The 144,179-nt window shown below is 41.3% G+C and overlaps 1 protein-coding gene across 1 annotated transcript; it reads left to right on the top strand.

The window, feature by feature from the left end:
* The first annotated feature begins 39,299 nt into the window (after positions 1-39,299).
* Positions 39,300-99,999, top strand: LOC124550327 (loricrin-like). Its single transcript, XM_047125303.1, has 4 exons — positions 39,300-39,395; positions 70,048-70,143; positions 82,889-83,543; positions 99,493-99,999. Exons 1-4 carry the CDS (start codon positions 39,311-39,313, stop codon positions 99,503-99,505), a joined length of 849 nt encoding a protein of 282 aa, XP_046981259.1. The 5' UTR covers positions 39,300-39,310; the 3' UTR covers positions 99,506-99,999.
* The last annotated feature ends 44,180 nt before the right edge of the window (positions 100,000-144,179 follow it).

Below are 144,179 nucleotides of genomic sequence, written 5' to 3'. Positions count from 1 at the left end.
ACTGTGGGTTCCCTAGGTCGCCCAACGTCAGGGTAGGAGTACGAGGAGAATGAACTTGTGACGCTCCATTTGCTCTGCCTTCAGGAAATGATCTACTGTTTTGTCCATAATGATTTCATCGCCAAGAGGCGTTAAGCTCTAAGTTTTATTCATCCAGAGGGATAAACCGGCATGAGCGTTGCTTAGACCACTTCTTCCACAGAGAAAATATACCTTCCCAAAGCCCATCTCATTAACTACAGTCTGATTCGACTTTCACAGCAAAATGATATATGATACTACGTATTCAGTAACCTTCTGCTTTGTCATCTGAATTGCTTATTTACTACTTGAAATTACTAAGTTTCATACGAAGCGCGTTCTAATACACTACATTGAAAATATAGGCGTTGATATGCTGCGATTTTATTTGATCAAAAGAGCACTGAAAAATTGTTTTCGTACAAAGACGAATGATAGAACTCTTCAACGTGGTGATAATTTTTTTTACTAGATCATATTCAAACCATCTTAGAAATTCTTAATTCGAACTTGCCAAGGCAAGACCATTTGTTTTCTTGTACTATATAGTAAAATGTCAGTGGACTCGAATTCGGAAGGAGAACGCTACATATTCCCGTCCATTTAGCCTCATTTTAGAACCTCATTGGTTCAGTAGATCATTTTCAGTGAACTGTGCGATTGATAGTTCAACAAGGACACTTCGGATTTCCATCGCCATTTCACCTAAGATAGTGAACAGTTTCTAATTGCTTTTTATCATATTTGCTCTTCTGTCGTCCTTTTGAAGAATGTTGACCTTAAGCCTTCACCATACGTTTCTCTAGAGCATTCCATTCTACTTTTTGTTTAAATTTATGAGACTCGGAGGCAGTTTTAAAACACAGATATATTTATCTTACAAATACATAAAATCCGATAACCGCGTCAATACTGAAAAAGTTCAAGACATTATCGCGTTTTTCTGAAATCTAAAACGGATGCATGGCCTTCGAAGTCTTCAGAGTGATTTGAACGAAAACGGATGCCTTGCTGTTTCCAAACATTTTGTTTTAAAGCAACAGCTGCGCAAACCAGAATACAAATGTGTTTAAATGTAGCAACGGACCCAGAGAAGATGGTGTCTCTCTAGTAGCAATCGGAAAATTACTAAAAATGATCATAATTATTATTATGGAAGGCAGTAAAAAGCAATAGCACGGGATAACTCACACTGAATGTACCTCAATTTAATGAACATGCTAAAACCTGTTCAGACACTCTAGATGATAAATTATTAACATGTACATTTATAATAATGCTCGACAAGCCACCATACGTTGCGTGGTGGAGGTTACCCTATTAGTCGCTTCATTTGCTGTTCCACTCACAAACAGAGCGAGGGAAAAACGAGTATCTCTATGTCTCCATACAAGCTCTAATTTTTCGTACCTTCGTAGACATTATGCGAAACAGATATTGACGACAAAAGATTCGTTTTTCAAATGCCTGTTCTCTAAATTTTCTCAATAGTGTTCCTCGAAAAGAACATCGCTTTCCCTCCAGGGATTCGCATTTGAGTTCCCGAAGCATCTCTGTAACGCTAGCGTGTCGTTCGAATCTATCCCTAGCAAATGTGGCAGCCAGCCTCTGAATTGCTTCGAAGTCCTCCTGTAATCCGACTTTGTGTGGATACCAAACACTGGAGCGGTACTCACGAATAAGCCGCACTAGTGTCTGTCCTATATGTGGTCTCCTTTACAGACGAAAAGCAAAATTCTCCTAATAAACCGATGTTGACCATTTGCATTCTCTGCCAAAATCCTCATAGGCTCGTTACATTTTATACCGCTTAGCGGCGTTACGCTGAGATATTTAAAAGACGTGACTGTGTCAATCAGGGCACTACTAAAGCTGTATCAAGATATTATTGGTTTGTTTTTACTACTCATCACCATTAACTTACAATTTTTCTACCTTTAGAGCTAGCTACCATTCATCACACCAACTAGAAATTTTGCCTATACCATCTCGTAATCTCCTACAGTGACTCAATGAGGAAAATCTTTCTGTATACCCTCATCACCATCAGTAGATTGCTGCCCACCCTGTCCTCAGATGATTTAGGTATATAAAAAATAATAGCAGTCCTATAACAGTTCTCTGGCGCGCTCCTGACGACATCCTTATGTCTGATGGAAATGAATATAAACTTAAAACGTTCTGTCGATGAGATTAATTCAATAAGTTTGTCTGGTGCCATAAATGCTATATTTTAAAGAAAACAATTTGCGCGAAATCAATGTAAAACTGAATCTGGACAATTTGAGGCTTAAAGATTAGATTTTACATTGCATACTCCAAGGAATTAGTTGCTCTCTTACGTCGTATTTATCGAGAAACTCTTGCTCGACGAACAGCCCTATGTGAGCGAAAAAGAGTGCAGGTCACTTCTGTTTACAAAAAAGCTAAAAAATCGGATGCAATGAACTACAGGTCAATATCTCTGGTGTCCGACTGTTGCAGGGTCCTAGAGAATATTCTAAAATCCAGCGTTACGTCGCTCTTCGAGGAAAAGAGGAGATTGTTTTCCTCTCAGAGCATCAGCGTGGTTTCAGGAAATTCCAACTCGCCTGAAGCGTACCTTGCTTTGTTCACAAACGGTGGAGCACTGTAAGATTGCACGCTGTTGTGTACAGGAAAGTATCGTCTTTGGACGGCCGTAAGGAAATGTAGAAAGACTTGGATAACCTTCGTAGAGTCCGATTAAAATTACTTTACAGCTGACGTCTCCCACTTACTGTTACAGTGTTGCTGCATGGCTTGCCGGCTACCACTCAGTTATAGGCGACACACAAGTACAGTCTGAGGCGTGAAGGGGGCGCGAGGTGCTATGTCGATAGGCTGATGTGAAGTGACCAACGACTGAACTGCGGCAGGCGACGTATTTTGTAGCCCTGAACTTAAAATCATGTCCTAACCTAACAGCAAACTCGTGATGTGCAATGCATCCGAGGAAACGGCAGTCAACAACCTCTGGCAGAACTATTAATCACGCTCGCTTTGGCCACGACGATTAAAGCTAGTGCCGACGATCAAATTGAAGACAGAAAAATTTCGATAGGAACGCTAAAACCAAACAGTTATTTCTCGCTGTCATTGGTTACCTGAAACTATCCTCACACTGCCTACACGAGCTTCCGCGCTAACAAACAGAGGAACAGTCCTGGTTACAGCTTTTAGGCGACACATTCAAGCAAAAAAAAAAAAAAAAAAAAAAAAAAAAAAAAAAAAAAAAAAAAAAAAAAAAGATAGGTACAAAAATAAGAGCAAATAAAAAAGTTAACACGATGATGAAAATGACTCAGCAAAGTGGTAAAAGAAAAAATTATATTTAAACGAACTTCTACATCTACATCTACATGATTACTCTGCAATTCACACTTGAGTGCCTGGCAGAGGGTTCATCGAACCATTTTCATATACTTCTCTGCCATTCCACTCTCGAATGGCGCGTGGGAAAAAGGAACACCTAAATCTTTCCGTTCGAGCTCTGATTTCTCTTATTTTATTATGATGATCATTTCTCCCTACGTAGGTAGGTGTCGACAGTGACTGCCACCCCAGCTCCCGTATCGTATCAGTGACACTCTCACCCCTGCTGCGCGATAACACGAAACAAGCTGCCCTGCTTTGCAACCAGAGGACGGACAAGTGTAATGTAGGCTGTCTCTTTAGTGGGTTTGTCGCCTCTTCCAAGTGTTCTGCCAACAAAGGGCAGTCTTTGTTTCGCCTTCCCTACAATATTAGCTATGTGGTCTTTCCAATTTAAGTTGTTTGTAATCGTAATTCCTAGGTATTTAGTCGAATTGACAGCCCTTAGATTTGAGCGATTTATCGTATACCCAAAATTTATCGGGTTTCTTTTAGTACCCATGTGGATGATCTCGCACGTTTCTTTCTTCAATGCCAATTGCCACTTTTCGCACCATACAGAAATTCTCTCTAGATCATTTTGCAATTGGAATTGATCGTCTGATGATTTTACTAGACGGTAAATTACAGCATCATCTGCAAACAATCTAAAGGGGCTGCTCAGATTATCACCTAGATCATTTATGCAAATCGGAAACAGCATAGGGCCTATGACACCACCTTGCGGAACGCCAGATATCACTTCTGTTCAACTCGATGATTTACCGTCTATCACTACGAACTGTGACCTCTCTGAGACATCTTATTGAATAATAGTAATTCCGAAAAAAATTAGAAATAAGAAATTTTGGATCATGTGACGAGATTCAATCCTAGGACCTTCCACGTAAAAGAAATGTATTTTAACCACTACGTTACACCAGTGTCTTGCGCTACACTGTTATATTTATGACTTTAGAGATTCAGTCGCTACGATGATTTTCTGCCTTCAAAAAGTTCTGCCTCACACACGAAACTTGTCCAACGTAGGCAGATTTCTGTGTTAAATATAAACGTATATGTAACACCGAATCGCGTCGTACGTGCAAGGTTCCAATAGAGTTTGGTTAGTGTTTTGTATGAAAGATGCATCTTCCGTTAGTGTCGTTGTGTGTTCGTTATGTCTGATGAAATGCGAAATGGAAGGGGCAGGGGGAGGGCCAGCATTCGAGATCCAGAAGTCCAGACACATCAAGAAAAAACGCCGTATAACGGATTGCAAGTGAAATGACTAATTGCCCCGGCAGTTTGGTAACGGCGAACCGTTCGATACTGAGTTTGAGCGTTCTGAATAGATGGATGAGTAATTCTGAAGTGTCAACGAATAAGTAATTTCAATTTGACTTACTTCGTGTAATATATGGCACCTCAATTTTAATGGAGATAAATGCAAGACCATATCCATAACAAAGCCGGTTCTAATTGTAATATTAGCGGTTAACATGTTGAGAATGTCCCAAAGTGTACCTAGGGTCAGCTCTATGAAGCAATATGACATGAAACGATCATCTAAAATCGCTGTTAGAGAAAGCCACTGGAAGACTTATATTTGATGCGAGAGTTCCCGGAAAATACAAAAAACCTGTGAGAGAAGTCACATACAAGACACTAGTGTGACCAATTTGTTCAAAGGTGTCAATCAACCTGGCATGACAAGAGACTTCGAAAAAACATAGGGCCGCACTGCTAGGTTCTTAACAAGTCAGTATAGCCCATATGAAAATGTAACAGCAATGATCGACGAACATAACGCTTATTTTTTCAAGTGAGAGTGTAACCTCCCCCTCAATTACCGACCTTAATGACAGTGAAAAATTAAACCGCGTGCACCTAATGGAAATTTGGGAAAAGCAGTCGTCACCGAAGTTAATCTGTCGGTAAAGAGGGAGGAAAGGGTTACATCTAAATGAAAGGAAAAATTCAAATGAAACTGGTGGAAATTAATTTTGAAAACGGGTAAAGTTAATAAAGAAATTAAATGTGCTGTCGTTACGTTAACAATTAACTAGCGGTAATTAGATATTTGAGATTTTGGGGAAATTATGGTCGCCAGTCCTATGGACAATTACTATAGTAACTGAAAAAGAAAGGTTATTACACATATAATTAGCACTAAAAGCGTGGCAACTGAAGATTGACACGTGTTGTGTGAAAACTGAATGTTTGTCAGAAGTAATAAATTTCGCTACACTCTTACTTAATTTAGCAAAAGAATTAATAAAACCGGAAAATTGAAAGTTAATTTAGTGACTGAAATTAATAGTGAGCTTTGTTTCTGAAGCACTACGAAATTCAGTAAAATAAGGTTAGTCTTGGGCTACCTCAACAATCATTTCAAAAGCTACTTGAATCTACGCAATTTAGAAATAAGAGATTTAACTTTGAACTTGAATTAAATGATTCTGAACAATTAACAATAGTAAAATTTAGTACGTACCAAGCTGAGCTGCAGTCACAGGTAAGCTAAAATACGGTAGCAAAACTCGCACTCTTAATTTGTGCTTGTGTAATCTAAACATTGTAGCCAGCTATGAATACTTCAACTGAACTTTGAAATTAATGCAGTGAAATGGAATGATATTACTTTAATGCTGGCGTCTGAATTTCAACGACACACGGGTTCATTTCGGAAAAGGAAGGGACCCTGCTTGGTAATGCAATTGGGACAATGAGCAACAAAGGTTCATGCTACGTTGCTGTAATTTAGTGAGAAAAATTTAACAGTTTGAAAAGCTGAGGCCTGCCATACAGTTCTAAAACTTTACGTGCTACCAGTCTTCCTTGTTGGTTGATTGAAGGTTCGAAGTCGTCGATCGAGGAAGTGGTGACAGTCACTCATTGTCGGCCGTCGCTGTTGCAGAAGCTGGATGGTGGCGCGCCTTCTTCTCGACACGGTCTCCAGCCGAAACGGGCTCTTGATGTGTGCCAGCTAACGCTTCCCGTCCGCGACACCATGTCAGAAACTAACATAGCAAGTCGAGTGCAATTACATGCTGCCAAACCCCGAAACCGCGGCAACTCGCGGGAGCGTCACACAACACACCTGCTCCACTGCCCTCCTCCAGCCAGACTCCTTTCTGCTCAGCCCGCGCTCCACGCGGCAGAGTTAACACTACCAAAGGTCCTAAACACTTTGGTTCTCCACACGACCTATCGATGTATTCGTTCGATAGCATAGTTTTCCCTATGCAAGACCCAGCGTAAAAATACAAATAGTATTTACTAAACAAACCAAATATACATCGACATAAATGCATGTATATACAAATAGTAAAACAATTACAATATACAAAGACACCGAAACGTCGTATCTTCAGGTAACAAAATAAGGAAAAAATATTTATAGTACAATAGATGGAAATAGGAGGATATGCATTTCCGGAGTTACAAGAGTACGCAGTTTTCTCGAAACCATGTTGGATAAACTCAGTGAAACATTAATCGAAGGTACCTGAGTGGTCATTATCGTATGCGTCTCGTATGGGTCATGAGAATAGACTATGAGACAATTGGGCATGTGCAGAGGCATATAGAAACTTTCTCTCTATCAATATGCGAATGGAGTAGGAAAGAAAATTCTAACATTGTTACGATGTACTCTGCACCATTCATTCTACAGTGGCTAGTAGATTTTATATGTAAACGATTGCACCATCGGTTTTATAATTCGCTTTTGGAGTTGGCGATGTACGACCTAGACTATTAGCTTGGCTCGCTTCAACGTCGCAGGGACTGGTCGTACACCTGCGCTTTGAAGCTACTGGATTTATTAAAAACCTGACGCTTAGATCATTATAACTCAGTAGTCAGTTTACTGAAGTAATTTAAAAACAAATAAACTGCATGGATAAATCACGCAATTTAATTATGTTTTCGAAACCGAATAAATAACAATAAAATTCAATGAATGTTTATTACAAATAATTCTCACAACTCGGAACGGTGGCCTTAAATAATTGCAGATTCAAATGCAAAAATATAGGTAATAATTTTTGTAGTTCACAGAGTAACAAAGTGAACCAGTTCCTGAAAGGTACGTTCAAAAGCCCATTAATCATACAATTCTAAAGCTAACATTCACCGTCAGACAGCAAAACTTTATAACTTGAAGTAAACGTTTCTGAGTCGTCTTTCGCCGCCCCAAGGCACCGTTAACCACCTTTCTGACAACGGTGAAGCTGGATACAAGACAGAGCGACCGACCACTTAATAACAAGCACTCTTGGTTACAAATTTTGTAAGCCTGTATATTGATTGTGATCAATGCAATAACCAGAAACAGCGAGCAACAAAGTTTAAAAAATGGTTCAAATGACTCTGAGCACTATGTGACTTAACTTCTGAGGTCATCAGTCCCCTAGAACTTAGAAATACTTAAACCTAACTAACCTAAGGACATCACACACATCCATGCTCGAGACAGGATTCGAACCTGCGACCGTAGCGGTCGCACGGTTCCAGACTGTAGCGCCTTGAACAGCTCGGCCACTCCGGCCGGCAGCAACAAAGTTACAACTCTACATAAAACGACGTGTTTAGTAACACCAGATCGCAGAGCTTATCGCCAGACTACAGCCGAGCTGTCGAAACCAACATCCCTCGCCAACACCAACTCTGCCGCCGGCCGGAGTGGCCGTGCGGTTCTAGGCGCTACAGTCTGGAACCGAGCGACCGCTACGGTCGCAGGTTCGAATCCTGCCTCGGGCATGGATTTGTGTGATGTCCTTAGGTTAGTTAGGTTTAATTAGTTTTAAGTTCTAGGCGGCTGATGACCTCAGAAGTTAAGTCGCATAGTGCTCAGTGCCATTTTTGAACCAACTCTGCCTCGTTACCGTAGTGCTCCTATCCAACGCTGTGGTCGCAAACAAGGCCGGTCAGGAACCGACAGCCGGCCTACGCGTGTACCACAGCTCGCGGCCACCGCGAGGGCCGCTAGTGCTACGGCATCACAATGGGCTCACGCAGTACCAGTGCAATACAGAGAAACTAATAAGGTGGCGCGAATTTAAAATTACCTGGAAGGAGAACAACCGGCACAAACGGATCAAGCTTACCTACGCTGGTGGCTGTGCCAACACAGCTGTCTCAGCGGACGGAAAGCAAGGCCGTTAATGCAGAGACGTACAGCCCCACTGCGTGTCCGTCTTTGGCTACCCCACGGTATGAGAATCAGGCAGGGAGAAATGGAGGTGGACAATTTGCCCAGCTCTTGGTACGTTCCAGAATGGACGGATAATCCTTTACAACAACGAAAACACTGTTTTTTGTTGAAAATGTTGAGGGCAGTTTCGAAGTAGCTACTGCATTACAGAATATCAGAAATGAGTCTCTGATGACCAAATCTTTGAATGGTAATCAATCTCAGGCACTTCATGCATGAGGCAAGTTGGGGGTTGTATCATTTACCACTTCTCCTCATAACAATTCAAGATGTATGCTCTCATTTTTACGTAACGCTACAGACAACTGAAGAACACCGTGTTAAAGTAGGGCGCTACGGAGCCTATTTCGTTCGTCTAATCCAGAGAGGACGTAAGGACAATGGGGTGGGCACTGGACTTTCATCCTACCAATGAAAGTTAAGGTCATGGGTAATAGGTGTGACGACAGACCCTGTTTTCGTCGTCCTGTGAGATGTTTTAGGTGCCAGAGATTTGAACACATGTGCTCCAGCTGTACTAATGAAGCTACCGATGGGGCGTGCGGAAGGACGACGTATGAGGGCAGCCGCTGCTAACAACCCCCCTATGTGTGTAAACTGTCCAAATCAGTAACCTCCTCTTTCGCTGAACTGTTTAATTTTCAAGTGGAAAAAGAAAATGCAGGTATATAAAAAAACTTGACCGCCTGTCTTACAAGATGCTAAGAAAAAGTTTGGATGACTCCAGCCAATCGATATGTCAAACTTTGCAAACATTGCCTCGAAATCCACACCTAAAGTGATGATAGGATCTTAAACAACTGCTCCTGTCCCTAACCTCATGTCAGTGCCTTGTTTTCAGTCGGAGGAGTAAACATCACCATCGAACCTCATACCCATAGAACTAGTTACCAGCTCTGGCATCATCAGGGTAGAGGACACCTGCCAAGATTCCCCCTCAGAGAACGAAACAGATTAGCAGTCTACCTCTAACGATTAATATTGATTGATCACTATTTTGAGAGATGAATATGTTGAATTTAGAATTCATATATGTAGATTTGTTTCTAGGGATTGGTTCAAATGGCTCTGAGCACTATGGGACTTAACATCTATGGTCATCAGTCCCCTAGAACTTAGAACTACTTAAACCTAACTAGCCTAAGGACATCACACAACACCCAGTCTAGTGATTGACGGAGCCAATAGCTGTGGGTTGTTCAAATGTTCAAATGTGTGTGAATTCCTAAAAGACCAAACCGCTTTATGGCCATTCCGCGCGGTGCGGGTTGTAGAAAAGAGTGGTCCTCATCTGACCCGGTAGTCAAGACAGAAAAGTTTCACAGAAACGGAAGCCTCAAAGATAGAAGGAAAAATCAGAAGTTCTACAGAATTCTGCTGCTGGAATCACACATTCAGATGCAACACGACTCGGCAGCGGAGTAACTCGTTGCCGCCTTTCCTCTACGCTGCTATCGCAGATTCAAATCTCACGTTCCTTCAATGTGACTGTATTGGCTAATATCGCCACCTCACCGAACTACTAACTCTGGAGTTGCCGTTTCACTTCAGGAGATACAGTTCTCAGGAATCGAGCTCCCAACTATTAAAAACTACGGAACCTACTGTAAACGTTTGGCGTCAGGGGTGCATGTCGGGAGACCGCTTCTCACAGCGGCGTGCGCCCTGAGTGGCCTCCAGCTACTCTCTGCCTCTGCAATGTCCTGCGTTTAACATTTTTGGCGTATGTGTTTTATCTAACAGTTTAACACTCCTACTAAAAGGACTTTTTTGTTTCATAGAGTACCACAGGGGTTATAAAGACCCTAAATAATTTACAGGGGCTGTAATGGCAGAGTTTCATTTATTTTAATAAGCTAACATAAAAATGTACATTACAGGATTCAAAACAACACTTGCTGATACTCTCTTCGTCCTTTAACTTAAACATCCTTACCTTTCAAACAAAGCCGCTCTGAATGTTGTTTGCAGATGAAAGCGAAATACCATCCGCATTTTCTATGCACGGAACGTTTGCATAGGGAGCACCGTCCACGGTTTGTCCTCTCTACACATGTGCTCAAGAAGGAGGTAGAAGAGGAGGCTTACTGTGCCGACTTTTGTTTAACTGTACTAAGGGGGTTACCAGTTCGAGAAGAAACTCTCCTCTTTTACAATTGGTTTCTTTCTTCCAGTAAGGATTTAAGTCCAGCCAACTTATGAAAGCAATGAGGTCACTAATGTAAAAAAAAAAATTATAAAATATAACCATGCGCGACCACCTTGTCTCAGGTTTTACAGTGTTGGACCTGACTAATTTATACCTTATGTCTAACATATGCCTTATTTGCATTATCGTCTAGGGTTATATAGTTTTTTTCTGTTTCACGTCCACTTGCTTCCTCCTTGAAAGACAGAGTACTCAGCAGTATAGCAACGTTATCCGTTTTCGTTTACGTATCTCAGTCGATGAAAACGGAACCCTTGTAGGATCGCTTTGTTGATCACATACCGGACGCGCCGTTCTAGCAGTAAAGGGCGCGTCTGAAGAACGAGAGTGTGCCGGATCGAATCTCAGTCGGACCACAGAGTTTTCAGTCATCATTTAAACCTATCCTCCGCCTCTCAGAGATGAGACTGTAGCTCCTATTTCCAGCATGGATAACTGTGGTAGGTTAGGGATACGAAAGGCGTCGAAGTATTGTTCAGTAGAAAGACTTGCAGCAGGCCATTGAGCCGCACGAAATTATTACTAATATTATATTACTATTGCTATTATTATTATTATTATTATTATTGTTTCTTTTCTTTCTCAGACGTTATGTCTGGTTAAAAATGGAAAGTGACGCGGCTCTTGATCAAGCGTGACTTCCTTTTAACTGTACGGTATATGTTACATAGCATTTAGGAACTTTCGGGTAATTGAACAAGTATCAATAATTACAGATTTCTGTAGTTGTATATATAAGTTTGGATGTAGCTGTATTGCGTTGATGTACTGGTGGATATTGTGTGGTATGACTCCTGTAGTTGATAGTATAATCGGTATAATGTCAACTTTATCCTGATGCCACATGTCCTTGACTTCCTCAGCCAGTTGTATGTATTTTTCAATTTTTTTCTCCTGTTTTCTTCTGCATATTTGTTGTATTGGGTATGGATATTTCGATTAGTTGTGTTAATTTCTTCTTTTTATTGGTGAGTATGATGTCAGGTTTGTTATGTGGTGTTGTTTTATCTGTTATAATGGTTCTGTTCCAATATAATTTGTATTCATCATTCTCCAGTACATTTTGTGGTGCATACTTGTATGTGGGAACGTGTTGTTTTATTAGTTTATGTTGTATGGCAAGTTGTTGATGTATTATTTTTGCTACATTGTCATGTCTTCTGGGGTATTCTGTATTTGCTAGTATTGTACATCCGCTTGTGATGTGATCTACTGTTTCTATTTGTTGTTTGCAAAGTCTGCATTTATCTGTTGTGGTATTGGGATCTTTAATAATATGCTTGCTGTAATATCTGGTGTTTATTGTTTGATCCTGTATTGCAATCATGAATCCTTCCGTCTCACTGTACATATTGCCTTTTCTTAGCCATGTGTTGGATGCGTCTTGGTCTATATGTTGCTGTGTTAGATGATACAGGTGCTTGCCTTGTAGTGTTTTCTTTTTCCAATTTACTTTCTTCGTATCTGTTGATGTTATGTGATCTAAAGGGTTGTAGAGGTGGTTATGAAATTGTAGTGGTGTAGCCGATGTATTTATATGAGTGATTCTTTGTGTATTTTGCTAGTTTCTGCTTGTTCTAGAAAGAATTTTCTTAAATTGTCTACCTGTCCATAACGTAGGTTTTTTGTGGCGATAAATCCCCTTCCTCCTTCCTTTCTGCTTAATGTGAATCTTTCTCTTGCTGAATGTATGTGATGTATTCTATATTTGTGGCATTGTAATCGTGTAAGTGTATTGAGTGCTTCTAGGTCTGTGTTACTCCATTTCACTACTCCAAATGAGTAGGTCGATATTGGTATAGCATAAGTATTTATAGCTTTTGTCTTGTTTCTTGCTGTCAATTCTGTTTTCAGTATTTTTGTTAGTCTTTGTCTATATTTTTCTTTTAGTTCTTCTTTAATATTCGTATTATCTACTCCTATTTTTTGTCTGTATCCTAGATATTTATAGGCATCTGTTTTTTCCGTCGCATCTATGCAGTCGCTGTGGTTATCCAATATGTAATCTTCTTGTTTAGTGTGTTTTCCCTTGACTATGCTATTTTTCTTACATTTGGCTGTTCCAAGAGCCATATTTATATCATTGCTGAATACTTCTGTTATCTTTAGTTATTGGTTGAGTTGTTGATTTGTTGCTGCCAGTAGTTTTAGATCATCCATGTATAGCAAATGTGTGATTTTGTGTTGGTATCTTCCAGTAATATTGTATCCATAATTTGTATTATTTAGCATGTTGGATAGTGGGTTCAGAGCAAGGCAGAACCAGAAAGTACTTAATGAGTCTCCTTTGTATATTCCACGCTTAATCTGTATTGGCTATGATGTGATATTATTTGAATTTGTTTGGATATTAAGTGTGGTTTTCCAATTTTTCATTACTATGTTTAGGAACTGTATCAATTTAGGATCTACTTTGTATATTTCCAATATTTGTAGTAACCATGAGTGGGGTACATTATTAAAAGCTTTTCAGTAATCAATGTATGCGTAGTGTGGCGACCTTTGTTTAGTTTTTGCTTGATATGTCACCTCTGCATCTATTATCAATTGCTCTTCACATCCTCGTGCTCCTTTGCAACAGCCTTTTTGTTCTTCATTTATAATTTTGTTCTGTGTTGTATGTGTCATTAATTTCTGTGTAATGACTGAAGTTAGTATTTTGTATATTGTTATGGGGCGATATTTAGCTGGGTTTGCTGTGTCTGCTTGATCTTTAGGTTTTAGATAAGTTATTCCATGTGTAAGTGTATCAGGGAATGTGTATGGGTCTGCAATTTAACTGTTAAATAGTTTAGTTAGACGTGAATGTGTTGAGGTGAACTTCTTTAGCCATAAATTTGCTATTTTATCTTTTCCAGGGGCTTTCTAGTTGTGAGTAGAATTAATTCCTTGGGTGACTTCATTTTGTAAAATTATCGCTTCAGGCATTTGTGGTATCATCTTGTATGTGTCTGTTTCTGCTGGTATCCACCGTGCATGCCTGTTATGGTGTACTGGGTTTGACCATATGTTGCTACAGAAGTGTTCCACGTCTGTTATGTTTGGTGGGTTGTTTATTTTAATGTGTGTGTTATCTATTGTCTGATAAAATTTCTTTTGGTTTGTGTTGAATGTTTGGTTTTGTTTCCTTCTATTTTCACTTTTTTGGTATCTTTTAAGTCGTTTGGCCAATGCTTGTAATTCCTGCTTCTTTTCATCTAACTGTTCTATCGCTTCTTGTTGTGAGATTTTACCTAACCTTTTTCTTTTTTTGTCTGATATTTCATTTCTTATAAATTGTGTTAGCTGTCCGATGTCTTTTCTCAGTTTTTCTATTCTGATCTGTAGCCTGTGTTGCCATGCTGGTTTTGTGGGTTTCTTCTGTGTCTTGGTTGGTTCTGATCTCTGCCTGGTGTGTATATTTAGTGTAGTGAGTGCTCCTATATAAATCAGTAGTTGTAACTCTTCCATAGTTGTATTTTCATTTATTTTGTTGTGTATGATTGTGTTGATAGTTGTTATTGTTGTTTCGACTTGTGGCTTATTTGGTGGTCTATGCTAGAATGGTGTAATGTCTGTATTTGTGTCTATGTATTCTATATATGTCAGCTGAAATTTTTCTTCTATGTCTAGCATGTGTGTCACTTCATGTTCTGTTTGTGCTTGTTCTGGTGGCTGTCTTAAGATTTCGTTTTCCTCTGATTGTTTAATTGATGCGTGTTGTTCTTTGTTTGTTTGCTCTTGGATGTTTCAGTCCGTTACTGTATTTTCTTCTTCTTCTGATTGCACATTATTTTGTTCTAGTATTTGTTGTACTTGTTCTTTGATGTTTTCTAATTCTGACTGGGGTATCCTGTTACTTTTATTACACGGATCTGATCAACTAGTCGTTGTTCGGCTAAAAATTTTAATTCTGGGTATTCGGTAATAAATGTAGCGTATACTTGTGATCTGTATCCAGTTGTGTTTGTTCCTAAGTTTGTTGCTTGGTAATATCTGTTATAACAGAACATGAGGTGTCGGTTAACTTCATCTGACCATCTCATCCTCTGTCTTTGTTTTCCTTCTAGAGTGGTTGCAGGAAGCATATCCAACAAAACACCTATATTTGGATTTAAATTATTTTCCGTGTGGCTAGCAGTGTCGTTACCATTGTGGACGGGCATAGGGTTCAAGCGTCATCCCCGACCATGACTGCGCTTGTCAGAGGCTTCATCAATTCTGTCCTGAACCAACTAATCACACTAAAAGGGGGGTTAGCCCTATTAGTGGTTTGTTCTTTTCGTCGCCTTTTACGACTGGCAGAACATACCGGAGGCCTATTCTTTTCACGGGCCTCCACGGGATTTATTATTGTTATTATTATTATTATTATTATCTATGTGCATAACTAAGTCTGTATGAAACCTTCCGAGCTCAAGTCTTACCCGCGTTTTCCGAGTTTTTTGGGTAGCAGGAGACAACTGTAGCTGACTCCTGGAATCCGACGAGACTTGAAGCTGCAGTTCTCACTAATCTTTTCCTGGTTTATTTCTCTTGATTGGATTGTTGCCCTTCCTTTGTGTGCAAACAGGCTTGTGTCATTAATTAGTGCTGTCACATGCAGTCCATATCTTGATACAATAGTCCACAAGTTTTTAGAGTATATATGGGCGAAAATACAACTGCTGCTAAAATTTACCAGCTGATCATCAACTGTATACTCTCATGTGGATCGTATGCATTATGTAATGTGTTTACCCACTGTTCAACTATATCCCTTGTAGTAGCTAATTTATCAGAGCTACGATTTTGTTGTCGTTGCTGTGTATCATCGAACTGAATACAATGTGGTATTTGTGTAACGCAGTTCCTGTCCCACAGACTATTGAAAATAAGTCGAACATGCTCTATGTTCACAATCCTCAATGATGGCACTGTGACGTCTCTATACTCCTACAATTGTAAACAGGCCAAGAAACCAGTCAAATTCCTCTGGATCTATATCTATCCGTTTGTTCCTGAAAGAAATGTTACTTTCTTTGTTGGTCTACTTCAAAATATTCTGGAGTATGTTGGGTTCCATAAAAAAAAATCCATATGCTGACAGCTCAGTAATTACATTCCTGGCACTATACTCCATTGGGCATAAAGCTGTCTACAATTTATTTCGTGCTGGCCGCTTCCGAAGTAATCTAAACGGCTTTTTCTCCACGTTTCTTCTCTATTTTTGGACCTGAAAACAACAGAAATATTACTTTACATATTAATATTATTGTTATTATTATTATTATTATTATTGCTGTTGTCTGTTATAAACAAATGGTAGGTGAAATACTTCGCCCGGCTAGCCGCGCGGTCTAACGCGCTGCTTCCGAGTGGGAAGGCGAGCAGGTCCCCAGCAGGAATCCTCCCGTCGGGTGTCGAGGTTCGGTGTGCCGGCCAGCCTGTGGATTGTTTTTACGGCGGTTTTCTGTCTGCCTCGGCGAATACGGGCTGGTTCCCCTTATTCCGCCTCAGTTACACTATGTCGGCGATTGCTGCTTAAACACTTTCTCCGCATACGTATACACCATAATTACTCTACCACCCAAACATTTGGGGCTAGACTCGTCTGGTATGAGGCGTTTCCGGTGGGGTCCATTGGCGGCCAAACTGCACAATAGCACTGGGTTCGGTGTGGGGCGGCGGTGGGGTGAGTGGACTGCTGTACCCTGTCGTGGGGGTTGAGAACCACTGAGGGCTACGTTGGGGGCGAAGTTTCTCCGTCGTTTCTAGGTCCCCAGTTCAATACACAATACACACTACACAAGCTATAACGTCATTTGACGGTAATATCAAATGTAATTCATATTTTTACGTTTTTTATATGAATGTGCTAATTAGTGATGTAAATGCACATTGTACCTGTTACCACCACGCTCAAAAGTAACCTTTATTAAAGATACCATTAGAAAGGGATTCCTTAACAATAACGTATGGAAGTAAAAAATGTAACTACTATTTTGCACTGTGACAGAGCTGTGTGAAAGGTTTCTATATATGTTTTATATACTTCATGTACATTTTATTCATAGTTTTCCATTCTTGAAGCTGGTGTAACGTTTGACATTTGTTTGACTGCTAGCTAGCTTGAAAATGTCTAAGTGGTAAAATTAGCTAATACCGCAAAAGCATGAATTAAAATGCTTACTTCCAATACATAAATAAAAAAAATCACCTAAGAAATCTGCGCGATTTTGGAGCCACATATACAAAACAAAAGGCTGTTGTTAAATTATTAGACGGTGGAAAAAGTTTATTACCACACTATTTCACAAGACACAAAAAGGTAACAAATTCTGATTGGAAGGTGACAATGTGAAAGGTTGACTTGTAATTGCGCTATCTTTTTCATAGCACACTAACATCAGCCGATAAACCGTGAGATACAGTAACCCTGACATATGCAATTATCGCTTGCCTACGAGTGTACCCAGATAATGAGTTGCTTCTGGAAACGTGTGGCATACCCTGGAACCTGTTGTAACCGCGCCATCTCCTGGTGTAAACACGATGTTCCTCTGAACTGTTATGCGTCAAGCAGAAGCAACAGAAGCAATAAAGGCACCCCTTAATTATCTCTCAGCATTCCCAGTACCTACGTTCACAAAGACAACCTCGTTCATTATTTTAACCACTTTCTTCCACACTAGCAATGAGGCAAATAAATGTAGTAGTTAAAGTCGGACAGAAAAGCAGAAGATATCGACTTTTCAAAGTTTCTTGAAATCTTCTCCATTTGTCTCTCATGTTAAACTGCACATACACCCCACCTAAGATTACGCGGCATACGGTGCTTCTCGTTACTACGGTTCCAGCATTATACACCGAACTGTTCATTTCCAAATCCTGGTCTCTCAAACTATCTGACAATAGTCACTGGTAAGTCCCTGAATGCAACGTAAGTTTCCAGCACACTGTTTCTTCAACAGCCGGATATTACATCATGTGTAATAGATGGTCATTGCACTGTATGACAGTTTATTCAATAAAATAATTTATCTCCGTGTTTTGCCTGGATATGACGTGTGTCAACTGATACACTGACGGGAGAAACAGCAACACCAAAAAATAATTAATCTACAGTAATGAAATTTCGGGAACACATTTGTCTAGCTAGCATACTTAACTGATTAACGTTGCAATATCACAGTTTAATGTAAGCGCGAGATAAGCCATTGCAAATATAAAATGCTGGTACATTAATAACCGCTGTAACCGCCAAAATAGTTTCGAAACCAGAACAGCTTTTATCATTAGTGACATAAAAGTAGGTATCTTAGGTGTTGCGAAACAACTCATATCACTTAAGAAAGACAAGTCTTACGGTCCAGATGGTATACCAATCAGGATCCTTTCAGAGTATGCAGACACAATAGCGCCTTTCTTAGCAATCATATACAACCGCTCACTTGACGGAAGGTCTCTTCCTAAAGACTGGAAAGTAGCACAGATCACACCAATATTCAAGAAAGGAAATAGGAGTAACCCATTGAATTACAGACCCATGTCACTGACCTCAATTTGAAGTAGGATTTTGGAGCATATACTGTACTCGAACATTGTGAATCACCATGAAGAAAATGACTTATTGATACATAACCAACACGTATTCAGAAAATATCATTCTTTTGCAACACCACTAGCTCTTTATTCCCATGAAGTAATGAGTGCTGTCGACAAGGACACATCGATTCCATATTCCTAGATTTCCAGAAGGCTTTTGACACCGTTCCTCACAAGCGGCTATTAATCAAATTGCGTGCATATGGAGTATCGTCTCAGTTACGTGACTGGATTCGTGATTTCCTCTCAGACAGGTCACAGTTCGTAGACGGAAAATCATGGAGTAGAACAGAAGTGATTCCTGGCTTTCCGCAAGGTAGTGTCATAAGCCCTCTGCTGTTCCTGATTTACATAAATGATCTAGGTGATAATCTGAGCAGCCCCCTTAGATTGTTTGCACATGACGCTGTAATTTACCATCTAGTAAAATCATCAGACTATCAATTCCAATTGCAAAATGATCTAGAGAGAATTTCTGTATGGTGCGATAAGTGGCACTAAACAGGTCACTCACATGGGTACTAAAAGAAATCCAATAAATTTTGGGTATACGATAAATCTCACAAATCTAAGGGCTGTCAGTTCGACTAAATACCTAGGAATTACAATTACGAGCAACTTAAATTGGAAAGACCACATGATAATATTGTGGGAAAGGCGAAACAAAGACTGCGCTTTGTTGGCAGAACACTTAGAAGATGCAAAACCCACTAAAGGGACAGCTTACATTAAATTTATCCGTCCTCTGGTGGAATACTGCTGCGCGGTATTGGATCCTTACCAGGTAGGATTGACGGAGGACATCGAAAATGTGCAAAGGAGGGCAGCTCGTTTCGTGTTATCGCGCAACAGGGGTGAGAGTGTCACTGATACGATACGCGAGTTTGGGTGGTAGTCACTGACACAAAGGCGGTTTTCTTTGCGGCGAGATCTATTTACGAAATTTCAGTAGCCAACTTTCTCTTCCGAATGCAAAAATATTTTGTTGACACCCACCTACATAGGGAGAAATGATCATCATAATAAAATAAGAGAAATCAGAGCTCGAACTGAAAGATTTAGGTGTTCCTTTTTCCCACGCGCCATTCGAGAGTGGAATGGTAGAGAAGTAGTACGAAAATGGTTCGATGAACCCTCTGCCAGGCACTTCAGTGTGAATTGCAGAGTAACCATGTAGATTTAGATGTAGAATGTTGAATGTAAGCATGCAGATGTGCATGTGCTGAGTTGCACAGGTGTCGGACGTCAGTTTAAGACATGGAGCTCCATAGCTGCTGCATTTGGTCAGTCAAAACGTGCACCGTTCATGATGTTTCTGGATGACGCTGGAGTTGTCATCCGATGATGTCCCATGTGTGCCCGACTGGAGACAGGTCTGGTGATCGAGCAGGCCAAGGCAACATGTCGACACACTATAGAGCATGTTGGGTTTCAACACTGGTATGTAGGCAAGCGTTATCCTCTTGGAAAACACCCCTGGAATGTTGTTGACGAATGTCAGCAATAACAGGACGAATCACCTGATTAACGACCAAGCTTGCTTCAGGGTGCAAGGGGTAACCACGAGAGTGCTCTTGCTGTCATACGAAACCGCACCCCAGACTACAACTCCAGGAGTAGGTCCAATGTGTCTAGCACGCAGGCAGGTTGGTTGCAGGCCCTCAACTGGGGTCCATCTGTCCAACACACAGTCGTCACTGCCACCAAGACAGAGCCTGCTTTCATCATAAAACTCCACAGGCCTCCACCCTGCCCTCTAATGAGCTCTCGTTTGACATCACTGTAGTCGCAAATGACGTTGGTTTGGGCTCAGTGGAATGCACGCTAAAGGGCGTCTGGCTCGGATCAATTCTTGAAATAACCTATTCGTAACAGTTCGTTGTGTTACTGTGGTGCCAACTGCTGCTCAAATTGTTGCTGAATATGCAATACGATGCACCAGAGTCACAAGTTTACGTCGCACAACTCCTTCTTAGTGTCGCGATTTTTTTCCATCAGTGTAGGCCAGAAATGGTTAGTCACTTCGTATAACATTATACATCCGCCCTTACTTCGTCTAGTAGTTTTATCTTACTAGTACAGGCAGCAGGTATGATGCATCTGATTCGCGGTTACTCCGAAACACAGCTAATGAGATATAATGTGTATGGTGTTCTCGACCTTTCCTTATATAGCACGGACACGTACGACGGCATATCCTGTTCTAATCAACACCAAACAGGGGTCACAAAAACGAAACTGTTTATGGAAAACTCACAGAATAACTTTACATCTATAACATCAGCGATAAATATCAGTTGCATTTTGGAACCACCAAAGCATAGCAGCTACAATCCTTTACATGACTGATGACACCGACATACGTAAATCTACCATTTTAACAATGTCTGATTTCGGCAAGTTTTTAACACTCTTGAGGTAGATAAATTGCTTATGAAAATGAAACAACTGTACTTTTTAAACAGTGAAATACTATACTTCGATATATAACCTAAAAACAGGCATCAAAGTGTCGCCTGTGGATTGGAGACCTCATCGTGGGAAAATGTCGTCCCAGAAGTTCTCCAGACTTCAGTCCTTGGTCCATTGGTCTTCTCGCCGTGTATAAATGAAAATTTCATCAGCACAAAATTATTGTAATGTCACTCATATACTAATGACATACAGTCGTATCTAAGCCACCCTTAAGATAACCTAAACAAGTCACAGGCCATCCTCATAAGTCTTCTGACTGGTTTGATGCGGCCCGCCAAGAATTCCTCTCCTGTGTCAACCTCTTCATTTCAGAGTAGCACTTGAAACCTCATGCTCAATTATTTGCTGGAAGTATTCTAGTCTCTGTCTTCCTCTACAGTTTTCGCCATCTAGAGCTCCCTGTAGTAGCATGGAAGTAATTTCCTCATGTGTGAACAGATGTCCTATCACCCTGTCCCTTCTCCTTGTCAATGTTTTCCACATATTTCTTTCCTCTCCTATTCTGTGCAGAACGTTCTCACAGCCAGTGATTTTCATACAGAGCGCTACGTAACGTTGCCAATAAGAAAACATAAACAGCCTGCTTACATAGCCCCCATGCACCCCACAAAAAATTTTACAAGTTGTTTTGGGCAGTGGCCAATATTGATTTGATAAAAATTTTCATAATTACAATAACAAAGATATGAAATGCACACACTTATTGATACAATGTTGGTCAAAAGCTAAAATTTTCTCACAGTCGATCATAAAGATAGTCCTGATCATTCATCACAGTAAAATTGCAGTGTTTTTCTCAAAGTCTGAGCAGTAAAAGAAAATGCACACGGAAGTAGTGGATTTCCATGCAGTCTTGAAGAAGTAGTGTTGTCTTTCCAACGGAAAGACAGTGTTGACTCTCGACATGCAGACGAGTAATGGGTCACAACAGAGCAAACCCACAGCAGAGTCATTCGAAGTTTTGAAGAATATTGGTAGGCAGGTCATCACAGAGTAGACCCACTGTAGTCCTGATAGAGATTGTGGTATTGGTTGGCCACCAGAGGTGCAGACCCACTGCAGTCCTTGTAGAAATAATGGTATTGGTGGATCATCAAAGATGCAGACCCACTGTAGTCCTTGTAGAGATGGCCAGCAGCTATCTGTTGTGACTGTGCAGGTGCACAATCACCACTGAAGAGTCTTGCGGCTAATATAGCAAGTCCATAAACCACCACTTGTGCACTCACAAAGTTTCTGGAATTGTCATTAGAACCAGCAATGCTATTATCCAGTCCCTTGCTGAATTATTAACACACGTACAAACACTAACAGTCCCTACTTCTCACATATTGTCCATGTACTATGACCAACAGAAAGGTGTGCAGGGAAATGGAACTTACAAGTTAATCATATGATGAACTGGTGTCAATTACAATTTTATAACATAAGAATACAATTACAAAGGTACAAAATACATCATTAAAGAGCATAACAATACAGATAACATTTGTAGTAATACAGGTTTTACAAAAGAATCGAAATAACATATACATCAGTGTTACAGGAATTATGACATAAGTAAATATATAAAATAACGAGAATAGTTTTCAAAACATTAATTTCACACATGAGCATTAAAACAGAACAGAATAAATAATGTCTAAACATCTTTTCAAAGAAAATAACATAGTATTTGAAAAACTCTACGACATAAATCTTATTAGCTAAACACATAAAGACAGGAAAAAGACAAATACACAAGGGCACAGAAACACATAGTGGAATAACACAAAAGGAAAAGCAGGGTTCGTTTTCGGTGTAACATTTTGTACTGCATTCCAACCCAAAACTTCATTCCATATATCTTTCGTCTTATTTCAACATTTGTTTCCACCAAAAAAATCCTATCCAAGCATGCTTTCTGTATTTACATGTTCACATATTTCTTACCTCATTATTTATTTTCCATTATCTTACCTCATCATTTATTTACAAGAAAATCCTACCTGAACCTGTTGTTCCTAAACCCTACTTTTTTGTTCATATCCTCCTTCAAAATACTTTTTTTTGGCCAAACCATTTCTTATAGCTTCTCAATGCATTTCTTCAAGTTCATCACTTCTCGTTCTCTTATATAGCCTACCCCATCTTAAGCTAACTTAAATCTACTGAGCTCAGATGCTAAACTAAGGGATGAGGCAATGCAGCAGCACAGAACAACTAACACAAACAGCAATGACAAAAAAAAATGGAAATTGGCAAAGCAAGCAGCTGCAAATGCAATAACTTATATCTAAATATGACAAAGCTCAAGCAGAAAAAATATTACAGTAAAAAATGACCATATTTAATACCTATGTAACATCTTAACACTAGAGTGATGCATCACGAGATCTTACACTAGCAGATAAGTTACCAAATCGTAAAAACTTATCTATGCAATTCCTGTGAAGGGAAATGTCTATTTATGTGCCCTCGTTTTCTTGGAAGTAGGTCATAAATTTCTTATTGACTGGATCTGTAGGCATAAAATAACTATATTAGTACATCTATTAAATTTTATTTTAACCAATGCTGCAGTGCAGCTAGAAACTAAATATTAAACAAAATGAGTAAATAAATACATAAAGCAAGTCATATGGCATTTCTCTCAACTAGCAAGACAATAGCTGTGAAATGTTTCTCATCATTTCATTAGGCATTATAGTAAATATCGAAAATTAAGAGCTCCACAGGATAATCATATGTTTTCAAGTTTGAGAGTGTCGTATTTGCGATGCTTTCTACAAAGGAATGTCAATAGCGAGGATATTGGCCTCCTTCTTTTTTTTTCCTCAACCTGTGCCTCTGAAAGGCACACACTAATGGCTTTTTCCCAGGCGACTATCGCGCAGCTGGGTGCCCACGACTCATTACGTGAAGGTGGTCACTTAACTTTCTTACTGAAATATTTACGACACCAGTTTGCATTACAGTGACAGTCTCATATAAAAAATTTCACAGGTCGAGAATTTGCATTGCAAATGTGTAGAAACAAAATCCTATGCATATAACAGTGTTCAAAAAGTTTTCGTCGGCATTGTGATACATTCGCACATTTACACACATTTCATAACTCTTAAAGTACGATTCTTGGTTTCCAACATCCTTTTCCACAAATCAGAGTCCCTAACCACTACTCATTATTCCTTACTTTATTATACATATACATATTCGTCGACACTTCTTCAATATTTCATCATAAGAAATACGTAGCATACGGTATCATCAACTTATTGATCATAAACATACCTCAACAGCATAATACACATCGTCGTCGTAAAATTAACATCATAACACCTCAGTCAAATCTCAAAAACGTCGTAGCTTTCTGCAATAATGTCAAAACCTAAAAAAATTCTCTGCTCATTTCAATAGTGTCATTTACCTCAAACATACTTTAAAATCATGCTCCCTTACCAAATACATCATTCAAAGCTCTCATAGTATCACAATGGTTCCGAAAAAATATGAACAGTTCACAAAGTACAAACAAAATATAATTTCGTAAGTGTGAAGTTACCCAACTGTGTAATTGTGTAAACATGTGTCACTGATGTCGTAAAAAAATGTTTATCTCTCAGTTAAATGATCAGATAGTTGTGTAATTTGTGTGTTAGAGAAATATGGTACCGATGTGTAAAGTTGTATACGCAAATACCATATTAACTAGGACTCCTTGTGCTTGCCAAACACATGGTACACAAAGTAAACGTGTACCCCCCTGAGGATTAATGTAATTATACCCTCAGGTGTTACAGATTACAGCAATGGAATGAAATGTATCACAGAAAACCTTTGTTTCTTTGTAATTCAAAAATCTTTAAAAATAAATGTTTTAAGTACAAAATCAATCACTCAAATACATGTACTGTAGCGCTAAACTGTGCGTCTTGTTGTGATTTTCATATAGAGCGCTATGTAACGTTGCCAATAAGAAAACATAAACAGCCTACTTACAACATATAGTATATTACCCGTCTTTCCCTACAGCTTTCACCTATTGTTCTCAGAATTTCTAACATCTTTCACCATTTTACATTTTCGAACGCTTTTTCAAGGTCGAAAAATCAGATGAACGTGTCTTGGTTTTTCTTTAGTCTTGCTTCCATTATCAACTGCAACGTCAGAATTGCCTCAATCGTGCCTTTACCTTTCTTAAAGTCAAACTATTTGTCAGCTAGCACATCCTCAATTTTCTTTTCCATTCTTCTGTATATTATTCTAGTCAGCAATTTGGATGCATGAGCTATTAAGCTGACTGTGCGATAATTCTCACACCTTTCAGCTCTTGCAGTCTTCGGAACTGCGTGGATGATATTTTTCCGAAAGTCAGATGCTACGTCGCCAGACTCATACATTCTACACTCTGAAGAGAATAGTCGTTTTGTTCACACTTCCCCCAATGACTTTAGAAATTCTGATAGAATGTTGTCTATTCCTTATGCCTTATTTGTTCTAAAGTCCTCCAAAACTCTCTTAAATTCTGATTCTAATACTGGATCCCGTATCTTCTCTAAATCGACCCTTGTTTCTTCGTCTATCACATCCGACAAATCTTCCCCGTCATAGAAGCCTTCAGTGTACTCTTTCTACCTGTCGGCTCGCTTTTCTCCATTTAACAATGGAATTCCTGTTGCATTCTTAATGTTACCAACACTGCTTTTAATGTCATCGAAGTTTGTTTTTTCTTTCTTATACGCTGAGTCCCTCCGCCAACCATTTCTTTGTCGATTTGTTCACATTTTTCGTGCAGCCATTTCGTCTAGCTTCCCTGTACTTCCTATTTATTTCATTCCTCAGCGACTTGTATTTCTGTATTCCCGAATTTCCCTGAACGTTTTTGTGCTTCCTTCTTTCATCGATCAACTGAAGTATTTCTTCTGTTACCCATGGTTTCTTCGCAGTTACCTTCTTTGTACGTATCTTTTTCTTTCCAACTTCTGTGGTTGCCCTTTTTACAGATGACCATTCCTTTTCAATTGTGAGCTATTCCCTATTAATGTATCTATAGCCTTAGAGAACTTCAAGTGTATCTCGTCATTTCTTAGTATTTCCGTATCCCACTTCTTTGTGTATTGATTCTTCTTGACTAATCTCTTAAACTTCAGCCTAATTTTCATCAGTACTACATTGTGATCTGAGTCTCTAATCTGCTCCTGGGTGTCTTAAAATCCAGTATCTAATTTCGGATTCCCCGTCTGGCCATGATGAAATCTAACTGAAATCTTCCCGTATCGCCTGGCCTTTTCCAAGTGTACCTCCTCCTCTTGTGATTCTTGAACAGAGAATTCGCTATTACTAGCTGAAATTTATTACAGAACTCAATTAGTTTTTCTCCTCTCTCATTCGTTGTCCCAAGCCCATATTCCCCTATAACCTTTTCTTGTACTCCCTCCCCTGCAACTGCATTCCTGTCCCCCATGACTATTAGATTTTCATCTCCCATTACGTACTGTATTACCTTTCCAATATCCTCATATACTTTTTCTATTTCTTCAACTTCAGATTGCGACATCGGCATGTATACTTCAACTATTGCTGTCGGTGTTGGGTTTGCTCTTGATTCTGACAAGAACAAGCCTATCACTGAACTGCTCACAGTAACACTCTCTTTGCCCTACCTTCCCATTGTACGTATTTCTGCTGCTGTTGATATTACCCTATATTCATCTGACGAATATTCACTGACCCCAACTATATCTATATTGAGTCTTTGCATTTCCCTTTTCAGATTTTCTAGCTTTCTTACGTCGTTCAAGCTTCTGACATTCCACGCCCCGACTCACAGAACGTGATCCTTCCGTTGTTTTTTTTTTCTTTTTTTTTTCTTGGTCACCTCCCCCTTGGCAGTCCCCTCCAGAGGATCCGAATGGGAGACTATTCCGTAATATTTTGCCATGGAGAGATCATCATGACACTTTTCCAGTCACAGACCACATGTCCCGTGGATACACTATATGTGTCTTTAATGCATCCTCATGCCGTTGATCATTGCTGATTCTTCCGCCTTTAGGTGTAGTTTTCCACTACAAGAACAAGAGAGTGTCCTCAACCTCTGTCCACCCCTCCACCCTCTTTGCCAAGGCCGTTGACATCTTATGCCGGAAGTCTTCGGCCGTCAGTGCTGATTATTAATCAAAATTTAAGCTGTGGTGGTTTTATAACCCGGGACAGAGGACGTCTTGATTAGTAATCATCCTCAAATAACATCGAAAAATTGTCAGTAAAGATTTTTATTAAATTATTCCCCACACACACCTTGAATGTATCACCGTATTCTCTCTAAAACCAGTAAAAGATCCTGCTGCAATCTTTGATGAGCGTTTAAATCTAGAGGAACAAAGCATCACAACACGCAGTACATTTCTCTTTTACCTATGTACAACCCTTAAATTTAGAAAAGTGTTTCCATCAACTACAAAACAGAAACGTGTACATTCTTTATTGGGGTATAATCTTTACTACTGTGATTAGCTTCAACGGACTACAGATAGTGATAACACTAGAAGACACAAGGTAGCCATGAATGTATACGTAAAATATGTACATTAGCTTCGGTTGTTTGATTACTTCAGTCCAGCCTACGCTCAGCTATAGTGGACGCTACTGGATAGACGATTTGATTTTCACATACTGGTTTCTAAACCACAGGTGGCCTCAACATGTCTCCTCACATACCAGACACCTATCATCATTCCATAACTGCAACATGCAAATTGAAACATCTAGTATCTTGGCTGCACCTCTGCATAACTCTAAATTTTTCCCCACCTTCTTCTGCATGTCAGCCATAGGACTATGGAACAAATTAACCACTAACTTGTGTCTTATCGAAGAATATTAAGGCTTTGTCTGTGACCATCGACGTAGACTTTCTCTCAGCGTATCGCAACTACGTTATATCTGTCCAAAAGCGAACAAGTATTTCTGCTATATTGTCAACATTAATCATGCTTTGTTCATCCCTTTCTGTTTTTGTCTTCTTTCCTACATCTTATCTGCTAATCTTACCCAGTTGTTTCTTGTTCTTCTCCATATAAGTAAACATTTATAGCTTTTGACTCCTTTTTTTACTGCTGCATATTTATATTAGATGTCATTACTCGAACTGGGAGAAAACGTAACAAGGCAATTGTCCATAACGATCTGCTTTATATGCTCATGTAAGGTTTGCCGCAGCAATTTCTTCCTTGTGTAATTGCAGTTTTTACCAGCGGCCAACGTCGTAATGCTTGCCCAATTCTTGGACTGTCGGCGTACTTCATTATCACTTTTCCTCGCTGACTTCATGATAGGGGAGTTTATTCCTTACTCGATCAATCCACCCGACAAACTGATTCTTGCGACTACGCATATCTCAGGTCCTGATCGATTATTTCTGTCCTCACCATCGTCCATGTTTCACTCGCACAGATTTGTGCTCTGAGCATAAGATTTCACGAATATTTTGCTGATCTTAAAGTTTGTATTTCACATTCGCAGCTGTTTCTTTTTAGAGAAAGCTGTTTCGCCTAGAACAATAATTTCCCCTATATTTTGCTTGCATCTTCTTAGTCAACGTCCTCTACTTCCAAGACCAAAGATATATCGGAATTTTCAAGAATACGCTGTGTGTCTTTAAAAATCATGAGTGTCACAGTTAAGTGTACGAGATGCCATGTCCACCCAAGCCGGAGCAGCAGTATTACACACAACATCGAGTTGGTGAGGGGCCTTAATATGTCCACCTGAGCCAGAACAGTACTATTTACACAAGATCAGCATTCCTTTACGTCAAACGGCTGTATGATGTCACCGCTTAAACGAAAAGTGCTCTGTCTACAGAGTGCTCAATGCCTTCACACCCCACACTGATTCTTATTAGTAGTAGTACTGCATCTGTTTCCGCGTTCTACACCTATGTTCCGAAAACCACAATACGGGGTGTGGTGGAGAGTAGCTCGCATACTAATTATAATACAGAAACCGGGAAGCACCCCACCTGCTATGATTACACTCTAGATAATAATTTTTTTGTTCTTAATTTTCACTCAAATATGGCCATTTATTTCGTGTAGGAGCAGTGTGTACCTAAATCTGCCAAAACATTATTCATACTATATTTCCTGCCAATTCAGCATTTCTACGACAATTATTGATCCACTGATTGCAATAGGATGTTTAGTTTCGTAGGAAACTGTATTTGTTAAAAGTAATGAGTAACTGAACTTATGACAAGGACACGCAAGGATAGATTTTGACTGACGTGAGGTAAACAGTCATGTTGTACGTGTTGGCACCTACTAGTAGAAAGCTAAAGTTCCTGACGTTAGATTGTCTTCTAATTTTCCTGGAACAATCTAATTTAAAAGGTAATTGGTACTGAATCTTTGGAACACCTAACACTACTGTTCCTCTGTATGTCATTGCACTGTTACTTTCCTAAATATGACTCTATACTTTTGTCGCTCTACGTTTTCTAGACTAAATTACACCATTCGCTAATTAATTAAGCGACTAATAGAGAATTTGCATAAATTATCGTACTTGTAATTATGGAAATCACAGCATAGACACACTAAGTAGTTCCATCATTTCTTTCATTTTGTTAACTAATCTTTTATCATGCAAATAAAATTATAAATAAAAAATATATATATTTACATAAGAGCCAACGGCCTTGCGCAGTGGTAACACTGGTTCCCGTCGGATCACCGAAGTTTAGCGCTGTCGTGCTTGGCTAGCACTTGAATGGGTGACCGTTCAGGTCTCCCGAGCGCAGTTGGCAAGCGGGGTGCACTCAGCCCTTGTGAAACAAATTAAGGAAATACTTGACTGAGAAGAAGCGGTTCCGGTCAAGAAAGCTGACAACGATTGGGAGAGCGGTGTGATGACCACATGCCACTCCATAACCGCATCCGGTGATACCCTCGGCTGAGGATGACACGGCGGTTGGTCGGCGAGGTTGGGCCTTACGAGGCCTGTTTGGACGGAATTTAGTTCAGTTCTAGATTTATATAAATATAAATTACGTAAACCAAATTACACATATTACATAAATCAAATTATAACTCAGGAGAATTAGTAAAATCTAGCCTATCAGCTATTCAAACCACCATGTAACTTCAGAAATACTAATATGCTCTTATATCCCAAAATCTACTGTATTGCACACGCTAGCACATGAGCAAGAACCATGCAACAAGTCTGCCGGCAGTATTCATACCCGGAGGCCAGTAGATAATGTGGTAACAAGTCATCTCCTTTGCCGTATCTTTCCAAATCAGCATGGATAAAATTCTGTTCGAGCCACATCATTGATCACTCTCTACTTGAACGTGATTGCCTGCTTCTTTTGTATTACAATAGACCTGTGTAGAGGGGTTCCACTGCTTAATTCTGAGTGTAAAAATCATTGCCTATGAAACCGAAGATCTCAGCAGAAGAAGTCACCCTTTTCCTGCCAGCAGCCATGTCAAAGAGGGCGGAGGAGTGTACTGAAGTTCAGGGCATTGGAAAGAAGGCATTGGAAACCACTGCTTTAAGAACATATAACGCATATCCACAGGACATATGGCCTGAAATTGAAAAAGTGTAAGGATTATCCCTCCGTTGACAAAAAATTCCAGACTATCTTCCATACGGATTTTCAGGAGGGGGCTGCTAAGGGGGACATGACCTTGCGAGAAAGATAGAAAAGGTATAGCCAACGAAAGGATAACGTTCTACGAGTTGGGGAGTGGAACGTCAGAAGTATGAACGTGGTAGGGAACCTATAAAATCTGTAGAGGGAAATGTTAAGGGACAATCTGGATATACACTGGGGCGACAAAAGGTATGGCATAGCGATATTCACTTTTAAAGATGATGGTAGTATCGTGTGCACAGGGTATAAAAGGACAGTGCATTAGCGGAGCTGTAATTCATGTGAAAAAGTTTTCGACGTGATTATGGCCGCACGACGTCAATTAACAAACTTAGAACGCGGAATCGACAATTGGGGCTAGGTGCATGGGACATTCCATTACGGAATTAGTTAGAGAATTCAGTATTCCCAGATTCACAGTGTGCTGAGAACAGGCATTATCCCTCACCATGGACGTCGCTTTGGTGATGACCTTCACTGAAGGACCGAGACCAGCGGCGTTTGCATAGAGTTGACAAACAAACAACACTGCGTGAAATAACCTCATAAATCAATGTTGGACGTACAACGATAGTATCCGTTAGGACAGTGCGGTGCCATTTGACATTAATGGACTATGGTAGCAGACGATAGACGCGAAAGCCTTTGCTAACAGCACTACATCGTCTGCAGCACCTGTCCTGGGCTCGTGATAATATTGGTTGTATCCAAACGACTGTAAAACTGTGGCCTGGGCAAATAAGTCCAATTTCAGTAGGTACGAGCTGATTGTAGGGTTCGAGTATGACGCAGACCCCACGAAGCCATGGACCAAATTTCTCAACAAGGCTCTGTGAAAACTGGTGGTGGCTCAGTACAGTGTGGGCTGTTTTTATATGGAATGGATTGGATCCTCTGGTCCAATTGAACCAGCCATTGACTGGAAATGGTTGCGTTCCGACCCTTGGAGACCATTTCCAGCCATTCATGGGCTTCATGTTTCCAAACAACAATGGAATTTTTATGGATGACAACGCGCCTTTCAACGGTCCACAGTTGTTCGCGATTGGTTTGAAGGCATTCGAGCGAATGATTTGGCCACCCAGATCGCCGGACATGAATCCTATCGAACATTTGTGGGACGTAATCGAGGGATCCGTTCTTAGACAAAATCCTACACCGGAGACACATTCGTAATTATGGAGTGCTACAGTGGCAGCAAGGCTCAATATTCCTGCAGGGGACTTCGAACGACTTCATGAGTTTATGCCACGCCGAGCTGCTGCACTGCGACGGACAAAAGGAGGTCTCACCCGATATTAGTTAGTATTCCTTGAATTCTGTCGCCACAGTGAAGTGGGCGTGAAATGAAAGGAAGAAAATGATTTCTCGTCAGAAGGTTTTTAAGGTAATATCAACAGTAGCAAAACATGGTAAAACGGGGGTACGATTCGTAATGAGTAGGAAGGCAGACAGAGACTGTGTTACTGTGAACAGTTCAGTGATTGTTCTCATCAGAATTGACAGCAAACCATCATCGACATCAATTGTTCAGCTATACATGCCGACGCCGCTAGCTGAAGATGAAGAGATAGAAAAAGTGTATGAAGATATGGGGAGATGAAAAGGTACCAGAGAGGCAATTGTGACGTTGCGGTTGATAATGGAACCAAGACTGAAGAAAAATCAAGACTTGTTCATAGGATTTGGTAGCATGGAGAGAGCGTCCGACGATGTCAAATGGTGTAATGTTTTCGAAATCCTAAGTAAGATAGGGGTAAGTTATAGGAAAAGACGGGCAATATACAATACGAACAAGAAACAAGGGTGATAAACAAGAGTGCAAGATGAAGAACGAAGTGCTCAGATTATAAAGGGTATAAGACCGGGATGTAGTCGTTCGCTCCTGCTGTTCAATCTATGTGCCAAAAAGCCTTTGACGGAAAAAAAGAAAGTTTCAAGACTAGGATCGAAATTCGAGATGAAAGAATATCAATGGTAAGATTCGCTGATGACGTTGCTGTCCTCAGTGAAAGTGAAGAAGCATTACAGGATATTTCGGATGGAATGGATAGTCTAATGACCTACAGAATATGGGCTGAGAGTAAATCGAAGAAAGAAGTAAGTAACGAGAAATAGGAGAAATGAGAACAGCGACAAACGTAGCATCGTAATTGGTGATCGAGAAGCGAATGAAGTTAAGGAATTCTGCTATCTAGGCAACAAAATAATCCATGATGGACGGGACAAGGACAAAAAAAGCAGAGTTCACGGACAAAACGGGTATTCCTGGCCGGGAGAAATCTATGGCATCAAACAGAGATCTTAATTTGAGGAAGATATTCCTTGAATGGATGTTTGGAGCGCAGCTTTGTATGGCAGACAGACAAATACTGTGGAAAACCAGAACAGGAGAGAGTAGGAGCATTTGAGATGTGGTGCTACAGAAGAACATTGAAAATTAGGTGGAATGAGGAAGTTCTCCGCAGAATCGGCAAGGAAAGAAATATATGGAAAACACTGACAAGAAGAAGGGACAGGATGATAGGACACTTGTTAGGAAGTTAGATGAACTTACACGGGACAAGGAGCTGTAGACGCGAAAAACTGTCCAGTAAGAGAGAGACTCGAATACATCAAGAAAATTGACGACGTATGTTGCAAGTGCTACTGTGAGATGAACAGGTTCGCTCATGAAAGAAATTCTTGGCAAGCCGCGTCAAACTGTCAGAGGACTGATGACTGAAAACAGAATACAAGATGTGGTGTTAGTTGTTCAGTGCCAACTATATTCATTTCCATGAATTATTATCAGTCATCGTGAAATTTTCTCTGCCAACTAAGTAAACATTTTGGTGTGGACACTGAAATAATCAGCTCTTAAACGTCATGTCTGATAAAACGTTGTATTTTCCACTTTCACTTGATTAGTAAGATATTAAAAATACCTGCCTGTGGAAAACATCTCAAGTGAAAGCTGAAGGTATTCACGTAGGGTCAGTAGTCAAAATAAATGTGGAACAAGTCACGTTAACTACAAGTTGTGTAGAATGTATTATTGGATCACTTTCCATAAAGCCAGTATTGCAACAATGCTATGAAATTTCTTCTGTGGGATATGGAGACCGATATAGAATTCTCAGGTAGGTACTCTTTCAACTTCCTTTTCCTGTAACAGTCGTGGAAGGTCCGCAGGAACAACGATTACTGGTGGGCCTCAGTGTTAGATCGAATCTCTTCTCGTTTTGCCTTCACTACCTTCTCACGATACATACGTAGGATAATGCAATATATTGGTGCACTCTTGTAGGAAGTACGCACTCAGACCCCACGTTATGCAGGATATTTCTCTTGCAGTGTTTGAAACTGGAGTCGACAGATCAACTCGCGTCACTTTAACGCTTCCTGAATGAACGTGAAACAAAATGGGCTGCTCTTCTTTGGATCTGCTCTGTTTTTTTCTATCAATACTGTCTGGTACGAGCCCCGAACGGACGAACAACGAAATATATTGGTGCACTCTTGTAGGAAGTACGCACTCACACGTTATGCAGGATATTTCTCTTGCGGTGTTTGCCACTGGAGTTGACATTTCCTATCTGCGTCGATTTCACGCTTCCAGAATGAACCTGAAACGAAATGCTCTGCTCTTCTTTCGATCTGCTCTGTTTTTTCTATCAATACAATCTGGTACGGACCTTGAACTGACGAACAACGCAATCTATTGGTGCACTCCTGTAGAACATATGCAGTCAGACCCTACGTCATGCAGTGTAATGTAATGTATTGCGAATACATAGAAAGAAGGATCCTTTATTGTATGATTATATGATAGCGGAACAAACACTGGTAGCAGTTACTTCTGTAAAATATCTGGGAGTATGCGTACGGAAAGATTTGAAGTGGAATGATCATATAAAATTAATTGTTGGTAAGGCGGGTACCAGGTTGAGATTCATTGGGAGAGTGCTTAGAAAATGTAGTCCATCAACAAAGGAGGTGGCTTACAAAACACTCGTTCGACCTATACTTGAGTATTGCTCATCAGTGTGGGATCCGTACCAGGTCGGGTTGACGGTGGAGATAGAAAAGATCCAAAGAAGAGCGGCGCGTTTCGTCACCGGGTTATTTGGTAACCGTGATAGCGTTACGGAGATGTTTAATAAACTCAAGTGGCAGACTCTGCAAGAGAGGCGCTCTGCATCGCGGTGTAGCTTGCTGTCCAGGTTTCGAGAGGGTGCGTTTCTGGATGAGGTATCGAATATATTGCTTCCCCCTACTTATACCTCCCGAGGAGATCACGAATGTAAAATTAGAGAGATTAGAGCGCGCACGGAGGCTTTCAGACAGTCGTTCTTCCCGCGAACCATACGCGACTGGAACAGGAAAGGGAGGTAATGACAGTGGCACGTAAAGTGCCCTCCGCCACACACCGTTGGGTGGCTTGCGGAGTATCAATGTAGATGTAGATGTAGATGCAGGATACTTCTCTTGCAGTGCTTGCCACTGGAGTTGACATTGCACCTCCGTGTCGCTTTCACGCTTCCTGAATTAACCTGAAACGAAACGCGCTGCTCTTCTTTCGATCTGCTCTGTTTTTTCTATCAATACAATCTGGTACGGACCTTGAACTGCCGAACAACGCAATATATTGGTGCCCTCCTGTAGGACATATGCAGTCGGACCCTACGTTATGCAGGATACTTCTCTTGCAGTGTTTGCCACTGGAGTTGACATTGCCTCTCAGCGTCGCTTTCACGCTTCCTGAATGAACCTGAAACGAAATGCGCTGCTCTTCTTAGGATATGCTATGTTTTTATTATCAATACAATCTGGTACGAACCCTGAAGGGATGAACAACGCAATATATTGCTGCAACCCTTGTAGGAAGTACACACTCAGACCCCACGTTATGCACGATATTTCCCTTGCAGTGTTTGGCACTGGAGTTGACATTGCATCTCTGCGTCGCTTTCACGCTTCCTGAATGAACCTGAAACGAAATGCGCTGCTCTTCTTTGGATCTGCTCTGTTTTTTCTATCAATACATTCTGGTATGGACCCGGAACTGACGAACAACGCAATATATTGGTGCACTCCTGTAGGACATCTGCAGTCGGACCCTACGTTATGCAGGATCCTTCTCTTGCAGTGCTTGCCACTGGAGTTGACATTGCATCTCCGCATCGCTTTCACGCTTCATGAATGAACCTGAAACGAAATGCGCTGCTCTTCTTTTGATCTCCTGCGTTTTTGTTATCAATACAATCTGGTACGAACCCTGAACGGACGAACAACGCAATATAATGGAGCACTCCTGTAGGACATCTGCAGTCGGACCCTACGTTATGCAGGATCCTTCTCTTGCAGTGCTTGCCACTGGAGTTGACATTGCATTTCCGCATCGCTTTCACGCTTCATGAATGAACCTGAAACGAAATGCGCTGCTCTGCTTTTGATCTGCTGTGTTTTTGTTATCAATACAATCTGGTACGAACCCTGAAGGGATGAACAACGCAATATATTGCTGCAACCCTTGTAGGAAGTACACACTCAGACCCCACGTTATGCAGGACATTTCCCTTGCAGTGTTTGCCACTGGAGTTCACAGAGCATCTCCGCGTCGCTTTTAAGCTTCCTGAATGAACCTGAAACGAAATGCACTGCTCTGCTTTGGATCTGATCTGTTTTTCTATCAATACGATCTGGTACAGACCCTGAACTGACGATCATCGCAATTTATTGGTGCACTCCTGTAGGACATATGCAGCCGGACCCTACGTTATGCAGGATACTTCTCTTGCAGTGTTTGCCACTGGAGTTGACATTGCATCTCAGTGTCGCTTTCACGCTTCCTGAATGAACCTGACACGAAATGCACTGCTCTTCTTTCGATCTACTGTGTTTCTTCTGTCATTACAATCTGGTACGGACCTTGAACTGACGAACAACGCAATATATTGGTGCACTCTTGAAGGACATCTGCAGTCGCACCCTACGTTATGCAGGATACTTCTCTTGCAGTGTTTTCCACTGGAGTTGACATTGCATATCCGTGTCGCTTTCACGCTTCCTGAATGAACCTGAAACGAAATGCGCTGCTCTTCTTTGGATCTGCTGTGTTTTTATTATCAATACAATGTGGTATGAACCCTGAACGGACGAACAAAGCAATATATTAGTGCACTCTTGTAGGAAGTGTGCACTCAGACCCCATGTTATGCAGGATATTTCTCTTGTAGTGTTTGGCACTGGAGTGACATTGCATCTCTGCGTCGCTTTCACGCTTCCTGAATGAACATGAAACAAAACGCGCTGCTCTTCTTTAATCTGCTGTGTTTTTATTATCAATACAATCTGGTACGAACCCTGAAAGGACGAAAAACGCAATATATTGGTGCACTCTTGTAGGAAGTACGCACTCAGACCACACGTTATGCAGGATATTTCTCTTGCAGTGTTTGGCACTTTAGTTGACAGAGCATTTCCGCGCCGCTTTCACGCTTCCTGAATGAACCTAAAACGGAATGCGCTGCTCTTCTTTGGTCCTGCTCTGTTTTTTCTATCAATACTATCTGGTACGGACACTGAACTGACGAACAATCATCAATTACTACCCGACGAGGATTTTGTAGGCTGCTTCCTTTGTGAGTTTACTACATTTGTTACGGATCCTTCTATTGAGTCCCAGTCTGTCTTCTGTCTTCAGTTTTATGCAGTCGTTTCACTTTAAATCGCTACGTATAAATATTCCCAGGTATTTTACTGATGTGACTGCTTTCTGTGATTGTCCTTCAGTCATGCAATTATACAATAATCGGTCTTTCCACTGCGACGACCTCTCGCCTTTTTCTAATTATGTTAGCTAATCTGACTTCATTACTGCAAATTATTACCAGCCGAGAGTCAGGTGTTCTTTTCATTTAGATCGAGTAATCAGCTATGGGCTGCGTTAGGAACATGCAAGGGATGTTACAGACGGTATCGATTAAATAATGGTAAAGTATTCGCAAGTTATCATCTGCACCACATATTAACAATAAAAGAATATTACTAAATCCAAAAATCTATCCTACAGGGCAAAACAGTTATCAATGAGCAAATAGAACTGCGCAACAAAACATTATTCACCACCGCGAGGGGTAGCCGTGCTTTGTCACGGCCCGCACGGCTCCCCCCGTCGGAGATTCGATCCCTCCCTCGGGCATAAGTATGGGTGTTGTCCTTAGCGTAAGTTAGTTTAAGTTAGGTTAAGTAGTGCGTAAGCTTAGGGACCGATGACCTCAGCAGTTTGCTCCCATAAGACCTTACCAAAAATTTCCAGTTTCCATTATTCATCACTCTAAGTGAACTATCAAGCATTTTATAAGAAAACTCAATAAAACAAACACACACAACCAGAATGAAACGAAACCGGGCAAATTAAAATTTCGTGGCAACTCACAAATAATGAAGCGAACAGTGTGCCGTAACAACGTAGTAACATCCAGAATTCACTAATCAGGTATAGAAAACCTGGCCTAATGCTGTTAAAAATCTGAAACACAATCTGTAAGTGGCAAACGACACCAAAAAACTTTTTCAAAGGAAGCTCAACAAATTGTTGCTCATTTTAAACGTAAGACCAAAACATTTTTCTGGCATTTAAATTATGTACAGCTGAGGACAGCTCAACGGCACAGACGGCAGGCACGAAAAAAGGGACTCACGCCAAGTCTAACCAGAATATGCAGCTTAAAGCAAATATTGTAAACAAAAATTCAATTCAGACGATTCCCTAATATCTCTACATTGCAGATGACACGCTGTAGTAATTTAAGCTTGTGGCTGATTTCTTTTGGCAGCATCAGTGCATACATAATGCAAAAGGTAAAGTACACATGTAATCTAAACAGCTACGAAATCTGATAACAGAGTATTCCTGACGAACATAAAATTTTCGAGTATATATTTCAGAAACATAAAAGGAAAAAGAAGCCACTGGAGATGTCACAACTGTGGTGAAACATGTTTATGTATTGAACAAAACAAGTTTTGTTGCAGGAAGGCGGAACGTCTTTAATTGCCTACAATAGTGTGGGACTGGAGTGCAACGTCATCTCATCGCCACGTGGTGGACTTTGGATAAAGCTAAAGAGCTGAGAACTCTGGTTGCCTGACAATATTCGCATCTCCTGGATAAAGCACATGATAGGACACCAGTGGGACCCTCACGACAATAAATGACGCCGAAATTGTTTGCAGAGAATGTTACCTTTTTAAAAATAAACCATTCTCCAAAAGGTACGGTAGCATTTCCTCTCCTGGGACCAAGGATATACACTGAAATGCGTTGCTATTTTGTGGCCAATTTCTACCGTGGTTATCATGCATGTAAGAAGGAAAAGCGAGGGAATTTGTTGTGTGAACAAGATACACACCACAAATTTCCAGAGGGGATTCGCTAATCTCACCCGACCCCACATTATGACAAGAAAAATTTCCCGTAGTACCGGTGTACTGAGTCAGGCTCTGTCGAGGCGAGGATACGCACTTCGAACTGCGGTCTGTACTCGTTTTTTTAAGGAGGTGCTTGGGTTGATATTTAACGCTGGCTGAATCCTGTGTTTCCCCAGCTTCATTGAAATGTTCATTCTCTCTCCATAAAGTACGGCAGCAGCGGGAAGTGGAGGGGAAGTAGGGGAAGAGGACAACCAGTGGCCTCCGGATGGCCGTCGCGCGCCCCAGAGGCTGCGGGCTTACGTAACCCCAGTGGCGGCGGTGGCGGTGTCTGCGAGCCTACAAATAGAGGCGTGGGTGCCGGCCGCCTCCAGCCGACATGCATCCGCGGACGCTCGCCCTGCTGGCGTCTCTCGCCGTCGCTGCTGTCTGTGGGGGCGGCGTCGGCGTCGTCGCACAGCCAGGTGAGCCGTCTCCGCACACCCGGAGGCAACACTGACGTAGCTATGGCAGAGCTTGAGCCACAAGCTGGCCACCTCATTGTTCGTTATTTATTTGTGGTGTAGATACTTGTCTGAGGTGCAACACAACCTATTGCGGTGCATAATTTGTGTTCATCCACTAATCTGGACCTCCCAATCTCACTAGAGACAATCTAGTGTTGGTGTGCCAGGTTTCCAGGAAGTTCGGTGTAGCAAGTGCAATAGTATTTCATAAATATGTCTAACGCGCTGCTTTTTTTATATCTCCATGGAGCAATGAATACTTAGGTGACAAAAGTCATCTGTTACCATCGAACACCGTGTCGAGCCTCCTTTTGCCCGGTGTATGGCAGCAGCTTGACGTCGCATGGACTCAACAAGTCATTAGAAGTCCCTGCAGAAATATTAAGCCATGCTGCATCTGTAGCCGCCCATAAATGCGAGAGTGTTGAAGGTGCAGGTTTTTGTGCACGAACTGAACTCTCGATGCCATAAATGTTCGATGGGTGACCAAACCATTCGCTCGAATTATCCAGAGTGTTCTTCAGACCAATCGCGAACAGTAGTTGCACGGGGACATGGCGCATTGTCATCCATAAAAATTCCATCGTTGTATGGGAACATGAAGTCCATGGATGGCTGCAAATGGTCTCCAAGCAGCCAAAAACACTCATTTCCAGTAAATGGTCTTTTCAGTTGGACCAGAGGACTCAGTCAATTCCATTTAAACACAGCCCACACCATTTTGGAGCCGACACTAGCTTCCACAGTGCCTCGTCGACAACTTGCGTCCATGGGTTCGTGGCCTCTGGGTCACACTCGAACGCTACGATCAGCCCGTACTCACTTGAATCTGGACTCGTTTGATCAGGCCACGATTTTCCAGTTGCCTAGGGTCCAACCGATATGGTCAAGTGCCCAGGAAAGGCGCTGCAGGAGACATAGTGCTGTCAAGGCACTGGTATCGGTCATCTGCTGCCTTAGCAGACTGTTTCGTCGGTTACCTTACCTGTTGGTAAGGTGCCTCCACATGAAAGAAGCTACCACGTATCTCCAAATGAATCCGCTGAACTCGTTTAAAAACCAAATAAGTGAACCGTATTACAATGTCAACGATTTGATACAGTACAGTAGAATATTTCTTTTATTTTTACTTATTTATTAATTTAACTTCATCTGATTAGGGTCTTCAGACCCTCTCTTACATCGGACCGTGGTCTTACTCATGCGGTGCCTTTTTATATCATAGTCAGCTAAGAAATTATAGTTTTAATGTGATAAATAGTATTAAAATGATTTGTGTGTCCATAGAAGCAACGTGATTAAATAATTCTGACTAGCAAAGTTAGTACTGCCGTAATTCTACCAATGCTGCCGCTACGACTAATATTAATAATAACAACAATAATGAAAGAAGTGGTCGCTGTAGAAAGATTTTATAGGTGTGCAAAACAGATGTTTTCAGAGACAAAGAGATTTGGGAAAAGAAATTTAAGGCGTTTGCACCAGCTAAAAATACTGGGAAACGAGGAAGACCTGGTGGGAAGAAGGACGTACAGGGATAACGAGTGCGGACAGGAACTGTGTTTGTCATTATTGTTGCTTCAGTAGATATCTCATTAACTGTCTTCTGAACTTGGGGATACGCTGAAGAGCCAAATAAACTGGTACACCTGCCTAATATCGTGTAGGAACCCCGCGAGCATGCAGAAATGCCCCATCACGACTAATGTCTGAAATAGTGCTGCAGAGAATTGACACTATGAATCTTGCAGGGCTGCCCATAAATCCGTAAGAGTACGAGGGGGTGGAGATGTCTTCTGAACAGCACGTGGCAAGCCATCACAAATATGCTCAGCAATATTCATGTCTGGGGAGTTTGGTGGCCAGCGGAAGTGCTTGAACTCAGAAGAGTGTTCCTGAAGCCACTATGAGGAATTCTGAACTTGATGGGTGTCGCATTGTCCTCATCTAATTGCCCAAGTCCGTCGGAATGCACAATGGATATGAAGGGATGCAGGAGATCAGATAGGATGCTTACGTACGTGTCATCTGCCAGAGTCGTATCTAGACGTATTAGTGGTTCCATATCAATCCAACTGCACACGACCCACACTATTACAGAGCCTCACCAGCTTGAACAGTCCCCTGCTGACATGCAATGTCCACGGATTCATGAGGTTGTCACTATACCCACACACGTCCATCCGCTAGATACAACTTGAAACAAGACTCGTTCGACCAGGCAACATGCTTCCAGTCATCAATAGTCCAATTTCGATGTTGACCGGCCCAGGCGGTGTAAAGCTTTGCCTCGTGCAGTCATCATGGGCACACGAGTGGGCCTCCAGCTCCGAAAGCCCATATCGATGGTGTTTCGTTGAATAATTCACACGCTGATACTTGATGGTACTGTACTGAAATCTGCTGCAGTTTTCAGAAGGGGTTCACTTCTGTCAAGCTGAACGATTCTCTTCAGTCGTCGTTGGCCCCGTTCTTGCAGGATCTTTTTCCGGTCGCAGCGATGTCGCAGATTTGATCTTTCACGGGAATCTTGTTATTCACGGTACGCTCGTGATATTGTTGTATGGGAAAATCTCCACTTCATTGCTATCTCGGAGGTGCTGTGTCCCATCGCTCGTGCTCCGACGTTCAGACTCACTCACATTTTGATAACCTACCGTTGTAGCAGCAGTAACCGAGCTAACAACTGCGCCAGGCACTTGTCTTATATAGGCGTTGCCACCGCAGCGCAGTATTCTGCCTGTTTACGTATCTCTGTATTTGAATACGCATCCTTACACCAGTTTCTTTCGCGCCTCAGTGTATCATTCACTTTTCGAATATAATGCGAGAGGTTATTCTAGAGTCGGGTTCCTGCTACTGAGAAGAACTTAGAGAATCTGCCTGAACGATGGAATGGGACGGAAATGATTTTACTCTGATGGGAACGCGTGTTTCCACCGTGTTATCCAGACAATAGCGTTAAGGTCGAGGAGAGATGTGAGGGACAGTGTACGTCAATAAGACAGTAGAGAAGACAGAAGGTATGGAAACCTCTGCGCGTGACTACCTGCAGCCAGGATAGCTGTGCATATGTGGTGAAATACGATCAAAGATTAAAAGTCACAAATATATCGAACGAAGGCATTCACAACTAGTTCCGGGAGCCGTTAGCCTTCCTGAGAAAGACCTTGCAGGATAACATCGATATAAGCAATATCTGGAAGTATAAGTCCCTTCAGGTCAAGAAGAAAGAACCTTTTATATTTTTTTAGGGCGTGGAGGGATACTGATACCTTCTTGCACATTGCAGTTAAGTGCTCAATCCAATTTACGCTTTCATTATTACTCCTAGACTCTTTTCTGATGGAAAGCAGTTGATATTTGTCCCATTTAGGATTACAGACGGTAGAGACTCCCGATATTTTGGGCTAATGAGCCTGGAATGATCATCCAGTGCCACTTAGGTTTTGGATGAATGGAGCTCTAACCCCATATTCTGCGCCTATTTTGATAGGGTGCACAGATCAATATTAAGATTCTCGATAGCTGTCGTCAGCTTTATTGGTTCTGGACTTAGAGACAACTGGAGGTCCTCAGCACACCTATGGTATTTGCATCAGAACAAATTGATAGCACATCATTGACATACAATGAAAATAGTATAGTATCTAATACCCAACCGTGGGTGACATCTCATACCACATGCCTACATTGTGACCTTATGATGCCAAACTTTCAGCACTGCTGGCGAGACGTCAGGTATGAGCGAAACCACTGCACAGCGTTTGAAGAGACACTTAGGACGCGAGATTTTGCTGCTAAAATGTCGAAGTGGTCGGCGTCAGAGGCCTTACTGAAGTCTAAGTAGCACATGATAGTCGCCTCTTGTGCATCCATGACAAATTCCAGGTCATCTGTTACCTTTATGTTGTGCTGCGATGTTGATGGAAACCTGAGTAGTATTCTTCTAGTAGGCTGTTTATGGTTAGGTTGTTTGTTAGCTGGTCGTGGTCTATATATTCCAAGGCCTTGGTCAGTGCGGGAAGAATGCAAGTAGGTCGCTAACCAGAGGATGCTGTGGCAACGTCCTTTTTAGAAAATTGCTTAAATATCTCTGTTCCCAGGCCTTAGGGAAAATACTTGTGGTTAAGCAGTGGTTGAGGATATCTATTTTAGTAGACAGTAGTGGATCAACAGTAAGCTTCATCATTTGGACTGTGATGCTATCGTGTCCAGTAGATGTTGATCTGGTACACGTGATGCCTTTATTGACGATATTGCAAGTAACATGCTGTAGATACAATTCTTCGGGATTATAGTCGTTTACCACTAATGAATGAGTCTATATTTTGTTTCTGTTTTAATTGTGGACGTAGGTAATGTGAAGTACCGGTTCAGTTCTTCGGCTGGGACAATGGGATCAGCTGCAACATCCACTTTGCCTACACCACATCCATGCACATTTTTCCGTAGGACAGCTGGTCTATTTCTGTTGTTAGTTAATGTATGGTCATATCCAAGTTTAGCATTTCTCACAGCTTGGCTGACTCTGCTCTGCTTCTGCTTGTAAGCAATATGATTTTCAGGCATAGGACGTGGTTTTTAAGCTCGATGTGTCGGGTATCTGGGATTCGTGAGCTGTTGTTCCACTTAGCACAGTCGTTCGAATTTAAAAAATTCACACTTCTGACGGGGTTCCAGTTCCTTTTATTCATCTTGAAGAATTACCTCTTTTCTTTTCATGTTGTTGTTGTTGTTGTTGTTGTGGTCTTCAGTCCAGAGACTGGTTTGATGCAGCTCTCCACGCTACTCTATCCTGTGCAAGCTTCTTCATCTCCCAGTACCTACTGCAACCTACATCATTCTGAATCTCTTTAGTGTATTCATCTCTTCGTCTCCCTCTACGATTTTTACCCTCCGTGCTGCCCTCCAATACTAAATTGGTCATCCCTTTATGCATCAGAATATGTCCTATCAACCGATCCCTTCTTCTAATCAAATTGCGCCACAAATTCCTCTTCTCCCCAATTCTATTCAATACCTCCTCATTAGTTATGTGATCTACCCATCTAATCTTCAGCATCCTTCTGTAGCACCACATTTCGAAAGCTTCTATTCTCTTTTTGTCTAAACTACACTCCTGGAAATTGAAATAAGAACACCGTGAATTCATTGTCCCAGGAAGGGGAAACTTTATTGACACATTCCTGGGGTCAGATACATCACATGATCACGCTGACAGAACCACAGGCACATAGACACAGGCAACAGAGCATGCACAATGTCGGCACTAGTACAGTGTATATCCACCTTTCGCAGCAATGCAGGCTGCTATTCTCCCATGGAGACGATCGTAGAGATGCTGGATGTAGTCCTGTGGAACGGCTTGCCATGCCATTTCCACCTGGCGCCTCAGTTGGACCAGCGTTCGTGCTGGACGTGCAGACCGCGTGAGACGACGCTTCATCCAGTCCCAAACATGCTCAATGGGGGACAGATCCGGAGATCTTGCTGGCCAGGGTAGTTGACTTACACCTTCTAGAGCACGTTGGGTGGCACGGGATACATGCGGACGTGCATTGTCCTGTTGGAACAGCAAGTTCCCTTGCCGGTCTAGGAATGGTAGAACGATGGGTTCGATGACGGTTTGGATGTACCGTGCACTATTCAGTGTCCCCTCGACGATCACCAGTGGTGTACGGCCAGTGTAGGAGATCGCTCCCCACACCATGATGCCGGGTGTTGGCCCGGTGTGCCTCGGTCGTATGCAGTCTGATTGTGGCGCTCACCTGCACGGCGCCAAACACGCAAACGACCATCATTGGCACCAAGGCAGAAGCGACTCTCATCGCTGAAGACGACACGTCTCCATTCGTCCCTCCATTCACGCCTGTCGCGACACCACTGGAGGCGGGCTGCACGATGTTGGGGCGTGAGCGGAAGACGGCCTAACGGTGTGCGGGACTGTAGCCCAGCTTCATGGAGACGGTTGCGAATGGTCTTCGCCGATACCCCAGGAGCAACAGTGTCCCTAATTTGCTGGGAAGTGGCGGTGCGGCCCCCTACGGCACTGCGTAGGATCCTACGGTCTTGGCGTGCATCCGTGCGTCGCTGCGGTCCGGTCCCAGGTCGACGGGCACGTGCACCTTCCACCGACCACTGGCGACAACATCGATGTACTGTGGAGACCTCACGCCCCACGTGTTGAGCAATTCGGCGGTACGTCCACCCGGCCTCCCGCATGCCCACTATACGCCCTCGCTCAAAGTCCGTCAACTGCACATACGGTTCACGTCCACGCTGTCGCGGCATGCTACCAGTGTTAAAGACTGCGATGGAGCTCCGTATGCCACGGCAAACTGGCTGACACTGACGGCGGCGGTGCACAAATGCTGCGCAGCTAGCGCCATTCGACGGCCAACACCGCGGTTCCTGGTGTGTCCGCTGTGCCGTGCGTGTGATCATTGCTTGTACAGCCCTCTCGCAGTGTCCGGAGCAAGTATGGTGGGTCTGACACACCGGTGTCAGTGTGTTCTTTTTTCCATTTCCAGGAGTGTATTTATCGTCCACGTTTCACTTCCATACATGGCTACACTCCATACAAATACTTTCAGATTTCTTTTCATAACTGCTCGAAAACAACTTGTTGTAAAGCTCTCCTCGACCCGAAGGCCGGTTTAAACCCCACGGTGCTTTCGTGGGCGTGGCCCTGATGCAGATAGGTTGTACTTGCCTACTTGCGAGCTTCTGGCTGATTTACCCAGCCAGTTACAGAGGGTCCTACAATATCGCACTACGGTGCAGTTTATAAACCAGTCGCTTAAAAATAGCTTAACTCGAAGAACCCTAAGTCTGTTTCCAGAACTATGGAATTATTCGTATGATTACAATCAATGTAAGATGCATTTAGTACTGTTGTCTCCTGACTTGAAGGACAATTATTGCTTACTGCATTTTTGATGCCGAAGATCCCTGGTTAAGGTACTGCTTTGCTGAGCAAATATATCATGAACCGATATCTCTTGGAATGCATCTTGTTCGCTTCACTTCTTCGCCCCTACTACCGTGAACCCAAACCAAAATAGTTTCTTTCGAGTATCTGTGCTATTAAGAGCTCACATACTGCAAAGGTTTTACAACAAATAATGTTCCATAATTTGAACGATGATGCTTACGTGTTGCGTGATGGTATTCGCAAAAACGCAAATCTCAGAAATTACGGATATGGGTGTACCATTTACCGGACTACAAAATCAATTAGGACAAGTGAAGCAGTTATATGCAGCACCATAAAAGAAATGCTAGGCGTATCTGCAACGCAGGTTCACACGAGAGAAACATAAAATAGAATCAAATTGTGTTTACTTTGCCACTTCAAACGAAGCCAGTGTCCTACCGAAAGGCTGATTGATTGACATTTATCGTAGTCTAAAGCCGTTCCTCATACGTCACAACTGGGTTAAAGCCGTTCCTCATACGTCACAACTGGGTTAACCTTATGGAGAGTGCTAACTTAAGACATACGTGCAGACTTTCACTGCTAAATGTTACTGGACTTTGTGCTCCTCGCCAATCTTCAAGTATTCACGGGAGATGATCGTATGCCAACCCGTTATGTCTTGGAAATAAGAGTTACTAAACGGTGTAGGGTCATTGTTAGTCATCTACGGTCTAAACTCTTTGAATAGCCATAAGTAACTGCAGCATGATTCTCCAAAGAAAATAATACATTTTAATGTCACTTCCTCCGTGGTAAGGAAAACATATCCAACGATGCAATTGTTCAGCTGCTAAAGTTGAAAGGGAAGGCGTGACTGTGCCCCACGATTCTGAGGGGCTCCAGAATGGGCATTAAAATTGTCCCAGAATGAGAGGTTTCCTCACAAATTAGTCAGTAGGCTGATAATTGTCGTTAACGGATAGATATTCTCTGAGTGTACCCCTTCTATTAGGAAAAGAAGGAAGGAAAGACGGAAGATTAATGCTGACATCCTGTCGACGTGAGGTCATTAGAGACGGAGCATGAAGTCGGCTTGAGGAGGAAATCAGCATTGTCTCTTCCAAGGGAACCACTGCTGAATTTACCTACAGCGATTTATGGAAAGAACAGAAACACGACTCTGGTACGGCTAGACGGGGAACTAAACCCCGATTCTTCAAAATTCCAGTGCTTCACAAATGTGCCATTCCGATCGATCATTCCTGATAGTGCTGTTGTTTCGTTGTATATACCTATCGTTAACCGTCTACAGTGTGTTACAATGATGGCATATCAACATCACATAAAGATGACTGCTTGTACTACTGACGAAAGATTTGTCGTAGCAGTTAGTGTGCGTCTGCCAGTCGACCTTCAGCTGCGTCCTCTCAGCGTGACAAGTTTCATCAACATCGATAAACTCCGTTGAATTGATCGACCTGTTTGCTGAAAATGTGTTCTTCCGCTCCGCAGTAGGCAGATCTCCAGCGTCAGTCTCATTCCTGTCCTGTCACACCGCATACGGAACTTCTTCACACAGTGCACGCACATATGTTCACTAAACGGCTCTTCCTCTGTCAGGAGTTGATGTAACCTATCACAATGTAAGGATATAGATCAACGTCGGAACAGTTTCTTATTAATGCGAGAAAACTCATTTATCTTACAACAGGGTGCTATATAAACGGCTGTATAACAAGTGTATTATCCCGATAGCTGCCTTTCTGGAAAAATTCGTATAACTCGGACTTAATTTTCTATCTCATCTTCAGTGATCCTTAGGGTTCTGCTTTCCAGAGTCTGTATTCATCTTTTAATAACTGAACGCTGGGAAGTGATCCTTTTTACTTTTCTTAACTCTTTATGGCCACTTCAGCATAGCTCCATAATTATAAAACATATTACAACATCAAGTGAATAACAATTAAAAATAATGAATAGTAACAATAAGATGTTTGCGTAAGATGTACATTTCAGTTGGAAATTAACTAGGTATTAATCAGTAGTGATTTGAGAAAACAATAGGGAACGCAAAAAAGTGAGTGTATAACGGGTTTCAATGATCCTTTCCTGACAGAGATTACGTTAATTACATTTCACCTACACAGTCGTTAGTTACTAGCGGAAAAATTCTTCCAAATATTCAAAAATAATAGTGAGATGCTGATGTAAATGCCTGTGCCATCCATCTCTTTACATCGGTTGAAGAAAGATGAACATGCATTTGAGAATACGATGTTATGAAATTCTAGTAATTATAGCACAGGCTTGACAAAAGGAGCAAAATAGGTAAGCACTCCATTCATGATTTAGTACTGATATTCATCAACTCTCAATCAATTTTATCACATTTACGTATAAATAACAGTTGAACAGCTTTAAGGATCGAAAACTCTTACACCTGGTACTGCAAATAGTACTCAGAATAAATGACACTTACGTATATCGCAACACGTCAGTTCTCTCTGTAAACCACAGAAAATTCAGTACCTGTGGTTCGATCAGATGAGTCGAGGTACTCATTCCGAAGTTATTGTCGGATCTAAATATGACCTGTCGCACACGAAACCATAGATCTTGGTTTTCAGGTAGAACACTGTCCATTATGTGCTGTATGTCCGCCCCTGGTAGCTGAGTGGTCAGCGTGACGGAATGTCAAACCTAACGGCCCGGGTTCGATCCCTTTATCACCATCATTTCATCCTCATCGACACGCAAGTCGCCGAAGTGGCGTCAACTCGAAAGACTTGCACCAGGCGAACGGTCTACCCAACGGGAGGCCCTAGCCACACGGCATTTCCATTTCCATGTGGTGTATGTTTCGTGCTTATCCTGTTCAGCTCAACTAATATCATTCGTCGTTAAAGACTACTTGAAACCTACTTCTGTAGCTTCCTATTTGTTTTTCAGAGCGATGAGTTATTCCAGCACAACAATACGTATCCTTAGGAGGTGAATTAGGTTTGGATGTGTGTTGGTAAGCATGTTTGACGATTTTAAGTAATGGTCGATACACTATTAAATCCTTGGTAGTTTCAGTCTGGACATGTGGGACATCTGGTACAGTTGTTCTGTCAAATATATCGTGGTACTGACATTTTTCCGTACAGACATGCATACATACATCCTCTGTGGGTGATACGTGAATAAGAGGGCGTGTCTGCGTAATTTCACTGTGTGGGGATGGAACCCTAATATCGCGTCGGAGCTCCGTTTACCCATCATAGTGCACCAACTCTATGTGGCTTAGATTCAACAGTTAGTTGGAATCCCCTACAGAAGTACTGAGCCACGCTGCTTCTATAGCCGTCCATAATCGCGAGTATGTAGAAGGTGCAGGTTTTTGTGCACGAACTGACCTCTCGATCCCATAAATGTTAGATGGGTGGCCAAACCATTCGCTTGAACTGTCCAGAACGTTCTTCAGACCAGTCGCGAACAATCGTGGCACGGTGACATGGCATATTGTCGTCAATAAATATGCCATCGTTGTATGGGGACATGAAGTCCCTGAATGACTGAAAATGGTATCCAAGTAGCCGAAAATAACCATTTCCAGTCAATGGTCATTTTGGCTGGAGCAGAGGACCCAGCCCATTCCATTTAAGCACAGCGCACACCATTATACAACCACCACCAGTTTGCACAGTGCCTTGGTGTCAACTTGCGTCCATGGCTTCTGGGGAGCTGCGCCACACTCTAACCCTACCATCAGCTCTTACTCGCTGAAATCGGGGCTCATCTGACCAAGCTACGGTTTTTCCAGTCGTCTAGGCTCCAAACGATATGGTCACGATCCCAGCAGAGGTTCAGCAGGCGATGTCGTGCTGCTAACAAAGCGTCGGTCGTCTGAAGCCATAGCCCATTAACACCAAATTTCGCCGAATTGTCCTAACAGATACGTTCGTCGTACGTCCTACATTGATTTTTGCACTAACTGTTGTTTGTCTGTTAGCACAGCAAATTCTTCGCAAACGCCGCTGCTCTCGGCCGTTACGTGAAGGCCGTCGTACACTGCGTTGTCTGTGGTGAGAGGTAATGCCTGAAGTTTGTTATATTCGGCGCACTCTTGACACTGTGGATCTCGGAATATTGAGTTCCCTAACGCTTTCCGAAATGTTATGTCCCGTGTGTCTAGCTCCAGCTACCACTCCGCGTTCAAAGTCTGTTAATTCCCGTCGTGGAGCCATCATCACGTCGGAAACTTGTTCTCTTGAATCACCTACGTACAAGTGACAGCTCAGGAAATTCACTGCGCTTTTATATTCTGTGTCGGCGATACTATCGCCTTCTGTATATTTTCACATCACTATCCCATGTTTTTTTGTCATCCCAGTGTATACTGCCAGACAAAGTGATGGAAAGCGCAAGTTATCTCTTTGCGTTAGTGGTATCAGTATATCGGCCACCCGTGGTAACTCAACGTTGGAAAACGCCTACACCTATACTTACCAGAGGATGTTGATAAATGGCTACCTATACTAATTTCTTTTCCTTATAAACGTAAGTGCTTGATTCTTGCAATCGTATATTCAAGGGCTGCACTGAATACTAAAGTGGTACCAACACGCAATTCGAAATCCAGAACGTCTTGTATAGCAAGTCTTGCCTCTTTCCTTGTTTGTCGCACATAATCCTCTGATAGGGACGCAAAAGAGAAGAAGCGCCACTACAGAAAAAAAGCACAACCGCTCCAGTGTAACAACAAAACGTCGCAGTATGACGTGGAACGGGTTGCACGCACGTGCGCTCACACAGGTCTCGTCGGGTTCAAGGCAGGTAGGAAATCTCCCAGCAGATATTCGCTTTATGGCGGCAGATGCTACGTGCAGACGAGGGCGTCAGAAACGTTTCGCAACTCCTTGCGCGAACCTATCATTTCCCATTAAGCAACGACGACACTAAACGAAGTGCACCTGGTATTACCCATGACGCCATATTCAATTTCGAGTACTGTTTTAGCTTGATACGTGAGTCACTTTAACACCCCAGGTGTTTCCATGAATCCTCCTGCAAATAGGATACGTACGCCATTCACTCTGGTGTGACCGCTATGATTCTCGCACCGTGTACCAGGAAGAAGTAGTACCTTCTTAAAATCTACTGTGAAGGTAGCCCCTTCGAATCATAAAACTATCGGTACTTGATATGTATGACAACTCTAAACTGAAATTAGTATTTTTCTTTATGCTGACGTGCAGACCATTTACACACGTTATCAAACAATCAGTGCGTTCGACCATGTTTGAGTTGCCTCAATCTGATATTCTTGATATGTTTCCCAGACATACGGGCACAATTGGGTGGGACGACAGAGATAGGTAATGCAATGGTTGAGACTCAGGTCCCTTTTTCTGGTGGAGAATTCAGATCCAATTTCGGTCACATGGATTTTGTGTTTCGCAGGTCGCCCAAAGTCAGTGTAGGAATACGACGGGTCGAACAGGATATTTCCGCTTCGTTCACCCTTTCTTGCCGATATGAGCTACTGTTTCCTCTGTAACTATTGAATCACCGAGACACTTTAAACTACAAGCGTTCTTTATTCAGAGGAAGGAATCGTCTCGAGTCTTTCTTAACCTACTCCTCTCACAGAGAAAACATACCTTCCAAATCCCTTATCATTAACTACAGTGTAATGCCCCGAATTCCCAATAAAAAGGTGAATGTGTTAATTTCATCTTATATCGTTTTTAATGCTCAATTGAGCATAAGAATAACGTTATTGGAATGTTTTTCTGTCACATATGTTACCTGAAACTGCAGATACAGTCACTTTCTTTATCAACGGAATTGTTTATTCACATCTCAAGCTCGTTCTAATGAACTGCAATGGTAATGCAGGCTTACGTTTACCTTTATTATACCTGCTATACGTAGTTAGTTCCTGTGGTAAAGACAGCACTCAAGAAAGGCCTGTGAACAAACAGACACTAACAATGCAATTCTTCAGGCTAGTGCTTATTTTTGACTAAACCATCTCAGTGTTCTTCATTTCGAACAAAATAAAATAATATCATTTGATTCATTGCCCTTTGCATCAAAATGACACAACCAACCAAATCACTCTGCAGCGTGCGTTGTACATACCGGGATGACGCTGTGGTTCAGAGTCTGGACTCGAAATCGGATATTGCAAGGTTCAGATTTCCTCCCATCTGCCCTCATTTGAGAGTCTCATTGATTCAATAGATCCTTTCAACTAACCTCTGCGATAGTTAATGCAATAAAGACACTTCAAAATTCCGTCACAATTCTACCTGAGCTGGTAAACAGTTCCTAATAACATCTAACCGTATCCACTCTACCTGCGTTTTTTTAAAAATAGTGTTGGCTTTTGACCTTCACCACCATTGTGTTTCACTAACGAATTTCATACCATTTATTTAAAGGGTATGAACCTAGAAATTTCTGTAACATAAAAAAATTTCTGTGGAACTTACAGATATTTTGATAACCACGTTCACTACTTACAAAGGTCACGACTGTATCACTTTTTATGAAAGTCTAAAACTGTTGTAGGCCTTTAAAGTGTTCAGTGTGGTGTGGACGATAGTGAATGTAGTGCTGTAATTAAACATTGTGTTTTGGAGCGATAGTTGCGCAGACTAAAATAAAAATCAGTTCAAATGCCGAAGCTCATTAAATAAAGCTGTCTCTCTAGCACCCATAGAAATGTTCATAAAGCTACTATGGAAGAGTGCAAAAAGTAACTGCACGGGATGCCTGATATAGCGTGAATCTCAATTTCACTAGCATGTTAGAACCTGAACGGAATCTTTAGATGAGAAATAATGGAAACGAACATAAATTTACACAGTTAAGTTTGTTTGGTGTCGTGAATCATGTATTTTGACCAAACACTTAACATGGCATCTAAGTTTAAGCTTAGGTTTGGGCTTGGATTTTACATCGAACATTCCAAGGAAGTAGCTGCTTTCCTATTTCATATTTATAGGGAAAATCTTGCACAACATTCAGTCCCATTTGGCTGGAAAAGGCCATATTTATTTCTGTTTACAAAAAGGATAAAAGATGGGATGCGCAGACGAATATCTCTCACGTCCAATTGTTGAAGGATGCTAGAGCATATTCTGAACTCCAACACTACTCTGTTCCTGCATGAAAACAGTCTGCCTTCAGAGAACCAGAGTGGTTTCAGGAAATTCGAACGGGAGTGACGTGCAGTTTGCCTTATTCTTATGCGACATCTTGCAAGCAAGAAATGCAGTTGCACGGACAGAGTCCTCTTCCTAGATTTCCGAAAGTCTTTCGAGACTGTACCATAGTAAAACAGATATGATCATATTAAAATTTTGTCCATGGATGGAGCGGCAAAAGTAGAATGAAATCTTCTTGCAGAAGTCGTAAACAGCCAATCAGTTACAAATTGCAATGTTTATTAGAACCCCTTTACCATGATTTTAAAATTTATATAAACGCGTTCTTCAGAAGGAAATATAGACACCTGGATTACGCGTTGTGACAGAGCTACGTTAAAATATAGTCGACAGGTGTTAGTCACATACAGAATTTCAGAATTTCACCTTCAGAATAAATAAAAAGATTCACAACATCCTTGTTGTCACATTGTACTTCCACACCAATGTACAGCTAACACACTAGCCGTAGATTAGTGGGGAAATCCTATACGACAACAACCACGACGTGCTAATTTTAATTTGTGATGGAGGTGAAATTTTATTTTGACTGATATCTTTCGGCTTCATTTTAAAATACGTCTGCCAAATATGTAATCCAGTTGTCTATATTTCCGTCTGAAGAGTTCGTTTTTATAAACGTTGAAACTATGGCAAATTGGTTTTAATAAACCTTCGAATTTGCAAGTGGTTGGCTGTTTACTGTTTCTACAGGAAGACAGATATGATCATATCAGGTACAAATTCGAATCAACTGAAACACACATGTCATTGTAAATGGTGCCCAAACAGTCACATCATTACACAATGTATCCCCTTGTGGCGGTAACGCAGGCGTGTCTTTTGGCATGCAAACGATCACAGAGGTGCCAAATGGCATCCTGCGATAGATTGTCCCAAGCATCTTGTGCCTTTTGTTGCTTCCCTGGAGGAAGAGTAAGGTCCTGTTTCATCATGTCCCATACGTGTTCAGCTGGCGAGAAATCTGGTGATCTTGCTGGCCAGGGCATTTGTTTTATGCCAAAAAGAGCGTTCACCTCTGAGCTCAACCAGCACCGACTCAAAGGAAGGCCTTGGCGCTTGTTCGTGACGTCACGTCAGCTAGGCACGGCGAACGCCAGGTCTGTTGCAGGCATACTCATAATGGTGGTGTCTCTCTCTCTGACACACGAAAATGTGAAACTATTGGTGGTAGTTGACCAACACACATTGTTCTGAGAGATTTCTACAGTCAATTAATTGTGCAATTCATTACATTTCTTAACAATTAGTGTACTCCTGAACTTATATTTCCACCTGTTTTAAGGACTGACATACAAAAACAACTTTATGGTCCAGCAGCAACAGAATTCGTGCTTCTTTACCTTATTTGTAAATCTGAGGAAGTTACGTTTGTACTGGGTTGCTTTTACAAGAAACTGTGAACATATTGGTGCTCTTCTTTAGGTATCTTGTTTGGCTATGGAGTGGGGAGCACTGAATGTTAATTAAATATCTTGCGATTGTACACGTTTGGGGAGGGGGTTGGGGACAGAAGAAGAGGCAAAAGAGAGATACTTGTTTTATCAAATAATTTTTTTTTATCTTACAAGGTTCCTCCTTTCAGTTGCGAGAGGGGAATATTTATCTTTTCTAATGTGCATGTTTAAAAAAGTTTAAGCTCAGCAGTATTTTCGATGTATGAAGCTATTTTATTTCCTGTTTAGAATTCCTTTCGTTGAAAACGACCGTAGTCTAATGACTGGCAACAGTTGGACATTTACACATGTAAATTAGTTCACATTTCCAGTGACTACGGCAAACGAAAATAAATAAAAAATAAATAAAACAAACGAGTTAATTGTAGGGGGGTTGGGGTAAGTTTCGATAATAAAATGGATCAAGTAAATATAGTTACTTGAATCTAAAATTTCCGAAGCTTGCAATGGGGCAAAGTATCTTCTCATATTGATCTACGTTTGTTTCGACAGGATTCAGTGATACAGAACTATGATCTTCATTTGTAGCTTCTCGATAGTAAGAAAATCTTTCATCTAAATAAAACTGCAGGACCCAAAACAATACCAAACATTTTGTCCAAAAATAAGAGCTTTATAGTGATAAGCACGCCCAGGCGTTTCTGCCTGCAACAGACCTGGCGTTCGCCGTGTCTAGCTGGTGTGACGTCACCAACAAGCGTCGAGGCCTTCCTTTGAGTCGGTGTTGGCTCAACCCAGTTACAGTCTGCAGCGTGAGTGCGCAGACAGGCCGTCTGAATGCTATCTGTCGCCGATGGCCGTAACAAATGAATCACTAACACTAAAAACCTTCAGTATGCACGTGTGCACTGGTGCCACTGAACACTTCGCTTGAACTTGTTGCACTTTTTCCGGCAGTGTACGTAAACTGTTTATAATATAGAGTCAACGGTAGTATAAGATTATAAGCTAACGGTCCTGTCCCCTATATGAAAATACCGCAACTGAACAATTATATGGAAACGTAGAAAGACTCGGAAGGGAATGAGACAGGCTTGTAGCCTATCCCCGATGTTATTCAATCTGTCTATTGAGCAAGCAATAAAGGAAACAAAAGAAAAGCTAGGAGTAGGTATTAAAATCCATGGAGAAGAAATAAAAACTTTAAGATTCGCCGATGACATTGTAATTCTGTCAGAGACAGCAAAGGACTTGGAAGAGCAGTTGAACGGAATGGACAGTGTCTTGAAAGGAGGGTATAAGATGAACATCAACAAAAGCAAAACGCGGATAATGGAATGTAGTCGAATTAAGTCGGGTGATGCTGAGGGAATTAGATTAGGAAATGAGACACTTAAAGTAGTAAAGGAGTTTTGCTATTTGGGGAGCAAAATAACTGAAGATGGTCGATGTAGAGAGGATATAAAATGTAGACTGGCAATGGCAAGGAAAGCGTTTCTGAAAAAGAGAAATTTGTTAACATCGAGTATAGATATAAATGTCAGGAAGTCGTTTCTGAAAGTATTTGTATGGAGTGTAGCCATGTATGGAAGTGAAACGTGGACGATAAATAGTTTAGACAAGAAGAGAATAGAAGCTTTCGAAATGTGGTGCTACAGAAGAATGCTGAAGCTCCTCTTCTCCCCAATGGGGAGAAGAGGAGCTTGTGGCACAGTTGACTAAAAGAAGGGATCGATTGGTAGGACATGTTCTGAGACATCGAGGCATCACCAATTTAGTATTGGAAGGCAGCGTGGAGGGTAAAAATCGTAGAGGGAGACGAAGAGATGAATACACTAGGCAGATTCAGTGGGTACTGGGAGATGAAGAATCTTGCACAGGATGGAGTAGCATGGAGAGCTGCATCAAACCAGTCTCAGGACTGAAGACCACAACAACAACATATTCGAATAAATGGAAATGTCGTGTGGCTAGGGCCTCCCGTCGGGTAGACCGTTCGCCTGGTGCAGGTCTTTCGATTTGACGCCACTTCGGCGACCTGCGCGTCGATGGGGATGAAATGATGATGATTAGGACAACACAACACCCAGTCCCTGAGCGGAGAAAATTTCCGACCCAGCCGGGAATCGAACCCGGGCCCTTAGGATTGACAGTCTGTCACGCTGACCACTCAGCTACCGGGGCGGAAGAAAGCTGTACGACCATTATGCCTCCATCATTTTAGCCCTCTCGTAGGAGTCATGAGATACGATGAAAGACAATAGGGCACGAACAGCAACAAATTGATTTTTTTCCTCCATTAATATGTCCATCAATTACGAAAGAAAACTGATAATATTGGTTGTGGGTTGTGTATGTAGATGTATAAAATTATGACAGCTCCATCGATTTTACAGACCGCTTTTGGTGTGACCAGTGTACGACCTAGTCTCTTAGGTTGGCTCGCTTCAGTGTAGTCGTACACCAACGCTCTAAATCACACATATTTAATAACTATCTAGCCCTTAGGTCATTTTAAGGTAGAAGGCAGATTGGCGAAATAATTTCAAAATAGATAAACTGTAGGTATATTACACAGGATTAATTACATTCTCGAAACAGAATAACTGTCATTAAAATTCAATGAATTTTTACTACAACAAATGCACACAATTTTGAATGGCGGCCTTACACAAATGGGCACTCATGTGAAAACAAAATAATTGTTGTAGCTCAGCATAGCAACATAAATGGAACACATGCAAAGTTCCTTTGAAAGCCTATTAATCACGGAATCTTAAACAAACACTCAACGTCTGATAGCACAAATTCTCACTGCTCATTGTGACATACAACTAAAGTTCATTTTCCAGAATAATCAAAGCGATAAGTAGCAAACAAGTGCGCCACACGTGACTCTCAATATTAACTGCAGTTAAATTGTGTAAATTCTCAGCTACCTCAAGTCCCACAAACAAACTTAAAATTCGTACGGGCGCTTAAAACTACCATCTAATACTCCCTGTCCAGCGAAAAATTGAAGTATGAGCTTGCGCTCACCAAAATTATTCTAGGTCCGCTGATGCAATACCGCTAGCAGGAAGTGAAAACCGCCAGTAACGACAGGGTGCCAACAAACGAACACATATTTCCTACAGCTCGCCCTTAAATGCTTTCCATTATGTCACACGCAACTGAAACCATTTAAATATAACAATTATACACATGATGCTAAATATTCCCACAATTATTACAATAATTTTGGACCTCTCATCATAAAAACGGCACAATATTACGTCAGTTATTAACAAATTGTCTAAATATGCTTACATTCAGCTTTAAAATATTAAATATTTAAAAGTAAATAAGTTATACACAACTGCAAGCAGCCACTTTTTTTGAATAATAATGCTTTATTACATGAACCGGTTTTCGAACCTTTTCAGGTTCATCTTCAGATGGTTTCTGGAGGATCCGGGAAGTTACATCATTACTGGTAGTAGCATGACAGTATAGGCGGCTTTTTTCGGATCTGTCCGCCTATACTGTTGCAGTAAGTAAAAACTAAGTTTACATCCATATCGACAGATAAGCTATAGTCATGGCGATACATTAAAGTGTGACCCATCTTTCTGCCATAGAGCCAGCACCCAGCATTATGCTACTACCAGTAATGATGTAACTTCCCGGATTCTCCCGAAACCGTCTGCAGATGAACCTGAAAAGGTTCGAAAACCGGTTCATGTAATAAAGCATTATTATTCAAAAAAAGTGATTGGTTGCAGTTGTGTATAACATTTACTTTCAATATACAGTCACGGTTCTAAAATATCCGTAATGGATAAGCATAATTAAATAGTTACGTTAAAATTGCAGAATACATATTGTATTATTGAAGAAAGTGCATGCTTCTGCTCTCCTGATACAGGTTCTTTCATGGACATGTTTTAAGTTTTATTATTCACGCTCCCATAGCGATTTAATACAAATTTTGTTAATGACATAAAAACGTTAACTGTTAACGGCCATTTACGTAATAAAAATATGAAGTGTTTCTGATACCTAACTGCAGGTAGACATGACCTGGAATGATTAGGTAAAGAAGTACAGAACTCATGCTGCCTCCACACTATGTACAGCAAGTATAGAATTTATGGCTCTGGCATATTTGCATATGTATGTTTTAAATAATCAGCTGCTGTTTCCAATACACATGTTGAATTGGAAGTGCAACCAACTGTGCTCTTTGCTGACATCGTCAGATTTCACTGGTATTTCGTATGAGGTAATCACTCCAGTGGTGTAATTTTATTCATTTCTGTTGTCGAGCACAATATCTAGACACCATACAGACAGTTAACGACCCCTCTGCCAGCTCTGGCACCACAAGCCTATTTCGGGTATTGTTACAATATGTATAGATTCCGGATGTGCATGAAACATCTTTCCATTACGGAAACTCAGAAAATAAGAAAAGGAGTCAAACAATGGACAGAAGGTGGTGAAAGTGGTTCGAAGATTGGAAAAAGTGTTTTGTCAGCTTGAAAGGTGGTGATGAGTATAAATCCTCTTGCTTTTTATTACAGGGTCATTTGAAAGAACTGCTTACTGAAACAGCAGCCAATTTTTGTAAGGTAGTTATCTTCCACAAACTCACAGTTGTGGTACGATGATGAAGGGAAGAGTTTAGTGTTTAACGTCCCGTCGACAAAGTTTGATAAACGTACATCAGTTGTGATTCGAATTTCTTTCATGTACACTTTATTTTACTAAAATTTCCAACTCTCTTCTTGAAACTTTATCACAGTGAGAAGTAATTTTCATTAGGCAAGAATTTCATTACCTCTGTATAGGGTATGTTTGGATGAGGATACACAACCCACTTTTACGATGGTATGAGAAACTGGGGACCCGCTACACCAAATGTATAGGCTCCCAAGGAGAATATCTTAACAAATAAACCGACTGTAACGTAACCATTTGTTGAACTGTTACCTCACTAACGTAACTGTACTATGCTAATTAGACATCTAGCTTGGCATCATGGATTTTGAATCCGGTTTTCTTCATGACTGATAGACTGAAAATGTTATTGGTGCACGTAATAGGGTAAGACCTAAATTTCCTGCTGAGCTTGCAGATTGGCCTTTCTCTGAAGTATCAGTGAACTGCGTGCCTAATAAATGAATGAGATCCTGGCACGTAAAGTAAGCTATCTCGCGAAGATTTTCTAACTCCTGTCAGAAGTTTCTGCGTTGCTTGCTGATAGATACTGGCAAGTGTATGATACTCTGCATAGGATCTTGCTTTGCAGAGATAGCAGAATGTCTTTGTGTGTGTGTGTGTGTGTGTGTGTTTGTGTGATAATTCAACTTTTACTACAAACTCTTTTAATATACCAGCAGGAAATTAATGTCACATCGACTTAGAAGCCTAAATAGATCTTGTATCATTGCGTTCCAAATTTCGGCCTCCAATGAGATTTGACAGTCGGGGGCTTGCAGTTAACAAGTGCAAGGACTCTTCTGGAGTAAATTTTTTACTTCGAGACTTATGACAATGCTTTAAGTCCTCCTGTTAGTCTTGCAGAAATTACGGTCGTTACCGCTTCTAAATACTTCCCTATACAGAGCACCTCTATACCGCACAGAATTTGAAGTGTGGTACCTAACATCCAGCCCTGTGGAACAGCAGTCATAGCTTTCGTACAGAAACGTCGAAAGGTGACTCGGAGCATCTCCTTTTAAGACCAAAAACAGCGTATTCACTGCAGTAGAAAGGTATAGGCCCGTTTTACGTGAAAATTTTAGACAGTCAGAATTCTTTCGTCCTCTATGTTGTTCGTCTGAAAATTTTTCGAAGACGACTGACTCGTAAGTGGTCCACCTGAACGGTACATACAAGAAACAACTCTCTTACAAAGTCACGTGTCCCATAGATCATTTGAATGAATTTTTTAAATCGAAATTGTGTATAACTAGTCAGTTTACAGTATATGTAGTTAACAGTAACGAACATAATATTTTTCAGGCCTATTTACTTAACTATGATCAAAAATTAATTGATCTTTGAAATAGAAAGAGTTGCCCAGAAAGCTGGGTTTAGTTTAGATTTAAAACTTTCTTTGTTACCTTTCAGGCAATTTATCTTATTGACCGAATGATCAAAAAAATTTTTAGATACATATTGAACTCCTGACAGCTTTAACAGTGGGTAATAAAAGGTCGTTTTTCCTTCTCGGGTTGTAGGTATGGAAATCATCATTCTTTAAAATCGTAATGGATGATGGTGACAAATTATTTATTACGAATTTCATTAATGAATATATATTTTTTGAGAGTACAGTTAAAATGCTAAACTTCTTGATGAGATACCTTCAAGATCATGGCAGGTGAACACCGCATGTTATTCTTACTCCTCTCTTTTATGCAATCAAATATTGCATTGCACAAGAAAATCATATCGTAAGACATTGTTAAGTGGAAGTATATAAAATATGTGAGGAAGGTGATTCATTTATTACGAAAACTAGCATCTATGTGAAGAGCAAAAAGAGCTCTTTGAGCTACTCAGTAATACGCTTCTTCCTGTTCAAGTTTCCATCAATACGTAAGCCCAAAAACTTTGAGATTCCTACCATGTTTACTGATTCCTGTTATGGTGCTACATCAGCAGTTGAAATGACTCTCTTTTTGCACAGAAATAAATATAGTATGTTTTCTCAAAATTAAAGGGATAAACACTTTTCAGAAAATCATTTGATAATGCTTTGAAATACATCTTTAAACATTTATTCTCTTGCTTTCTTTCTAATAGGATTTATTATAATTCTATACTGTCAACAAATAATAGCAATTCTGCTTCATGAATGTTAAGTGGAAAGTCATTCACGTATTCGTATATAAAGAACAGGAGTGGAGTAATAATTGTACCATGAGGGACCCCTTCATGCTTTCTTTCCAGTCTGTAAAATTTTATCTCCCTTCAGCATTGTCTGACTTATTCAGTAAATTCCTGCCAACATTGTTTGAATTATTCTGGACAACATTTTGCATTCTCTTTGTTATGTACGATTCTATCAACTTCATTAATTCAGTGAAACTTAAATTTTTGTAAGAGAGTAACATGAAATGCACAGTCAATTGTTACATGGCAGGTTATTCCCAAACTGTCCTATAACCTGTTTTATAATTTAAAATGCAGATCAAAACAGTAAGACAAGTCAAATCTTTAATCCAGTATGCACACTGTAGGCAACAACAACAACTGCCAATGATTGCATTTCTAATTATTTCTATATCTCTTTTCCTCTTGGTGTGATGAGAGAGTCCTGGAATAACATCAGCCTTGGGGCCTTTAATTGTCTATCGAAAGGGAAGATTTACTTAATGGAACATATGTTTGTATTGAAAGCCAGTTCTGGGCAAGTAAAGTGCAAGAGAGGGCAGTCTACAAGCCCAGCCCAGCAGTGGCATGGAGTGAGGATGGTCATCGTGCAAGAAAATGAAAGGAATGCTTTTTCTCAGAGATAAAAATCTGAAATGCAGGAGATGATACGACACTACCTAAATTGCGAGCAGCTTCTAAGTCAACAGAAAGCCGTCTGGAAAATTTGTTCAGATTTTAATAACTGGTCCTTCACTGGTTGGCTCTTAGTAATTATTTTGGTAGTAGTAATGGAGAGTTCCCACATTTGTCTAATGGATGTTTTCACACTGGCCATTAGCTGAAAGCTGGTACACACTTGGGGAGATTTTCTGACATCTGTCCCGCACCACAAGAAAATTATAACCCACTGGTTAACCAAGATAAAATCTGATAAACATGAAATTGTTAAGCTTTTTTGTTAAATTATCATTGGCCGTGACTCACAAGCTCTGTTGCAATTGGCCGTCGAGATTCCAACGCTGGCAGAATCAGCCAGATTTGGTAGAGGAAAGTTATAGAGCACTTCTCCACATGGCATCATAGAACATATCTTGGACTGACGTTATAGAGAACACTTCTCCTGAGGGCATCATAGAAGGTAGTTGCTCCAGGCCGTTGCAGGGAGCTGAGGGGAGAGACATCTCTGTCTTACAGCAGAACACAGAGGCCATACAGAACTTCGAATTATTAGCCATCTTCTCCCCTTGCGCATATTTAGAGTAGTAAGCTTTGGAGATCTTAGCATAGGCTGAGACGAGGCAAGTGCGAAGTCAGATAACTAAAACCAGGGTCTAGTTTTGCTGATCTAATTTTCACAACCAGCTAGTTGCACCGACCATGCACTTAGACGAGAGCGCTGTCGTTCATTCATATCTATCTGAGACCTCTCTGCTCTTAACCTTTTCCAAAATCGTTGATCATATTTGCTACACAGCTTTATATCGTTCGGATTCCCTTGCCCACTTATTAAGCTTCTGTGTTCTTTATTCGGTGGTTTATATCTTTTATCAGTAAACCAGATTGTTTGTTATAGTGACCATTTGTTTCCTTTCATAGTCTGCCCCCCCCCCCCCCCCCCTCCCATGAACCATGGACCTTGCTGTCGGTGGGGAAGCTTGCGTGCCTCAGCGATACAGATAGCCTTACCGTAGGCGCAAACTGAACAGAGGGATATCCGATGAAAGGCCAGACAAACATGTCGTTCCTGAAGAGGGGCAGCAGCCTTTTCAGTGGTTACAGGGAAACAGTCTGGATGATTCACTGATCTGGCCTTGTAACACTAACCAAAACGGCCTTGCTGTGCTGGAACTGCGAATGGCTGAAAGCGAGGGGGAACTAGAGCTGTAATTTTTCCCCAGGACACCCAGATTTATTGTATGGTTAAATGATGATGGCGTCATCTTGGGTAAAATATTCAAGAGGTAAAATAGTCCCCCATTCAGATCTTCGCGAGTACTCAGGAGGACGTCGTTATCAGGAGAAAGAAAACTGGCGTTCTACGGATCTGAGCGTGGAATGTCAGATACCTTAATCGGGGACGTAGATTAGAAAATTTAAAAATGGAAATGGATAGGTTAAAGTTAAATATAGCGGAAATTAGTGAAGTTCGGTGGCAGGAGGAACAAGACTTCTGGTCAGGAGTATTCAGGGGTATAAATACAAAATCAAATAGTGGTAATACAGGAGTAGGTTTAATAATGAGTAAAGAAATAGGAGTGCGAGTAAGCTTCTACGAACAGCATAGTGAACGCATTATTGTAGCCAAGACAGACACGAAGCCCACGCCTACCATAGTAAGATTATACGCCAACTAGCTCCGCAGATGACGCAGATAAAATAAATTATTCATATAGTGAAGGGAGGCGAAAATGTAATAGTCGTGGGGGACTGGAATTAGATAGTAGGAAAAGGAAGAGAAGGAAAAGTAGTAGTTGAATATGGAATGGGGGTAAGGAATGAAAGAGGAAGCCGCCTGGTAGAATTTTGCACAGAGCATAACTTAATCATAGCTAACACTTGGCTCAAGAATCATGAAAGAAGATTGTGTACGTGGAAGAGGCCTGGGGTCACTGCAAGGTTTCAGACAGATTACATAATGGTAAGACAGAGATTTAGGAACCAGGTTTTAAATCGTAAGACATTTCCAGGGGCAGCTATGTACTCTGGCTCCAAGCTATTGGTTATGAACTGTATATTAAAACTAAAGAAACTGCAAAAAGGTGGGGATTTAAGGAGATGTGACCTGGATAAAATGAAAGAGGTTGTAGAGACTTTCAGTGAGAGCATTAGGGAACGATTGACAAAACTGGAGAAAGAAATACAGTAGAAGAAGAGTGAGTAGCTTTGAGAGATGATGGGAGGATAAAGTAGGTAAAAAGACGAGGGCTAGTAGAAATCCTTGGGTAACAGAAGTAATACTGAATTTAATTGATGAAAGGAGAAAATATAAAAATGCAGTAAATGGATTACAAACGTCTCAAAAATGAGATACACGGGAAGTGCGAAATGGCTAAGCAGGGATGGCTAGAGGACAAATGGAAGGATGTAGAGGCGTGTATCACGAGGGTAAGATAGATACTGCCTGCAGGAAAATTAAAGGGACCTTTGGAGAAACGAGAGCCCCTTGTATGAATTTCAAGAGTTCAGATGGAAAACCAGTTCTAAGCAAAGAAGGGAAAGCAGAAAGGTGGAAGGAGTATACAGCGGCGTTTTATACACGGGTGATGCACTTGAGGACAATATTATGGAAATGGGAGAGGACACAGATGAAGATGAAATCGGCGATGTGATACTGCATGAAGAGTTTGACAGAGCTCTGCATACCCTACGTCGAAACAAGGCCCCAGGAGTAGACAGCATTCCATTAGAACTACTGAGAGCCTTGAGAGAACAAGCCTTGACAAAGAAACTTCCTGGCAGAAGTAAAGCTGTGAGGACGGGGCGTGAGTCGTGCTTGGGTAGCTCAGTTGGTGGAGCTCTTGCCCGCGAAAGGCAAAGGTCCCGAGTTCGAGTCTCGGTCCGGAACACAGTTTTAATCTGCCAGGAAGTTTCATATCAGCGCACACTCCGCTGCAGAGTGATAATCTCATTCTGATCTCATTCAAGCCCTGACAAAGCTCTACCATCTTGTAAGTTGTATGAGACAGGCGAAATACCCTTCAAGAAGAACATAATAATTCCAATCCCCAAGAATGCAGATGTTGACAGGTGTGAAAATTAGCGAACTATCAGTTTAATAAGTCGTGGTTGCAAAATACTAACACCAGTTCTTTACAGACGAATGGAAAATCTGGTAGAAGCCGACATCAGGCAAAATCAGTTTCTTATCTTAGACTAAGGAAAGACAAAACTACTTCTATAGCATTTGTATTTGACAGCGTTGACTTAAATACTCTCTTTCAAATTCTGAAGGTGGCAGGGGTTGGAGAAAAGAGAGCCACTAGTTCTAAGCAAAGAACGGAAAGGCTATTTACAATTTGTACAGAAATCAGATGGCATTTATAAGAGTTGAAGGGCATGAAAGGGAAACAGTGGGTGGGGTAGGGAGTGAGAAAAGGTTGTAGCCAATCCCCGATGTTATTCAATCTGTATATTGAGCAAACAGTAAAGGAAACAAAAGAAAAATTCAAGGGCCCCCTATTATGTCAGTGCTGAAGGGCTTCTTCCTTCATTTTCGCTGTAGTTCCGCGAGTGTGACGAATCTGAGAACTTTGGCGCTGTGTTCGCTTCATACCCGTATACTTGTTCACGGGCACTGAAGAATGCCGGAATGTAAGGCTAGTCGTGGCTTATTGATAGCACTGAAGATGAGTGCAAAATCTTGCTACTGCAAAGTAGCATTGGCAAAGCGAAAAGACCGATTACCAGGCTGGACTTAAACGAATCTGTGTTTTGTGAGACTGTGGAGGCTGTAAGGCGAAAGTTAATTGATGCGTAGTACACAATAGCAAATGTTTTCCTTTGAAGGAGGAATGATATCAGGAATAAGTTTCACGCTATAATCCACGCTTCATACGAAAAGCATACAAACCATGTCGAGTCCAAACGAAATGGTTCTTTTCCTGTTTATTCCTCCTCCACCGTGTGTGCTGCGTCAAACGAAAACTGGATACAGAGCGAAGTCATTGATACATCCCTGTGCCAAAAAAGCATGTTATTTCTGCACTCACTTGGTCATGACTGTTTCTATTTGTGGACTAACAGCAAGATGTGGAGCATGTTATTCATTTCTCTAATTTATTTTAATTATTAATCGCCATTTACAGACTGCAATTCATCCTCATATCATATTTCCTGATAGTCTTATTGTAGACTCGGTAGCGCCTCGAAAGGGTGTATATGTCAACGTAGAAGTTATACATTTTCTGAGCAGATATCAAAAATTAAAATAAATTTAAAGCAGTCTTCGAAAAAGATTTATTTTTTTGTAAATATATGTGGAAACAGAACAATATTCACGACAAAATCATGAGTCGTTGTATTGTTATATAACTTGCTTCGTGATTTAGAGATGCCAGACATTTTGCGGCATTTGAAATTGTTCTTTAGAATGGCTACAAAGCCAAAATCATAGCTGCGTGAAATAAATGAATGGTAATTTATAGTTTAATAGAAATTTTTTTCAGGAATATTGCGTATGTAGGGGGAATGCCGCGAGTCCACTGCTATTCTTGCGAACTCACGGGTACACGGGGTCGGCGAGTTCGGAGATAACATCATGGACGCAATGGCGAGTTCAGAGCGAGTGTATAGAGTTAATTTCTGATCTCTAGTAAATACCAGGCTGATCACTACGTTTCGCCTCACATATACGATGGGCGATCGCTTTGAAAAGCGGGGTCACATTTGGCAATGTGTTTACATTAGATGCCGGCAGAAGGAGAATACGCATTGCTACCAGGGCGGAATCTAACAGCACTTTTAAAATGCCTTAGCAAGTGGAGGCTCCAACGCAGTAATAGCCCATATAAGGGTATGGTTGATTGTCCGCGAAACTGAGAAGTATCATTCCAATCCCGACCCGGCACGGTTTCGTAAAGGAAGGAAAATATAAAAAAAAATTAATATTAGGGTTTAACGTCACGTTAACATCGAGGTCATTATAAACGGAACTCAAGCTAGAAATGTTTCAGGAAAGCGAAAGGAAATAAGCCGCGCCATTAAAAGAAATCATACTGGAATTTGCCTGAAGTGATCTAGGAAATTCATGGAAAACCTATATCTGCATGGCTAGACATGTATTTGAACCGTCTTCTTCCCGAATGTGAGTCAATTGTGCTAACCAGTGCGCCACTTCAGGCAGTGAAACGACAAAAAGATCCAAACACCCAGTTTCACGTAGCATATTCTAAATAAACTATATCAGTTTAGGATATGGAGAAAGAATGAACATAATGAATCTTTAAAATGAATACAAACAGTGCCGGCCGCAAGAAACCTTTATTTTTCTGACTATAAGTTTCGGTCAGCGGTGCATGAAATCAGGCGAAATCTCTCGGTAGGCACCCATATTCTAGGAAGACACTATTTTTGAGGCATTTTTAGCCTTCACTGTGCGATCAGACCTGAGAAAGGCGACGTAACGCTGTCTACGGGCGTACAAGAGACACTGCCCAACACATCTGTGCAAAACTCCATCGTCGCGGCCGATCTTTCCTTATTTTCCCAATAGGCCTCGTATTTTAATATGTTCATATTTTATTCTGAGTCTCTGTTGTTCCACTGTGGACGCGGGACAGCGGGTGGTCAAATATTTACAAGGAAAATCGTCAAATAGCCGTACTCTTTTGAGAAGCTATTTTATTTTAACAACCAATTTCAGCGTTTCAACATATACATGAAATTCGTTGGGGTCTGAGGATGGTATATTTAAATGCGGAAACTGCTTATTAAAATAAAATAAAATAACTCATCAAAACGTACGGCTGTTTGGCGATTTTCCTACGAAAAAAAGTCCATTATAAGTTATAAGTCCGTTGTTTTAAATCGACGGAGATCAAATAAATAAGTTCACACTACATTAATCGAAAGTTATGTGATCTCATTTGCTCAGAAAGATCCCTCATTGAACGATCACACAAAATTATATGCACAGCTGTTCGTTGCGCCTGGTTGACAGGTAACACATCATACGATAGTGTGCTGCTGGTAGCGTCATTAGCAGAGTCGAATGTGAGCCACCAGTGGTACATGCCGCTAGGTGGGAGGTTCCAGCGAGTGCCACCAGCGGTACAGACTGGCGTGAACGTATTAAACAGTAAAGAAAGAGAAACTCAGATATATATACCCATTCTGGAGTTTCACTGTCAGTAGAATTGTTTCAGAAACAAGGAAATCTCAAATGCTTCTCGCAGGGAAATGATTGCTCTCTCGGTATGAAGAACTAGTTGAAGACCTTCGACTAAACTCTCAGCACCATCAGTGAACACGTATTCATCAACCTATGAGAGCATATTACATGTGTGCCAAACGAATCAAGAGGAACATAAGAAGTACGTTACCACAAACCAAGAGAGCATTCCTGACCAGAAGAAGTCAGCTAGTATCAAACATTGGCATTGATTTGACGAAGAAATTTCTAATAATGTACGTCTGGGACATAGCATTGTATGCAGATGGATGCTGGACTGTGAAAAAAACGGAAAATTAGAGGACCTAAGCGCTAGAGGCGTTATGCTGTTGAAGGATATTGAAAATTACGTGAACTAATAAGAAATTGGGAGATACTCTGAACTGACGAGGAGCGGAATAATTGGAAGACGTTGACAAAATGAGAGACAGGATGTTAGGACACGTATTAAGACATCAAGGAATAACTTACATGATACTAGAGTGAGCTGTAGAGAGTAAAACCAGTAGGGGAAGACAGAGATTGGAATATGTCCTTCAAATAGCTGAGGACGTTTCATTGTATGGGACTGACTAAATACGATTGGTGTAATGTAAACAGTAATGGCTTCGTAGCCGCGAAACATCATATCAGTTTGCGTGTTTCAGCAACGCATATATGGAAGAATTACGACGGTTGATCCATCGGTCGCACCGACATGCGTTCTGTGAGTGGTATACGCACTATCTGTCATTTTTCTCCTTTTAAAAGCTAAAAATATTATTATTAAAGCTTAGAGCTACAAAAATCACGAAAGGATTGAATTACGGCTAAGTTATAGGTGACATGAATAAGAAACAGATCACTGCTTTTCTGCATATCATAAAATGAACCATCCGGCATATTCCTGCAGTGATTTAGGGAAACAAATATAAACCAAATAAGAGATGGCTTGATGGATATTTAAACTGCTCTGCGTCTGAGTGTGAGAAACTTAACCAATATGCCATACAGTTCTCTGAAAAGAAAAGTTACGTTTTGTTTGCTACCAAAATATATTTCGCATATCAGCTTTATTCTCCTTATCTTGTTAAAGTCCCTCCCAATCACAAATGTCTTCAAAATTTTTTTATGAATATTTGTTTTGGGTGTTGGTAGAAGTCAAAATCCATATTAAATCTCATCTCTAGCTCGTCTTGGCGTATTTAAGCGTTCGGACACAATACTGCTCTTTCTTCTCTTGATTAACCCTAATACTTGGCGTAGTGATAGTATATCGTAATAAATAGGCTTAGAAGAAAAATGAATTCATCATAAACAACATGGTGTTTTTCAGGTGGAAATGATGCAGAAGTAATTAGTCAGCAGCCACCAGAACCTCAGCGAGGAACTGTCGCCGATTTCATTAAGTCGCGGGCTGACGCCGTTTCTCGTAAGTATGTTTTTTATGTGTGAATGAGTTGTATTAAGGAAGCATCTTCTTGAAACTATCCTATAGGTAAATATGCTGTATCTACGAAATCAAACTAGTGAATTCAAAGACAACAGCGTAGATGTCTTACTTTTCGCTAACTTGGTGCTGCCAATGAGCTTCTAGCAAAAACCATAATACTATAAACACATTTTACAAATTGTCAAGTAAGTATTTACCTTTGATGCCCATAATTGCAGCGTTGTTCTAGTATTATATTAATCAGGGAATCAGTGAGAAACTTTCACACTTTTATAATAATAATAACAAGAAGAATAATAATATTTTGAATGAGTGTAGCCGTTGCCGCGAGGGTAGTTGTGGGAATAAAGAGAAAACATCTTTACAGATGAACCGACGATGTGAAATAATGCTTATGAAGTTATGATACATCCCTTTATACACATTCATATGTGTCTAAAAATGTGTTTTGCATTCTGAATGTTTATGCCGGCTTATACAACGGGCAAAGGTAATGGACTACTGCAATGGTCATGGTTATTATTTGTTTTTAATGCTTCATACAAATTAACCAGTTAATAAGTACTTATAAACAAACAAAACAGTATTTTTAATAAAATAGCTTCGTACAATATACACTCCTGGAAATGGAAAAAAGAACACATTGACACGGGTGTGTCAGACCCACCATACTTGCTCCGGACACTGCGAGAGGGCTGTACAAGCAATGATCACACGCACGGCACAGCGGACACACCAGGAACCGCGGTGTTGGCCGTCGAATGGCGCTAGCTGCGCAGCATTTGTGCACCGCCGCCGTGAGTATCAGCCAGTTTGCCGTGGCATACGGAGCTCCATCGCAGTCTTTAACACTGGTAGCATGCCGCGACAGCGTGGACGTGAACCGTATGTGCAGTTGACGGACTTTGAGCGAGGGCGTATAGTGGGCATGCGGGAGGCCGGGTGGACGTACCGCCGAATTGCTCAACACGTGGGGCGTGAAGTCTCCACAGTACATCAATGTTGTCGCCAGTGGTCGGCGGAAGGTGCACGTGCCCGTCGACCTGAGACCGGACCGCAGCGACGCACGGATGCACGCCAAGACCGTAGGATCCTACGCAGTGCCGTAGGGGACCGCACCGCCACTTCCCAGCAAATTAGGGACACTGTTGCTCCTGGGGTATCGGCGAGGACCATTCGCAACCGTCTCCATGAAGCTGGGCTACGGTCCCGCACACCGTTAGGCCGTCTTCCTCTCACGCCCCAACATCGTGCAGCCCGCCTCCAGTGGTGTCGCGACAGGCGTGAATGGAGGGACGAATGGAGACGTGTCGTCTTCAGCGATGAGAGTCGCTTCTGCCTTGGTGCCAATGATGGTCGTATGCGTGTTTGGCGGCGTGCAGGTGAGCGCCACAATCAGGACTGCATACGACCGAGGCACACAGGGCCAACACCCGGCATCATGGTGTGGGGAGCGATCTCCTACACTGGCCGTACACCACTGGTGATCGTCGAGGGGACACTGAATAGTGCACGGTACATCCAAACCGTCATCGAACCCATCGTTCTACCATTCCTAGACCGGCAAGGGAACTTGCTGTTCCAACAGGACAATGCACGTCCGCATGTATCCCGTGCCACCCAACGTGCTCTAGAAGGTGTAAGTCAACTACCCTGGCCAGCAAGATCTCCGGATCTGTCCCCCATTGAGCATGTTAGGGACTGGATGAAGCGTCGTCTCACGCGGTCTGCACGTCCAGCACGAACGCTGGTCCAACTGAGGCGCCAGGTGGAAATGGCATGGCAAGCCGTTCCACAGGACTACATCCAGCATCTCTACGATCGTCTCCATGGGAGAATAGCAGCCTGCATTGCTGCGAAAGGTGGATATACACTGTACTAGTGCCGACATTGTGCATGCTCTGTTGCCTGTGTCTATGTGCCTGTGGTTCTGTCAGTGTGATCATGTGATGTATCTGACCCCAGGAATGTGTCAATAAAGTTTCCCCTTCCTGGGACAATGAATTCACGGTGTTCTTATTTCAATTTCCAGGAGTGTACGTATGAAGGTGGCAGTTAAAAGCCTCTTTTATGTTAGTAGGTTCCAGCGCAAAATCAGTATTCATTGTCAGAAGACGGTTAAAATCCCTTTCTAATGATACCGCATTCAGCCCTGTACGATTAATATGTATTGAGAAAAAGGGGTGTTGATTTGAGAAATAATGTATATATGACAGTTCCGCTTCTTCAACTGCTACAGGCTCCTTAGAGATTTCTGTGACTCGTAGTAGGCATTGCATACTTTGTGTTACCTTTCATGTATGTTTTAAAACTAATTGCACATGGAGCCACTGAGTCTGTGAGGTTATCATGACATTAAATCTAGCGTGCACCATGTACAACTAAATAATCATGTCTCGTAAGCCCTCTTAGTTCCACTCTTCTTGCTCAAAACCGACAGTGCATAGCTGGTCCCAAACAGAATTATAAGAGTGCTGTTGATTTAATGATGCGCAGTACGAAAATATAGAGCATATTTCATGGAATAGTCACATCTGAGAATTCTAAGGCAGATGTCATCTTCGCTTTGGTTTTCCTTCTTGGGGATGACACTGAATGACTCCTCTACGCAGTTGTGACTACCTATACCCCTTTCTCAACGTCATTTACACTCCATTCCACACTCACACCCACCCCGCAGAACTCCTGCTTAACATATACAAGACCATTTCGTCCAGAGTGATATACCTGTCGTAGTCACGGACAGACAGATCAGTATCGAAGCGGACGGAACAGAGGTTAAAAAACTGCTCTCGCGCTTGGTAAGGGTGGAATTTATATAATAGCCTACCTATCGAGTTTTAGATTTTTCGTGTTTACTTTCAATCGCTAACGATGAAATTCGTTTTTTTTTCTTTCGAAACGGCGTGGCAATATCCTTCGCTGTCCTTGTCCAATTCGATATTAAATTCCATCTCTAATGATCCCACTCTCGACTCTGTGATAATTAAAACCTGTTCCTAATACTTTCATCTAGATCAGTACCAAGTTAGCTAGTCCTCAGAAACTCACTGATATTCCTCACCCCGCATTCTTCCTCCAGAACAGGTCGTCCGGCACTGTATGGAGTCACATTCTAATCAAATCTATCGATATCATCCATCCCAACAGCTATACTCATCATCTGACATTCTTGTAAACTGCATAATTACTTCTTTGCCACAGCTGACTCGCCACTCAAAGTGCCACACCCAGAAAACCATGACACATAAATCTCTGTGCCGCAGGAAAACGTTGGGACTGGTGTGAAAATTGCCCCAAACATAGTGCCTCACACAGTGTACATAAGCTCTTTTAAGCACAAGAAACCATGCCACTGCTTTGCAGTGCGTGTTCTCTTATTCCCTCTGTGTACTAACTATCAACCTTAACAAAGGGAACTTCGATACTTTCTTATATCCTAATGATTCGTACTTTGACTTTAGATCACAAAACTGAATAAGTACTATAAAAATTAATGAAAATAAGAATTAAAAAGAAATGCATCAGAATCGTTCCTTGACCAGAATCATTGCAAACTGAAGCCTTCTTAGTAACACGTGACTGTCCTCAAAACATGAACGTCTGTGAAGTTTATTTTGCTAAACCGTGTAAAGCTTTGTGAATCTCACAAAACCTACCAGCGAAATTTTCTCCAACCAATCTAGCAGCTCATCCTCAGTGTTCAGCTAGATTTACGAATTTGCCCTCGACCAACACATCCATACATCCACAAAGAATCTAACAAGCTCATGTATCACCGTGTTAATCATATGTGTATTCTCGCAACATCTATGTTGATCAGGAATTCCTGGGCCCCACCCATCTCCTGTTACAACAGTTCTGTGTTTGTTGACTTTAAAGAAGCCTACAAGTATTTATGGCATGTCAGTCTCCGTCTAAAGCTCCAGACTATGGCACTTAGTATTCATGTCCGTCTTTTTCGATTCCTTTTCCCAGTCCCCATCGTAGGTCAGAATTAAAAGTACCATCGGAACTGTGCCGTCGAAACTCAGGTCCGATAACATATCCAAAACGTCTCCTCCCATCTGTCTTCTCCTGTTCAGTTAGGACATCACATTCCTAATCATCTTCTGCACAATTTACAATAATATTTCCTGCTACACCACACCAGTCCTTCTCTAAATCAAAATTTTGCTAAAATATAGACTATAATTATAGTTGTTCCAGAGACACTGATTAATTTTTTACAACCACCTATCCAACTACTACATTGAGAACGTGGAGTAAAACTCGATTATGAGCTAGTATGCAAACTCCTCTCCACCCCCGCGACCTACTAAGCATTCAACATTAATAGGCTACAGCCAATGAAGCTGGTGATTCTACCTCTCAGATATCATATACTTTTTTCAGACACCTGCCCCTATCGTTCGTATTTCTGCATACCTGAAATTCCATCACTCTTGGCATCATCTTGTGCGCCATGTGGTCAACATAACTTTGAGCACGTTAAATCTTCCTTACCAATACATCAGATTTACTCCCTTCCCACTCATACTGTACATTTAGAAATCTAAGATTTAAACCAGATGTCCCAATTGTACATTTACAAATCTAAGATTTAAACCAGATGTCCCACTTTTTAAATTTCTAATTCTCACCCAACTCTGCTCAGTGGCAACCTGTACCTTACTCACTTCACATTGTATCCCAACACAGCTTCGACAAAGACCATCTTCCTTAATCCGAACTACATCCTGATATTTATACTATAAACTCTTATGTTCCATCTCTCATTTAACCTCTTTCTTTTCCTTCTCCTCCTCCTTTTCTTAAAATATAAAAGGACTGTGTCCCTAACTTTACTATTATTGACCCTTTAACTGCTAGCTACGACCTAACGCACCAGCACACAATAGTCGTGCCTCCAGTATATACACTACTGGCCATTAAAATTGCTACACCACGAAGATAACGTGCTACAGACGCGAAATTTAACCGACAGGAAGAAGATGCTGTGATATGCAAATGATTTAGCTTTTCAGAGCATTCACACAAGGTTGGCGCCGGTGGCGACACCTACAACGTGCTGACATCGGGAAAGTTTCCAGCCGATTTCTCATACACAAACAGCAGCTGACCGGCGTTGCCTGGTGAAACGTTGTTGTGATGCCTCGTGTAAGGAGGAGAAATGCGTACCATCACGTTTTCGACTTTGATGAAGGTCGGATTTTAGCCTATCGCGATTGCGGCTTATCGTATCGTGACATTTCTGCTCGCATTGGGCGAGATCCAATGACTGTTAGCAGAACATGGAATCGGTGGGTTCAGAAGGGTAATACGGAACGCCGTGCTGGATCCCAACGGCCTCGTATCACTAGCGGTCGAGATGACAGGCATCTTATCCGCATAGATGTAACGGATCGCGCAGCCACGTCTCGATCCCTGAGTCAACAGATGGGGACGTTTGCAAGATAACAACCATCTGCACGAACAGTTCGATGACGTTTACAGCAGCATGGACTATCAGCTCGGAGACCATGGCTGCGGTTAGCCTTGACGCTGCACCAAGGACAGGAGCGCCTGCGATGGTGTACTCAGCGACGAACCGAGGTGCACGAATGGCAAAACGTCATTTTTTCGGATGCATCCATGTTCTGTTTACAGCATCATGATGGTCGCATCCGTGTTTGGCGACATCTCGGTGAACGCACATTGGAAGCGTGTATTCGTCATCGCCATACTGGCGTATCACCCGGCGTGATGGCATGGGGTGCCATTGGTTACACGTCTCGGTCACCTCTTGTTCGCATTGACGGCACTTTGAACAGTGGACTTTATATTTCACATATGTTAGGACCCGTTGCTCTACCCTTCATTCGATCCTTGCGAAACCCTACATTTCAGCAGGATAATGCACGACCGCATGTTGCAGGTCCTGTACGGGCGTTTCTGGGTACAGAAAATGTTCGACTGCTACCCTGGCCAGCACATTCTCCAGATCTCTCACCAACTGAAAACGTCTGGTCAATGGTGGCCGAGCAACTGGCTCTTCACAATACGCCAGTCACTCCTCTTGATGAACTGCGGCATCGTGCTGAAGCTGCATGGGCAGCTGTACCTGTACACGCCATCCAAGCTCTGTTTGACTCAATGCCCAGGCGTATCAAGGCCGTTATTACGGCCAGAGGTGGTTGTTCTGGGTACTTATTTCTCAGGATCTATGCACCCAAACTGCGTGAAAATGTAATCACATGTCAGTTCTTGTATAATACAGGGTGATTCAAAAAGAATACCACAACTTTAAAAATGTGTATTTAATGAAAGAAACATAATATAACCTTCTGTTATACATCATTACAAAGAGTATTTAAAAAGGTTTCTTTTCACTCAAAAACAAGTTCAGAGATGTTCAATATGGCCCCCTCCAGACACTCGAGCAATATCAACCCGATACTCCAACTCGTTCCACACTCTCTGTAGCATATCAGGCGTAACAGTTTGGATAGCTGCTGTTATTTCTCGTTTCAAATCATCAATGGTGGCTGGGAGAGGTGGCCGAAACACCATATCCTTAACATACCCCCATAAGAAAAAATCGCAGGGGGTAAGATCTGGGCTTCTTGGAGGCCAGTGATGAAGTGCTCTGTCACTGGCTGCCTGGCGGCCGATCCATCGCCTCGGGTGGTTGACGTTCAGGTTTCATAACTAACCTTTTTCGTAGGACTCTCCATACAGTTGATTGTGGAATTTGCAGCTCTCTGCTAGCTCTGCGAGTCGATTTTCCTGGGCTGCGAACAAATGTTTGCTGGATGCGTGCTACATTTTCATCACTCGTTCTCGGCCGTTCAGAACTTTTCCCTTTGCACAAACACCCATTCTCTGTAAACTGTTTATACCAACGTTTAATACACCACCTATCAGGAGGTTTAACACCATACTTCGTTCGAAATGCACGCTGAACAACTGTCGTCGATTCACTTCTGCCGTACTCAGTAACACGAAAAGCTTTCTGTTGAGCGGTCGCCATCTTAGCATCAACTGACGCTGACGCCTAGTCAACAGCGCCTCAAGCGAACAAATGTGTAACTAAATGAAACTTTATAGCTCCCTTAATTCGCCGACAGATAGTGCTTAGCTCTGCCTTTTGTCGTTGCAGAGTTTTAAATTCCTAAAGTTGTGGTATTCTTTTTGAATCACCCTGTATATTTGTCCAATGAATACCCGTTTATCATTTGCATTTCTTCTTGGTGTAGCAATTTTAATTGCCAATATTGTACATGCAGTGCCATTCAGTTGTCCCAACCCCTGGGTTTTATGTACCCTGCGACGCCGTCAAAAACCGCATTTGAGATTTTCATATTCTCTCGCTCCCTACGTGTAAACTATTAGTTCTACATAAAAAAAATAACAGGGTCTTCTTGCAGGAAATGTAATACAGTTAAATGTTGTAGTGGCGTTTTTTTTTGTTTTGTTGGAGGCCACGGTTTTCGAGTCGTTAAAAAACGCGTTTTAAGGTCACTTTTGTAGATTTTTCTCGAATAATTCGAAAATAACAGCCTCTGGTAGTTGAGGTGTACAATCACCAGCTTCATCAGCTGTAACTTATTAATCACCAGCTTCATCAGCTGTAACTTATTAATGCTGAATGGTTAGTGGGTTGTGGGGGTGGACTAATTCATAATCTAGTTTCAGTCCAAGTGTATCACTGTTTTAGTTAGGTGGTAGCAAAAAATTAAGTAGTGTCTCTAGGACGACCATAATTATAGCCTAGATTTTAGAAAAGTTTGATTTAAAGAAACAGTAGTTGCGACAAGAATTTTTTTCTAATAATTTGCACACAGCGTACGAGAGAATAAGAAGATCTTGGCAGTGGTATCTGAAGGTGTTGCGGGTTGTAGAAGACCCGTGGGCAGGGGCAGCTGAATCACGCTGTATATGAAACGGGAGCTGAGAATACCGGGAGTGCTAACGTTCGATATATCCGTTCCGAGGTTTTCAAAGTAAGCGTAATAACACGTCATTACTTACAGTGCACTGGGCAGTTTAAAGAATTACTAGTAGTTCCTTGATGTGGCTCAGATTCGCAAAAGTGGCGGTTTGTCGACCTCGTGGCTTGCTTAGCATTGTTTCATTGTATTTGAAAATGTGGATATCCATGCTGTGCGACGAATAAAGAGAAGATATTCTCATGGGAAATGGTAGTGAGAATGACTTTTCTCATCCTTCGTCTCAAATTGAGAATACTCTGCCTCCTGTTTCTCATCTTTGAAATCTCTGGGACTGGAAATACTTGCATACCTTCCACTTCCAGAAGTACAACTGACGGAAATAATTAAGATAAAGATCCTGTTCCCGCATTGTGTGCTGAATTACAAGTTTAAGGCTGCATTGGACAAATGCGACGCGCTACTTTCCCCAATGGAATGTGTTGGCAAAACACTAAAATGATACAAATAGCTCTATTTTCACTGCTTAGACATATCTGTGCTAAATTCCCACGTTGTTTACAAGATCATACGGGAAAGAATACTTCAATCTCCGAATTTCTTGTCAGCTTCATTGTGAGATTTTAGAAAGAGACCACCAAGAAATGAAAGCATACGGAGTTCGTCGATTAGACATGGAAAATCCACTGCTGCTTCGAGAAAGGAACTTCCTAAGCGTTACTGAATCGTCAGTAAAACACAAGACGGATAAGAATACGCATCGAATGCAGCGAGAAGGAGAGAGGAAAGGAATCAGTGTGACTGCTATAAATACTGTGAAGGGGAGCTGTGTGTTTGGCCTTGTTTCGAAATACACTGACGCAAAAAAGTCGCAACACCAAAACATTATTAATGTAGGGTATTGAAATTTCTGGAATACATTTGTCTAGGGAACACATTTCCATGATTTATATTGCAAGATCACACGTTAATGCAGGCCCGAAATAAGCCACTGTAAATGTGAACTTCTAATACAGTAATAATCGTTATAACAGTCAGAATGTTGAATGCAAGCGTATAAAAGTTCATGCATTGAGCTGTACAGGTGCCGGATGTCAGTTTGTAGAATGGAGCTCCATGGTGTTGCACCTGGTCGGTCAATACAGGGACGGTTAATGCAGTTTATGGATGACAATGAAGGTGACGCACGATGATGTCCCTTATGCGCTGTATTGGACACTAGTCTCGTACGCTAAGGCAACATGTCGTCACTCCGCGCAGCATATTGGTTTACGACAGTGGTATGCAGGCGAGCGTTATCCTGTTGGAAAACATCCCCTGGAATTCTGTTCTGAATGGCAGCACAATAGGTCGAATCATCAGACTGACGAACAGTTTTGCATCACCGGACCACAATTCCATGTATAGGTTCAGTGCGTCTAGTACGCAGACAGGTTGGTTACAGGTCCCCGATTCTGCTAGTTCTAATCAAGACATGGCCATCACGTGCACGGAGCGTTATTCGCTCTGCGAACATCGAGGAGTGCGGACGCATAGCACTGGCTCTCGCTGGGCGTTGGCTTCCTACGTTCACTGTGTGTTAAGGTGCCTCAGCAATGCCTCTGCGACGTCTAGGTCACCGTCATCGCTGGCGGCGCAGTGTACCTGTGTATCGGAGCTTAAAAGCAATTGATATTGAATTGGCTGGACAATTTAATAAACAGCAATTAATTTGGAGGTCCCAATGTGTTTCGTGGACTGCGTCTGAACTTCACTTGTGATGTGCAAGCAGTGTTTGGAGGCAGTACATGGCTGTCACTGGCTGTTGTTTGGGCCAATCATGCAGATTATGGTGGCTTTGAAGCATTTCCAGATGCCAATATTATTACATGTAAGACTTGGAGTATTGCTGAGACTACATGACTGTTGGCTAAACAGCCTTATGGTACTGTTGTTCCTAGGGTGCCTTTTGTTTTGTCTACCAGAAGAAAGAAGAAGTTGAATGCAGAAATCACAACAGACCATCACCCGACACTCCAATCAGCTCTCTAATGACGCTACTGAAGTAGCAAACGGCGGTGTCTTGGGGTCAGTGGAATACACGCTACAGGGCGTCTGGCTCGGAGCAGGCATTGAAGTAGCAGATTTGTAACATTCGTTGTGTCACTGTGGTGACAACTGTTGCTCAGATTGCTGCTGCAGGTGCAGTAGGACGCACCAGAGCCATACGCCACACACGATGGTCTGCTCTCCCAGTAGTTCCCCGTGGCTGCCCGGAGCCCGGTGTTCTTGCGATCGTATACTCCCGTGACCACCGCTGGCAGAAATCTTGTACAGTGGCTAAATTCTTGCCAAGTGTTTCTTCAGTATCGTAGAAGAAACATCCAGCTTCTCGCGGCACTATCACACGATCTCGTTCAAACTCCATGAAGTGCTGATACCGGCGTCTTTGTCGCCATAAAGGCGTTCTTGACTAACATCAACTCATCACGGCCGATCTCTGAGGTAACTAACGCTCACGACCGCTACACCGTGTATTCAAAGCAAACCAAATTTGCAGCCTCCTACTGGCGCTTCTAGTGCCACCTTTAATTCACTGGCGCGAAATTTGAATAGACGCCATCTTTGAGATGTAAAATACACACGCGCCAACTTTCGCCTGTGTCGCACAACTCCTTGGTGCAGCGATTTTTTCCCGCGGTGTATATCACACAATAATAAAATTTCCGATTTGTGCTTCTTTGTAATGTTATCTAGTGTCAGAAAGTTCCAAAATGAAGAATATTCAAACTACACTTTATTTTAAAAACAGACAGGTGAGAATGAATTCCGAGGAGCCTGTGATCATAACTCAGCGCAGCAGACACCGGAGTACTCAGAACGTATCGTACCCACAACTGCCGGGAGTGCGGCACGGAGCGGCTCAAAGGCGCACCAATTTGCGGAGTGAAGCACGCTGTGACAACGCACTCATTTCTGAAAGGGTTAAGCCATCCCTAAAAAACTTGTCTTCATTCACTCACCTTCAATCGCAGGAAGCTCATAAGCGTAATAATTTACCTCGGGTAACATATGTTCTCAGCATGTCGAACATTCCTTCCTTTAATAGCTCCATGCACCTACCATACTTACCAAATACCAATACACTTTGCAGGTTTTGCAATAGGTTTTTTCTTCCAACATCAACACTACCCACCATCCAAGAATATTTCAAACCGTTAAATCTCTTTCCAATAATCTTACACTACTGGCCATTAAAATTGCTACACCAAGAAGAAATGCAGATGATAAACGGGTATTCATTGGACAAATATATTATACAAGAACTGACATGTGATTACATTTTCACGCAATTTGGGAGCATACATCCTGAGAAATCAGTACCCAGAACAACCACCTCTTGCCGTAATAACGGCCTTCATACGCCTGGGCATGGGTCAAACAGAGCTTGGATGGCGTGTACAGGTAGGTACAGCTGCCCATGCAGCTTCAACACGATACCACAGTTCATCAAGAGTAGTGACTGGCGTATTGTGACGAGCCAGTTGCTCGGCCACCATTGACCAGATGTTTTCAATTGGTGAGGGATCTGGAGAATGTGCTGGCCACCGCAGCAGTCGAACATTATCTGTATCCAGAAAGGCCCGTACAGGACCTGCAACATGCGGTCGTGCATTATCCTGCTGAAATGTAGGGATTCGCAGGGATCGAATGAAGGGTAGAGCCACGAGTCGTAACACATCTGAAATGTAACGTCCACTGTTCAAAGTGCCGTCAATGCGAGCAAGAGGTGACCGAGACGTGTAATCAATGGAACCCCATACCATCACGCCGGGTGATACGCCAGTATGGCGATGACGAATACACGCTTCCAATGTGCGTTTGCCGCGATGTCGCCAAACACGTATGCGACCATCATGATGCTGTAAACAGAACCTGGATTCATCCGAAAAAATGACGTTTTGGCATTCGTGCACCCAGGTTCGTTGTCGAGTACACCATCGCAGGCGCTCCTGTCTGTGATGGAGCGTCAAGGGTAACCGGAGCCACGGTCTCCGAGCTGATAGTCCATGCTGCTGCAAACGTCGTCGAACTGTTCGTACATATGGTTGTTGTCTTGCAAACGTCTCCATCTGTTGACTCAAGGATGGAGACGTGGCTGCACGATCCATTACAGCCATGCGGGTAAGATGCCTGTCATACGAGGCTGTTGGAATCCAGCACGGCGTTGCGTATTACCCTCCTGAACCCACCGATTTCATATTCTGCTAACAGTCATTGGATCTCGACCAACGCGAGCAACAATGTCGCGATACGATAAACTGCAATCGCGATAGGCTACAATCAGACCTTTATCAAAGCCGCAAACGGGATGGTACGCATTTCTCCTCCTTACACAAGGCATCACAACAACGTTTCACCAGGCAACGCCGGTCAACTGCTGTTTGTGTATGAGAAATCGGTTGGAAACTTTCCTCATGTCAGCACGTTGTAGGTGTCACCACCGGCGCCAACCTTGTGTGAATGCTCTGAAAAGCTAATGATTTGTATATCACAGCATCTTCTTCCTGTCGGTTAAATATCGCGTCTGTAGAACGTCATGTTCGTGGTGTATAAATTTTAATGGCCAGTAGTATATTTTAAAACTTGTATCGCCATTTTTCAAAATTCTTTGTCTTGCTAAAGAGCAGTCTATTTAAGACCCATTAGATTTCTGGCGTGCAGTAGCGCAAATTCCATTTATTCAACTGCTATTTTGATAATGTGTTCAATGCTGGATGTATTCTAACAAATTTCTTTCCCTTTCCTTCCAGCTACCAACAACCAAGAAGATACTGAAGCACAACCTGATCCTAGAAAGAGGAAGAAACGGACAGTTTGCCTCAAGTGTCTGTTGGGGAAGAAACTTGGTGGCTTCGGCGGAGGAGGTGGCGGTTGCGGTGGTGGCGGCTGCGGAGGCGGCGGGGGCGGTTTTGCCCCGGTCCCTGTGGCCGTACCTGTTCCCGTCTATTCTGGGGGTGGCGGCGGCGGCTGCGGCCATCCAGGCTGCGGCGGCGGAGGCGGATATGTGCCCAGCGGAGGCGGCGGCTGTGGATACGGCGGCTGCGGGGGCGGTGGCGGCAATTACAAGCAGATCACCCAGCCAGTGGAAGTGAAGGTCCCTGTCAAAATCACTGTGGTGCCAAGCGGCGGCGGCGGCGGCGGTGGCTGCCCGACGGGAGGCTGTTATCAGCCGCCTCCTCCCCCTCCGCCCCCTCGTTACCCACCCAGCGGGGGCGGATGTCCGACGGGAGGCTGCTTCCAGCCTGCGCCGCCGCCAGTGCACTACCCGCCCTCTGGCTGCGGAGGTGGCGGCTGCAACCCGCAGCCCCAGGTCTGTTCCACCTGTGGAGGCGGCGGGGGCGGAGGAAGCCAATCGTACAGCCAGGCCTCCAGCCAAGCGTCCAGCTCCAGCTACAGCTCCGGCTGGTAAGTCGTCCATCTGTTACTGGCTTTTATCCACAGACCCTTCCCACTTACATCTATATTTACTGTTTCCCACAAGAAATAAGTGGTAGTTTCGTTACAGTCTTATAGAGCATAAGAAAATATAAGTTCAGAGCAAGCTAAGGGAAGTAGAATTGAGAATAATTTTCCAGACAACCATAGTTCTAAACTGCACCGACTTACAGTTACGGACGTAAAGCTACGGACAATCAAGGACGAGCGCGTGGAGGTCCGTGAAAGTGGACTAACACGCCCCAGCTAGCACCTGATATGCTAAAGAGTGCAGTAACTAACTAAATAAGCTGAATACAACGGTTCCTGCTTAACACTCAACTCTACGCAAACCTGCGGTTGCTTACGCCAGGGGATAATATTCTGCAATGTTTGCTGGGTACAGCTTAACTGTTACACCAACTACGCTGAAAATACGGTAATGTACAACATCCACAGCATACCACAGCAGCAGTTTAATCGGACAAACCCGTTGTCTTAGCGGACAAACTTCCGTTTGCTCATTGTTGATTAGTTATTGTTTTATCGCAGAACACTTGAAAGTTGCAAGTGGTCTATCAAAAAAGAGACTGCCAACAGTCCTCTTCTGGAGTGTTGCTGCCGGATATGGGATCCTTGCCAGATGGGACTGACAGGCGACATACAAAAAGTTCAACGAACGGTACCTCGTTTTGTATTATTGCCTAATAGGGGAGAGGGTACCAAGAACATGATATAAAAGTTAGGCTGGCATTCGCTTAATGAAGGCGTTTTTCGTTGCAGCGAGAGCTTTTCACGAAATTTCAATCATCAGCTTTCTCTTCCTAATACGAAAATATTTTGTCGATGTCTACATATATTGGTAAAAACGATAATTGTGATAGAATAAGAGAATCAGAGCCCGCACGTAAAGATTTATATGTTCGTTTTTCCCTCGTGCCATTGGAGAGTGAAACGGTAGCGATATTGCTTCAAGGCGGTTCGATAAACCCTCTGACAAGCACTTAAGTGTGAGGTGCAGAGCAATCATGGAGGTGTAGATGAAGTTGTAGATATGGCCGTAGTTCCACAAAGGTGCGTTACAGTTGTTTGCAGCATTTTACTCGATTCGACATGCCGTCTGGTTTCCAGGTGTTATTATTTTCTCCACCCTGTGGACGAGACATTTACACCTAAGGCGCTTGATATACAAGCCACATACCACAATAATAAAAACTGTATTTCATGTCCGGTGAGCCACATGAATTCATTTTCTTCACAGGTGACAGTAATGGGAGTGGAACAATAAAGACAATCTCCTGCCAAGGAGGACATAAGGCTGCGTTGCACATTGTCTGTTGAATTTCTAAGAAGCAGACTGAAAAGTGATAGAAAATTTCCGGCCAGGAATACAAGTGCAAGTTGAACACTTACCAATACCAGATTTCTTGGATGATGGTGTCATTCCGACCGAAAGTAAAGAACGTTATTAGGACGAAATGTTGAATTCAGTCTCTGGAACTTTCATTCCCTACTCAACAGGGCAGGGCAGTCTATTGTAGTATTCTCGCTTCCTTTAAGTGAATACTAGTGAGCTCGAAATGAGGTAAAGGGAGATGTGTACGGAATAGTTACTATTGAGTTATCAGTTCTAGGAATTTGCTTTCTTCTTCTCACAGAGTCTGTAATTGTAAGTTGAAAAACCCTATAAAAATAGTAGAAATAAGAAGAGTTTGCTAAGAAGAAGGTTTACAAACAGTGATAGCTCGGTAGAATGACAGAAGAATTTTTCAATCAGGAAAGCAGAACCATGCAAGAACAGAGCAGCAATGATGAGATCAAACATAGGATTTTTTTTAACAAACACTGACATTTAAAGTCTGCTGTTACCAATCATAATTTAGAAAAAGTCTCCGAATTAGTACGTATGGAGCACTTCATTGTGTTGAAATAAGGACTTTTCGGGGAATGGAAAAGGGGAAAGTGAAGGTATGCTCTCTACTAGAAAGATCAGGAGGGAACAGCACATTTATGGACATAGAACGTATTATGTACAGATATTGTGAATGTAATAGAAGACACAGCATGAGAACTGATAGGTTAATAAATCTGAAGAACTTAAGTGGCGATTATCTTCGTGTCATGCTGTAGATATATGCAACAGAACGAAGTCATGAAATGAGCTAATGAGAAAGGAAAGATTTCGTACTGCAAGGCTGTCGATGTGTTAGACGAAGAGTTTCGAGAAGCTTTTAGGGATGGAATGTGGTACTTGTAAGAATGTTGGATATGAGTACCACAATTTATACCCTGAATTTATGCCTGACCTGTTAATCTTTTACATGATTAGTTAGTTTATGGACGAATCTACTTTCATCAGACTGAATATAAGGACGCCAATCCTACATTAATTTCTATGTCTTTCTTACAGGGTGACAATTATTGAACTATATGAAATAAAATCGTCGTAACTTCTGAACGACTTGCGTTAGGACGCTAAAACTTCACAGTTGGCCGCGGAGCATGATGGGAATTAGTATGAGCATGCATGGTTTGGTTCAGCGACGAAGCCCACAATCATTTGGATGGGTTCGTCAATAAGTAAAATTGGAGCATTTTGGGGACTGAGAATGCGCTTTTCGCGATCGAGAAGTTTCTTCGGCTTCAACAGGTGAATGTGTCGTGTGCAATCTCCAGTCACGGAACAATCGGAGCGATATTGCTTGATGGCGCGGTGGCTACCGAACGGTACGTGAAGGTTTTGGAAGACGATTTCATCCCCATTATTCAAAGTGACCCTGATTTCGACAAGATGTGGCTCACGCAGGATGGAGCTCGACCCCATCGAAGCAGGAGAGCGTTTGATGTCCTGGAGGAGTACCTTGGGGGTCGCGTTTTGGCTCTGGGGTAGCCAGAGGCTACTGGTATGGGCTCCTCTGTCCGCCATGTTCTCCGGATCTGAGTAGAAGGTGTACAGCAGTAACCCCAAAACCACAGCTGAGCTGAAAACAGCCATTCAGGAGATCATCGACAGTATCGATGTTCCAAGACTTCGGCGGGCCGTGCAGAATTTCGGTATTCGCCTGCGCCACATCATCACCAATGATGGCAGGCATATCGAACATGTCATAAGCTAGAACCGAATATCTGTAGTGACGTTTACATGTTGAATAAAATGTGTGGACGCCGTAGTTTGTAACTGTTTTACATTTTTTTTTCATATAGTTCAATAATAGTCACCCTGTATGTAGGTACATGCATACAGAAAATTGTCTCAGATGGTTCACTCCGATCTCCAAGTGATGATTCTCATTCGAAAACGAAGTAAATGCCAACCACTGTCTACGTCATCATACCTTCTTGCCCTTCCTCTTAACAGCAGTAGTCTGCTCAAAGCTGTAACCGCAGCAATTCCTGCCGGTCGGTATAAAAAACGTCAACTGCCACCAATTAAACTAAACGTGTCATTAGCGATCGTCTTTCGTAACCTGTTGCTTCATCAGCCTCTTTGCGCCAGCATCCTTCTTGACTTTTTTCCTGAAATCCATTTACTACTGTTGATCTTCACGGCTCGTCGCGTGTAGCCGAGTACGACTGCTTCGTAACTTACACATCCGTGTACTGCCAGATTAACTTTCTGAAAATGAAACTCTTGCACGTCTCCGCTTTTTAGAACTTGTTGGGTTACCGTCAGTTTCGAATTAAGTAGTTAGATTTTTAAACCCCACCCTTTCCGAAAACCGTATCCTAGACAATATTCTCTCGAAACATATCGTGACAAACACATACTTGCATTCTGAGCTTCTGTACCGTTAATGCAGAACACTTATTGAAAGTCACCTTGCTTCAGTGACGTTGCAAACTGCGTAAAAAAATATTGTAGCTATAAATTTATTTCTAAATAAACTAACAGAACAATTACATGATGAGTGATTCCTTTACGAGTAGTTCCAAAAACTCGTATAACTGTAGGAAACGTAGGAACAGGTATCTAGCGTACCATAATTTTTGACCTAAACACATCTCTCACAAGCTGAGTTCCTAACAGCGGGACGTTATTATCAAGGAACTGTGGGCACTTTCGTAGAGATCTGGAACTCTTTGTCTTCTGAGGCAAGGCATTATTCTGCTGGAATCAGGAGCAGTTTCAAGCAACGGTCGGCATTCCGTCGCGAGAGTTTACAGAAGAGTGTATATATATATATATATATATATATATATATATATATATATATATATATATATACAGGGTGAGTCACCTAACGTTACCGCTGGATATATTTCGTAAACCACATCAAATACTGACCAATCGAGTCCACAGACCGAACGTGAGGAGAGAGGCTAGTGTAATTGGTTAATACAAACCATAAAAAAATTCAGCGAAGTATGTATTTTAACACAAACCTACGTTTTTTTTTAAATGGAACCCCGTTAGTTTTGTTAGCACATCTGAACATATAAACAAATACGGAATCAGTGCCGTTTGTTGCATTGTAAAATGTTGATTACATCCGGAGATATTGTAACCTAAAGTTGACGCTTGAGTACCACTCCTCCGCTGTTCGATCGTGTGTATCGGAGAGCACCGAATTACGTAGGCATCCAAAGGGAACGGTGATGGACCTTAGCTACAGAAGAGACTGGAACAGCACATTACGTCCACATGCTAACACCTTTTTATTGGTCTTTTTCACTGACGGTGGTGGTGGTGGTGGTTAGTGTTTAACGTCCCGTCGACAACGAGGTCATTAGAGACGGAGCTCAAGCTCGGGTTAGGGAAGGATTGGGAAGGAAATCGGCCGTGCCCTTTCAAAGGAACCATCCCGGCATTTGCCTGAAACGATTTAGGGAAATCACGGAAAACCTAAATCAGGATGGCTGGAGACAGGATTGAACCGTCGTCCTCCCGAATGCGAGTCCAGTGTGCTAACCACTGCGCCACCTCGCTCGGTTCTACTGACGCACATGTACATTACCATGCGGCTTTTCGCGGATGATGCTGTAGTATACAGAGAAGTTGCTGCATTAGAAAATTGTAGCGAAATACAGGAAGATCTGCAGCGGATAGGCACTTGGTGCAGGGAGTGGCAACTGACCCTTAACATAGACAAATGTAATGTATTGCGAATACATAGAAAGAAGGATCCTTTATTGTATGATTATATGATAGCGGAACAAACACTGGTAGCAGTTACTTCTGTAAAATATCTGGGAGTATGCGTACGGAACGATTTGAAGTGGAATGATCATATAAAACTAATTGTTGGTAAGGCGGGTACCAGGTTGAGATTCATTGGGAGAGTGCTTAGAAAATGTAGTCCATCAACAAAGGAGGTGGCTTACAAAACACTCGTTCGACCTATACTTGAGTATTGCTCATCAGTGTGGGATCCGTACCAGGTCGGGTTGACGGAGGAGATAGAGAAGATCCAAAGAAGAGCGGCGCGTTTCGTCACTGGGTTATTTGGTAACCGTGATAGCGTTACGAAGATGTTTAATAAACTCAAGTGGCAGACTCTGCAAGAGAGGCGCTCTGCATCGCGGTGTAGCTTGCTCGCCAGGTTTCGAGAGGGTGCGTTTCTGGATGAGGTATCGAATATATTGCTTCCCCCTACTTATACTTCCCGAGGAGATCACGAATGTAAAATTAGAGAGATTAGAGCGCGCACGGAGGCTTTCAGACAGTCGTTCTTCCCGCGAACCATACGCGACTGGAACAGGAAAGGGAGGTAATGACAGTGGCACGTAAAGTGCCCTCCGCCACACACCGTTGGGTGGCTTGCGGAGTATCAATGTAGATGTAGATGTACCATGAGGGGTGAGGTACACGTACACACGTGGTTTCCGTTTTCAATTACGGAGTGGAATAGAGTGTGTCCCGACATGTCAGGCCAATAGATGTTCAATGTGGTGGCCATCATTTGCTGCACACAATTGCAATCTCTGGCGTAATGAATGTCGTACCCGCCGCAGTACATCTGCTGTAATGTCGCCGCAGGCTGCCACAATACGTTGTTTAATATCCTCTGGGGTTGTAGGCACATCACGGTACACATTCTCCTTTAACGTACCCCACAGAAAGAAGTCCAGAGGTGTAAGATCAGGAGAACGGGCTGGCCAATTTATGCGCCCTCCACGTCCTATGAAACGCCCGTCGAACATCCTGTCAAGGGTCAGCTTAGTGTTAATTGCGGAATGTGCAGGTGCACCATCATGCTGATACCACATGATACCACATACGTCGACGCGTTTCCAGTGGGACATTTTCGAGCAACGTTGGCAGATCATTCTGTAGAAACGCGATGTATGTTGCAGCTGTTTGGGCCCCTGCAATGAAGTGAGGACCAATGAGGTGGTCGCCAATGATTCCGCACCATACATTTACAGTCCACGGTCGCTGTCGCTCTACCTGTCTGAGCCAGCGAGGATTGTCCACGGACCAGTAATGCATGTACCGTAGATTCACTGCCCCGTGGTTTGTGAAACCCGCTTCATCGGTAAACAGGTAGAACTGCAACACATTCTCTGTTAATGCCCATTGACAGAATTGCACTCGATGATTAAAGTCATCACCATGTAATTGCTGATGTAGCGACACATGAAACGGGTGAAAACGGTGACGATGCAGTATGCGCATGACACTGCTCGCCGACCGTGGCCCGTGTTTGTTACAACACGCAACTGAACGTCGGAGGTTTCAAGCGTCAACATTAGGTTACAATATCTCCGGATGTAATTAACATTTTACAATGCAACAAACGCCACTGATTACGTATTTGTTTATATGTTCAGATGTGCTAACAAAACTAACGGGGTTCCATTTAAAAAAACGTAGGTTTGTGTTAAAAAACATACTTGTGTACATTTTTGTATGGTTTGTATTAAACAATTACACTAGCCCCTCTCCTTACGTTCGGTCTGTGGAATCGGTTCGTCAGTATTTGATGTGGTTTACGAAATATATCCAGCGGTAACGTTAGGTGACTCACCCTGTATATATAAATTTGTTCTCTCTCACTTGCATGACATAAATGCTTGCTAAATTTGTAAAGTAAATTGAAGGAAATCGCCTCGACTGACACCATTAATAACAATATATTTATGAATATTTTATTATATTTACACACTGTTACAGCCAACGTATCCCACCATAATACATACGGTTGCTAACAAGACAAAGCTACACTTGGAAATGAGAATTATTATTAATTGTAGTTTACCAACGAAATACAAACATCTTTTCATGCTGTAAAGTGCACATGATTGATTAATGTTGTCATAGCATTGTTATTAATATAGATAAAAAATGTCAACACACAATCCAAAATGTGTTGTGGTCTTTTGATGCACCTCTCGACGCTAATCTGTTCTGTACAAGACAGTACATATCTACATAACTACTGCAACCTTCATACATTTGAACCTGACTACTGTTTCTAAGCCTTGGTCTCCCTCCACAATTCCTCCCACATTCCTGCTTGTAATAAAACGTGACGAAAATGTTTTCGTAAAGTTTGGGATATTTATAATTGCTAAATACAAGAAAAGCAGTGTTCAACATACCACGTCTTATTACGGATATTCTTCACAAAAAAAAACAAAAAAACAAAAATAAACATATCTTGTGTAATCCAGGGTGCTGCTTCTTGATGCTGACATAGGTTCGTTTTGATGTTGCTACAGCGCCACATGGGATATATGCAATGGATTCAATAAGTTTCAGTACTTCATGTTCACCATACATTTTATTTCGCACACTAGATGTCCGGTGGCGAACTTACAAAGTCTGGCTGCATGCTGTTGATACAAAATCCGCTCGAAGACTGACTTAAAGACTGGCTTAAGAGTGACCTAAAACTGACTTATGGCGGCGTACAAATATCCTCTATGTATATGATTTCAAACAACTACTGTCATTTTTACATATTCAATTTTTTCATATTAACAATTAAAGTTTTTACATACGTCTTCCCAAACTACGTAGAAAATTACATGGAATAACAGTGAATAATTTCATACAAAGACAGGAGAGGATCTGTTTCTATTAAGGCTATAAATTACATGTTTTATCATTGCAACAAAATATATCGTTAATTTGCATATATTATTTTACTGCCTTAAAGTAATATTATTATTTTCAGGTGAATAGAGCGATTAGTTTTATTGAATGAAAAGCCTAGATTCAACTAATTAAATTTTTCGATAAGCAAAATTTTACATTTCTATATGGTCGTAATTACAGTTCTCTTCACTAACACCAATGAGAACATAAACATGTTTGGTTCTGACTGAAAAATCGTCGTACCATATTTCTATTAGGAGAATAAACAATTTCTGACATAAAAAATCATAAAAATAGCTCTCTCTCGATGACATGAAGTATCGCAACTTTAATCGTTAATTACTCCATAATTACAATAGCAACTTTATTCCTACTATGTGCCTGTAGTTCTTATTGTGTGTAAATTACGATGGTACATCAGTATTTAATCCAATATGTTCCCTTCATGCTAAATACTGGTGACGCCCAATGTAAACAACGTCAAAACAACAGTTTGAATTAGTGTAAATTACTAAGCTGCTGCACGAAGAATCTTCAGTGTATCTCAGTATTCGAATCCAGATAACCAGAAAAGTGTCTACTTCATTCCATATATTGGTGAGACACAAGGTAGACAAAGTCAAAGCAACAGTATAAATTGATATAACTTACTAATACTACATACATGCCCTCTTCGGGAGAGTGGAGATGAGACTGGAATAGGATACAGAATTCCAAAAGGGGTTGGTATTACATGCTCTTACTTCCACTACCAAACTGACGATCTCGATACCTCAGTATGTATCCTGTCAATCGATTCTTCATTTTAATCAGTCTGTGCCACATATTTCATTTTTCCTCAACTCGATTCAATGCCTCTCATTAGTTACTTGATCTACCCATCTACTTTTCTTCTCTAGCAACACTATTCAGACTCAAGACTCTTCCAGTGTCAACTTCTTATCGTCCTTTTATCACTACCATACGAGCGTACACTCCATACAAGTACCTTCAAAAAACACTTTCTAACGTTTACGTTTGCATTCGGTGTTAACAAATTTCTCTATACCGGAATCGAATTTCTTGCTGTTGCTACTCTGTACTTCGACAACATCTACATCTACATACATACTCGGCAATCCACCATACGGTGCTTGGCGGAGGGTACCTCGTACCACAACTAGCATCTTCTCCCCCTGTTCCACTCCCAAACAGAACGAGGGAAAAATGACTGCCTATATACCTCTGTACGAGTCCTAATCTCTCTTATCTTATCTTTGTGGTCTTTCCGCGAAATGTAAGTTGGCCGCAGTAAAATTGTACTGCAATCAGCCTCAAATGCTGGTTCTCTAAATTTCCTCAGTAGCGATTCACGAAAAGAACGCCTCCTTTCCTCCAGAGACTCCCACCCGAGTTCCTGAAGCTTTTCCGTAACACTCGCGTGATGATCAAATCTCCCAGTAACAAATCTAGCAGCCCGCCTCTGAATTGCTTCTATGTCCCCCCTCAATCCGACCTGATAGGGATCCCAAACGCTGGAGCAGTACTCAAGAATAGGTCGTATTAGTGTTTTATAAGCGGTCTCCTTTACAGATAAACCACATCTTCCCCAAATTCTAGCAATGAACCGAAGGCGACTATCTGCCTTCCCCACAACTGCCATTACGTGCTTGTCCCACTTCATATCGCTCTGCAATGTTATGCCCAAATATTTAATCGACGTGACTGTGTCAAGCGCTACACTACTAATGGGATTCTTTTTCCTATTCATCTGCATTAATGTACATTTATCTATATTTAGAGTAGCTGCCACTCTTTACACCAGTTACAAATCCTGTCCAAGTCACCTTGTATCCTCGACAGTCACTCAACGATGACACCTTCCCGTACACCACAGCATCATCAGCAAACAGCCGCACATTGCTATCCACCCTATCCAAAAGATCATTTATGTAGATAGAAAACAACAGCGGACCTACCACATTTCCCTGGGGCACTGCAGATGATACCCTCACCTCCGATGAACACTCACCATCGAGGACAACGTACTGGGTTCTATTACTTAAGAAGTCTTCGAGCCACTCACATACTTGGGAACCAATCCCATATGCTCGTACTTTAGTTAGGAGTCTGCAGTGAGGCACCGAGTCAAACGCTTTCTGGAAGTCAAGGAATATGGCATCCGTCTTGTACCCTTCATCCATGGCTCGCAAGATATCATGTGAAAAAAGGGCGAGTTGCGTTTCGCAGGAGCGATGCTTTCTAAAGCCGTACTGATGCATGGACAGCAACTTCTCTGTCTCAATGAAATTCATTATATTCGAACTGAGAATATGTTCGAGAATCCTACAACAAACCGATGTTAAGGATATTGGTCTGTAATTTTGAGGATCCGTCCTTCTGCCCTTCTTATATACAGGCGTCACCTGCGCTTTTTTCCAGTCGCTCGGGACTTTACGTTGGGCAAGAGACTCGCGATAAATGCAAGCTAAGTAAGGAGCCAATGCAGTAGAGTACTCTCTGTAAAACCGAATTGGAATCTCATCGGGACCTGGCGATTTATTTACTTTCAACCCATTCAGCTGCTTCACAACCCCAGGGATGTCTATCACTATGTCCTCCATACGGGAATCTGTACGAGACTCAAACGGCGGTATGTTTGTACGATCCACCTGTGTGAAAGATTTCTCAAATGCTAAATTTAAAATTTCAGCTTTCATTTTGCGGTCTTCCGTTGCCAGGCCAGACTGGTCAGTGAGTGACTGGATGGAAGCCTTCGACCCGCTTACCGATTTTACGTAAGACCAGAATTTCCTTGGGTTTTCAGCAAGATCTTTTGCTAAGGTACGACGGTGGTAGTGGTTGTATGCTTCGCGCATCGCTCTTTTTATAGCAGCATGAATCTCTACAAACTTTTGCCTGTCCTCATTCTCCCGATCTTTCTTGTACCGCGAGTGCAACTGTCTTTGCTTCCTGAGCATTCTCCGAATTGCGCTGTTAAACCACGGTGGGTCTTTTCCGTCTGTAACCCACTTTTTCGCCACATACTTCTCCAATCCGTGATTTACAATGTGTTTAAAATTTGCACATAATTCTTCCGCGTCCATCGTACCGGAAGTAAATGAAGTCGATTCATTTACTAAGTAACCATTAGTTACTTGGCATCAGAAATAGCAAAAGTCACATACTTCATTTTACATTTCATTTCCTACTATAATTCTGTCAGCATCACCTGATTAAATCTATTTTTTAATTCTGTTGGGTGTTCGTCTTACAGCTCTTTTGAAGATATTATCCATTTCGTTCAGCTGACTCGACAAGTTCTTTGCTGTCTCTGATAGAAACTGAATCTTATTGAGGAACTGCAAAGTTTTGTTTTTCTCTTCGAAGCCTTGTTCCCTTTTCAAACTTCTACGGGTTCTTCTGTACTTCTTGCTCAAAGTGCAGATTGAATAACATCGAGTCTTCTTCTGTAGTGGTCAATCCAAGGATTGGTTTGCAACAGCTACAATGGCAGTTTGTCTCCATTATGTGCGTCTTTCAGTTTTTGTCTTCATTTGTTTATAGGTGTTACATCCCACATCTTTCACGATTTGATCCATGTACCTCAGCCGTGGTCTTCCCCTTGGTCTTTTTCCCTCGACATGTCCCTCTATGATTGTGTTCAGGAGTCCTTTATGTCTTAATAGATGGCCTGTAAATTGCACTCTTCTTTTAACAATGAAACTCCAGAAGCTTCTCTTCTCACCTGCTCTTTTCAGAACCACTTCGTTTGTGACCTTGTCGATGCATTTTATTTTGAGCATGCGTCTATAGCACCACATTTCAAAAGAATTTAGCTTCTGGTCTTCCTCTGTCCCGAGCGTCCATGTTTCACACCCATAGCATGCCACACTCCACACATATGATTTCAAAAATCTTTTCCTGATTTCAAGGCTGATGCTCTTAGATGTTAAGATGTTTTTTCCTTGTTAAAAGCAGCCTTTGCTTGAGCAATTCTACTTCTCACTTCTGCCTTGCTCCTTCCATCGCTGGTAATATCACTGCCCAGGTAAGTAAATTCATCAACTTGTTCAAGCAGTTCATTGCCTACATGAACTTGGACTTTCACTTGATCTTTTTTGTCGCATGCCATTACTTTTGTTTTTGCTTTATTAATTCTCACATTATATTCTTCCTTCATAACTTTATCCATTCTATTCAGTAGGACTACAAAATCTTCTTCACTTTCAGCCAGGACAGCTATATCATCGGCATATCTTATCACATCTATTCGTTGGCCATGAATTACTACACCGGTCTGTGAATTTTCCCTTACTTTTTTCAGCGCCTTTTCAATGTTCAGATTAAAGATAACGGGGAATAATGCACAACCTTGTCGGACACCTTTCGGTATATGCACCTCTTCTTGGTTTGCCCGTCCACGGATAACTGCTGTCTCGTTTTTGTACATGTTCCACATCATTTTTCTATCTTTATAGTCTATTCCTACTTTTTTGAGTACCTCAAACATCTTATCCCATTTAACATTATCAAGATGTTACGAGTACATGGGCTGAAAAAACTAATACTCCCTTTTAAAATTTTCCAATTAATTCAAGATCTATTGTTGCAACAGTGTACATGGAGTACATGAAATGATTACATTTACAGATCAATAGCACAAGCGGTTCTGAGCTACCATGTATCGAACCACACTCAAACACCCATATTAGAATACAGGATGTCAAATCAAACGCCTTTCAGCCGTCTAGTTTCCAAACATATTTTATTTTCCTACCACTTTCGGCGATTTACTACGCCATCTTCAGGCCTCTGACCGACGTGCAGGAAGATTCCACCTCGGTTCTGTTGAAAACAGGAAATACGGCGCAGCCTTGTACAAATGGCAAACACTGTCGTGGGATATGTTATGCCACGCCTTCTCGACCTGTTGACGTATTTTATAAGAGCTGTTGGTTGACGAGTCGCACGAGCCACTTCTCATCCCATCATATCCTACACGCGCTTGATTGGAGAAAATTCCGAACATCCTACCGGCCAGGGACGTTGCTGCACGTCTTGCAGAGCACGTTGAGTTTCATGGGCAGTGGGAGGGGCGTCCCTTGCAAAACACCAAAGGGGAACGAGAGTTGTAGCTTTTCGTACCCCAGACCTTAACGCCTGGGTTGCGGCCAGTGAGTCTAGGACGAATGTACTCTACGAGACAGCGCTCACCAGGTCTACGTCGTATGCCCAAACGACCATCACTTGAGTTCAGGCAGAATCAGCTTTCATCGCTGAGGACCACAGCGCTCCATTCTATCTTCTAAGTGATCCTCTGACGGTACCAGTCGAGCCGTGCACGTCGATGCAGTGGCGTGAGTTTAAGACGGGCGAGAGCCGTGCGTGCCAGTAGTCCCACTGCTAATAACTGACTCCCAACAGTTCGTGTTGACACGTCTGGTCTCACAAGCCCTCTTATCCGTACTGTAGTAGCTGTACGATCTACCACTATTTCCCTTACTATACAACGATCCTGGCGGGCGTATGTGCTGCGTGGACGTCCAGAACCTCATCTACAGTTGTGATAATATTCATGTAACACTGATAACATGGAGAAGAAATAAAAACTTTGAGGTTCGCCGATGACATTGTAATTCTGTCAGAGACAGCAAAGGACTTGGAACAGCAGTTGAACGGAATTGACAGTGTCTTGAAAGGAGGGTATAAGATGAACATCAACAAAAGCAAAACCAGGATAATGGAATGTAGTCGAATTAAGTCGGGTGATGCTGAAGGAATTAGATGAGGAAATGAGGCACTTAAAGTAGTAAAGGAATTTTGTTATTTGGGGAGCAAAATAACTGATATGGTTGAATTAGAGATGATATAAAATGTAGACTGGCAATGGCAAGGAAAGCGTTTCTGAAGAAGAGAAATTTGTTAAAATCGAGCATAGATTTAAGTGTCAGGAAGTCGTTTCTGAAAGTATTTGTATGGAGTGTAGCCATGTATGGAAGTGAAACATGGACGATAAATAGTTTACACAAGAAGAGGAAAGAAGCTTTCGAAATGTGGTGCTACAGAATAATGCTGAAGATTAGATGGGTAGATCACATAACTAATGAGGAGGTATTGAATAGAATTGGGGAGAAAATGAGTTTGTGGCACAACTTGACCAGAAGAAGGGATCGGTTGGTAGGACTTGTTCTGAGGCATCAAGGGATCACCAATTTAGTATTGGAGGGCAATGTGGAGGGTAAAAATCGCAGAGGGATACCAAGAGATGAATACACTAAGCAGATTCAGAAGGATGTAGGCTGCAGTAGGTACTGGGAGATGAAGAAGCTTGCACAGGATAGAGTAGCATGGAGAGCTGCATCAAACCAGTCTCAGGACTGAAGACCACAACAACAACAAACTGATAACATAATCGTTGCACAACTGACGCACCACGTCCAACATGTCCATCCTGCCATTCGGGAGGCCACAGTTTGACCCCTTTCAAACTCGCTCAGTTGGCTGCATGAGGCACGTTTGCACCACACTGAGACTTCTGGCTGTGAGCATTCCCTATTAAAGTGTAGATACAGACGGTGCTCTGATAGCTACGCCACTATGCTATCTGTTGGCTGGCAACGCTGAAACCATTATCAGTACATCTACTGTTCCCCAGGTGGCATATTCCATTATCGGATATAATCGTCGTCGTCTTTCCAGGTGTACTAATTCTTTTTCCGGCAGTGTAACTGCAGTCCAATTTGTGTAAAAGTCGTAGGTACTATTGCTACGTACAGGATTTCAAAGAATGTGTACCATTCGATGTTATCAAAAAATTTCTCTAAAAATAAGAAGAAATGACATTACGAATTTACTATAAATATTAAAATAGTGATATGTCGTTATGTAGGACACTTCTTAAAAGCATTCCTTGCTGAAGTAAAGTAAATGAACATATCCTATTCAGTACACCGTACATACGCCATATTTGACCAATTCTTCCTCCTCTGGATGTTGATCTGTTCTTTTTGAGTAACCAGTTTTGGCACTTGCAAAGCACATTCTTATCTTTAGGCCAGTGGTGCAAGCGGTTGAACTAATTTTCTCTTGCTTTTAATCTCATCCTTCATCACTTCCATCTTCCTCAGTGTCTGGTTTCTCTATAACGGTGTGTCCTTTTCAACGTTACTGTGCATCAAATTTCCGGCAATGTCCAACCTGGATAAATATCAATATATGTGTCTGTTATCATTCTCTTCAAGTGCAAAGTTATTTTAGTTAATGCATTATTCAGCGATGTAAGAAAAAGAAAATAATAAGAGAAACTGATGTGGTAACCCTATTTACAACACATCCTAAACTTATGAAAACTAATACATGATATGCCAATTATTAAAGTAAACATACAAGTCCTAAGAACTAACAAAATATCGTTGAAACTAAAATAGACTAAAATGGTATCGAAAGTCAGCAGCTCATACATGTACGAAATATCACCATAGAGACTCAACATATAAAACATAATACAACTAAGAAAATATGGTTCTGAGGAACTAAAATCTTTTTCACTTGTTTTTCTCTCGTAGAAATGGAATCAGGGATCTACAAACCACTTTATAGCCCCACTTTAGAAGCAAATAAAGATAAATCAAGAATACTTCTCTATCCTTCATGAAGCTATGGTCGTTTGTTCGGAAACCATTTTCTGATAGTTGCTCTTGACACATAGCGGTGATTCTGAGAACAACAAATAATTGACCTAATCGCTTTGCAGATCACATCGAATAAGATACAGTTGGAGTTCATACGAAATACAACGCAATATGCGAACAAAGAACGGTATCTCCTACAACATAAATTCTTGCTAAAATATTTGAAGCGTTGTTACCCACGACCTGACGAAGATATTTTCATGAGCAATTTGCTTGTTTGTTTCAGGAGAAAGAAGTAATATTCTGCACCTGGAGAGCTTCACCATGGACGATGCTTCACATCCGGACGACTCTAAGACGCACTGCCTGTTTTCCGAACAGATACTACTCAACTTAGAGAATCGTTCCAGAAGACTGGAAGTGTACACTGCCAAATTGTTAGCTGATGTAATCCCTCGAGAGACCTCCGAACATACAACATCAAAAAGTGTTCTCAAAAGAAACTATTCAGTCATTATACAGCATCCGATTAGCAGTGACACTATATTTGATTACCGTTCTCAATAATAATAAAATATTTTCTGTGTGAGTGACAGGGAGTCAGAGACTAAGACTTCAGCCGAACTATCAGTGTTGCCTGCGTCTCAGACCTTAATTATGAATTTGTTAATATTCCAACGTAAGTTGAAAATTCCATTCTGCTGAGAAACATGTAAAACGGATCACGTAGTGCATTGTGTATTTTGGAGGCGAAATAGCGTAAGAACTGAATAAAAATATTAAAAATGTGTAACAAGTAGTATGATTTCGTTAAAATTTGATAATTTACTAAATTTCCTATCTACTACACACAGCCTTCAAAGGACGCTTAACATCCGTGAAACGGCTCGTACTTTTGCTTCTTGTATAATTTAATATATAGTTCAGCTTAGCTGATTAGAAAGTGGTGAGCAGGTTATGTTATGAGAATTCAGTGAATACTGTGCCTCTGTATCAACTCGCACTATGCCACAATATTGTAAACACAATAACCAGCAAAAAATTGGAGTTAAGTGCTGTAGCTGCGATTAAGCAAAAAATACAAAAGTTTTCAGAAGTAAAAAGAAATGGGAGCCAGAGGTGTAGTACTATTTTGCTTTTTTTATGGTAATTACCTCAATTACCAGCATCGAATTAGAAATAGCAAAAAAAATAGTGTGTTTCAAAATCAGAATTGGGCCATTCTTGCCTAGGTATAGTACCCTGCGAAATAGATGATTCTGGAATGTAAATACCTATTGTGGCATGTTTAAAGTCACGTCGGCGCTCGGGTTATCAAAGTGACTGATGTGCTCTTTTATGGGGGCGACTAACATCTCATCCGGAGGGCGTGCCTATAATGTTCAGTTGCGGAGTAACGCGGAAAACAGTAAAAAAAGGGCTCGGACTGGATCAAAATGATTCAAATATCTACCAACAGCTTGAAGTTGTGAAGCAAAGGATCCGACGAAGTTTCCGAAATTCGTGTAGAATTTGCACAAGTCGGTCATGTGACCCTGCCTGGCTGAGATAAAATTTGTGAATAAAGTGGTGTGCGCGCACCACTCCGTTATATAGAATCAGTGGAGGAAGATAAGTCGAGATTGATACGTGACAGGTTGGCAGAAAATGGCTATCGTGTTTGGACGTTCCATGACTACGTGGGGAATAAAGCTGCCAGTTTTGACATATGAATGTGTGCTTTCTAAAGTGTCTACATGGAATGCTGCACCCTTCGGAGCCATTTAACACGGCGTAGGAACAGTGTTCGAAAAAATATTGTAACTGACATGGATCCGATAGCACCCAGTCAATGACAATCGGTTTGAAATACGACAGGGATTGCAACTGTCAGTGTCTGTAGGATCACATCGGCCAGTTTCCGAGAACTGGGTGCAGAGAAAATTAAGATTCGGATACCTTGCGAACCACCATCACTCACAGCGACACAAGAAGCTGTACATCTTCAGTGGACCAAAGAAAACAGAGCCTTCATAGTAGCTTTTTGGAGGCGTAGTCTCAGAAACGAACGATTTTCCTTATTTCCAAATGATTCAAATCGTTTAGTGAAGCGACAACTCAATGAGGAGTTTAACCAGCAGTTCAGATTACCATGAATATGGGCCAGGGTCTTTACTTCAAGATTATCGGTAACCATGTTTTGCCCAATCTTTTACGAGTACATTTTCATGACGAATCTGCTGCGCACATTCCTCCATTTGAAGATGACGGCAGCCGTGTTCGCAGGGGTGCAAAGCATACACATTCCTCTGAAGAAACTTGTGATCCCTCTTCCTCGCCAGTGTAGGCTATAAACCAACGCTAGAGGTGGTATTACACGATAATAGCATGACGTCTGTTGGAGGTGATTGACTTATCGTCCAGTGTGCATATTTTTTTCGCGAAAGAGCTTATTAGAAATTTAATGAGCGATAATCTATCTCATCTGAAATCCTCGTTATTAGCGTGGTTAATCTGTGACGACTTCTTTGCGTCTCTAGACTAGTTATTGTTCATGGAAGCATGGCGTATGATCCCACTCCCCACAAGGAGTCTCTCCGGCTGTCGATGTGCAAACCGGAGACGGCACTTTTCGTCAGTATTAATTACATTGTGTACATCGGTTGATCCAACCTCCTGAGTTCCTATTCTGTGAAGAGTTTCATCAGGAGGGTCTATGAGAACATTGTCGTTATGTTCATCGGTCCTGATATACTTTCTTTACTGAATGAAGCAGTGGAGGAAATTATTATTTACTTGACACGTCGATGTCCAAGGAACTGTAATGCGTTGATACCTAGACACACCTGAGGACAGAAGAGAAATATGGATTTACTTAAAGACAAACAGGATACTTGCAGGTGGACTTTTAGGGAACTTCTGTAGTCATTACCACTTGGTGTATGGTTATGATTGATGTCACGAGACTTTTGTGTAGGCATCTTCCAGCTATGGTGGTGGTGGTGACCAGGTTGAACTCGGTCGGGGGTCTTGCTCACAGTCTTGTCTGATACTCAGAGTTGATATCAAGAGAGTTTTCACCAGAACTCGTCATACATTAGACCTAGCAGTAAAGCCATTCATAGCAACCGTGCCACACGTCTACGGAACATTCTCTGTGCGTGTCATTACATCTCGACTCTTTGTCTGCCGAATAAAATTTTCGTTGCTGTCGCGTAACACCCTTGCTGAAACACACTCACCTGCCCAAATTTTTCGTGTCTAAAAGCGTTCATTTTTTTGAGTATTGCTTAATAAATGTAAGTCTGCGAACTCCAAGTCCTGTTGCGATATAAATCCTTCCAGGTTCCGTAGACTGCCTGTTCTACTGTTTTGTTAACGGCTGCATTCACGGACAAGAGCCTTCGAGTTGAGTCATCATCGTATTTTGGCCATTACAACAACAAACACGTCAATTGAAGTGTTACTGTCTGGGTAAATATTTCTATCCCTATATACGTGCCAGGGTTGAGGTCCTTCCATATCACACATCTGAATTTATAGCTAGTCTCACGTCACAAATAGTGAATTTGTTAGGGTGTGTGGGGATTTTGGTCAGATAGCCTATGTAAGCAAGATTCATTTAGTTTCTTAAGACTGAGTGCCACTATTAAACTTTGTATTATACGTACAAATTTATTACAGAAAGTAAAAGGAGTAACCAGCTACTGTTGATGGTTCCGTTTACTAAAAAAGATAACTCACCTACTTGATTCGAACCGAAAGGTTCTCTTCATGCAGCTGGTCACGTTTATCTCATATTTCCACATGTTTTGACTAAGATGTTGTCTATTTCCAGCTGAGCTGATATTTATCTCACGGGTGGTGCTCTACAGCAAAGATCTGTATTTAAAAGAAATATTAATTACGTTTTATTATTAACAGGCTTAGAGAAAAAACAGAACACCTAGCACTGTAAATGAATAACCAGTTTCATTTGTGATATTTTCGTTGAAAACAATGTTATGTTTTCGTAGGGATAATGCCTTCTGATAGAAACCTCCATATTACACATAACAATAAGTTAGCAAGTGAAGTAAACTAAAGCTAATCTTGTTTGTACACCAGTCCACAGCCTAGACATATTTTTCAAAAAAATAAAATAAATAAAGCATTGTCTGTAACGGGCTGTACATTTTTCAGTTTATTTTATTTGCTATTGACTGTGTAATCAATACCAAGCAACATACAAATCATTACTACGCAACAACGGATGTGACATATGAATAATCCATCAGTCACATGTGGAAGCAAACATAAACATTAATAAGATCTGTATCGAATATGAACGGAAAATTTATAATAAAGCAGTAATCACCGCTTCTTTAAGGAATCGAACTCCCATGTATAAAACAACTGATTACTTTACAAATGAGTTAATGTGTTAAATTCATGCCTTTAAGCATGCAAGCAACAAACAGTTTAAGAAAGGCTTCAAATTATTCTTGAAGTCTGTTGGAAGTCACTAAGTGCTCTCGTTATGAAAAACTAGATGAATATAGTTCTTAAATTTGCGCTCCATTTTAAGCAATAACTAGTTTCGAACGCCTGTCAATATTTACGACGTCATATCTCCTGAACTATGAGTCATACAGTGGTAAAATTTGGCAGGTACGTTGAGTTATATATGTAGATATTACATCCAAAATGTGTTGAGAATAGAATTAGCAGTAAAGAAGTAATTAATTCTACATATACATCTACATCTACCTGGATTTCTGATTCTGAAGAATTACTGCACGCCATTTCAAACATAAGCTAGTCTTTCACGCATATGAATGTTTATGACGACAAATCTCCTGAACTACACCACTGGCCATTAAAATTGCTACACCACGAAGATGACGTGCTACAGACGCGAAAATTTAACCGACAGGAAGAAGATGCTGTGATATGCAAATGATTAGCTATTCAGGACATTCACATGAGGTTGGCGCCGGTGGTGACACCTGCAACGTGCTGACATGATGAAAGATTCCAACCGATTTCTCATACACAAACAGCAGTTGACAGGCGTTGCCTGGTGAAACGTTGTTGTGATGCCTCGTGTAAGGAGGAGAAATGCGTACCATCACGTTTCCGACTTTGATAAAGGTCGGATTGTAGTCTATCGCGATTGCGGTTTATCGTATCGCGACATTGCTGCTCGAGTTGGTCGAGATCCAATGACTGTTAGCAGAATATGGAATCGGTGGGTTCAGGAGGGTAATACGGAACACCGTGTTGCATCCCAACGGCCTCGTATCACTAGCAGTCGAGATGACAGGCATCTTATCCGCGTGGCTGTAACGAATCGTGCAGCCACGTCTCGATCCCTGAGTCAACAGATAGGGACGTTTGCAAGACAACAACCATCTGCACGAACAGTTCGACAACGTTTGCAGCAGCATGGGCTATCAGCTCGGAGACCATGGCTGCTGTTACCCCTGACGCTGCATCACAGGCAGGAGCGCCTGCGATGGTGTACTCAACGACGAACCTGGGTGCACGAATGGCAAAACGTCATTTTTTCGGATGAATCCAGGTTCTGTTTACAGCATTATGATGGAGGCATCCGTGTTTGGCGGCATCGCGGTGAACGCACATTGAAATCGTGTATTCGTCATCGCCATACTGACGTATCACCCGGCGTGATGGTATGGGGCGCCATTGGTTACACGTCTCGGTCACCTCTTGTTCGCATTGACGGCACTTTGAGCAGTGGACGTTACATTTCAGATGTGTTACGACCCGTGGCTCTACCCTTCATTCGAACCCTGCGAAACCCTACATTTCAGCAGGATAATGCACGATCGCATGTCGCAGGTCCTGTAGGGGCCTTTCTGGATACAGAAAATGTTCGACTACTGCCCTGGTCAGCACATTCTCCAGATCTCTCACCAATTGAAAACTTCTGGTCAATGGTGGCTGAGCAACTGGCTCGTCACAATACGCCAGTCACTACTCTTGATGAATTATGGTATCGTGTTCAAGCTGCATGGGCAGCTGTACATGTACACGCCATCCAAGATCTGTTTGACTCAATGCCCAGGCGTATCAAGGCCGTTATTACGGCCTGAGGTGGTTGTTCTGGTTACTGACTAATCGGGGTCTATGCACCTAAATTGCGTGAAAATGTAATGACATGTCAGTTCTAGTATAATATATTTGTCCAATGAATACCCGTTTATCATATGCATTTCTTCTTGGTGTTGCAATTTTAATGGCCAGTAGTGTACGTGTCGCACAGTAATATAATTGTGCAGTTATGTTCAGTGGTATATGTGGGTACTGTCTAAAAATTGCGCCTGAATAGAGCTAGTAGTAAAGTATTAATAAATTATAGCGTCACTCTTATTGCTGAAGTTTCACTGCATGAACAGAGAAAATGTAGTAACCGATAGCCCTTTTCTCCTTCACCATTCTGTGAGAGGTTTCAGGGAGAAAAAATTTCATATCGGTTCAAAATTATGTGTAAAGTTTGTTGGTAGTCACTAAGCGCTCTCATTCTAAAATACTGCACATTGGCGCGCCGTCAATTACGCTGCCTCAAGAAAAACACATACTGTTTCTAACTCTTAAGTCTTGTCTTATTGTGTTAAAATCTTAATATGAGATTATACCTCTTAATGAGCAGATTATGTCAGCATTTTACATTTTTAAGTTCGGTCAATAATTACGCAAAATCGGATTTTTATCGTGGCAATGCAGCAACTGGTACCGGTTCCTGGAATAGTGTTTCAGTAATTCAGATGAGGCAGAACAAAGCACAACACATCTTAAGCATTGCGAAATGTATTTCCAAACTGTGAATCCGATTGTACACCTGCTCTACTATTTACTAGTAACATATAAAAATCTGTATTGTGCCGGCAGTCGAACCCAGATCTCCTCCTTCACACGAGCTGTCTCCTTAAGTGCATTGACTATCTCTGCACGACTTACAGCCAGAATAAAACGTCCATATGTTCTACTGTCAACGTCTCATAGTGCTCACATGCAAATCGTATGATTCTCGCACCGGGAGAGATATCGTTTTTGCTCGCTAGATTGCCTTGCCTTGACATGAAATACAGTAGGGCAGTGTCTGTATTTTACAGTGTCTTTGTATAATTTGAGGCAATGTTCCTTCAGACATCCGTGCATTGTGGGACGTAGACACTAGGACGTGTGGATGTATGAATCTGGCCGTGTGTCGGAACGGATAGCCAATGCAGTCAAGGCGACCGTTCGTGTAGATCGACTAAAGTATTAATTAGTATGTCACACCGGTTGCGACTTGTTGCGTAGTGCAGTTTGTATGTTCCTTGATATTGATTATACTGTCGAAACTGGCCAATAGCAAATAAACTCAAAATTGTATAGCTCATAATGGACAATACATAGGCTGATATTTGTAAAGAAGAAAATAGTAACACCCACTGTTAATAATACCATTTATTCACAGAAATAGCGCTGTCATCAGTTTAGAACCGAAAGGTTCATCATCAGATGGCTGTTTCCTTTTAGATGTACATTTTTTTATGTTTATATTATTCTTCACCTCTTTATCCTCGCTTGTGGTAAAGGTTCCTTGGGTTGATAGTGCCCTTCATGTGTAGTGCCTTACATGCCTAATAACAGCTGAACACAACCCAAGCAAATCTTTTAAGCTAGAACTGTTTTACTTTTAGGTTACTTAGCTCCAAATCTCGCTTTATTGTGTTATGTGTTTGCTGAAGGTTATATACACTCCTTTACGTGTATACTTTCTCCCCCCATCCACTCATACACACACACACACACACACACACACACACACACACACACACACACACACACACACCGTAAAGATTTTGCCACGTTGAAGACTGTATTAAAAGATGGTGATACCACAAATATAAATGTCCATGTGCCAAAGAGTTTCTCTGTTACACTCTGTATGCTGATGCGACAGTAGGAGATTTACAAAGTACAGACGTTTCATTACAAATAATTTACATTTAGTGAGCTTTGCTTAGAAATGAAATAAACAGATAAAGTAGTCAGTTTGTTAGCAAATGTTACAGAAATAATATTATGTAATTGTTGTAGTATACATGGGGAACAAAATAATTGATGAGAAACAGTTGTACCTAAATAAATAATATTGCAGCAGTGGATGTTATATTAACATGTGATATCTAGTTGTAATTTAAATTAATTTTAACTATTTTACTAACAAACGACTAAGTGGGCTGTTAGGTTTTAGTGAAATGTTTCATGTTGGGTTACTTCCTGCATGTTATTATTGTCAAATTGAGTAGTGTTGATGTATGCTTCGGATTGGAAAGTAGGTAAATGAAGTTATGTAGAAATGCTGCATTGCCTAACTCAGTCTCTTCACTGATGAAATGATATGGCGATTTGCTTTTACGTTCATATATTTCTATCTTTTCGAGTAGATTTAAAAGGCTACATTTCTCAGCATGATTGAGTATCAAGATGTGGTGTTCAGTGTTTTTATTCCATGTCTGTTGAGAGAAGTGCTCATTTCATGTGAGGATTTCGGTATGTTGTTTAAATGTAATGCATCTAAATGCTTTTTGAACAGAGTCTAGAAGATTCTCCCAATTTTTCCCATATAACAGGAGGAAAACTACGTCAGCTGAATTCGTATATGCCAGATTTCTTTTGAATCAGGATTATTATTCTTTAAATTATAAATGATTATCTGCTGAAGTTTCTTGTTGTGTGGAATCTTCCCTTTATGTTTATATTTTTGAATATATTGCTTGTTTTGTAGGATAAGTTCTATTAAAGAAAGGTGCAACACATTTTCTGTTGTTTCCTACTGCCTTCAGTGTTAACGTTTTAGAATTAAACATCTCCAGAAAAAGACCATAGACATTATTCTAAAACAGCACATCTTGTAGTCCAAACGAACATAAAATGGTATGTTTTAGATTCACACTGAAACTCCTGCATACAATACCGACTGAACCAGTCGAACAACGTAAAGAAGTTAATATCATTAAAAACCACCGCCTCAGCCAATGGATACAGCTCTCTCCCAATAAATGAACACACCCAAAATAAAAATAAAAATTAAAAAATTAGATGATAAAGCTTCACACCATACACTTATGCAGCTAACATCAAAGATAGTAGAAAGCAGCAGAAAATTGGTGCATTTGCTCGTTTATGAGCTTATAATAGGAAATAAGCAATATGTTTCAAAATATAAGCATAAAGATAACCTCAGCCCTTGTTTCAGGTCTAGAGGTATTGGCTTAATGTGCCAGTGAGAGATATTTTCTTATCTTGAACCCTAATGATATCATGTAAGGTCAGTGACCTTGAATACATCAGAGTATTAATGTTGATACTAATTTACAAAAAAATAAAAGTGAATGTGCAGGAAATGGTGTTTCAACAAGAGAAAATGTGTCTACTTGCCCTGAAAATGTATCAGCCTGCTCCAAAAATTAATAGTATTGTACGCTTGATGTGACACTTGGAAATTTCACAGATGGTTTTAGATGCCTAAGGTGACAATTCAAATTCACATACATTACCAAATCAATAAATGGTTTTCCCTACATATTTTGCATGATGGAGCATGAAGTTGTGACAGATGTCTCAGTTACTTCTCAAAATCCAATAGAACTCTGTGTGGGATGCATTCAGGGAATTTATGCATATGTTCCACGCTGACTTTTACATTAATACCGATTCCAGACCAAGTATTTTGAATTTTTTTAAGTTTTGTGTTGTCAGATCTGTGATTCTACAGATGACCTTTTTCTTAAAGACGCTTCTATTTGTCTGATATCTGCAAGGAGATCTTTTTTCATTGAAAACACTCTCAGGGCGTCTGTACTCAATGCTATTCATCAAAAACTAATGCATTAACGAAGGACTGAAAACTCCATTCAGAAGGAACTTAGTTTATCTCTCTAGTAAGTTCGGTATCCGAAATATGCGTAAAACTACGAATGTTGAGTGAGTAGTGAGAGGAGAATTTGTGAAGTGAGAATAAACATTGCTAATTCTAGCTGACAAGTAGCCTTTAAGCAGTAGTGCAAACGTGTATTTCTAGAGTCAGTTGTTATGTATTTGTGTGAATTTAACCCTTAGTTTGCAGATCGACCTACACTCATCTGCTAACCAATAATTTATTTCAGTAGTGCCAGCAAGAGAGCTGCATGTATTTTTACAAGTGAATCGTGACTTGTTAAAAGGGCATAAGTCCACTGAACCACTTTTGAGAAAACTAAAGAACACTTTTTGCCACCTAGTTCAGCTGTGTGATGTCAGTTCAGACTACTGTAACTCTTTCTACTCTTACTCTTGGACTTGTTTATTAGAATACTAATAATTTTACCATATTTAACCAAAATATTGATGGATTAAAGAAAAAAGTAGATTCTCAAAAACGTTAAGTAAAAAATAATGTTATTATTTTTCATCAAAATATTCCGAGATTGAAGAATAAAGTAGATGAGCTCCTGGTTTGTTTATATGACATTGAATCTATTAATGTAATAGATATACTATGACTGTCTGAGCATCACATTGTGTCTGATATGGAAAAGGCAAATATCAGTGGTTATAAACTAGCTGCACATATGAGTAGAGAGGATAAGGTGGGAGGACGAGTTGCCACATATGTCAAAAGTTATCGCTGTGTAGAAAGCTTAGATACAAAAAAGTCTTGTCTAGAGCAACATATAGAAGCATGTGCCTGTCAACTTAAACTGAAGGAGGGCACTTTTATAATTCTAACAGTATATAGGTCCCCTTCAGGAAACTTTCATTTATTCCTGGAAAACTTGGGTGCCTTGTTGTGCTATCTGTCAGACAGGGGAAAGCAAATTATTATTTGTGGGGACTTCAATGTTGATTCATTGAAAGAGTGTAATAGGAGGAATGACGTGGAAGTCTTGCTCGGTTCTTTCAATTTGGCATCTGTCATTAATTTTCCTACTCGGGTAGTAAAGGAGAGCAGCACATTGATAGATAACACTTTTATAGACCAAGATAGGTTTAAAAAAATAAATTCTTGTCCTGTTGAGAATGGGCTTTCTGATCATGATGCTCAGCTAGTTACAGCATATGACATAGCTCCATTCAGTAATTTGAAACTACCCTCCAAAGTTGTGCACTCAATTAATGACTCAACAATTAGAAATTTCAGAGAAAATCTTAAGGAGTTAGACTGGGATGAGTTGTACAAGGAACTCGATGCTAATTTAAAATGTAATTTATTTCATGATACACTTGTAAGAGAATTTGAAAACTGTTTCCCCAAGAAAGTAGTTAAATCTAATTATAAGAAACTATGCAAAAAAACCTTGGCTTACTAAAGGAATAAAAGTATCTTGTAACCACAAAAGGGAACTGTATCTAACAACAAGAAAGAGTAATGACCCAGAAACAGCCAAATATTATAAAAACTACTGTGCTACATTAAGAAAGGTTATTAAAAAGTCCAGAAGCATGTGCATCATGTCTGAGATTAATACCTCTGATAACAAAATCAAAACAATTTGGAATATTGTTACAAGGGAGACAGGACAACGAAACGTACAGGATGACGGCATCACCATCAAAGCGAATGGACACTTGATAAACAACAAGCCGGAAGTCGAAAACATTTTGAATAATCATTTTTTAAAAGTTTTAGAGAAAATAGGATCTAAATGTTCATCAGAAGAAACAAGGCAGTTAATGGAAGAGGCCTCACCCACACCATTTGATACAATTGAAATTCCACCGATCTCTCCATCTGAACTTAGGAAGATAATAAACTCTCTCAAGAATAAAAACTCACATGCGATTGATGGCATTTCCAGCAGGATAATAAAAGCTTGTTCCCAAGAAATAAGTGCGATTCTTAGCCACATATGTAATAGCTCTCTGAAGCAGGATATTTCCACAGATAGACTGAAGTATGTCATTGTTATACCACTGCATAAAAAAGGGGATACGTCTGATGTCAAGAACTACCACCCAATCTCTCTTCTGACTGTCTTATCCAAAATTCTTGAAAAATTAATGTACTGTAGAGTAGCTTCACACCTTTCTAAAAATAAAGTTTTAACAAAATGTCAGTTTGGTTTCGAGAAGGGCTTTTCAGCGGAAAATGCTACATATACTTTCACTAATGAAATATTAAATGCTCTGAGTAACCGGAAGTTACCTGTTGGGATTTTTTGTGATCTGTCAAAGGCTTTTGATTGTGTAAATCACGAAATACTTCTATATACGTTCAAGTACTTTGGTATAAATGGGATAGTGCTCAAATTGTTTAAATCATACCTAACCGGAAGAGTGCAGAAAGTTGAGATAAACAGTTCACATAATATGCAAAAAACTGGTGATTTCTAAAACTGTGGAACAATCAAGAATGGGGTAGCGCAAAGTTCGGTCTTGGGTCCTCTGCTGTTCTTAATATATATTAATGACTTGCCATTCTATATTCATGAAGATACAAAGCTGGTACTTTTTGCTGATGATACAAGTATAGCTAACACACCCAACAGACAAGAATTGACTGGTGAAATTGTAAAACATGTTTTTCAGAAAATCATTAAGTGGTTCTCTGCAAATGGGCTCTCATTAAACTTTGACAAAAAACAGTATATACAGCTCCACACAGTAAATGGAATGACCCCATTAATAAATATAGACTTCGATCAGAAATCGGTAGTAAAGGCAGAATATTTAAAATTTCTAGGTGTATGCACTGATGAGGGGTTGAACTCGAAAAAACACACTGAGGACCTGCTGAAGCTATTAGGGTCATTGCAAATTTTGGCGATATACATCTGAGTAAATTAGCTTACCACACCTATTTTCATTCTCTGTTTACGTATGGCACCATATTCTTGGGTAGCTCATCATTGAGTAAAAGAGTGTTCATTGCACAAAAGCGTGTAATCAGAATAATTGCTGTAGCTCATCCAAGATCATCCTGCAGACACGTATTTAAAGAGCTAGAAATCTTCACTGTAACCTCACAATATATATATATATTCACTTATGAAATTTGTTATTAACAATCTGAACGAATTCAAAAGTAATAGCAGTGTACATGGCTACAACACTAGGAGAAAGGATGATCTTCACTACTCAAGATTAAATCTAACTTTGGCTCAGAAGGGGGTAAATTATGCTGCCACAAAAGTCTAATAGCACCACAAGTCTGACAGATAGCCATATAGCATTTAAAACGAAATTAAAAGAATTTCTTAATGTTAACTCCTTCTAATCATTAGATGAATTTTTGGATGTAGTAAGTGGGTAATTTCCCAACCTCCACAAAAAAAATTATTGAGTGTCATGTAATATTTTGTCTAATGTAATATCTTGTACAGACACTTTTTATTAACCTGACACGTTCCACATCATTACGTAGTGTCGTATTCATGATCTATGGAACAAGTACTAATCTAATTTCAGAAGCAATTTAGAAGTATTTAAAGGTGTTTTTAGTGCATGGATGTAAGTCCATTTAACAATTACCTTGTGAAATATTTCTAAAATAGTAATTCTTCCTGTTTTTGATATTGTTATTCTCAACTAAAATCATACTTTCTGGTCTGATAAAGATTATTTTCTTGAAGTCAATAGTGACACAATATATTTTCCTGAATGACTTTTAATTCAGGTAAAACAGTTTATCTATCACATTTTTGCAGGTTTCTAACAATATTCCAGAAGGAAAATTATTTAATATTTTAGAACATCCAAACACACAATAAACAGAACATATGCTGTTATTTTTAAGCCTGGCATGAAGGCAATGATTTTATGAACACTGTCTAGCAATGTTCTTTCACTCTTCTTCAATAACGTAATCTGCTCCGGCCATGTTGTTCCAGTTAACAATTGCTTGGTAAAAAATCTCTTCTTCTTCTCCACGAGGAATATATGACACTAATTGCTCAATGCCCACTACTCCCTTTGTTTTGCTAGGAACTCTGCCATCTGGATATACTAAGGTGCTACAGAAAGCTACACCATTCATATTATTAGGCCATGCAACCTTAAACTTATGATGCAAACAGCTGTATATGTGTGGTGAAGTCACTACACTTCCTTTCAGAACTGAAGAGTACATAAATTCCACATAACCCCAAGGTTTAAATGTAACTTCTTCAGATTGGGGCACAGAACATTTCATGATTTCCATCGACAGTGCTGTTTTCTTACAGAATTGTCTCCATCAAGTACTAAAATTCAGTTTGTCAGGTAATTACATGATTTTCACAGAGGTGACACTTTTCGAACTATGTAACATTAGTGATATGTACTGGATAGGAGTCCACATTTCATCCACAAATAGGAAATCTGTGGATGACTGTATTGAAATGCTCTTTACTAGTGAGTGATAAAAACATACATATAACCATATCATTCTTGTTTTTTCTCACACACCTATCCTTTATATATGTAGTTCTTTTACATGAGAGGGAATCTTTATATTGATGTAATCCATCACAAAGGAAGAAATTCATTTGCTACCTTTTCAGCAATACCTTCATGGTATAAACAAAAACAATATTCTTCAGTTTTCAGTCATCTACACAAATATTTTCACCCAGAGCTGACGTAAATGAAACACTGTTTGTATAGAAATATATGCAGCAAAGACAGATTTTGTATGTAATCCATCGCTATGGCGTGAGTGTTACTGTTGTCCTGACACTTCTGCTCAGACACTTTTGGACTGCAGTAGAATTTCTTCTTGTATGCATTAAAAGTTCAGCTGGGGCCATGCTTTCTGCAACATGGATAATTGGGACCTTTTATGTTTTAGCTTCAATTCCTCACAGATTATACAAGTGTTGACCTGAGGATAACCAAATGAAAGTTCGAAATGTTCTTGAAACTACTGCCTGTAATAATGATATTTCACACTTCTCTCTGGATTTTTTCTTTAAACATGTCATACAGAGCTCTGACTGACAGTTAAGCGCCAAGGTACTGATTGTTCTTCCTGAACAGTGATTCTCTTTCACTGGATACAATGTAATACAGTTGTGTATTTTGTTTTGTTGTGCTACCACTGCTCCATTCTGGATTGGATGCCTACCACAATGGCCCTTTGGTAATTTTCCTTGCATTAGAGGAACCTTCAAAAAGTCAACCAATGTTGAGATGGGTAACCACTTCTGAATTGCCATGTAAACTTATGAAAGCTGTCTAACAAACTTTAAAATTTTCACCATAGCACCATATATTGTAGGTGAAACTAGCACCCCATTGCTTATTACTATCTATCTTTCTTTTTCTTTTATGAGTAACACGTGTCATTTCTATTCAGCACTGAAGATGTATATCTTGGGTGTCCTTGTTTGCAAAGTCATTGTTGAAATGGGTTAACATATCCAACTGCTTTTCTTCTTTAAGCTTTACAAAGTAGTGCAGTCTGCAAGCGAACGAAATATCATAAACACTGTTGTTAGCTTCCTTGGTCTCCCTTTACAATTTTTCCCCTCCACGCTTCCTTCCAATACTAAACCGGTGATCCCTTGATGCCTCAGAACGTGTCCTACCAACCGAGCTCTTCTTCTAGTCAAGTTGTGCCACAAATTCCTCTTCACGCAAATTCTATTCAGTACCTCCTCATTACTTAAGTGATCTACCCATCTAACCTTCAGAATTCTTCTGTAACACCACATTTCGAAAGCTTCTGTTCTCTTCTTGTCTAAACTATTTATCGGCCATGTTTCACTTCCATACATGGCTACACTCCATACAAATACTTTCATAAAGGACTTCCTGACACTTAAATCTGTAATAGTCACAAACATATGGCTCACAATTTTAGACTAACAGTTGGTAACAGGTAGGTTTCTTAAATTAAAATACAGAACGCAGATATGTTTGAACATTTTATTTCGGTTGTTCTAATGTGATACTTGTACCTTTGTGAACTTATCATTTCTGAGAACGCATGCTGTTACAGCTCTATTACCTGTAAATACCACATTAATGCAATAAATACTCAAAATGATGTCCGTCAACCTCAATGCATTTGGCAATACGTGTAACGACATTCCTCTCAACAGCGAGTAGTTCACCTTCCGTAATGTTCGCACATGCATTGACAATGCGCTGACGCATGTTGTCAGGCGTTGTCGGGGGATCACAATAGCAAATATCCTTCAACTTTCCCCTCAGAAAGAAATCCGGGGACGTCAGATCTGGTGAACGTGCGGGCCATGGTATGGTGCTTCGACGACCAATCCACCTGTCATGAAATATGCTGTTCAATACCGCTTCAACCGCACGCGAACTATGTACCGGACATCCATCATGTTGGAAGTACATCGCCATTCTGTCATGCAGTGAAACATCTTGTAGTAATATGGGTAGAACATTACGTAGGAAATCAGCATACATTGCACCATTTAGACTGCCATCGACAAAATGGGGTCCAATTATCCTTCCTCCCATATGCCGCACCATACATCAACCCGCCAAGGTCGTTAATGTTCCACTTGTCGCAGCCATCGTGGATTTTCCGTTGTCAGTGGTGCATATTATGCCGGTTTACGTTACCGCTGTTGGTGAACGACGCTTCGTCGCTAAATAGAACGCGTGCAAAAAATCTGTCATCGTCCCGTAATTTCTCTTGTGCCCAGTGGCAGAACTGTACACGACGTTCAAAGTCGTCGCCACGCAATTCCTGATGCATAGAAACATGGTACGGATGCAACCAAAGTTGATGCATCATTCTCAACACCGACGTTTTTGAGATTCCCTATTCTCGCGCAATTTGTCTGCTACTGATGTGCGGATTAGCCGCGACAGCAGCTAAAACACCTACTTGGGCATCATCATTTGTTGCAGGTTGTGGTTGACGTTTCACATGTGGCTGAACACTTTGTAAGTAGGCTGTTTAGGTTTTCATGTTGGTAACGCCACGTAGCGCTCTGTATGAAAATCACTGACTGTGCTGTGTGCAGTCTGTGGCTGGTTTGCATTGTTGGAATTTTTGCTATTGTAGTGTTGGGCAGTTAGATGTGAACAGCGCGTAGCGTTGCGCAGTTGGAGGTGAGCCGCCAGCAGTGGTGGATGTGGGGAGAGGGAAGGTAGAATTTTGAGTAAATTTGTAATACTGGATATCATGAACTGATATATGACAACTTTTGAACATTATTAAGGTAAATACATTGTTTGTTTTCCATAAAAATCTTTCATTTGCTAACTATGCCTATCAGTAGTTAGTGCCTTCCGTAGTTAGAATCTTTTATTTAGCTGGCAGTATTGGCGCTCGCTGTATTGCAGTAGTTCGACACGACGCTTGAACAGAACCAGAAACAAATGGGACAAAAGCTTCAAAAGTTAGACACAATGGAACAAGACCAGAGACAAACACAGCAACAGTTAGACGCAATGGAACAAAATCAAAAACAGTCACAGCAACAAATGGAACAAAATCAGAGACAAATTAAAGAAACACTTCAACAAACACCTGATGATTTAACTCTGGAGTTACATAACATCGAACCGAAATGTCAAAAAGTCTGTAATGACGTAAAAACACAAATTTGTGAGCATTTCCAACCTATTTTTTCGCGGCATGAAAATGCATTACAGAATCACGAAGCAGCCATAAAAGAACTGCAAACTATTGTTCATAAAAATCACGAGACCTTGAGGGTTAAAACTAACTCAGTTGCATCTACCGATTCGGTTACGCAACTTGCAAAGACACATAGGGGAAATTAGTTCATTATCAGAGAAAGTAGTCGAGCTTTCGGATCAGATAAATAATTTATCTACGAAGGTAGATGATAATCTGAATGACACAAGACCGGTAGTCTTTAATAACACAGAAGAGTACGAACAAATTAGGAAATTTAAACAAAATCAGAATCAAATTAATACGCAACACAAAAGAGAAATCCGGGAAGTACAAGATCAGTTGGCACAAGTAATACAAGAATTACATATTTCAGAGGAGACTAGCGCTCCAACAAGGGAAGAGGGACTTAGAAATACGGAAAAGCCACAAAATAATAACACAGGGCATTTCCGAAATTATGAAAGAAATTGTCAAGGTGCACCGAATATTGAGATGGAACCGCCGACACGACTAACAGTGACCGATATGCGACTCGCCGACACGATGACTTAGACTATAAGCTGTTCACTACTACATGTAAATTCAAAACATTTATGAATTCTGGCAACGACATTCATCCACAAGCGTGGCTTCATTAATTCTCTCATTGTTTTCCTCCCAACTGGTCATTGGAGCACAGATTAGAATTTATGTGTGGCTACTAAGAGAATGAACCAGCTGTAAGAATGCGATCGATCATTCACGATTGTCACAGTGAAGGCGAATTTTATCATGGCTTCCTCTCAGCATATTGGTCTCGAGCTACATTTTTTTTTTGGTCATCAGTCTACTGACTGGTTTGATGCGGCCCGCCACGAATTCCTTTCCTGTGCTAACCTCTTCATCTCAGAGCTCAGAGTAGCACTTGCAACCTACGTCCTCAATTATTTGCTTGACGTATTCCAATCTCTGTCTTCCTCTACAGTTTTTGCCCTCTACAGCTCCCTCTAGTGCCATGGAAGTCATTTCCTCATGTCTTAGCAGATGTCCTATCATCCTGTCCCTTCTCCTTGTCAGTGTTTTCCACATACCTCCTCATTCCTTACCTTACCAATCCACCTAATTTTCAGCATTCGTCTATAGCACCACATCTCAAATGCTTCGATTCTCTTCTGTTTCGGTTTTCCCACAGTCCATGTTTCACTACCATACAATGCTGTACTCCAGACATACATCCTCAGAAATTTCTTCCTCAAATTAAGGCCGGTATTTGATATTAGTAGACTTCTCTTGGCCAGAAATGCCTTTTTTGCCATAGCGAGTCTGCTTTTGATGTCCTCCTTGCTCCGTCCGTCATTGGTTATTTTACTGCCTAGGTAGCAGAATTCCTTAACTTCATTGACTTCGTGACCATCAATCCTGATGTTAAGTTTCTCGCTGTTCTCATTTCTACTACTTCTCATTACCTTCGTCTTTCTCCGATTTACTCTCAAACCATACTGTGTACTCATTAGACCGTTCATTCCGTTCAGCAGATCATTTAATTCTTCTTCACTTTCACTCAGGACAGCAATGTCATCAGCGAATCGTATCATTGATATCCTTTCACCTTGTATTTTAATTCCACTCCTGAACCTTTCTTTTATTTCCATCATTGCTTCCTCGATGTACAGATTGAAGAGTAGGGGCGAAAGGCTACAGCCTTGTCTTACACCCTTCTTAATACGAGCACTTCGTTCTTGATCATCCACTCTTATTATTCCCTTTTGGTTGTTGTACATATTGTATATGACCCGTCTCTCCCTATAACTTACCCCCACTTTTTTCAGAATCTCGAACAGCTTGCACCATTTTATATTGTCGAACGCTTTTTCCAGGTCGTCAAATCCTATGAAAGTGTCTCGATTTTTCTTTAGCCTTGCTTCCATTATTAGCCGTGACGTCAGAATTGCCTCTCTCGTCCCTTTACTTTTCCTAAAGCCAAATTGATCTTCACCTAGCGCATTCTCAATTTTCTTTTCCATTCTTCTGTATATTATTCTTGTAAGCAGCTTCGATGCATGAGCTGTTAATTCTCGCACTTGTCAGCTCTTGCCGTCTTCGGAATTGTGTGGATGATGCTTTTCCGAAAGTCAGATGGTATATCGCCAGACTCATATACTCTACACACCAACGTGAATAGTCGTTTTGTTGCCACTTCCCCCAATGATTTTAGAAATTCTAATGGAATGTTATCTATCCTCTCTGCCTTATTTGACCGTAAGTCCTCCAAAGCTCTTTTAAATTCCGATTCTAATACTGGATCCCCTATCTCTTCTAAAGCGACTCCTGTTTCTTCTTCTATCACATGAGACAAATCTTCACCCTCATAGAGGCTTTCAATGTATTCTTTCCACATATCTGCTCTCTCCTCTGCATTTAACAGTGGAATTCCCGTTGCACTCTTAATGTTACCACCGTTGCTTTTAATGTCACCAAAGGTTGTTTTGACTTTCCTGTATGCTGAGTCTGTCCTTCCAACAATCATATCTTTTTCGATGTCTTCACATTTTTCCTCCAGCCATTTCGCTTAGCTTCCCTGCACTTCCTATTTATTTCATTCCTCAGCGACTTGTATTTCTGTATTCCAGATTTTCCCGGAACATGTTTGTACTTCCTCCTTTCATCAATCAACTGAAGTATTTCTTCTGTTACCCATGGTTTCTTCGCAGCTACCTTCTTTGTACCTATGTTTTCCTTCCCAGCTTCTGTGATGGCCCTTTGTAGAGATGTCCATTCCTCTTCAACTGTACTGCCTACTGCGCTATTCCTTATTGCTGTATCTATAGCGTTAGAGAACTTCAAACGTATCTCGTCATTCCTTAGTACTTCCGTATCCCACTTCTTTGCGTATTGATTCTTCCTGACTAATGTCTTGAACTTCGGCCTACTCTTCATCACTACTATATTGTGATCTGAGTCTATATCTGCTCCTGGGTACGCCTTACAATCCAGTATCTGATTTCGGAATCTCTGTCTGACCATGATGTAATCTAATTGAAATCTTCCCGTATCTCCCGGCCTTTTCCAAGTATACCTCCTCCTCTTGTGACTCTTGAACAGGGTATTCGCTATTACTAGCTGAAACTTGTTACAGAACTCAGTTAGCCTTTCTCCTCTTTCATTCCTTGCCCCAAGCCCATATTCTCCTGTAACCTTTTCTTCTACTCCTTCCCCTACAACTGCATTCCAGTCGCCCATGACTATTAGATTTTCGTCCCCCTTTACATACTGCATTACCCTTTCAATATCCTCATACACTTTCTCTATCTATTCATCTTCAGCTTGCGACGTCGGCATGTATACCTGAACTATCGTTGTCGGTGTTGGTCTGCTGTCGATTCTGATTAGAACAACCCGGTCACTGAACTGTTCACAGTAACACACCCTCTGCCCTACCTTCCTATTCATAACGAATCCTACACCTGTTATACCATTTTCTGCTGCTGTTGATATTACCCGATACTCATCTGACCAGAAATCCTTGTCTTCCTTCCACTTCACTTCACTGAGCCCTACTATATCTAGATTGAGTCTTTGCATTTCCCTTTTCAGATTTTCTAGTTTCCCTACCACGTTCAAGTTTCTGACATTCCACGCTCCGACTAGTAGAACGTTATCCTCTCGTTGATTATTCAATCTTTTTCTCATGGTAACCTCCCCCTTGGCAGTCCCCTCCCGGAGATCCGAATGGGGGACTATTCCGGAATCTTTTGCCAATGGAGAGATCATCATGACACTTCTTCAATTACAGGCCACATGTCCTGTGGATACACGTTACGTGTCTTTAATGCAGTGGTTTCCATTGCCTTCTGCATCCTCATGTCGTTGATCATTGCTGATTCTTCCACCTTTAGGGGCAATTTCCCACCCCTAGGACAAGAGAGTGCCCTGAACCTCTTATCCGCTCCTCCGCCCTCTTTGACAAGGCCGTTGGCAGAATGAGGCTGACTTCTTATGCCGGAAGTCTTCGGCCGCCAATGCTGATTATTTATCAAAATTTAGGCAGTGGCGGGAATCGAACCCAAGACCAAAGACGGTTTGGTTATGAATCAAAGACGCTACCCTTTTTTTTTTTTTTTTTTTTTTTTTTTTTTTTTAGTAACAATAATATTTTCTTTATTCATTTAATTTTAATGTCCCAAAAGAAAAATCATTCCCTAGACCACGGGTACTACATAAGACTGGGTAAATGACAACATCATAATGATGAAGCATTTCGAACAATATGAATTTTCCAGTCTTGTGAAATATTTTGAAGACATGTTGCACAAGAATCAGTACCTGTCAAACCCATACAGCCCCTCAGAATTCATCCGCGTTTGCTTAATCAAATTGCCTGAACATTTATGACATATTATTTTGGCAGGACGTTGCAAAGACGACATTGAAGCTTTTCAGGGACTCTTACAAGAACTGGAAATTGACACTGACAATCGCGGTGTGCGAAAACAGGAACACAACAATCACAGGTCACATCCATCACAATTCCACGACGAAAGAAATAATAACTGGACACGACAAGGCTATTCTTACTACGCAGATCGTGACCAAAACAGACACCACCCGTATGACAACCGTTGGCAGACTAGTAATACTTACAGGGAAAGATCACCTCTCCGTGGTAATGGCTATGACAGAGACAGTCAGAGAAACAGACAATATGGGAACCAAAATAATTATTATCAAGGGAGACAGAATAACTTCAGAGGCAACGGTCCACCGCGCAGTTACGATTCCGGGAGAATTTCTCCACCACAAAAAAAGAAACTATGGAAACTACCGACATAACGACAGACCTGAATGTCATCAGAACTGGTGGGATTCAGACAGGGCAGGGCCCTCACGACAAGGTAAATTTGTAGAAGTTAGATCTCCAAATCCCAATAACGATGCGCGCCAACAAAGAGACAGTAGGCAATGACTCACACCGCTGGCAGCCACAAAACGTACTTATGAAACTGACGACGTAGCTGCCGTGGATAGTAATTACGTAAAAATGGAAGACATTAGGGACATCTTACTCTAGTAAAACAACATAAAACATAACAACATTGCTTATCCTGTAATTCACATTACAGTAAATGACGTAAAATTTACGGCAGTACTTGATTCTGGCAGTCCCATTTCAGTAATTAATGAAACAGCTTTTAGCAAATGCAACAAATCGAACGATTGCCCCACACTTCCGTTACGTAAGATTAAATTACAAGGTGCAATTTTTGGAAAAAGTGTAGATGTACGCCAACAAACCAACTTAAACTTCTTTTGTCCAAGTCATAGCTTCTCTATGAACTTTCTTATTGTTCCATTATTGTCGACGGAAATTATATAGGGAGCAGACTTTTTGAATTAATACAAAGCAATCTTAAACTTTCACGATGCTGAAATAAGTTTAGAGAAAGAAGGTAAGTCAACAGCTTTGAAATTTGAAGATTTGCTCTCAAACCATGACGAGGAAATTAATCGGCTTTACCTTCTGTTAGACAACAGTTCGGAATTTTCGACGGAACTAGACACTAACAATCACTCTGCAAGTATTGACAGGGATGATATCGACGGCGTATTTGATACTAATGAGTTAATTCAGAATAAAATTCAAACAATTGAGAATTGTAATGACACTGATAGGTAGGACCTTTTTGAGATTTTACAAGCACATTCCACAGTTTTTACTCTCAAAACAGGAACAATCAAGGGATTTCAACACCAATTTCGTGTTCGTGAGCATACTAAATTTTGTGTTAGACCATACGTAATTCCGGCACATTACAGGGACCGTGTTAGAACATAAATACAATCTATGCTTGACGAGGGCATTATTGAGCCTGCAGTAAGCTCATACAACAATCTATTACATGTTGTTGAGAAGAAAAATGAATCGATCAGGCTTGTCTTAGATTCGAGACAAATCAATACTATCATCATTCCTGAAACAGACAGGCCGCAAACGTTAGAAGAACTTCTTCAAAATTTTAATGGTGTAAAAGTGTTGTCTTCTATTGATCTCAGATCCAGCTTTTATCACATCGAACTTCATCCAGAATGTAAAAAATACACAGCTTTTCTTTGTTTCGGCGTTTGTTATCAGTTTCGGAAACTTCCTTTTGGTTTGAACATTTCTTCGGCACCATTCATTCGCGGGCTTAATTCTTAAAACGTCACATCACCTTGTATGTGGACAATATTCTAATAGCAGAAGCCTCATGGGAACAACATAATCGCATCCTCAACAGTTTGTCACGTATTTTTGCAGAATCTGGAATTACAGTTAACTTGGAAAAGTTTGAATTCGGTAGGTCAAAGGTGAGGTTTTTGGGACATATTATTTCTTCTGAAGGCATTCAGCCGGATCTTGAAAAGTTAGAACCAATCAGAGCCATTCCAGTTCCATCCACAAAAAACAAGTCCGCAGTCTTCTAGGTCTCGTAAATTTTTACCGTCGCTTTCTGAATGTGCAAATTCTAGTTACACCAAAACTTTGTTCTCTCACTGGAAAAAATACTATTTGGAACTGGGACGAACAAGCACAGTTGGAATTCAATTCTTTGAATGAATCGCTACTTAATCGCGCCAATACTAGCTCATCCAGATCTGTCACAAGATTTCTGCCTTAGCACGGATTCTTCTAAAGTCGGTCTACGTGACAATTCATTTCAAGAAGCCATAGAAAATGACAGTACTGTTCAGAAAACCATTGCTTTTGCTAGCCGAGTACTAACAAAATCTGAAAAAAATTATTCCATTACTGAATTAGAAGCTTTAGCTATCGTTTGGGCATCTAACAAATTCCATTTCCTTCTTTCTGGTAAGCACGTAAAAGTATACAGTGAGCATGGTGCATTACAGTTTCTTATGACTTCAAAATTAAATCATGTCAGGTTAAAACGTTGGGCATTGTTTCTGCAAGAATTCCAGTTCATAGTAGTCTACATTCCCGGCAAGGAAAACATTGTTGCGGACGCACTGTCACACTCACCGGCTGGGCTTGAGAAAAGTAACACAGATGGTGGCAACCTCGAAAAAAATTTCAGTATTCTTTACATTCAGAAAGTCGCCGTTGAAAACGTCATCACCACATCTTTAAAGAACATTGCTCATGAGCAAGATAAAGATCCGATTTGGAAAGACATTAAAAGTAAATGACATGAATAGACACACACACAGATTCGCCATTATTATCTGGTTAGAAGCAACACACTCTTCAAACGCTGCACTGTTGGTGACAAGCTATGAGTACTTTGCATTCCTGACGATTTTGTTAATAAGCTTATTTGGTACATTCATTTCAGCTACGCACATTTTGGTCCACGAAAATGTTATCATATTCTTTGGACGACTTGTTATTTTAATAATATGGAAAAGAGAATTCGAAGAGTCTTGTCTATTTGTAAACTTTGTAAATAGCTAAACCATCTACCATCTCACATCGTGCTCCGTTGTCTTCTATAAATCCTTCTCAATTAAAAGAATTTGCTGCTGTTGATCTCTTGGGACCCTTTGTCAGAACATCGAATGCATTTTCGTACGTTCTAGTCGCTGTTGAATTTACTTCAAAATTTGGTTCTTTCACACCATTACGTAAAGCCACTGCACGGTCTGTATCCAACGCCTTTGTTAAAAGTTTCTTACGTGAAGTTGGACACGTTAGCAAAGTCATTTCAGATAATGGACGTGATACCACGTGCTTATACGTTTGTGGCTATGGAGCGCCATCTATCACAAAGCGAAAAAAGTGGTCCAACTAAAACATTCATATTTCTTTACGTACTACACGAATATGTAATAAAAATGGGGGTTGCTATTTAAAAAACGCAGTTGATATCCGCTTGACCTATGACAGCGCCATCTAGCGGGCCAACCATAGCGCCATCTGGTTTCCCCCTTCAAGCTAGATGAGTTTCGTTCTTTGTAGTTTTTTCGTTTGATGCTTATTTCGTGAGATATTTGGCCCGGTCACTATCAATGGACCACCCTGTATATACTTATAAATATAAGTGGTGTCTCCTTTGTCAAGGAGTCCAGACAGAAAAGACTCCACTCATATCTACATTGAAGCGCCAATGAAACTGGTATAGGCATGCGTATTCAAATACAAAGAGATGTAAACAGCCAGAATACAGCACTGCGGCCAGCAACGCCTATAGAAGACAACAAGTGTCTAGCGCAGTTGTTAGATCGGTTACTACTGCTACAATGGCAGGTTATCAGCATTGAAATGAGTTTCTACGTGGTGTTATAGTCAGCAAACGAGTGATGGGACACAGCATCTCCGAGGTAGCGATGAGGAGCTGATTATCCCGTACGACCATTTAAGGAATGTACCGTGAATATTATGAATCCCGTAAACCATCACATCTCCGACATCGCTGAGGTCGGAAAAAGATCCTGCAAGAACCGGACCAATGGCGACTGAAGAGACTCGTTCAAAGTGACAGAAGTGCAACCCTTCGGCAAACTGCTGCAGATTTCAATGCTGGACCTTCAACAAGTGACAGCCGTCGAACCATTCAACGAAACATCATCGATGTGGGCTTCCGGAGCCGAAGGTCAATTCGTGTATCCTTGATGACTGCGTGACACAAAGTTACACACCTCGCCTGGGCACGTCAACACCGACAATGGACTTTGGACTGGGAATATGTTGCCTGATCGGACGAGTCTTCTTTAAAATGGTATCGAGCCGATGGACAAGTATGGAAACAACCTCATGAATCCATGGACACTGCACATCAGCACGGGATTTCTCAAGCTGGTGGATTCACTGCAATGGTGTGAGGCGCGTGCAGTTGGAGTGATATGGGATCCTGATATGTCTAGATACGACTCTGACATATGGCACAAAAATAAGCATCCTGTCGCATCACCTGCGTCCACTCGCGTCCATTGTGCATTCCGATGGACTTTGACAGTTCCAGCAGATTAATGCGACACCCTCCACGTCCAGAATTGCTACAGAGTGGCTCTAGAAACCCTCTTCTGAGTTTAAACACTTTTTCTGGCCACCAAACTCCCCAGACATTAACATTATTGAGCAAATTTGAGATGCCTTGGAACGTGCTGGGTTCAGAGGAGATCTCCACCCCTCGTACTCCTATGGTTTATGGACAGTCCTGAAGGGTTCATGGTGTCAGTTCCTTCAGCACTACTTCAGACATTAGTCGAGTGCATGCCTCGTCGTGTTGTCACACTTCTGCATGCTCGCAAGGGCCCTCACGATATTAGGCAGGTGTACCAGTTTCTTTGGCTCTTCAGTGTATAATTATATGGGCCCGACAGTTGTTTGATGGAAATGTTTAACAGTCGATGCACAACCTACGTCCCAGCTCCTACAGGAATCAGTTCTGCGAGTAGGGGGTTAAAAAGTGGGAATCGTTGCAGTGGGAGTGCGTTGGAGTTTGATTCGCACGGGACCCTGGTTCGGATTGTTGAGGTGGTTAAGGCAACAGTTCGAGACAAGCGGAACATCAGAGTTCGAGTCGCCGTCTGCTGTGTCCCCTGCGTTGCCGCAATGCCCCGTGCGGCTGGTTCTTTCCTGTCTCTTCCTATCCTGTTTCCTTTCCATTCGTTCCACATCAGTTATTCAGTTATATATGTCGTGAACCAGGAGTTCCATAGACAAATTATTGTCTAAAGCTCACATGGGGCACGCATAAAGATACTTTCACGTCTGAAGGTTTATCTCCATTGAGATTGATATTCTGTGTTTTGTTTGCTATGAACTCTGCAAACCAGTAGCGCAGCTAGTCTGATACTCCGTCCGGTCTTATCTTGTTCATTAGGCGGCAGTTCGGATCTGTATCGAACGCCTTGCGGAAGTCAAGGACGCGGCATCAGCTTGGCCGCCGTTAGCTGGGTCTCGTGGACGAACATAGCGAGTTGGGTTTCATACGATCGTTGTCTGCACAACCCGTGGTTATTCCTACAATGAAGTTCAGTAGTCTCCATAAACGTCACAATATGCGAGCATAAAAAATGTTCCGAAATAGTACAGCAGACAGAGAAATAGGATTACAGATTTGAGGGTCTTTTCAAAAATGGTTCAAATGGCTCTGAGCACTATGGGACTTAACATCTATGGTCATCAGTCCCCTAGAACTTAGAACTACTTAAACCTAACTAACCTAAGGACAGCACACAACACCCAGCCATCACGAGGCAGAGAAAATCCCTGACCCCGCCGGGAATCGAACCCGGGAACCCGGGCGTGGGAAGCAAGAACGCTACCGCACGACCACGAGATGCGGGCTGAGGGTCTTTTCAACGTCTCTTCCTGAGAACTGGAATGACCTATGCTTTTTTGTTTCATTGTGCTCCAGTGGCCTACGGCATACTGCCATTATAAGAGGAACAAGTTCTTTCGCTTTCTCTGTCTGGAATCGTATTGGTATCCTGCTAGGTCTAGTGGCCTTTCCTCTAATGTGCAATTTCAGCTGCTTTTCCATCCCGTGGTCAGTAACTTCGATACATGTCAGTTTTGACTTACGCGCAGAAATTTAAAGGAGTGACGAAAGTAGGAATTTCCTGGGTGAAACTATTGCTTAAAAGACAGTACTTATTTCGGCCCTCTCCTTGTCATCTTCCGTTTCGATGCCTTATTGACACAGAATGTCTGGACAAATGGCTTTAACCTTTTTACTCATTTAACTCAATAAAACTTCTTAGGATATTCTCTCAAGTCAGTAGTTAGAATTTTACTTTCGAATTCCTTCAACTCTTCACACAAGGCTCTCTTTACGCTAGTTTTGGCTTTGCTTGGTTACTGTCTTTCTTTGACGCTTTAGGTAGATCTAAATTCGCAGTGAAACCCTCTTTGGTTTTGCGGAAACTTTCTAAAACGACTGTCGAACCGCAGCCGGTCTTTTCCATCCACCACAATTTTGCTCGGCATATATTGGGTCGGTGCATTAGTTCGTAACGTTTTCCATAAGATTAATAAGCACAACAGATACACATGACAGAGACTTTAGTAGTCAATAATACATTCTCCTTCACTATTTATAACAGCGTACCAACGCTGGGGTGACTTCTCGATCCCACGACAGAAGAAATCACGTGGTTTTCAGACGAAGAACTCATTGAGCCATGTTCAGAGCTCATTTTCATTCGGGAAGGAAGTTTCTTGGAGGTTGTTCGATAGAGAGAAGAAAATGTAAAAAATCTGATGACGCAAGGTCAGGTGAATAAGGTGGGTGCGGAATGACTTCCCAACCCAACTCCTGTGTAGTGTTTTTTGTCAGTCTAGCGTACTGTGGAGGGTTGTCGTCGTGAGTAGTATCACTTCACGCAGCCTTCTTGGTTGTTGTTCTTGTATTGTGTCTGCAAGACGTCTCATTGTTGATAATAAATGTCAGCAGTGATGGTTATACCTCGAGGAAGCAATTCTTAGTACACAACACCGTCGCTGTTCCACCAGATGCATAACATTATTTTTTGTCGATGCTTGCAGGTCTTCGTACCGGGAGTCGCTGCGTTGTTTCGGTTCAACCCTTAATTTTTTCCTTAGGTTTGCATAAAGACACCATTTCTCATCAACAGTAACTATACAGGATAGGAATGGTCGATGTTTGTGAACCAATTAATGGCAAGCAAGAAGAGATGCACCTGGTGATTTCTGTGATTTTGGCTTAGAGCATGCGGTACCCACACACTCGATATTCGAACTTTCCCCACGCATGCAGATGTCGCACTGCACTTCTGGGAGATTCATTGGGTGAGTCCTTAGAAAATGTAGTCCATCAACATAGGAGGTAGCTTACAAAACACTCGTTCGACCTATACTTGAGTATTGCTCGTCAGAGTGGGATCCGTAACAGGTCGGGTTGACTGAGGAGATAGAGAAGATCCAAAGAAGAGCGGCGCGTTTCGTCACAGGGTTATTTGGTAAGCGTGATAGCGTTACGGAGATGTTTAGCAAACTCAAGTGGCAGACTCTGAAAGAGAGGCGCTCTGCATCGCGGTGTAGTTTGCTGTCCAGGTTTCGAGAGGGTGCAATTCTGCATAAGGAATCGAACATATTGCTTCCCCCTACTTACACCTCCTGAGACTTATACCTCCTGAGGAGATCACGAATGTAAAATTCGAGAGATTCGAGAGCGCACGGAGGCTTTCCGGCAGTCGTTCTTCCCGCGAACCATACGCGGCTGGAACAGGAAAGGGAGGTAATGCAGTGGCACGTAAAGTGCCCTCCACCACGCACCGTTGGGTGGCTAGCGGAGTATAAATGTAGGTGTAGATGTAGATCTCGATTACGCTGACGTGGAACGTTGTGGATTAACGTGTTTAAACAATATTCACAAAATCCTGAAGTTCTTCCTGAACATGGGAAGTATCTAATGTCAAAAAGATCCTCCTCAAAATAAGAAAACCGTTTTCTTGTCGTACTTTTCCCAGTGGCATTATCCCCATATATATTGCGCAAATTCTTATGGCTGCCTCCGTTGCTGTCACTCAAACAGAAGAATATGTTGGAAATGTTCCAATTTCTCCACTTTGCATTCCATTTTCTAGAGTCCACAGCTCCACTCACTCTCTCCAATATGTAAACTCAAACAGCAACAGTGAACACTAAATAAAAATGACAATCGATAAATAAACCCATAGCAACCGGAATACCAACATGCAAAACAAGAACTCTACGAACTTGTGCACCAACCTCATATTGTCTAAGGCATACTGAACAATCTCGCGAACTTTGACCACTGATGCTCATCATTTTCGTTCCTGCAGACTAATTTTTCATGTTGACCGATCAATTAATCTGTAACCTGTTTTCCCGACAGGAATGGAAATTTCACTGACTAACAAACCAACTTCTCGGGGGTAGAGCTTTCGGTTCCATTTGAACTCATACCCATGCTGATACTGACTCTGCTGAGCTTGACAAGGCATAGTTAGTTGTTTTAACATGCCCTCTGCGCACCACCCACAAGAATGTTTCCCCTTTTGTAGCGTCGCACTGAATTACACATCTATGAGGATTGGATAGTTGCTGACGTTTCTATCCATATATTTCAAATTTCATAAAGAATAATGCGTCTTTCAAAAGTTACTAGAGGACACATGCAATTGAAAACGAATTCACCACCACGTTTCAATGCGACTGCTGATTCCCGAAATATGTCTTGACGGGAAAATAAGGTTCAATTGCCATCTTAGGTACAGCACACATGGTAGTTTTAATTGAATTCATTCATGAAAATCGTGACACTAATCTTCATACTTCATGCGCGGCACTGTACAGGTCCTCACAAAGCTACTACTCATAGTTGTCTAGATAGGAGTAGTTCAAACCAGCGACTCTGAAATAAAATATCACATTCTATGTCCCTTTTTTATAGCAAATTCATTACGTTTCTAAATGAGTTGTATGTTCTCTTGGAAAAACGTGGCTTTGGGTTTCTTGTTTCATTATATACTATAAAACTCTGTAATAGCAGGAAAACAGCAATTTACTTCGTGAAGAGACTTCTGCCAGTTGTAAATGACGTAATCATCGTATCACTAGCATCCGGGACCATTTTTATGCACATTTGGAGACTGCAATTGCAAGATGCTAAATGACTTACTTGATTAACTCCATCAAATGTCTGTTTTATTTTATGACTCCGATGTTGATGAGGATGGAAACGTTGTTCATTATTTTCTTGTTCATTTCTTTCTATGAATTTGTTTTCACTACTCTCATTTCATTGGAAGACGGCTGCTACAGTACTACTTTTTCTGGGGTGAATCGAATTTTTCTTCGCCTCTTTGCCACCCCCAGAAAAGTAATATCACTTCTTATTCCCAACCTGGGCCCAAGTTAATGAAAGATAGCTATTTTGCGTAAAGTTTGTTAATATTAGTATATTACTGAATTGTAATTTCTTTTTCGTGCTATACGAAAAAGGATTTTAACCCAAAGAATATTAAAGAAAGGACTGTCTGTTTAAAAGAAGAAGAAAGATATCGAAAGTTACTTGGCACTGTTATTTACAGTAAACTAATTTTAGAATTTATTTGGTAACAAGACAGGATTGATGTCATAACGTTGCACCGACAGCAGTAAGTAGCGCAGGACAATGCCTCATTTGTTTTGCTTCATTTGTTAGTGTAACAGCATTAATTTCTTGTTAATAATGAATTACTAATTCTATCCCCACTTCCATATAATCGCTGGTAAGATAGAAAATAAAATTTTAAAGTTTATATGTAAATTAAAATAGCGTAATCAATTTTCGCAGAATGGCTGATGCTCTGGTAGCACCATAAAGAGGACAATTCTTGCATGTTTGTCTCTCAGAGAGATATTTTATATGATAACTGCAGCGACTGACAGCACACTCTAACTGTAGCACTGTTGACAATTTCTATACATAACCGTAAAGAACTATTTCTTGCTGTCCTAGTAACGAAATTAGTATGGTTAAAACCCGATCTCAAAATAATATGATGGAACAAAGTGAACAAAGTAATACTAATCCCCTAGCTGGAAACAACATGCCCTTTGAACCAGCCGTGGACGATATTCGTGAGGCACTAAATGAAACCGACTCCCGACCTGCGAGTGCAACTACTACGAGGACTTCTGATCCAGCAGAAGACCCGCTCAGATAAATACGAAGATCAATTGATCAACAAGCTGAAACGTTAAAGTTAGAACTAGCCGAACACAGCAAACAACAGAAAAACAGTTAAAATTAAAACTGATCATAACGAACAACAGACCGAACAATTAAAGTTAGAATTACCCAAACAGAACAAACAGGAAGCTGAATAATTGGAAACATATTTGAGCAATCACATTACAGAACAAGTACGATTACAAACAGACCATAATAAGACAGATTTAGAACCTACAGAAATGAAATTTCCACTTCGCAAAGGCTGGTCCGTGGGATTCCTGAAACTGTTGGAAATTTGGTAGAAGGTTTGGTCTGAAACAACTGGATCACACTACATTAAAAACTACAATTCAGGATGTTGAGAATCAGGTACAGAATATTTCTGCTGAACATGAAAGGAAGTTGAATAAATTTCTAGGAAATCAAGACCGAGAAATACATAAAATGCTTGATCTTCAGTTAAATAATGCAAATCAGCAAACAATAACTAAAATATACCAAGAGCAACATACAGCTTTGCAGTCTGACCAAGTTGAATTACGTCAAATCAAAACTACACTGACAGACGAATTAGCGAAGTGATGTCATGAGGTAGTTTAACAGATGAACAATATTCAGAGGCAGTTATCTATTGTCAGGGGAACTGTGTGTGTATCTGCCTCCCCAGTCCATAGAATTAGTGAGATACATACTAATCCAGACGTGTCTAATAACAGGCAGGGAGAGGGAGTGAGAACTCGTGACATGTCAGCGCCATGTTTACCTTACGATATGGGAACTAGGACTTCCCTATCATTAAAATTGCATGAAGAAAGCCCATTGAAGTATAGACAATTCCGGCTTTTCTTCCACAAAAAACAAATATTCATACAGTTGTATTCATCCATTCATTCAAGGGTATTTTACCAAGGCCATGGGCTGAGCAACGGAAGATTCATCACACTGTAGACTGTATAGAAGTAGAAGGGGTCCTTTAGGCCTCAGAAACAATAGAGCACTGTCAAACTTATGAGGAATTTAAGCAAAACTTTCTCAAGAATTATTGGTCTATCTATATTCAAGAGAGACTGAGAAAGGATGTATTTAATCCTGAAGTGTATTATGCCTGTCGAGGGAGTGTGAGGAAATATTTTGAACGGTACTTGAACAAGACCCGTTAATCGGATAAACCGGTCTCACATAGAGATGTGCTTCGCGTTTTAAAGAGGAAATTACTTACAGAAATTCTCGAGAAGCTAGTTCATGTACCTGAAACTGATCTTGAGCAAATTATGCCAACTCTTGAGCCCACTGATCTTATTTACGAAGATTCGAAGAATGGTTGAGGTGCCGGTCTGAGGAATAACAATCCAGGTCAGTCGGCTCGTCCGTGACAAACCTTCAATAATGCCGGTAGGCAGCCCAACCGCAGACGACGTGACTTTGATGTTCAGCGCTCTGCAGTTTTGAAGTAATATAACGCACGCCACAGACATGATTCTTCAAACTCCTGTAAATGGAAAAGAACTGAAAATAGGCGCCATCATGGCTATATTAATAACAGTAATGATAGTAGTACCAACAGAGGTCAGTGGCATGGTGATAACCAAGATAGTGTCTGGAACCATGAGCAAGTGTCCCTTGTACTATTTAGTGGAAGTAAATACTCACGTTCAACACGATCGAACGCAGAATTGGAACACAGACGGGAACTGGAGACAACCGAATCCGACGATCCATGTAGCTTAAATTGAGGAAGCATCGCCTTTGGGGAATGACAACCCGTCAAACTACATTCACTAGCATCCAGGCCTCCGCTGATGACTACGGACTGGAGTGAAGGCAGTGATTCTGGCAGAGCGAACCTCTTAAGGTATAATGATGACCTGGATATCAGAGAGGACTGACAAAAGATAAACCTGAATGTAAGAGTGAACCGAATGAGGTAGTTCAGGTGTAAATAACTATAATTATGTGTATGATTCCACAGTTTTTTTATATGGAAGCAGAAACGAATGTACTATCCAAAAGCTTGTCTGATAAAATTAATGCTATCATAAGGCTTCTTACATACGCATAACAAATCTGTAGCATAATTTGTGCTGTTGGGTGTAGATCAAAACCGGTCAAACTACACTCTCAAACACAAATAATAATCAAAGGTGGAGCAACATTGGGCGCATTCCTCGTGGTGGAGAATTTAAATGAGAGCTACATCTTTGGTACGAAATTCGTAAGAGCGAGGAACACAAAAATAGTCCTCGACTCTTGGGAGACGCTATTTACAAATCGATGAACTAAATGTGGCAGCGGATTTGCTAAGAGTAAAGGAAACGCATGGTAAATTCGAATTTTCATAAGAAGAATGACACATCACTTGTCCTACGAACAGCAAACGGAACTTAGAGAGCTATTATCCAAATACCTATCTGTATCTGAGAAAAAGATCTAGTCTCATTAATTCATATATGTCCCACATGGAGGTAAAATCTCATGAAACGTTTTGCCACTCGATTCCTTAGTCCAAGAGGTGACTGTAAAAAGAGAGATTCAGCAAATGATAAACTGGCAGATTAGCTTATATTGTGGCTCTTTAAATATAGTAGATCCTGACAATTGGAATAATTACTTTATTTCCCGTACACATTTACGTTGCCCTGAATTTACCGTTTATGCCCAACAGAACATTAATGATGTAATCGCTCTTATTGTGTATCTATAAAGTAATGTTGGATAGCAATGCATTTATCATCTATGTATAGTACATCCCATATACTTACACAGAAACGTGCGTAAATGTATATATTTTTTAGTAGTAATAAGAGTATAAAGTAAAACCTAAAAGAACTATAAGTGATTCCTATTTTATTAAGAGAGACATTCGAAGTTGATCATACTGCCTCTAGAAGTTAACTAAACAGTTGCCACTGTTAAAATTACGCACAGAATGTTTCTTTTGAGTAACTTCAATGTAACACGATGCATTGGTCTTGAGTTTCTATTCCGAGAGTGAATCATCACCGTACTCTGCCTTAACAACTTAAACACTGCATGTGAGTATCGAATGAGTAGTTTGCGGTAAATATTTTTTTTATTGTGCTGTAGAGGGTGTCTTTGTGAAGTACACTTACTACTCTGCTGACACCTCTAATTGTTTATAGACAATTAGTTAAAGCAAACACTGAGAGACATTGTCTTATCTTAAGTTTAAGGTTCTAGGCTATTCTTATATTATTTCTGGGATCATAAAGCATTGGCCCTAGCCATGGGGTAAGGAAATGGTATTATTTTACAAAGCCTATTAACGTATTATGTTCGTCTGAATAAGTATGTACTTTATAACTAATGTAATTTAAGTAAACCATAGCAGCCCTCTCAGTGAGAGGGTACGAGCAGTGAACTGGCAATATTGTCTGGACAAGTCATCTCGTTGTTTCAACAAGTGAGTAAGTTCTGTGTTCCATTTGATGCGCAAACGCTAGACAAGGTAATGTGAAGAAAACAAAAGCTGTGGTATAGCTCGGGCAAGAAACCAATTTGTGAAAAGCGAGGTCAGTAAACAAGTAAATGAGAAAAACTAATACTTCCCTAGCTACTGACTTCAGTCTGATTGGAAAATGGTTCCTCAGGAGGACTCCTTTCTAGTCCGAGTGTATAGTGCGTGATCACGAAACCAGAAACAAGAATCTGATCCTCTTTGAATGAGCTGCGCATTCGAATTAATGCGCTGCATTCTTGACTGTAACGGCTGCTTAAAGTTACCATAAATATAAACATTTGTTATTGATGGACGCTGTTGCAGTGCCTTGATTTACTGAACTCTTAAGAAACTAAGACAGTGATGCATCGTAGAACATGTCTCCCCTCACGGTAATACATAAATAAAACTTAGGCTAATTTTGAGAATATGAAAACTTTATTTAAAATGATGATGGGTGGTAAATACAATGTTTTCTTCCAGTACAAAATCTCCATGATACTGTGCTGGTTTTTTACAATTTTTGAAAAAGTATTTTTCTTGGAACTCTTCACCGTGAGATGCCGATGGGGAGGCAGAGGTGCCACAGGCCTTCGGTGCTACGTGTCTCGATCTGTACCATTAAACAATGGTCCTGCCTCGTTCGAATCTGGTGATGGATCCTGAGTCTATCTAATCCAACATCCTTAGGTCAGCTTCTCAATCCATCCATTTTCACTCTCCGTCTTTCAACGATCCACTGCCTCCAACGTAGACTAATTAATAACTGCTGAAACTTACATTAAATAATTGACACTTTCAAAGAACTATCTTTCTGTTATGTCGCATTACTGTTATTTTCATTTAATGTCTACAGAACATGTTACTTGACTTGTCACTGTTATCAACGATGTTTATCATACTTGTCGATTCATTAAAATATTTGACAATTATTCACTGAACGTCTTGCCAGTTTATTTTCTGTTAAACATTAAATTATAGAACTAGATATGAGTATTGTAAAACGTTCAATATCAGACTTTGGTGAAATTGCTTAATTATTTAGTACTTTATGTTTCATTCATCCGGAAGTCTGATAGTCTGAAAAATCTTGCCACAAGTTTTTCGTAATCGCTCAGGTTTTTCCTGCTGGCCTTGGCCGAATGGGGGACTTCGGTCATCAAGTGTTTTCCTGAGCTTAGTAATTGTTTTCAGGCTATTACACTGAATGAGATCTTAGGATAGTTACAATAATACTAATGCAAATCGTATATGACACTATAACCATTACCCAACTACACCGATTGTTGACAATGTACAACATATTTTTTTATCCGAATGTTATTGCGAACTTCACTAATATTGTAAAAAAAAGTTACCTATGGGTGACAAGAGCACGGAACTTTGCAACAAACGGTCGTATATTGTCCGACAGAATCACTACTTGAAAGTAGAGGTTGATGGACAATTTTTGTTGCTTTGAAGTTAAATGATGAGGAAGACCACTACAATTGACTGTTTTATTTGTTTCAGTACTTTGTTAGCTCCACAGATGTGAAAATTGCCGAACTATCAGTTTAATAAGTCACAGCTGCAAAATACTAACACGAATTCTTTACAGACGAATGGAAAAACTGGGAGAAGCCGACCTCGGGGAAGATCAGTTTGGATTCCGTAGAAATATTGGAACACGTAAGGCAATACTGACCTTAAGACTTATCTTAGAAGAAAGATTAAGAAAAGGCAAACCTGCGTTTCTAGCATTTGTAGACTTAGAGAAAGCTTTTGTCAATGTTGACTGGAATACTCTCTTTCAAATTCTAATGGTGGCAGGGGTAAAATACAGGGAGCGAAAGGCTATTTACAATTTGTACAGAAACCAGATGGCAGTTATAAGAGTCGAGGGGTATGAAAGGGAAGCAGTGGTTGGGAAGGGACTGAGACAGGGTTGTAGCCTCTCCCCGATGTTATTCAATCAGTATATTGAGCAAGCAGTAAAGGAAACAAAAGAAAAATTCGGAGTAGGTATTAAAATCCATGGAGAAGAAACAAAAACTTTTAGGTTCGCCGATGACATTGTAATTCTGTCAGAGACATCAAAGGACTTGAAAGAGCAGTTGAAAGGAATGGACAGTGTCTTGAAAGAAGGATATAAGATGAACATCAACAAAAGCAAAACGAGGATAATGGAATGTAGTCGAATTAAGTCGGGCGATGCTGAGGGAATTAGATTAGGAAATGAGACACTTAAAGTAATAAAAGAGTTTTTCTATTTGGGGTGCAAAATAACTGATGATGGTCGAAGTAGAGAAGATATAAAATGTAGACTGGCAATGGCAAGGAAAGCGTTTCTGAAGAAGAGACATTTGTTAACATCGAGTATAGATTTAAGTGTCAGGAAGTCGTTTCTGAAAGTATTTTTATGGAGTGTAGCCATGTATGGAAGTGAAACGTGGATGATAAGTAGTTTGGACAAGAAGAGAATAGAGGCTTTCGAAATGTGGTGCTACAGAACAATTCTGAAGGTTTAGATGGGTAGATCACACAACTAATGAGGAGGTATTGAATAAAATTTGGGAGAAGAGGAGTTTGTGGCACAACTTGACAAGAAGAAGCGACCGGTTGGTAGGACATGTTCTGAGGCATCAAGGGGTCACCAGTTTAGTACTGGAGGGGAGCGTGGAGGGTAAAAGTCGTAGAGGGAGACCGAGGGATGAATACACTAAGCAGATTCAGAAGGATGTAGGTTGCAGTAAGTACTGGGAGATGAAGAAGCTTGCACAGGATAGGGTAGAATGGAGAGCTGCATCAAACCAGTCTCAGGACTGAAGACCACAACAACAAACAACATCTTTGTTAGCTATTAATATCAATCTTATTTCATTGGACTTAAAAATGAACCAGTTACGGTTTTTATAATGATTAGCATTTGACTCGCTGACGTCTTTTAATGTGAAGCCGTCTGTATAATCTGTTGCAATAATTTATGGAATAAGCTGGACACTGATCTGCCCAGCTCTTCAAGCCATCCCTTTTCTGTTTACGGTGGTTATCCATCGGTGATTTCTACTTTGCTTACAGTTATATATGAGGTACAGATGATTTGTTCATAATGTTGAAGAAGACTATTTTTTTGCTAGATCCACTGATAAACCGAAACATTATGACCACCTACTTAATAGCGTGTTTGCTCAGCTTTGTAACGCAGTACAGAAGCGCTTCTGCGTGGCGTAGATTCGGCAGCTCCTTGGTAGGTTTCCGACGTATGTGGCGCCAATGTCTACAAAGACGTCACCCAACTGCCATAAATTACAGGCCGGTGGTCTGTGGGCGCATAGCTAGCGCGCGATAGGATCACAGATCAGATATGTACCATCGAGTTCAGATCAGGCTTTTTTGTTTCCCGAGACGTTAGCGTTAAGTTCGCTATCATCTTTCTCAAACCACTGTAGCATTATTCTGGACTAGATACGCCGATGGGGTGCAAGTGGACCACAGTCCCATGGACGTCCAGGTGAATATTCTCCGTAGGATAATATTGCTCCCCCCTCCACCCCAACCCCCCCCCCTCCCCCTCCACCTAGCCTGTGTTTGTGGCGGTGAATGTTTCGAGCAGCCGTTTGCATGGGGCATGGGTGAAGGCTCATTCGCACTCTACCATCGACCTGGTGTAAAAAGAAACGTGACACATCAGCTCAGGTGACACCTTTCCCTTGACTCGTGGCTCAGCGTCGACGATCCCGTATCCACTGCAGTCTTAACTGACGATGTCGTTGGGTCAACAATGAATCACGTAAGGGTCGCCTGCTGCTGAGCCCCATATTCAACATATTCAACAATGGGAGCTGAACAGTATGCTCCAAACACTTGCGCCTGCACAAGCGTTGTAGTCTGTCGTGAGATTCTAAACAGATCTCCACCTACCCTGCTCTTACAGGGCGGGCAAGGCTCCGAACTCCACACTGTGTGACAGGCGAGGAAGTCCAACATCTTATCGCTTTTTAGCATGCGATCACCTGACCAGTTTCGCCTTTGCCGAGATGTTGCTTCCCAGGCGCCGGGCCTTAACTATGTGGCCCAGTCTCTGAATGTGTTGTCAGTATACTATCACATCCGTGTGCCATATCGTCGGTAGAATGATTCCCAATTCGTCTGTTCCGATTTTATACTTCCCTTATCGTGCCTTCAGTGACGTTGTGAGCGTTCATTAGTGTGTGACAATACTCCTTGCGGCACAAAATTTAATACTGGTCATCAAAATCCTCCTTAAAGCTACCAGTGACCCCTAGAGGAAGAACTAGAAGAGTGTGTCCGGTGGTCTACACCACGTGAAATTATTCATAAAGGCAGATGACTTGGTTAGGGCAATAACATGATGCAAGTTATGTGACGGCAATCCTTTGGAAGCATTTTTGATGCGGTTGGTCGTTCTTCTTTGTCAAATACGATAGCAACTTCAGTAGTTTCTGCGAGGTGCATCATATTGAGATGGCTATAATACATAGTTGTAGAAGGGAATGGTACACGTTAATGCTGACGGAGAATGTTAAAATAATTTCTCTGGTATAGAAATAAAAGTCACATATTAGGTCTAGTGACCAAAGAACACGTAAATAACAACCGCTCTACAGAATATGACAAACGTAGAGAAAGTAAAATCATAACTTAATTGAAAAAGCTTTTAAGAGGTAGAAGCTATACTCCATCATGCTATGGCTTGCACTGTTGTGTATAATGCCTATATATAGCGCTCTGTCAGGCTTTCCAGTTTGCTATTTGTTGTTCATGACTCAGCCACTAAAGTGACTATCTTCTCCACGCTTGTTAGTTTATTAAGTTCACCTGAAAATTCGTTGTAAGAACTTTATTCCGAGGCATTATACTCGTTTAAAAAGTGACATGGTGCTGCCACGTTGTTACAGAAATTTACTATTATTTTTTCAGTACATACTTCTTATCACATTATTACACGTTAGGATATTAAACATGTTCACTCGCTCTGCACTCCTTTATCAAAAATTCCAAGTTTTTCTCTGTTTGAACTGTTGTCGCAGTGGAGATTTCAGTTTGTCGTCTGTATACGGTAGGATATTGTCAATCATGTACGTTGCATCCTACCAGTATCCAGTTAAAAATTCTCCGTGTACAGCGCTTTACAGCACTGCTTATAGGGGGTGTACCAAAACTTAAATGTCTACGCTGTTTAGACGGTAGGGGAGCTTAAACAGAATAATTTGAGGTAGGGAACTTAAGATCGGAAATGAATACTTCAGGTGGTATGAAGTCTTGAATGGCAACGAGTTATCTTCTGCTGTTATCGCAACCAGCTATAGAAAAACACATTATCTAATTCGTATATTTCAATGAAGTGGTGTTGAAAGCTACAATTTTATAAAAATACCATCAGTTGGCACTATTTATTGCACAACTATTTTTCAGACCTCCCCACTTACCTCTTTCTAAAAAGTCACGTTTTCATACCATGTAACTATACACATTCTAGTCGTTTATGTATGGAAATGTCCTATACCTTGTGGTTATAAATAAAGTGCAGCTACTCACTGTGGTCCAATATGGGCTGTAATTATCGCATGGCAGTGAAACTGGGTGGATATGCTAATGCGTTATAGAGGAATCGGTTTACGTTGGAAAAAATTAGTTCCAATGTTGGCCACCAGGTGCAAACCTGTCATTGTACAGCATCTCGTCGACGTCTCCACTGCTCATACTGAACAAACTGTGTAGGCGGCGGTTAACAATGAAATCAGTATTATGCCTTGCTCGCTTGTTTGACCTTTTCTGCCCAAGTCCCGTTCCTAATCCACTGTGTAGGGAAATACTTCTATTCATCATTCTTCCATTATTCATTTGTTTGTAGGGAATGATGCCGGCTTTGAATAAACCATTCTCAAGACCTTACGGCAGCATTTGCTTTCCCGGAACTACTGTACATTAAATTAAATGTTTGCCCTCACTCCATAACGCACGGCAGCAGCGGCAAGAGGAGAGGAAGTAGCGGAAGAGGACGACAGTAGCCTCCTGTGGGTCGCATGGAAGACTTCGCGCGTCCCCAGAAGCTGCGGGCTTACGTAATGGCAGTGGCGGCAGTGTCTGCGAGCCTACAAATAGAGGTGTGGGCGTCGGCCGCCTCCATCTGACATGCATCCGCGGACGCTCGCCCTGCTGGCGTCTCTCATCGTTGCTGCTGTCTGCGGGGGCGGCGTCGGCGTCGTCGCACAGCCAGGTGAGCCGTCGCCGCACATCCAGGGCCGACACCGACGCACTGTCACTTGTTAGCCACTTCATTGCTCGTGATTTAGGTTACTAGTGGTTTCGATCGTGCCTGAGGTCCAACACAACCATGTGCAATGCCTAACATGCGTCCCTCTACACTGCGCAAAAGAATGAATGTATCACGTTTTTCAAACCCCATCGTTTTCTCCCCTTGCGACACAAAGTTCTAAATTTGGCTCAAAGGTACTTACCACCTTTCCGTGTAATGGTGCAGAAGCTGTAAGTGGTCTGTTTAGGTGTTTATATAGGTAACGCCACGTAGAGCTCTGTATGAAAATCACTGGCTGTACTGTGTGCAGTCTGTGGCTGGTTGGCGTTGTTGTAATACTCGCCATTGTAGTACGCAGTTGGCTGTTAACAGCGCGTAGCGTTGCGCAGTTGGAGGTGAGCAGCCAGCAGTGGTGGATGTGGGGAAGTGTGATGGCGGATTTTTGAGAACGGATGATCTGGACGTCTGTCCATCAGAGATAGTAAATTTGTAAGACTGGATGTCATGAACTGATATATATATTATGACTTTTGAACACTATTGGCCGGCCGCGGTGGTCTCGCGGTTAAGGCGCTCAGTCCGGAACCGCGCGACTGCTACGGTCGCAGGTTCGAATCCTGCCTCGGGCATGGATGTGTGTGATGTCCTTAGGTTAGTTAGGTTTAAGTAGTTCTAAGTTCTAGGGGACTGATGACCACAGAAGTTAAGTCCCATAGTGCTCAGAGCCATTTGAACCATTTTTTTGAACACTATTAAGGTAAATACATTGTTTGTTCTGTACCAAAATCTTTCATTTGCTAACTATGCCTATCAGTAGTTAGTGCCTTCAGTAGTTAGAATTTTTTATTTAGGTGGCAGTATTGGCGCTCGCTGTATTGCAGTAGTTCGAGTAACGAAGATTTTTGTGAGGTAAGAATTCATGAAAGGTATAGGTTATTGTTAGTCAGGACCATTCTTTTGTAGGGATTACTGAAAGTCAGGTTGCGTTGCGCTAAAAATATTGTGTGTCACTTTAGTGAATGTCTGAGTACGTTCAGTTTTGCTCAGCTGTTTGAAAATCAAATAATGTAAGAGGTTTATCAGCACAGTAATTCATTAATTTTTCTAAGGGGGCGTTTCAAAGCATGGCGGCCTGCGACGTAACCTGCGGTCTCTACGACACTCCAGACAGCAAGGTGGCGAGATATGCGAGAAAAAAACCACAGGTAAGAGTTCTTATCAGGTTCAGGGTGCGTTAATGAGGTCATATTGCCACCAAATTTAACAGTTCTGCCTAACACCAACGTGGGCGTTTCACTCGCTGGGAAGGACACACACAGATCCCCCTTGGCCACCTACCACCCCTTCTCGAAACCGTGTCAGACACACCGCCGTTCAGAAAGAACACGAAAAGGGAGGAGGTGACGTAAAGGGCGTCAATGAAACCGCCCCTTCCCTTGGAGCGTCCATTTGCACACATTTCGGTGTCGAAAAGTACAGTGTGCAGTATGATGTGCAACAAAACGATGTTCTTGACAACCTTTGACGCAGACGAGGCTGCAAGCCTAGCGAAGGTGATATGACCCCTATGGTGAGTAGCGGGACCACCATTTTCGCTGTTGTGTACAGGGTGGAACCACAAGGGACTGTTCAAAACAATTCGACAAAATTTGTTCATGATAAGAGCTAGAAACGGCTGTTTACGCTTTTTCAGTCCTCCCGCTCGCTCCCTCTTGCGGCATGATCACAATTGATGAGGGGGCGGGAATCATTCTAACACACTATCCTCGGGCATGGATGCGTGTGTTGTCCTTAGGTTACCTAGGCTTAAGTAGTTCTAAGTTCTAGGGGACTGATGACCTTAGAAGTTAAGTCCCATAGTGCTCAGAGCCATTTGAACCATCTGAACACACTACCAGACTACACAGGTGTCCGATTCCTGATTCTGTCGTAACGAAGGATGCTTCTCACCGAATGAGAATTTTCATTCCCTGGACATTCTAACAACCCTACCACAACAAAGGTTAAAATTTAATAATGATTGTGGTGTTGCTCACGCTGCTAAATACTGCGTTTTCGGGCAACAACAAAGTTATTATGTGGCAGGTGTCATTAGAGCACAGTTAATAAAGTCATTTCATGTAATAATGAATAAGCTAGGCACTCATCTTTTCGTGTTTCCCACGCTGGTCTCGTTGTAAAATCATTGCTCAATCGTCGAAAATCTAGGTGATGATTCTAAGCTCGGATGCAAAGAGGCCTAGGTTTTATTCTGCTATATTCAAAAGTTTTATAGATGTGTTTCACAAACCATTCTTGAAGATTACACCTTTGAAAGTTAGCATAATGGTGATGTAAAAAAATAATCAGCACTCCGAATTTAAGTTTCACTTCCTTTTTTGTTGCTTTTGCTGCAATATCACGTAACACAATACAAAACATACGTGAAAACATCTTCCTCACTGTTAAAGTTCACATTTTATAAGCTAACTACAATATGTGTCTTTCCAATACCACGTCCAAGACCTGACTCTCTCCGGGTCCGACTCTCTAACTCTCATAATCGCTTACGCGCCCAAGTACGTCAGAGATCATAGTCACAAAAGAAAGAATACACATAAAAATAGTATCATTGCAATATAAACGTATCGATGTATCAAAGTAGCTCTGCATTAATGAAACCAAATCTGAATATTGTTTCAGAAATATGTTAACTACTTTACAGAAACACAGTAGAATATTGCTGGTATCGAGAGGTTCAGGTGAGGTGCCGTAATGGTTGCATAATTCAAGTACCATTACAACATGTACTGCAGCTTGTTCAAAAAATTCATTTCCTTCTTCATCCGGATCTTCTTCAGCAGCTGCCTCCATTACCCAATGCGTACTTTCGACCTGGTTTTGTAATTACTAAAATAACATTGCATAACGTCCCTCTGCACGAGCTAGCAACACTGTAAGATGTGGAAATTTCTGTAGGATTTTTCGCTTTCCATTTGAGCAGCTGTAGCGTTGTTATGTTTATATGGTCTTTTGTAACATACGGTGTACTGCAAACGCAAAAGCGATATATCGGGCACAATTATCTCTT

The sequence above is a fragment of the Schistocerca americana genome, chromosome 1 (assembly GCF_021461395.2).
Source record: "Schistocerca americana isolate TAMUIC-IGC-003095 chromosome 1, iqSchAmer2.1, whole genome shotgun sequence".
In the NCBI taxonomy this organism is placed as follows: domain Eukaryota; kingdom Metazoa; phylum Arthropoda; class Insecta; order Orthoptera; family Acrididae; genus Schistocerca; species Schistocerca americana.
The sequence above is the reverse complement of the archived record's forward strand: the minus strand, read 5'-3'. Positions and strand labels throughout refer to the sequence as shown.

What these genes read in the sequence shown, in the direction of transcription:
- LOC124550327 (XM_047125303.1), top strand. Translation starts at nt 39,311, where the DNA reads ATGCATCCGCGGACGCTCGCCCTGCTGGCGTCTCTCGCCGTCGCTGCT. An exon ending in CGGCGTCGTCGCACAGCCAG is followed by an intron (nt 39,396 to 70,047) that starts GTGAGCCGTCTC and finishes GGTGTTTTTCAG; the next exon opens with GTGGAAATGATGCAGAAGTA. An exon ending in GCGGGCTGACGCCGTTTCTC is followed by an intron (nt 70,144 to 82,888) that starts GTAAGTATGTTT and finishes CTTTCCTTCCAG; the next exon opens with CTACCAACAACCAAGAAGAT.